Source organism: Lepus europaeus, chromosome 18 (genome assembly GCF_033115175.1).
Source record: "Lepus europaeus isolate LE1 chromosome 18, mLepTim1.pri, whole genome shotgun sequence".
Lineage (NCBI taxonomy): Eukaryota > Metazoa > Chordata > Mammalia > Lagomorpha > Leporidae > Lepus > Lepus europaeus.
The window spans coordinates 70,711,341-70,855,519 of NC_084844.1; the positions used below are offsets into that span (position 1 = coordinate 70,711,341).

The 144,179-nt window shown below is 41.6% G+C and overlaps 1 protein-coding gene and 1 pseudogene across 1 annotated transcript; both read left to right on the forward strand.

The window, feature by feature from the left end:
• The first annotated feature begins 6,953 nt into the window (after nucleotides 1–6,953).
• On the forward strand, nucleotides 6,954–55,203 carry LOC133776922 (zinc finger protein 665-like). The gene is given in 9 exon segments (XM_062216237.1): nucleotides 6,954–7,033; nucleotides 8,272–8,351; nucleotides 16,433–16,562; nucleotides 23,581–23,713; nucleotides 46,506–46,568; nucleotides 49,072–49,198; nucleotides 49,444–49,536; nucleotides 51,611–53,672; nucleotides 53,674–55,203. Coding segments are annotated over 5 exon segments (2,667 nt in total). The 5' UTR covers nucleotides 6,954–7,033; nucleotides 8,272–8,351; nucleotides 16,433–16,562; nucleotides 23,581–23,713; nucleotides 46,506–46,523; the 3' UTR covers nucleotides 54,014–55,203.
• Nucleotides 55,204–71,027: 15,824 nt separating this feature from the next.
• LOC133746984 (protein-L-isoaspartate O-methyltransferase domain-containing protein 1-like) lies at nucleotides 71,028–72,639 on the forward strand (annotated as a pseudogene).
• The last annotated feature ends 71,540 nt before the right edge of the window (nucleotides 72,640–144,179 follow it).

A 144,179-nucleotide genomic window follows, 5' to 3' on the forward strand; every position in this document is an offset into this window, starting at 1 on the left:
AACATCCATGCATAAAAGGAGACTTAACTTTCACCCACAGTTTAAAAAAAAGATGTACAATGGTGACAATAATGTTAAAGCTTCTCTTGCTTTATTCCTCTTATTAGAGGAATTGATGTGCTAGGTTTCAAGTAATTAGGGCCCATGAAATTTTTTGAGAAACTGGCAGGCATGGAGTCTCAGCTCTCATCTCCAGGGGGCCCTGCCTTCCTCAAATGTTTTCAGCAGCAGGGACTGAGCACTGGGCAGAGATTCCCCACTGAGTTCTGGTGCTGTTACCGGAGAAATTGCAGGGTTCTTCACGCAAGAAAGAATTCAGGCGTGAGACAGAGAGTAGTGGGAGGTAAAACAGCAAGGTTTATTAGGAAGGAACATCTGTAAGGACGGATGGGCACCTCTCCAGACAGAGCCTGAGAGAGAGAGTGCCCAGTCGCTCAGACTGGGGGAGAGCAGGGCTGCAAGGGTGAGTGGAGAGTACACCTGGCCAGGCCAGGCCAGGCCAGGTGGGCGGCTCAGCAAAGATGCAGAGAGCTGAGTGAGCAGTCCAGTTGAGGCTGGGGGTTTTAAGGAGATGGGTCTTGCTTCCCCACCTCTGCTCCTCTTGGAACAAAGGGCTTTTTGGATGTAAATAGAAAAACTTCTCTTGAAGGTCTGAAACAAAGGACTTTATGGGTGCAAATGTTATCAGACCTGAGGAAGGGAGCAGGGTGTTTGAGATGCAGATACTGGGCTGCACCTGGGAGATTGTGGAAGATTTATCAGGCAGGAAGCAGGAGGGGTGAGGGCCGCCACCTGGCAGGTTATCAGGTAGAAGGGGGCAGGGCAGGCAGGATGCGAAATCTGGGCTTCCCCTGAAACATTGTTAGGATGACTTTGAGATGCAGATGCATATAGATGTCTTCTCTTTAGGCCTGTCACACACACACAAGCTCATAACTGACTTCCTACCTAACAGTGCCAGGTCTCAGCCTCCCCCCCCCCAGAGCTCCCTGTCATGGTGAGGGGCATGGAGCCCAAGAACACCTTACAGGGAGACCAGACTGGGGCCTCTGTGCTGGAATGACAGTGAGACAGCCTTCGCTTACAGCAAAGGAAAGGGAAGGAAAGCTCATCCAGTCTTCAGTGGATGTGGATTGCGTGATTTTATCGATGATTTTGAGTCAGTAAAGTAAGCTTTGTGTGTGAGAGCACACAGACCACCACACCCATGGAGTGTGAGATCCCCTAACTCAATTCCAGTCACAGGGTGTCCATGTGTTAAAGGCACAATGAGCACAGGTAACCTGTGGACACCTAAATCCCAAGCAGAAAGTGTCTTGCATGCTGTACCAGGGAGTATTTGGTTCTCGTCTGTCTTTGATCTGTAAATGCACTGGTGTCCTGAGACCTGCTCCACACTGCCTATGCTGTCCCCAGCTGCCTTGCCCACAGGAGTCATCCCCGTATTCAGTGATGTCCGCTGTCTGCTGCGGTCATCACTCAGCCTCCCCCCCACCACATACACACACACACACACACACAACACAGGGAAGGACACAGTCTCCTCTAATGACATGATCTTGTTCAAGTGTGGCTGCTGGCCTAGACCACACCCAAAGCAGGACAGTGAGCCATGCTGTCCTCTGACTGAGACACCTGCAGAGAACAGGGAGTCTGTGGAGTGGTGAGGCTGCCACAATTGGGCATGGTGCAGAGGGAAATGGACGCTCCGAATGGAGGAAATTTGAGCTCCATGGGGTGAGCTGGCCACATGGAGAGCCCTGGAACAGCAGCCCCGCTGGCTGCTTCCATAGGAACTGCTGGAGGCTATGTTTCACTCCTGAAGGAGCTCATGTAGAATGGCAGCATCACCAGCAATGTGCACCTGACACCCTGGGCTCAACAGACTCAACAGGCTTCATTATGTTGTTCTTTGAAATTAACAAACTTCCCCAGCAACTTCCAGAGGCTTAAAAATTGAGTAAAAAGGGGTGTTTGCACCTGCCCAGTTTCCCAGTTGTCTTGATTAAGAGTGTACGCTTGCTGCTGCTGCTGCTGCTAAGCCAGCACCCAGACCTGATAATGGCCATCTCCATGGTCCATCTGCACATCCTGCTTGGTGCTGCATGCCCTATCAGCTTTGAAAAGCAAACAGCAACAGGTGTACTCATACAGGACCACAGAGGAGGATGGCATCACTGATCTGGGCACCCCCTGGGCTCTGCCAGTGCAACCCTGGAAACTCCTGGTCTTTTTCAGTCTCCATGACTTCACCTGTTCCACATGTGCTATGGTGGACATTATGTAGAGGGTACCCTTACACACCAGCTTCTCTCACCTTTTAAAAATTAGACTCTAGGGTTTGGCACTAGGCCTGAGGTGCCAGCATCCTGTATGGGTACAAGTTCGAGTCCCAGCTGCTCCAATTCCAATCCAGCTCCCTGCTGATGGCCTGGTAAAGCAGTAGAAGATGGCCCAAGTGCTTGGGCTCCTGCACCCACATAGGAGTCCTGGAAGAAGCTCCTGGTTCCTGGCTTTGAATCAGCTCAACCCAGCCATTGCGGTCATTTGGGGAGTAAACCTGTGGATGGAAGACCTTTATCTCTGTCACTCCCTCTCATGGTCTGCAACTCTACCTCTCAAATAAATAAATAAAATCTTTCAAAAAAAGAAAATTTACAGAATTTTCATCCAGTTGATAAAGACACAATGAAAAAGTTAACCATATTGGGCTTTTGTTCTCTGTACTAAGATTGGCTTACACTACAACATCATTGATGTATATATGACATAGAAATAAAAGATAAACAATGGAGGGCTGGCACTGTGGCATAGCAGGTAAAGCTGCATTCTGCAATGGCTGTGGCTGGGCCAGGCAAGCTTCTTGAAGGTCTGCTACTTGGGTGGCAGTGGCCCAAGGACTTGGGCTGCCTTCTCAGGCACATTATCAAGGAGTGGATCAGAAGTGAAGCAGCCAGGTCATGAATCGGCACTCATTAGGGATGTTCACACTTCAAGTGGCAGTGAAACCTTTTATGCCACAGCACTGGTCCTGGTTTTCTTTATTTAGAATTGTTTAATTTTATAATTATTTTATCAATCGTTTCTTTTTTCAATTTTTGATATATATTGTTCTCATTTTCAATTCATTTTTTATCTAGTATGTATTCCCATTTAGTTTCATAAAATTTAACATGAGAATGATTTAGCAGTGTGCATTGTTTCTGTAACTTTTAAATTTTCATGAAACTTTAAGAAATTATAAGAATAGTATCAAGTGTTCTTGGTTACCCATTACCTAGATTTACAAGTTAATCCCTGAAATTGCTTGTTCTCTCTACAGGCGCATCACACACAAACACACACTATACTTGTTTTATCTCTATTGTTTGGAAGTGAATTGCAAAGTTTTTGCCACTTTCCCCTTCAACTGTTCACTATATAATATTTTCTAAGAATGAGAGTATTCTCAATTCATAATACAGTAATTAAGAAACTATAACAGTTTGATAATAGTGTTACTTATCCCCAAACTTATATTTGAGTTTTCCACTCATTCCAGTAATGTCCTTTACAGCAGTTTACTCTCTTCTATGTACCACTCCTGTTCCCATTTAGCATCACACATTGAATTTAGTTACCAAGAATTGTTGTTTTTCTTTTTCTTTCATTAACTGGATAAGCCAGTTAACTTGGATTTGCCTTATGATTCTCCACACCACATTCAGGTTGTGATTTTGTGTCAGAACTACCCCATAAGTGATAGTGTCCTTCTCAGCACATTGGATCAGGATATACATGATGTTGACTTGCTATTTCTTTGGAGATGTTAATTTCATAATTTCTTAAGGTGATATCTATCATGTTTCTCTACTGTGGAATTGGTAGTTGTCTATTTGTAATAAATAGTGGTGAAATACTTTGAAACTGTAATTAAATTATTAGGAAAATTTCAGCCATCCATTTTAGTATTTATTGATAATTATTGTCTGGCTCTGTTATTACTAGCATGTTTTCTAACTGGCTGTTTTTACAGTTCCCATTATTGTTAGTATTAATTGGTTGTTATTATAATTTATTTTTTTAAAGATTGATTTACCTTATCTAAAAGTAAGTGGAGTCTTCCAACTGCTGCTTCACTCTTCAAATGGCCACAAAAGCCAGGGCTGAGTGAGGCCATAACCAGAAGCCAGGAGCTTCATCTGGGTCTGTCACATGAGTGCAGAGGCCCATGTAGATGGCCATTCCACTGCATTCCCAGGCACACCATTAGGGAGCTTGATTAGAAGTGGAGCAGCCAAGATTTCCATCTGTATTCATATGGGATGCTGCATTGCAGGCAGCAGTTTAACCTGATAACAGTGGTAGTCTTACTTTAATAAAAGTGTTCCTTTCTCCTCCAACTATTTATTCACTTTTATAACAATAGAAGCTAATAGCATTTTATTTTACTCAACAAATTAAAATGTGCTACTATTTAAATACTTGACTCCTGTATTTGACCATTGGTAGCCATTCAAGCTGGTTTCTGTATCCTTTTGAATTCTCTCCATTAATCTAATCATTTCCTTATTTATGGCATGATTAAATGTTCCAATGTCATTTCTAAATACTAGTCTCTTTCTTCAGTCTGGAAGAAATCATTGCACTATAAACCTGTTTCCTTGCAATGAAGAATCCAGAAAATAAGATGTAGGTGAAAGGATCACAGCATTTATTTTAGTCTAAATCATATTTAATCTTAATCCTATAATTCCTTCAATTCTAGAATATATAAGCATGTAGATTTAGGATGCAACATAAAACAGTGACGAGAGGTCACAGTTATATGAAGAGTGACACTGGAGCAAACACATGGGGTTTCCGGCACAGGAAAGAAGATATATGAAGCCTGGTATGGTTGCAGGCTCATGGGGATGGAGACACTGGGGCAGACAGGGTCTAAACTTACAGGGTTTGCAAATATATGAGAAAATTAAGGGGATATGGATACAGTGCTTAGAGAAAATTCAAATCCTTAAGTGAATATGTTAGGACACTGAAATCTCAGCTACCTTCTCAAGAATTAAAGAGGAAAAATGCTGAAAGAATATTTAAATAAAGGCAGGACACAGATGCAACAGACATCAATGAAATGTTTCTAGTCACAAAAGTACTACAGAAACATGTAAGGAAAACCATATTTTAAAAGTTAAGAAAATTATTAAGCCAATAACCAATTTCAGGAAATTAACACAGGGCCATTCTTTATAGAACATACAGAACTTAGCAAGACACTAAGAGGATATTGTTAAATTCTTAGAAGTAAAAATTTTACTCCAGAGTTCAAAATCTGCTACATTTTGAAAATCAGTCTCCCAAATCACAAATATAGCATGAAACAGAAAAACTTCTACATACTTAAATAAGATGATCAAATTTTTGAAAAGCCAACCAACCAAAAGTCCCACAAGTAAAATTTTGGGCCCAAACATACAGAATATTCTAAACCTTTAAGAAAGAAAAAAAATTAAATTTCCCAAATTCTTTCCAAGTAGAAAAAAACAGAGAATAGATTTGAATTACTTTTGGGAAGTCAGTGTTTTATATATATATAATGCCAACAACATCAGGTTATGAAATTAATGAGCTTCTGTTTCATAAACAGGTGATATCTTGAGCAAAAAATTATATGAATTCAACCATATAGAACAATATTGTAGGTCAATAACAAGTGAAACACATTAAAAAGTAAAGGGCATTCAACACTGTCAAACAAACCTTGTAAATCATCCAGGTAGGTTGAAAATGTGAGACAATTACATGATCATTTAGATTAAGTGTTAAAGCATTTAACAAAATTCAGTATCCAGATGGGAAAAAAAAAATCAACTTCTGGCAAAACTTCAAAAAAGAGAGACTTCCTGTATGAGATCAAGATAGTTTAAAATGGACCTACAGCAAACTACTTAACACAAGGTCAGTGAAAGCTTTTCCCCTGGGAACAGACCTAGCCATGCCTGCCTTCTCCCCCATCTCTCTTAACAGGGAAATCCAACAACAAAAAAGAGCAAGCACCAACCCTAAATAAACCAGGAACTCTGTCAATGTACCCAGATGACACCATTACATACAACAATACAATGTCATCCCGAACTACATACAACTGACAAGTGAGGGTATCGAGATGACTGGGTAAAATGTCATGACCGGGGCATCGCATGTGGGCGCCGGTTCAAGTCCCAGCTGCTCCACTCTGACCCAGCTCTCTGCTGTGGCCTGGGAAAGCAGTGGAGGATGGCCCAAGTCCTTGGGCCCCTGCTCCTGCGTGGGAGACCTGGAAGAAGCTCCTGGCTTCTGGCTTCAGATTGGTGCAGCTCTGACCTTTGTGGCCATCTGGAGTGTGAACCAGCGGACGGAAGACCGTTCTCTTTTTCCCTATCTCTCTCTCTCTGTAACTCTGCCTTTCAAATAATAAGCCTTTTTAAAATATTATTAACAGCAAGAAACACATAGGAAATATTAAAAAGACAAAAGACAGACTAGAAAACACGTTATCTACAAGAGAAATGGACCAAGAGGATTAACCACGCAATATCTTTAAACACTGTTCAAAGGAACATCACAGAAACTTCCCAAAGGAGAAATCGTTCGGGATATGAAGAAACACAAGATCAGAAGTCGATGATCCGCGGTTAGCAGTGACTCACCTTGAGCAGCTTCTGCAGCTCAGGAACTCTGCAAGTCCTGAGAGCCCTGAGGCCACAGTGACCCCGCCTGGAAATCAGGCACCCAAACCAGTCCAGCACTCCGGTTGCTTGGCAACAACCTCCCCACGCCCACTGAGCCAGCGAGCGTGCTGATTGGCTATGGTCTTTGTGACGCCCCTCATGCCCGTTGGCTTTGCAGCTGTCCAATCAGGGGCCCCCCGGTGAGGGCGGTGGAGCACTTCATCATCTCGCGAGATCCCTGTGTCCTAGTGGTGTCCAGACTACAGTGGGAAGAGTGTCCCCGCGGTGGCTCGGCCTTCTCTGCTCTGAGAAGAGGAAGCCGGAGGCTTCGGGAGCGGGAAGTGGTGAGTGTGTGGGGCCAGGTTTCCCAGAAGGGGCGGTGGGCGGATGGATCCTGTCAGAACCAGCTACAGAGGGACCTGGACTTCCCCCCAGTGAGCTCTTCCATCCGCGGACCCCACCGCTGAGGGCTGGGCCGGGTCCGGACAGGGGCGACAGGCCCCGTCCCTGCACCAGCGACCTCGGCTCCCTCCAGAGCCTCCTCTCCGTCTGTGTGCGCGCAGTCCGCCTCTCCCCAGGTTGTGTGGAGAGGACGGAGGGAGATCGGGGAGCGTGGACTGCGCTGTGGCCTTTTGTTGAGGCAAGGCCGGCTCTGGCCTTCAGGCCCTGTTTGCCTGTCTTACCAGTTAGCTAAACGTGGGCTGGAACGCGTGCAATGTACTGCACACTGCTTTCCATTAGGTTCTCTAGTTATAGTAAATTCTCATTCTTCTTAGAAATTATGTAACATTTCACTAAAAAATCACCTACATATTCAAGTAAGGCCAAACATTTGAGTAAATAAATTGTCAGAATGCAAATCCAGGAAAAAAAAAAAGAAAAAAATGAAAAGAAACACGATCATTATTCCAGTCAAATCTTTCTGATTTAGAAAATATTTTGGGGCTGGTGCTGTGGTGCAGCAGGTCAAAGCCCTGGCCTGAAGCGCTGGCATCCCATATGGGTGCCGGTTCTAGTCCTGGCTTCTCCTCTTCCAATCCAGCTCTCTGCTATGGCCTGAGATAGCAGTAGAAGATGATCCAAGTCCTTGGGCCCCTGCACCTATGTGGGAGACCTGGAGGAAGCTCTTTGCTCCTGGCTTCGGATCAGTGCAGCTCTGGCTGTTGCAGTCATCTGGGGGAGTGAACCAGTGGATGGAAGACCTCGCTCTCTGTCTGTACCTTCTCTGTAACTCTGTCTTTCAAATAAATAAAATAAACCTTAAAAAAAAGATAGTATGTTGTTGATGCTAATTTGGCAACATTTCCCATGCACCAGAACTGTAAACACAAATTGCATGGAACTGAGCAAAAATAACCCAGGCGCTGAGGGCTCTAGGTATAGACTTATAAAACAAAATCTTGAAATCTGGGGCCTCTTTTTTTGACAAAAGAATAGGAAACAAATGCTGTCAGTTGTGTCTGGGGAAGACAAGTACTTTGAGGGGAAGTAAATGATGGCTTCTGTGCTCATAAGGAAGGCGGGGGTGTCAGAAATATGGCATTGATCACATATTTCCCTTTCTAAAACATCTTCCCTACAGGTCCAGAAACTGCTCAGGTGTGGATGTAGGTGGTTGAGCAACAGGCAGTCCTGCCTTCTTGATTCTACACAAAGATACAGGTACAGTTCATTTTCATGTTTGCATTGGTTAAGAGTTTCAGGGTATACAGTGCAAGATCTTGATTTTGAATGTGTTTTCTGTTTCTGTATGCATGCAAAAAGTTTTCGAAGTTCTCTTTTTTTCTGGTGTTAACATTTCAGCCATTTGAAATAAGTTTGCTGTTATTTCTACACAAAAGCTTCATTGCCAACTGTAATGAATTCAGAACACTTTCCCCAGGCCTTTCGTTTACTGCTAACATCTTGGGTCTTGTAAAACCTTTTGGGTTCTAGACTCTGGATGTATAAATTCTGTTCTCCCTGAGCTGTTCTTTGTGAAATGCCAATCTTATATTGCTAATGCTTGCATGTTACTGTAAGACTCCATTTACCTGGGCCACAATAACAAATGAGAAACAGAATGTTAGAGCTGTGACAATGGAATGAGATATGCTCTTTTGATCAGGGGCCCCTTGCATAGGATTGTGTACTTAGACGTCTGAGTAACTTTACAAGCTTGGATTTACTGGACACTTTTTTGTGAGTACTTTGTTGTTATTCCTACTTAGGTTTTGATTAATGCTTAGATAACTTGCTGGCAATGCATGTTGTAGGGAAAATTGCATCTCCCAAAGGAGAGCACCTACTCACCACATTGCTAATTAGTCTTCACCTGATGAGCCATTAATCATGGAAAGGGGCAAGGAGCAACTTCGATAACTTCAGAGCAAACTCTAGAAGACAATCAGATATGTTCTAATTGCACTCAGCTTCCTCTCCCATGGGTTGAATGGAGGACATGGGAGAGGGAAATGCACCTTCCTCTACAACACCCAGACTGGACTCTCACTCCTTCACTGGAGCTGTGATTCCCAAGCTTCCTACAAATACAGACACTATTTCTTTCTCCTTCCCCTCTCTCCCTTCCATTCTCATTCTAACAAAAGCAGACGTGATTTTATGGAAACATTGATCTATCCTTAAACTTTTCATTATAAAAAATGAATTGACTGAACCCATTCAATCATATCTTATTCATACTTAGATTGGATTACCATATAACTATGCATACAATAACAAACCTAAATTATCTGTCTACCATCTTCTCTATTTCATGTTACATGCATTTGGCCTTTTATGAAAAAGTTATTTTTATGTTTCCAAGCCATATGATCATAAAAGTTAGCTGCCTTACCTCTCCAAGGAAGATGAGCACATTTAGATTAAGCTGTTTTGCATATTTTTTAGGCTGTTTGTTATTTTGTCTGAGCATCCCTCTGGTTTATTGGAGCCTCAACTACTTGCTGAGACATGTTCTTTGTATCAGAACACAAAAGAATAAGGTTGAGAAACATTTTCTCAGGTAGTGACAAGAACATCACAGTGCTGTGACCTACAAGGCTTGTTACAGAAAAGTCAAATTTATAAACAAATGTTGAGTTTAGAAAGGAATGCCTGAAGCAACTAGCTAAAAGCAGCTCTCAAACACATAAGCAGGGCTGCTACATAGAGTGGTTTAAGGACTTGTCAAAGGTCACATGGGTGATAACTGGTACAGGAGGAATTCAAGCTCCATTCCTCCTGATCCTGATAAACTAGTTCATTTTTTTTTTTAAGATTTATTTCATTTGTTTCAAAGGCAGAGGCAGAGAGAGAGGTATTACATTTAATGGTTCATTCCTCACATGGCCACAATGTCCAGAGCTTCATCTAGGTCTCCCACATTGGTGCAGGGACCCAAGGACTTGGGCTGTCTTCTACTGCTTTCTCAGGCCATAGCAGAGAGCTGGATTGGAAGTGGAGCAGACAGGACTCAAACTGGTGCTCTTATGGGATGCTGGCACTGCAGGCGGTGGTTTTACCCACTATGCCACAGTGCTAGCCTGAAACTAGTTCTTTAACTACAAGGATAGTAATTTCAAAGATTCGCTGAGTGCTTCCTGTGAACCAGGTGCAGCTTCATAGGCAGTGACTTGGCAACCATGGCTTCATAGTGAAATTACTCAGATTTTGTGTGTCTATACAGTATGTTAGCTCAGTTACAGCATAAATGGATGCTTGATGAGCCTAAAGGACATGATGACAGAGGACTGGGGACTGAGTGTTGGGCTGAGTGGAGATTTTTAAAGAGAACACCTGCCCTGTATGGATACTACCTCCATTCCACATCACTGGGCTCATCCTCTGCAGGGGCAGCAGAAGCTAGATACTTCCTCCCCATCTCCCATAACAGATTCCTTGATTTTTTTCTGTTGGGCACATCTGCTGCCATGATGTGTGACTCCCAGGAAATGTATTTTAAAAATTTTATTTATTTGAGAGGCAAAGAGAAGGAGACAGGTAGACATGGAGAAAGCTCCCATCTGCTGGTTCACTTTTCAAGTGTCTACAAGGGCTGGGACGGGACTAGTCCTAAATCAGGAGCAAATAACCCAATCCATTTCTCCCATGGGGATGAAAGGGACCCAATGACTTGAGTCATCACTGGTAACTCCCTGGGTGAACCTTACCAGGAAGGTGGAATTGGCAGCTGCAGCCAGGAGTCAAAGCTAGCCACTCTGATATGGGAAAGGGGCATCTTATCTGCGAGGTGAAATGCCTGACCCAAGGAAATATTCTATTGTCCTTCTGGATGGGATGGAGAGCAGGTGACTGGAGCTGCAGGAACCATTTGGTCCCATGAGGGAACCTTATGGATGAGGCAACAAGGCAAAGGAGCCCCTCCTGGAATGAATATCTTTGAATCCTTATATGTGAGAGAAGTGTTAAGCTACAGGTGGTTTTATTTTTTAGACATTATTTATTTAAAAGGCAGAGTTACAGAGAGAGAAAAGTCAGTGAGAGGTATCCTCCATCTGCTGGTTCACTCCTCAAATAGCTGCAGCCACTAGGACTTAGGCTGAAACTGTGAGCTAGCAGCTTCATCCAGGCCTCCCACCTGGGTGCAGGGACCTGAGTACTTGGATTCTGCACTGCTTTCCCAGGTGTATTAGCAGGGAGCTCCAGCAGAAGTGGAGCAGCCAAGACTAGAACTGTCACCCTATGGGATGCCAGTCATAGGCTGTGGTTTAACCCACTATACCACAATGCTGGCCCCTAAGCTACACTTTTAAATATTTACTTTGTGTGCTACTCATAGCTGGAATAAACTCTAAAACACATGAGTCATTTTATTCCTTTGATACCGACAATAACCCTCTAAACAAGCACTGTGATACTCTCCATGGGCAGGTGAGAAAGTGGAGCCCATAGAATCTAAATACCTTTCTCAGGGCCACACAGCTGAGTGGGAAAACTGAGGTTCCTGCACCCCTTTTTAGGCACTGTAGTAAATTCCTCAAATGTAAGACGAATCAAACAGAGGAAATCCTGGTGGCTTTGTCCTCAGTTAGGACACCTTGTACTAAGACAAAATTGTGAGTCCAACTCTTTAGTGGCCTATTAGGTGACCGTGGATAGTTTAGTTCAAAATCCTTCTCACAAACATCTTGTAGAGAGTACATGGTGTTTTCACTGGGATGTTTTTGAGTTCAGGTCACTAAGAGCCCATCTCCAGCCAGCTTGAACAATGAGGAGGGAGAGTCAGACACAATGGTCCTGGGCTCGACAAATTCCATGGCTGGAGATGTCAGTGAGAACATGGGCTCTTTTCACCTCCACTCTGTGACTCACAGCACTATCATTATCTGAAGTTGATTCTCTTTGTGGCAAAAGGAATTAGGCTTGGAGCAAGCAATTGAGATTATCCATACTCTTATTTATGGGTAATAGAAAGAGAATGGAATCCCTTGTCTTTCTTTAAAAACTGAGGTGGGGGGTGAGTGCTTGGCCCAGTGGTTAAGACGGCTCTTGAGAAACTTTCATCCCAAATTAAAGTGCCTGGCACAAGTCTTGGCACACTTGCAATTCCAACTTCCTGCTAATGTGCAACCTGGGAGGCAGCAGATGTGGGGAGACCAGATTGAGTTCTCTGATCGCAGCCTCAGTGTGGCCCAAACCTAAAGATTTCAGGCCTTTGGAGAGTGAAATGGCAGATAGAAGGTCTCTTTCTGTGTCTCAAATAAATTAGCATATAAATATGTAAATAAATAAATAATATCAAAGTAGAGGGTGTTATGGTACAGTGGGTTAAGCTGCCACTTGGGATGCCCATGGCCCATATTGGAGGACCTGAAATCAGGTCCCACCTCTGCTTCCAGTTGAGCTTCTTGCTAACGCACCTGGGAAGCAATGGTGATAACCTAAGTATGTGAGCTCCTGACACCCGTGTCAGGGAACAGGATGGAATTCCTAGCTTCAGCCTAGCCCAGCCCTGGCTTTGCAGACATTTGGGGAATGAGCCAGTGATTGGAAGTCCTCTCTAATACATAAATCTTTTAAAACTGTAGGTTGAATTTTCTTGCCAATCACCTCCTGTCCAATAGCAAAGGTTGGAGGTATCATCTGAAGTGGGACATTAATAGACAAATGACCATCAAGGCCAGGGGAGTGGGTGCAGACAGGACTGTAATGTTTTAAGAGGAATGCTCCCTCTGGACCAACTACTCAGAGATCTTCCCTGCAACCTTCCCTCCCTGCCCCAAGACACTGCTTTCAGAGCTGTCTGTGGCCACAGAGAAGAGGTGGTCTGGAGAGTGGTCACTGAGGAGAGAGGAAGGGCGGGGAACCCCAGGGTCCCCTTTCTCCTGGTCTGGAGCCCCTTCCCTACATCACAGCTCTGCAGCAGAGCATGCCTGTCACCTCCCTCAGCCTGTGACACAATCTATTAGCATTTCCCATGGTTATGTTAGACTTGGGGACCACAGTGTGCTGTCCACTATGTCAACTTGAACTAGGTTGGGGCTGGCACTGTGGGGTCATGGATAAAGCCACTGCCTGCAGTGCCAGCATCACATATGGGTGGCAGTTCTAGTCCTGGCTGTTCCACTTCTGATCCAGCTCTCTGCTGTGGCCTGGGAAAGCAGTAGAAGATGGCCCAAGTCCTTGGGCCCCTGCACCTGTGTGGGAAGACCCAGAGGAAGCTTCTGGCTCCTGGCTTTGGATTGGCACAGCTCCAGCCATTGCAACCAACTGGGGAGTGAAACAGCAGATGGAAGGCCTCTCCCTCTCTCCCTCTCCCTCTTTCTGCCTTTCCTTCTCTCTGTGTGTAACTCTTTAAAAGAAATAAATAAATCTTAAAAAAAATAACTCCTAGGTTTTCCATGAAAGTGACATCTGAGTGTATCTCTCCCAGGCAGCAAGGTTGGGAAGAGCTTGTCAGCTACAAAGACTAGGGAGGTGAGACCAGAGAGCTGCTAGCTGGTGAGAGCCTTATGACCTGACCTGTGTTTGGTGGGGGGGTGTAGCCTGTCCCCATTCCCTCCATCTGAGTGGGAACTGTTCCCCCAGCACAGTTCTAGAGGAAGTTGCTGTGTTTAGCTCCTGGCCCAATCACTGTTGTCTGGAAGGATTCACCAATTAAGCCTCTGCAGTGTATGTGTGTTGGGGGGGATGGTAAGGGTTTTGCTGTCCCCATTAAAATGCAGTAGTGGGGAAACTGTCCCCACGCACTGCCAGGTGAGCTCTGTACCTGCTCTGCCCTCTCTTCCAGAGATTCAGCCTCCCAAGATGCACCACAACCATAGACCCCTCCAACTCTTCCTTTCTGTGGGGAGAGGGTGGGTGGCAGATGGCTGCAGGCTCTGCCTGTTGCTAAGGGAAAGTAATGGCAGAGGACCAAAAGGACCATTCCCAGGAACACCAGGGTTCTGTGCCTGTTCCTATTACTATACTACTCAGGCAGTTTTTCTCTGTTTCCATTTGTGAACCATGTGTCTATCATCTAAAGACTGGGAGTCCTACATCAGCTTCACAATACTTTGCTCAGGGCTCACTGGTTCAGGTGTTCTGCATTCCCCCGCAGCCTCCATGCTGCCCCAGGGAGTCCTACACATGTTATTTTGATAAGTATATCTCTAAAGCCATTTAAAATAATTTCTGTGTTTAGAAATGAAACAAGGTCATCATTACTGGCTGACTAGATGCCTGTCTAAATGACTAACTGTACCTTGACTTAATTACTGATCTCCCAGTTAGAAGTTAATACATAATTAGTTTAAGTTTTTTTTTTTTTTTTTTAAGGATTTATTTTATTTGAAAGGCAGAGTTACAGAGAAGCAGAGAGAAAAAGACAGAGGTCTTCTGTCCACTAGCTCATTTCCTAAATGGTCACAATGGTCAGAGCTGGGCTGATCCAAAGCTAGGAGCCAGGAGATTTTTCCAGGTCTCCCATTTGGGTGCAGGTGCCCAAAGACTTGGACCATCTTCTACTGCCTTCCTAGGCCTCAGTAGAGAGCTGGATTGGAAGCAGAGCAGCCAGGCCTCAAACCAGTGCTTATATGGGATGCTGGCACTGCTGGCCTTACTTACCCTCTAGGCCACAGCACCAGCCCCAATATGTAATTTTTAAACCAAAACTATCTATTAAACTCTAACACACCACTGCCTGCATTCTACATAAAAGCCTCTTAAGTGACCTTTCCAAACCACTACTTCTTTACCAAGGCATCCCTGATACCAGCACTTCTTGCACCTGAATCAGCATTTGCTGAATAAGTAACCATGCACTTGGATTGCAAGAGGTCTTTTAAGTGCACAAGGATGTTTTTTAAAGATTTATTTATTTGAAAGTCACAGTTACAGAGAGATTTCCATTTGCTGATTCAGTCCCCAAATGGCCAGGCTGGAGCCAGGAGCTTCTTCTGAGTTTCCCACATGGTATAGGGGCCCAAGCGCTTGGACTGTCTTCCACTGCTTTCCCAGGCACATTAACAGGGAGCTGGATCAGAAGTGGATCCAGGACTCAAACTGCTACCCATATAGGATGCTGGCACTGCAAAAGGTGGCTTAACCCTCAAGAATTTATTTTGAATGACCATCTTTGTGACACAGCAGGGTAAGCTGCCACATGTGAGGCCAGCATCCCATATTTGAGTGCCAGTTGCAGTCCTGGCTATTTTGCTTCCTACTAATGCTCCTGGCAGAAGAGCTCCTACCACCCCTGTGGGAGACTCAGATGGACTTCGGATTCCCATCTTCAGCCTGGGCCAGTCCTGGCTCTTGTGGTCATTTTGGGAGAGAACCAGAAAATGAAAGATCTGTATCTCCCCTTTTCACCCCCTGTAACTGTCTTTTGTAAAAATAAGCAAATAGTTAATTTTCCACCTGCAGTGTTGGCATCCCATATGGGTGCCAGTTCTAGTCCCAGCTGCCCCTCTTCCAATCCAGCTCTCTTCTATGGCCTGGGAAAGCAGTATAAAATGGTCCAAGTACTTGGGCGCCAGCACCCACATGGAAAACTGGGAAGAAGCACCTGGCTCCTGGCTTCAATTTGGCACAGCTACAGCCGTTGCGGCCATCTGGGGAGTGAAACAGCAGAAGGAAGACCTTTCTCTCTGTCTCTCCCTCTCACTCTGTAACTCTACCTCTCAAATAAATAAAAAATTAAATATATTTTCTTTAAAAATTATTTTGAAATCATGTACCATTTTTTATAATAGGCATTTTCCATGAACTTTTTGAAGACCATTCACATGCATAGATTTCAAAATTTGTTGAATAAGCTAATCTTTTAATTTCATTTTCCACAAACTTTTTGAAACGCTCTCATATTTGCTTTTATTTCTATTTTTCTATACACAGTACATATATTTGATTTGAGGTCTTGCAAAACATGGATTACAATTCCTTCCTCATGCTATCATTCTAGTTTTTGTTTCCTCTTTTCTGTACTTGTAATCTGTCTTGCAGTTTCTTCTAATCTCTGTCTATCCTATGTGAGGTGATCAGATCAGACTCCTTGGAGAACAGTTTTCATCTTGGTACTCTCTTGTACAAAAGTGGTTAAAAAAAAAAAAAAACACATCCTCACACTTAAGAATGATATATGCCTCCTAATAGTGGTTTAACCTGCTGACCACGATGCTCATCCCTGACATTTTATTTGATGTTTCCCTGGCATTTTGAATTTTTTTACCTAATTTTTTTACCTAATTTCATTTGTTGGAGCCAGTGTTCTGATGCATTAGGATAATCCATTGCCCATGATGCTACTTCCCATCCAGCTCTCTGCAGTGCATCTGAGAAGCAGCAGACAACCCAAATTCTTGAGTCCCTGCCACCATGAGGGAGACTTGGATGGAGTTCCAGATCCGAGCTTTGATCTGACCCAGTCCCAGCCATTGTGACCATATGGTGAGTGAATCTGCAGATGGGAGATCTCTCCCTCTCCCTCCCTGTGTTTTTTTATAACTCTGTCTTCCAAATAAATAAGCAAATCTTTTTAACATATTTGTTTTTCAACCTTTTTTCTCCCTACATTCTAGCATACTCCTTGGTGCTGCTGCTCTCTGTGGACTCGCCCTCCTCAGCCTCTGACTAGAGCATAGCCACCTCTCCAGTGCTGACATCCTCTGACACACGTTTCACTCTTCTGTTCTCTCTAAAATGCAGACTCTGCTTGGGCAACCCAACTAACTCTCATGCATAGACATACACACCTGAGGACTCCAGAGCCTTAGATTTCAGGTCCAAACTAACTTTCATTTTCAGATGACTGGTGAAAAAACAAGTCTGGAAGCCAGGGTGTAGCCTTGTGGTTTAGATACCTGTGTCCCATTTTGGAGTTTCTGGGTTTGATTCCCAGTTCCAGCCCCTGACTCCAACTCCCTGGAAATGCAAACCCTGAGAGCTAGCAAGTGATGGCTCAGATGATGGGGTTCCCTGCTCCGGGCCAGCCCGGGCCACTGTGGACATTTGAGCATTGAACTAGAGGGTGAATACCACTTCTCTGACTACTTGTTTGTCTCTTTGCATCTCCAATTAAAAAAACAAAACAAAAAAGTATGTCTATATCTTTCATTAAAATAAATTCCTCAATGGCTAAAAATAGTTTCATTGTTAAAGTTAGCAAAAAATAATGCTTCTTGGTTGTAAATGATATTAGAATAATTTACAACTGTAAATCAGACTTCCATAGTGGATAAGGAAGAGAAAGATGAGAGCAATAATTTTTACTTCTGGCTTTGGTGCTTCTTTGTCATGTAACCTTGGAAAATTCATTTAAACTCAAGGAGCCCAAGTTGAGTGTCTTTAAAATTGCAGGCTCATCTAGTTGAGGCAAGTGGCATAAAGCTGAGACCCTTTCTTGTTTCTGTACCAAAAGAGCTAAGTGACATTAGCAACTTATTTTACCCCTCTGTTTCTTCCTCCGCTGTGAAATAAGATTGTCTTTATATTTAAAGGATTTATTCTACACAGTACTAGGTTGTGGTAAGGTTTGCATGACTGTCAGGTCTTCTACAACTCTACTGTATTATTAGCAGTTGGCACTGAAGATGAAATGCTAAACAACATAGAACTGCTAGGACTGGGGCCCACACTGTGGCACAGTAGTTAACACCCTGGCCTGAAGTGCCAGCATCCCATATGAGTGCCGGTTCAAGACCTGGCTGCTCCACTTCCAATCCAGCTCTCAGCTATGGCCTGGGAAAGCAGTAGAAGATGGTCCAAGTCCTTGGGCCCTGCACCTGCATGGGAGACCAGGAGGAAACACCCAGCTCCTGGCTTTGGATTGGTATAGTGCTGGCCATAGCGGCCATTTGGGGGTGAACCAATGGAAGGAAGATCTTTCTCTTTGTCTCTCTCACTGTCTACCTCTCCCTGTCAAAAAAAAAAAAAAAGAATCAATATAGTTATTAAAATTTTTAATTATAATCACTGAGTATTGGTAATTACTTTTAAAAAAGATTTTATTTATTTATTTGGCAGGTAGAGTTAGAGAAAGGTCTTCCTTCCATTGGTTCACTCCCCAAATGGCCACAATGGCTGGAGCTGCACTGATCCAAAGCCAGAAGCCAGGTGCTTCTTCCCGGTCTCCCATGTGGATGCAGGGGCCCAAGCACTTGGGCCATCCTCCACTGCCCTCCTAGGCCACAGCAGAGAGCTGGACCAGAAGAGGAGCAACCAGGACTAGAACCTGGCACCCATAAGGGATGCCAGCACTGCAGGTAGAGGATTAACCTGTGCACTGCAGCCCCCACCTCAGTAGTGTAATTACTGATAGTATACTCCTAGTATTGTATATTTTAGTTTACACAATACTTAGATTAGATAAAAATATAGGTAGTGATAGTTATTGCTTCTCTTACTTGTACTGGATTGGATCATAGCACATGTCAATAAACTTTATTTTTTTAAAGGCTTATTTTTTAAGGAGTTACAGAGAGACACACATCAAGAGATATTCCATCTGCTGGTTTACTCCCAAGTGCCTGCAAAAAGCTAGAGCTGGGCTGATCCAAAGCCAGGAGCTTCTTTCAGGTCTCCCACATGGATTCAGGAGCCAAGTATTTGGGCCATCTTCTGCTGCTTTCCAAGGCACATTAGCAGGGAGCTAGATTAGAAGCGGAGCAGCTAGGACATGCACCAGTGCCCATATGGGATGCCAGCACTACAGGTGGTGACTTTACCCAATATGCCATGGCACCAGCTTCAGCCTTTTCAATTTAATAACTAGAGATTATGCACTATTCAACATCCTGGCTTTGGCTTGGCCCAGCCTCCACTGTTGTGGACATTTGGGGAGTGAACCAGAGGTTGAAAGATCTCTCTTCTTCTGCCTCTCCCTCTCTAACTCTGCCTTTCAAATAAATGAGTCTTTGAAATATATACATATATGGGTCCCACACTGTAGCACAGTGGGTAAAGCCACTGCCATATAGGCACTGATTCAAGTCCTGGCTGATTCACTTCAATCCAGCTCCCTGCTAATGTGCCTGGGAAATCATCAGAGGACTGCCCAAGTGCTTGAGCCCCTGCATTCCTGTGGGAGACCTGAAAGAAGCTCCTGGCTCCTGGCTTTGGATCGGCTCAGCTCAGGCCATTGTGATCATTTGGGGAGTGAACCAGTAGATGGAAGGTCTGTCTCTACACCCTCTCTGTTACTCTGCCTTTCAAATAAATGTTATAAATATGAGGGAGAAAAGTGCACTTCTGTTGCCTGCCTCATTACCTAAAGTAACATAATCAAAATCTGTTAGGCAAGTGAAGGCAAATGAATAAGGGAAATTCTGAGATCTGTGTTGACCACGAAGAGAACAGTTTCCATGTATGTCTTCTGGAAGCCCATGTGAGTTGGAACCAAAGAAAAGAGGACAAAAAAGGGGGAGGCCCATATTCCCCATTTGTCTTCTTCTTTCATTGGTGCAGTGGAGAGTTGAGTAATGTAACATTGGTGTTTGTCTCCATACAGTTCACTTCTATTTAGTTGTTTTTTAATCCTCAAAAAGGGATTTAGGTCAATGTTCTATTCTCATCAAAGACCCTGCTGTTTAATAAAAGATTCTGTTAGTAATTTTTACCCTGGGTAAAATTTTTACCCTGGGTGGGTCTAAGGATGTGCTGTGACTTAGGTTTAGAAAAGAGCATCTTCCTTGCCACCCTCATCTCAACTCTGGGGCTGTCAGTTCTCCCTGCACAGACACAGTAATGCACACTTCTTCTCTACTACAATGATCTTCCCCTTATGTTGGTCATAATTCTAGTTATCAACATCAAATCAGCTCACACCTGGACTGTAAGTATTCAATGACATTATTTATCGAAATAAATGTATTCAAGTATTCAAAGACCACTTCAAAGCTTAACTGCCTTCAAGAGTTTTTGGCACTTGTAATAGACACTGTGGTTTTCTACACACAAGCACTCACTATTTTATATACCGTTTAACAATTCAAACATCATTTCAGGTTCAGCAATACACAAGAATAGCATGCATGAAATGGAGTCACAAGGACTTTAGTACTCTTCTACATAGTCAACATGTTACATTAGTTGGGACTCAAAACCACTATGTGGTAACATGAACTGATTTAGTGAAAGATATACAGCTAGGTAGTTAAGGCCACAGAATCCCAGACCTGTTGATTTTAAATGAGTTTAGATCAACAGCATTCCATTGCATTATCTTCTATCTCACAGTCCTGCTTTTCCAACAAGACCCACCCCACTCAGATCACATATTTCCTGCCTGTGTCTGTACAGTGGTGGAAGCTGTTCTGATACAAGCATCTCCTGGACAGTCACCAGCTTCCTGACTCACTACCTAGCTTGGAATCAATAGTTCTGAGAGAACTCAATTGAATGGCAGTCTCTTTGGCAGTCACAGACTTCTGCCTTAGGAAACAGAACATGTCCTCTACTCTGGGGCTCCCTTTTTCTCATCAACCATGGTGTCTGTGGTGATCTGTGGTTGTTCACTCAAGCCCCAGTAGAACTCTGATTCCAAAAAACAGGGATAAGTGTTCTACCTGGGGCTGGTGCTGTGGCATAGCAAGTTACACTGATGCCTGCAGCACTAGCATCCCATATGGATGCCAGTTTGAGTCCCAGCTACTGCAGTTCTTACCCACTCCCTGCTGGGAAAAGCAGCATAAGATGGCCCAAGTGCTTGGTCCTCTGCCCCTACATGGGAGACCTGGAGGAAGCTCCTGGCTTCAGCCTGACCGAGCCCTGACCACTGTGGCCATTTAGGGAGTGAACTAGCAGATGGAAGACCTCTCTCTGCAATTCTGCCTTTCAAATAAGTAAAACATCATGTTGTACACCCTTTTCCAGGCAGTTGTACAGCTGGGGGTTGTAGCTTCTTGTATATTTTGGATAATAAGAGTTTTGGTTTGAAAGCATGCTCATCTGAAACAAAGATCACTCATTATCCTTCGTTAGAGAAGGGAGCTCTGCTCTTTGAAAGTGAAAATCAGAAGCTGTAACGTGTGATGAGCTCCACCTGCCAGGTCTGGGGATACTTAGTTGAAAGCCAGGACACCAGGAAAGGAAGCTTTTCAGATTCCCTGGCCCTTGCTTTAGTCTTATATCTTTACTTCCTTTGTTGCTTCTTGGTGCCAAGGGTGTACACTTTATACTGAAATGAGGAATTTGGTCTTACCTCTTTGGGGGTTTTTTCTATGAAGACTGTATATATTTACCTTGGTTTTAAGGATAGCTTCTGGGGTGGGTGGATTTTTCAGAAGTTTTCACAAGCCAGCCAAAAGCCTATATTTTCTTCACAGAATTCAGTTTTTAAAAAAGCCTTCAATACAGCCAGAATATCTGTAGGAAGGGAAAAGTAGAAAAAAAAGCATGTGAAATATGAAGAACCGAATGATCAAATAATCCCTTGTGCTTTTCTAGTACTAGGATTAGCTATTTTCCAGTTTTTACTCAATCCTGGGGTCCTGAGGATTTAGCTCTTTAAAGACAAAGATGCCAGTAGGCAAAATACTTAAGTTGGTGCCATACTACTAAAACATAAATACTTCAGTTTGTTTTTAATGCCAAAATGTATTTGTAGGAGAGGCACAAATCGTCAGGGAACTAAGTCTCTTGCAAACACTGCCTGCAATGAAAAGCATCCTCAGCCTCCACCAAGAGCAGTGCCATTGCAGAGCTGAAGGGTGATTTATCTCCCCCACCTGGGGTGAATATGCTGAGAAATAAAGGGAGATAAACAGGCCTTCTAGGTTAAGTCTCATTCCCCTTGGGGAGCTGCTCATGTGTGTTTGAGGACACAGCCTTTCTGCATTCTTGTGATACTTGCAATGGATTAAATTGAAGACTAATTCACATTTGCAGGCCAGCAGCTCCTGGAATGCTTCTGACCACAGCAGTGCTTCCTTCAGGGAAAGTCTGCAAGAGCAGTTCTGTAGTGAGTTGTGCTCAGAGCAGTTCCCCTCCCAGCTCAGCAGTGAGCTGTTCAGATTGCAAACACAGGAATCTCAACTTACTTGATGAAAGTTTGCTACGTGCTTTTCTTGCCAACTGTGGCCTTCCCAGGAGTGGTGGAGTTTTGAGGTAGCTCAATCGTGTCTTCCAATCTTTTACTCTTAAAAAAAAAGTACATTTCACTAAATGACCATCCTTGAGTACACTACTGACCTGAATGCATTTTTACCAAATAAAGTCGTCCAATAGCTACAAACAAACCAAAAGCCAAGGGCAGGCTTACCAACCTAATATTAAACTCAGCACTGAATTACTGAGCAGTTTCATGTGTCCCTCATAAAGTAAGTGCTGCTGTGAGGACTAAAGATAGGACTGCCCAAATTTTAATTTTCAATATACTGCACAGCTAATAAAGCAGATGCTGTCTCTGGCCCACAAAAGGGGACAGTTTCCCTGCAAGGTTAACCACAATCGGGAGACATTTCACACCTGATGGAACCCGCAGCGGGACTACCTTGAGCCAGCTCCTCTGCTTCCCTTTCCACCTTCGGTCCTGGACGGGCCAGAGACCACGCACAGGAGGTGCCACCGGCTCACCTGTGCCCCCCTGTAACCCACAACGCTCCTGGGAGGCAGATGCCACAGAATAGTGATTTGTTCCATGGTTGTCACTGCGTGAGATCAGCCCATCATGAGAAAACGTCCGAAATTGAGCTCAATGGCCAAGAACGTAACACCACCCACGTCACCCGCACACACTGCAACTACCAGCTGCCCGCCAATGACCTTTATAGCCGGCCAGGCGTGGGGCAAGTCTGGCAGCGCCGGTCCTGTCCCAGGACAGGGAGGATTGGTCCGAGGCCCCTGGCCGGGCCGAGCCTGAGCCGCCCTGCAGCAGATTCTGGAAGCAAGGGAGCTGCTGATAGCTGAGGCCAGGCTCAGAGCGCACTCAGGGAGACGCCACGCCCGGCAGGGGCGCTGGGGCCCTGGACTTTCCCAGGCTGCAGTCCTGGGGCGGAGGCTGGCTTAGCCCTTCTTCCCCAGCCCTGCCCTCAAGTGGAGCAGGGTTCCCATGGGGGCAGCTTCCTTCACGGGAGGGCCTCGATTCAGGGTGCTGGCCTGCAGCCTTCCGGGAGGGAGTAGGAGACAGCGACTTTGTCAGGAGGCGACACCCGAGCTGGGCCTGCTTTTTGGGACAGCTCTGGATGCATGTCCGCGTGTGCCTGGACCTGCGGGGCTGCCTCTCGCCTCCTGGAGGATCTGGGAGCCGGGTGTCCTGGTGGCGGGGGCGGGAGGGCGATGAACTGAGCTCACCCTGGGTGCACCAGGCTCTTTGGAGCCTTTGAGAGTCGAGGTCACCTCCTGAGTCACTCCTGGTCCGTTTGGGATTTGCCAGAACCCTGAATTAGGGGTGTGGTGGAGGTGGTAGTGGTTGACTTCAATGCACTTTATTTGCGAATTCTTCAAACACAGTTTCTCCCTACTCTTGCAGACTTTCAGGTGATTGACGAGGACAGAGTCCCTAAGCTGCGAAGAGACTGAATTTTGGAAACTACGTCCAGAACTCCACAGTGTGTATTTAGGTGCTCTTCCCTCAGGCCTGCAGGCGGACAGCAAGAGCAACAGTAAGATATTAATTACTGTAGATACTCCCCGTTCTTTACAGTAGACCCGCCAAAAGAGAATGGGGGATGTGTGCTTGAACAGTAGAACCAGTCAGCATGCTAGGGTGAGCTGCCCAAGCGCTTGTACCCCTGCACCCACATGGGAGACCCAGAGGAAGCTCCTGATTTCCTGGCTTCAGATCGGCCCAATCTCTGGCCATTGCAGCCATTTAGGGAATGAACCAGCAGATGGAAGACCCCTTTTCTCTCTCTGCCTCTCTCTCTGTAACTCTACCTCTCCAATAAATAAATAAAATCTTTTAAAACATGTAATTGAATGTTAACTAATGTGAGGATAGGGCAATACAGAGATTCCCAAATTTTAGTTTAATACTTTTGACAAATACTCCCCAGTTACTTAAAGGAAGAACAACTCCTTGTGTGCCTGCTGCAACCTTGCCACCATTTGAAGGGGAAGAGCTCATTGCCTGCCCTGAGGGGCAGTGCTGCATCCCCCTCAGGTGTGTTCACATGACTGTCGGACTGTCACTTCCCTAATGAGAGGATTAGAGCTGGCAGAGGGCCCAAGACAATTCTTTATATTTATTTCCTACAGTCAGATTCTTTATACCTATTTAAGTGCTATAGTAGTTACTATGCATAACCAGAGCAGCCATTCTCCCAGCCTCTTATTTGTGACAAGTTCAATAGTTTGTAGTGATTCCCCCCACCATGGAAATCAGTTTGTATTTATTTCTGTGAAGGATATCAAAACCAGGGTGCACTGTCCTCAAGGGACTTATGGATCTACAAATCTTCAAAATGGGTTTATAAATAATAAAATAGCAAAAAATTTGAGGACAGTTTTTACAGCATCAATCTTCAATTGTTAAACAAAGATATTTTTGTGTAAACAGAACAAAATTATATGGACATTCACAGTTACATTTTTTTTTGACAGGCAGAGTTAGTGAGAGAGGGAGAGACAGAGAAAGGTCTTCCCTCCATTGGTTCACCCCCAAATGGCTGCTATGGCTGGCACCTGTGCCGATCCGAAGCCAGGAGCCAGATACTTCCTCCTGGTCTCCCATGCAGGTGCAGGGCCCAAGCACCTGGGCCATCATCCACTGCCTTCCTGGACCACAGCAGAGAGCTGAACTGGAAAAGGAGCAACCGGGATGGAATCGGTGCCCCAACTGGTACTAGAACCCAGTGTGCCAGCACCGCAGGCAGAGGATTAGCCTAGTGAGCCACAGCACTGACCACATTCACAGTTACATTAACAACAAAGATGTATGGGATTTGCTCACCCTGTCACCATCCGCCTACTTGTTGGCCCCCGAGGACTGCTGAGGCTCTCTTCTGTTCTGGGAGATAGCATTCCAGAGTCTGCCACTATGAAAGCAACAAGAGAGGTGTCAGGAACCTTTTGGCAAAAGTGACTTCAAAAAGTTTGTGGAAAAATAAAAAAATGTAGGGGCATCTGTTCATAGTGGGTCAGGCTTGTGCACCTGGGAGGCAGCAGATGATGGCTTAAAGGCTTGGAGTTCCTGGCTGGGCCAGCCCCAGCTGTTATGGACATCTGGAAAATAAAGCAGTGGATGGAGGATCTCAGTTGCTGTCTTTCAAGTTTTTTTTTTAGGTGTTAAGTTCAAAAATAACTAAATAAATTGTGAGAGCTACACATAATTCATACTATGTATATTCCATATGCATGGCTTTCAGTTTCTTTGTACCTTTTTTTTTTAAGATGGCAGAGAGAGGTAGGGAGATAGATCTTCTATCTGATGGCTCACTCGCCAGGTGCATGCAATAGCTGGGGCAGGGCTGGTCCAGGTAGAAGTCATGAGCCAAGAATGCCCTCTGAGTCTCCCACATGGGTGGCAGGGGCCCAAGCACATAAGTCAACATCTGCTGCATTAGCAGGAAGCTGAAGCAGAGCAACCAGGACTGAGCTGGAGCTCCCCTATGGGATGTCCACATCGCAAAAAGTGGCTAAACCTGCTGCTTGACAATGCTGGCCCTTACACCTATCTTTGAATTCCATGTTCCACAAACTCTTTGTATAATAGAAATGTTCTCTGCATGTTTGGAGGTGGCTCTTGGGTGCCAGTGGTGGAGGAAGTGGTCTACAGGAAGGTAGCACAGTGCTGCAGGAGAACAAGGGTGCAGGTACTGCCTGCTGGCATCTCATGCTTTGCCTTCCTTAGAGCAAGGTGTGGATGGCAGGAGGCTGAACCATTTACTTTCCTGATTCAGACTTTGCCCATCTGTCCCGCAATTCCAGCCACATCTTGGCAATCCTGGCAAAATGCCTGACTGGTGGGGAGGTGGAGAAGCTCATCTGACCAAGCTCCAGCAAAGGGAATTAATTTAGAAAGTTATCAGTGTGCTTTCTACTGCTTTAAGGCATATTCACATGGACAAAGTAACATTCTATTGTACAAACCATTCTGAGGCTCTTAGCAGAGTAAAGATATCTTAGATCCTCATCAGTGAAATCTTTAGGAATGTCAGAAAGCCTGTAACCTTCTTCAGTGATCTGAAACAGACAAGATCCGTAAGGGCAGAACTGCTCAGCAGCCACACTGCAGGGACAGGTATCTTTCCGATGATATCTTCATCTGCTCCTTGTGGTTGAAGCCATTGTATGAGCTCTTGATCTGTTTTCTGCCCTGGGAGGGCCTAGGGTGCTCTATATCATCTGTAAAGATTCAAAATTTTTTGTATATTAATGTCTAATCATAAAATTTCCAAAGTGACAAGCTGGATGTAATAAACTATGCCAGACTGCAAAAAAAAATACAAACATGGTATATTGTCTATAAAGTACAGAGGTAAATCTGTATTATAGAGATACACATCTCTACACATATCTCTATTTCTTTCACCTCTGAAAGTCTACATTAAGCTCTCGATGGAATGATTAATTAGGAATAGATTTCATATACTTAATTTTGTAATCAGTGAACTAGAAATAATTATTGTAGTATTGAGGATTGTACTGACTAAAACAGTATGTTTATTCCATGTTAAATACCATCATCGTATCTTTGGATTCCTTTTGTCCTACTACTTAGATATTCACAGGAGAGGGGAGGTGGGAGGAAAACCCAAGAGCCATCAGGGTGGAGGGGGAATATCAGAGGCTGTGGTTCTATTGTACTGCAGCATTTGTTCTGGAAGAACACATTAATGGACCCAGATTTTTCTAAGGTAACTGAGTGCCTATTTTCTCCTGTACACTTGTCTGTAGTATTACATTTTCATTTATGTAAAAGTTTATTTTCTTCAAATAAAATATTAATTTGGATGAAAATGAAGATATTAAGGAATTTTCAGAATGGGTCTGTGGCAGCCCTCCTTGGCTTTGTTTTTAGGCACTTATATCAGAAAAGAAAAGATAGAAAAGTACATTTTGGGTTCTTTTCCTCTCTACCATGACAGTCTTTGGTTAAGATTTGTCATTTTGTCATATTTGATTCTCTAGACTCCCTGAAAAATGCCCTACTTCATTAGATGGAGTCCTTGTCTCACCATGGCATTGAAAAGTTTAAAATGTTCCAGGTTTGCATTTAGCTAGGTCATGGACACATGCCATGGCACTTGCCAGCCAAATGTATCAGGGACATCATCTCAATCGGACTTACTCGCATTAAAAAAAAGGAGCTGCAGATCCTTCCAGTGAAAGTGGAGAGGAGCAGGAGCTGCAGAACATTGCCAGGAGTGGGTGTGCCGTGGGATGTCATGTGGTGGCTGGTGTCTGGGGTACTGGTTCTGCAGAAGACAGGGTTTATGGGGGCCAGTGCTGTGGCATAGTGGGTAAGGCTGCCGCCTGCAGTGCCAGCATCCCATATGGGCACCAGTTCGAGCCCCGGCTGCTCCACTTCCGATTCAGCTGTGCTATGGTCTGAGAAAGCAGTAGAAGATGGCCCAAGTCCTTGGACCCCTGAACCCATGTGGGAGACCTGAAAGAAGCTCCTGGCTCCTGGCTTTGGTTCAGCTCAGCTCCAGCCATTGTGGCCAATTGGGGAGTAAAGCAGCAGATGGAAGATCTTTCTCTCTCTCTCTCTCTCTGCCTCTCCTCTCTCTGTGCCTCTCCTCTCTCTGTGCAACTCTGACTTTCAAATAAATAAATAAATCTTTTAAAAAAAAGAGTTTATGCTTACTGGTAGTGGTCATGGAAAATATATGGGATATTTTGCAGCAAGATTTGGGATGAATTTTCCAAACCCTGAACCTCCTAGAGATTAGAATACATTTCTAATGCATAACTTCCTCTTATGCTTAATTAGGTTTTTGTTTTGAATTGTTTTTGATGAAACAGCAAGGAATTCTGAGTTATAGACTTCCTATTTCAGAGACAGGAAAACATTAATGCCTGCATTATAATTAAATAATGCCTATCACCCTTTCTTAAGCAACAAATGATCATAGATTCTCTCTTTGCTAATAATTAATGAGCATGGAGATTCTTTCCACTGTAACCACTCTCCCACCTACACTCCCTCCCCTCTTCCTCCTTCCTCTCCTATTGACATGGAATGCCTTACATAGCTAGGGTGAACATTTAACCCGCTTGGCCCTAGATGTTTATACACTTCAACTCTGTGTCATTATTAATATGCCCTTTTTATGACCAAGCTTATGTCAGAACAACAAATTATATATTCACCTAATACTGACAGTCATCAAATCAATTTTTATTTTCTTCTCTATTAGGCAGTTCTTGAGGGGCAGAAATATTTATTTTGTATATCATTTATTCATTCAACTAAAAGACTGACTGTCAAGATGCTGAGTTTTAGTGTCAAAGCAAGTGTTTCTAGACCCCATGAAGTTTACAGTCTGGCAAGAAAGAGCAATCTACCCAAAGAATATTGTCTTTCATAGTGAATGGTGGTGTGAAGTCAGTGGATAAAGATTTAAGCATTCTTAATCCAGCACCAACTCTAATCCCATGATCTCTAATTGAGAGAAGTAATCAGAGATATAGAACCCCATGTTACCCAGTTATCTCTTTGAATTTCTGCTTAAAAATAAAACATATCAAACAACACACAAATACCTAGCACTGCAAATTTACATACTATCTTGATATTAAAAATAAGAAAAAATTACCATGAAATAATAGAAACTTTGAATCTCCTTTGTTTTCTTTTTTTATTTTTTGACAGGCAGAGTGGACAGTGAGAGAGAGAGAGACAGAGAGAAAGGTCTTCCTTTTTGCCGTTGGTTCACGCTCCAATGGCCGCCGCGGCCGGCGCACTGCACCAATCAGATGGCAGGAGCCAGGTGCCTATCCTGGTCTCCCATGGGGTGCAGGGCCCAAGGACCTGGGCCATCCTCCACTGCACTCCCTGGCCACAGCAGAGAGCTGGCCTGGAAGAGGGGCAACCAGGACAGAATCCGGCATCCCGACCGGGACTAGAACCTGGTGTGCTAGCGCCGCAATGCGGAGGATTAGCCTGTTGAGCCACGGCGCTGGCCAAATCTCCTTTGTTTTCTAGACAAGTTATAATCCTCTGTGGTTCTTTACAGTTTAAATTATTTTTGTAGGTACTCTTTGTATCTCTCACATTTTTTCCCTATGAGAAATCAGATTTTAAAAACTGAGACCCAAGACAAAAGAAAGATTTTTAAAACTAGTATTATATGTTGATTAGCTCTTTAAAAAAGATTTATTTATTTATTTGAAAGTCGGAGTTACACAGAGTAGAAGGGGAGAGAGAGAGAGAGAGACATCTTCCATCTTTTGGTTCACTCACCAATTGGTCACAATGGCTGGAGCTGTACTGATCTGATGCCAGCAGCCAGGAGCTTCTTCTGGGTCTCCCACACAGGTGCAGCTGCCCAAGGATTTGGGCCATCTTCCACCACTTTCCCTGGCCATAGTAGAGAGCTGGATTGAAAGCAGAGTAGCCGGGACTCAACCTCCACCCATATGGAATGTCAATGCTGGTGGCAGCTTTACCTGCTATGCCACAGCGCTGGCCCCTTGATTGGCCTTTAACTTAGACTTTTTAATGATATTAAAAAACACCATGTTTTTCCAAGCTCTTTCCATTCAGTTTCTCCTTTGTAAACTCCAGATAATACTGTCCCCAGAATTAATTGAAGGTATAAATGATATAAGGCATTTAACCCCTTAACCTGTCTTCTTGAATATTCAGCTATGTTAGCTCTGTGTCCATTCCTCTGTTTGTCTCCGTACTAGATGAATGAAAAGACAGTGTAAAATGATTTGAAAAGAACTATAAGGGGTCAGTGCTGTGGCACTGCTGCCAATTGGGGAGTGAACTAGCCGACGGAAAACCCCTCTCTCTCTCGCTGCCTCTCCTCTGTAACTCTGGCTTCCAAATAAGTAAATAAATCTTAAAAGAACTGTAAACACAAATAAAAATTGTATTCTCAAAACTGGATGTTAAACCATGCCTTCTACACCTCTCTTAAAAGTTACATTCTACCATAGTCATTTTTGATTTCTAGGGCCAAAGCAGTAAATAAGATTTTTCTGGAAGAGACAGAGGTTATGAGGGAGCCAGGATTTGGGGTCAGTAGCAGCAGTGGGTGTCACTCTTTAAGATTTTGATTCAGGAAAGGAAGAACAGCAACTGATCCTTGAGATGTTGGGGTGGGAAGGAAAGGAAGGAGGGACTTAACAAAAGCAAATGCCCTCTGGTTGTGGGCACCCACCCCAGCCTGCACCCCTTGGGGAGGGCCAGCTGGTGTCTGTAGGGATGCTGTGGCCTGGACTCCATTTCCCAGAGTCCCCAGGAGCTCCGATGTAATCTGCCTTCCGAATGCCTGTGGGCATGCGCGTGCTAGTGCCCACCCAAGGGTTGGACCAGAGGGAGTTCATTCCCTGGTCGAGGTCTGCCCTGGGGGCTGTGTTACTCCTCCTGCATTTACTGCATCTCCTGCTCTGCACGTGCGATCCCAGGCAGTTTCCGAGTGCTCACCCAGAGCCTGCCTCCTGCTGCTGCTTCCCTCTTCATCGTCCGCCTGTGGGTCCCACGTGCCAGGGACTCTTTCTGCCCCACTCTCCCCGCTTCGCTCCCTGTGGTTCCGGAAGAAAGGGTACCTACTCCTGGGACTTTCTGAAGCAGGTTTGGGGTACAGGAATGGGCAGGGAGGCGTGTGGGACAAGGGTGGGTGCCAGGGTGGCTGGAGGCCCCCAGTGAGGCTCACTTACTTCTCAGCGATCATGGCAGCTTTCCTGAGGTCAAGGGCTGGGACCCGGGCTGTTCTGTCTCCCACCTCTGCTTCCCAGGCTCCCAGCGCCTGGCCTGTCCCTAATGTGCTTTATTTAGTGGTTACAGGAGAGGGCAGCGTTCTGGGAAACTGCACGCGCAGGGCAGCTGAGAGCACAGGGAAGGAAGGCTGGGAGACTCCTGCTCTCCAGTTAATTAAGCCGGGTTCCCACTGTGGGTGGTCTCAGAATGCAGTCTGGCAGGGCCTCCTGCTGTTTCCTGGGCTGGTTCCTGCAGGGTGGGGCTGGATGGTCTTCAGCAGAGAGCCTGGGGCAGCAGAGGGGTGGGAAGGAGGATCTGACTAGGATCTGCCCCACTGCTCTCATCCTGCACCTCATCTTCCTGGTGGGGTCCCCACGGACACACCTGCTGGGTGTGGCCCTGAGTGTTCAGCTTTTTCCCAGAGGGAGCAGTGTGCAGCCTGTGTAGCAGCTTTGTGCATTGATCCCTTTCCCATATTTGATTATCAGATTTTTCCAATCTGGAATTTGAAGCTGTTACAGAAACCTGGGGTGGGAAAACTCCCTTCTTTCAAACAGGCAGAGAGACAGGGGAGGATCCAAGGAGTTTATATTAATGGCCCTAGGCTCAGCTGGAATGATTTCCTGAGAATTGAGCATTAAATTCAAGTTTCTTAGAATATGTATAGGATCACCAGCATCATACCTCAGCTGTTATAGTACTGGTGGGTTTAAAGGCAGCCTACATGACTTAGGACCACATTTCCAACTATTGGTGGGTCCAGTATGTTTGTAAAAGAGATGGCAGGGACAGATTTACGAGGACAGATTTATGACTGGAGTTTTCAGAAGCAGAACTTAGGGCATCTTCACTCCCTAGACAAGATATCAGTGGGCAGCTGCTTCACTCATTAATTGTGAGCATCCACTTTTCAAGGTTTGTGTTGGATGGGGTCCATTTCTCTTTCTTTGTCTCAGGTTGTAGCTGTATTTCTTCTACAAGGCCATGGAATCGTAGGTGATGATTTATTTGGCTGCTTTTCATTTTCTGTCTTCAGCTATTCTCCGGTTAGCAAGGTTGTCAACTGTTTTTACCTGCCGTTGATCCCTTTGCAAAGTGAAAAGTGAACTAAAATTAATGCAAGTCTACTGTGTTGTCAATAACTGGAGTTTTTTTTTTTTTTTTTTAAGATTTATTTATTGGCCGGCGCCACATCTCAATAGGCTAATCCTCCACCTGTGGTGCCAACACACCTGGTTCTAGCCCCGGTCGGGGTGCCAAATTCTGTCCCAGTTGCCCCTCTCCAGGCCAGCTCTTTGCTATGGCCTGGGCATGCAGTGGAGGATGTCCCAAGTGCTTGGGCCTTGCACCCACATTGGAAAGCAGGAGAAGCACCTGGCTCCTGGTTTCAGATCAGTGCAGTGTGCTGGCTGCAGCATGCTGGCCACGGCAGCCATTGGAAGGTGAACCAATGGCAAAGGGAGACCTTTCTCTCTGTCTCTCTCTCACTATCCACTCTGCCTGTCAAAAAAAAAAAAAAAAGATTTATTTATTCATTTGAAACTCAGAGATACAAAGAGAGAGGCAGGCAGAGAGAGAGAGAGAGAGATATATATATCTTCCATCCAATGGTTCACTCCCCAATTGCCAGCAGCAGCTGGAACTGTGCTGATCTGAAGCCAGTAGCCAGGAGCTTCTTCTGCATTGAAGCTGTTTTTTAAAATAATTATTTGTTTATTTGAAAGGCAGAGTTACAGAGTGGCATAAGCAGAGATAGATGGCCTAAGCTGTTTTGATACAAAACCAGGAGCCAGGAGATTTGTCCAGGTCTCCTAGGTGGGTGCAGGAGATGAGGGATTTGGGCCATCTTCTACTGTTTTCCCAGGCCACAGCAGAGAGCTGGATGGGAAGTGGAGCAGCCAGGATCCCAACTGGCACCCATATGGGATGCTGACACTGCAGGAAGTAGCTTAACCCACTATGCAACAGTGCTGCCCACTAACTGGAGCTCTTTTAATCTGAGTTTGCATAAAGTGGAGAATTACAGCATCATAAATACAGATAAGTAAGAGTTTTTCTCTGCCTAGTACTTTACAGTTACCCAGTGATCCACTGAGAATCTTATATTCCACACTGTGTAATTAAGAAGGCCAGTTATTTGTCTTATTTTGGGTTCTGTGTTTAAACCCGTGACATTTTTGACATGGGAGGAAATTAGTTCTACATTTTCATAGAGACTGGTCTGTGGAAGCATCTATAGAAGTTATAACTGTGAGAGTGGTAAGAAAGAAGAGGGGAAGAAATAAGTGCCCCTTGCCCCCCACAGAGATGTGCACATAGTGGAGTAGAAGATGTGCCCTGGAAAACTATGGCTGACTTTCTGTGACAAACTGTGTTTGAGTGCTTCACATGTTCTGATAGAAAGGTGTTGCCACCAGGTTACTACTATATTTATTTATTTAGTTAGTTTTTAAAGATTATTTATTTGGAAATCAGAGTTACACAGACAGAGAAGGAGAGGCAGAGAGAGGAAGAAAGAGAGGTCTTCCATTGGGTTCATTCCCTCAATGGCTTCATCATTGTGAACCTTGCTCAGTTCCTGGCCTATACCTTTCCTTTAACTTAGTACTTTGCCATGTAGTAGCCCATGCAAACTGCAGACTGCATAAATGAATGAATACTTTGAGGGTTGTGATTTCTTAGAGGAATATCATAAGGGACAGAAGGAATAAAAACAAAAAAAAGTATCCTCAGTTTATAGAAGGTATACTATTTTTGCAAGCGACAGAGAGAGGAAGAAGAAGGAAAGTGGTGAGACTGGAAAGTTGTGGCAAATATAGTAGGCACTGGTCAAATTTAACAGGCCCATTAGAAAACATTAAGGTTTCCTTACTTCCATGTAGACTCTGCCCTCTAGAGGTGAACAGGGTCCTCTAAAGCCACTTGTTGCACAAATGAAAACCCAAGCATTGTGTTCTCCCACATATGGAGTCTGCTATTGGTTTTGATTTACGTTTCCCTAATGGTGAGTGATATTGGGCATGTTCATATATGTCTTGACCATTTAGATTTCTTCTTCTGAGAAACATCTATTCTGATCAATGCCCATTTCTTTCTTTCTTTTTTTTTTTTTTTTCTGACAGGCAGCGTGGACAGTGAGAGAGAGAGACAAAGGTCTTCCTTGTGCCGTTGGTTCACCCTCCAATGGCCGCCGCGGCCGGTGCACTGTGGCTGGTGCACCACGCTGTTCCAAAGGCAGGAGCCAGGTGCTTCTCCTGGTCTCCCATGGGGTGCAGGGCCCAAGCACTTGGGCAATCCTCCACTGCACTCCCGGGCCATAGCAGAGAGCTGGCCTGGAAGAGGGGCAGCCGGGGCAGAATCTGGTGCCCCAACTGGGACTAGAACCCAGTGTGCCGGCACCGCAAGGCAGAGGATTAGCTTGTTGAGCCACGGCACTGGCTTTGCCCATTTCTTAACTGTACATTTTGCTTCTTGTTTAGAGTTTTTCCAGTTCTATATATGTATGTTCTGGCTATCAATCTTTTGTCATATGTAGAGTTTTCAATGTTTTCTGCCATTCTGTTTGTTAATCTTCACTCTGATGATTACTTTGTTGTGAAGATGTATCTTAATTTGATACACTCAAATTCATATGTTTTATTTTTGTTACTTGTGCTTTTGGAATCTTACCCAAAACTATTCTCTAGCTAATGTTTCATAGTTTCCTCTATCTTTACTTAGTTTTTGGTTTTGTATTTAGATTTTTAATTCATCTTGAGTTACTTTTACATAGTGTATGAGGTGTTGGGGTATATTTTCAGGCTTCTACATGTGGATAATCACTTTCCTCTAGACCATTTGCTAAAAGGAATCTTCTTTCTCCTGTTTGTTTTAGTTTCTTTGTTAAATATGAGATGAGTTGCCTGTAGAAAAGTCAGTTTATTTCAGCTGCCTATTCTTTTCCATTGAACTATGTGTCTGTTTTTCCAACAGTGCTAACACTGCCTCTGTTTTTTTAGGTTTTTTTTTGAAAGGCCAGACACTTCTTCCAAGTCTTTCATGTGGGTGCTAGCACCCAGGAACATGGGCCATCTTCCACCGATTTCCCAGGTGCATTAGTAGGCAGCTGGATTGGAAGTAGAGTAGCTGGTCTCATAGAAGCAACATATGGGATGCAAGGTCAAGGCTCTAACCCATTGCACCACAGCACCAGCCCTTTATTTATTTGTTTCTGCAGTGATCTTTCATTATTCACTTTTTCTACTGCCCTGCAACTTGATTCATTCTTGTTTTTCTCTGGGTACTGGAGGATGGTAGTAAGTTGCTTCTGGGATATCTTTTTTGTGTTTGTAGATAGTTGGTCATCTATAGTCATAGTTTTAATTTTTATATTTCTCTGCCAATCATGAGAACCTTCTAGATGACTGCATATAATGTTGGCAGAAATGAGGATGTATTAATTTGCTAAGAAAATACCACAGAGAATATGATTTAAATCATGGGATTTTACTTCTCAGAGTTGTGGAGGTTGAAAATATAAGATCAAAGTCCTAAAAGGCTCAATTTTTCCAGAAGCCTTTCTCCCAATGAGACAGACACATATATCATTTGACCTGCTTAAAAGCACTTTCTTCAGGTAGAGTCATGTTGGTGGTTAGCACTTCAGTGTTTGAGCTTTAGGGAGGCACATTTCAGTCCATAACATCAAAAGGGGCCCTGTGGTCTGCTTCAATGACAGCCATTTCTAGGGAGGACAGAAAGTTTGAAATCAGTGTTAGGATTTCTCACAGTATTACTGTCAGTGCTATCTCCATACAATGTGCATTCATGTACACACAAACAAAAATACCTGTACATATAAACGCATTCTACAGTGGAAATGTCTGTTGGTTGTGTACAGGTAACATCAATATAATAATCCATAAGATGGCCTGTAAGCAGACATTAAAAAGAGGATTAGAAAGAATGACAACAAAATCTGCAGTTACCTATATTTATGTATATATGTATGATATTCAATACTTATAGTTGCTAAAAGATGAATGCTGATGTGTGAGAAATAAAAGCTAAACTTTACCTTACAATATTGCAGCCTATTCTACATGAAAGGTGTCTTCCTAAAACCAATCACTGGGCCCACTCTGTGGCATAGTAGGTTAAGCTTCCACCTGCAGTACCAGCATCCCATATGGGCACTAGTTTGAGTCCCTGCTTCTGCACTTCCAATCCAGCTCTTTGCTAATGGCCTAGGAAAGCAGTGGAATATGATATCAATGCTTGGGCCCCTGCACTCATGTGGGAGACATGGAGGAAGCTGCTGATTCCTGGCTTCTGGCACCTGGCTTCAGATTGGCCCAGCTCCAGCCCTTCTGGCCATTTGGGGGTGAACCAGTGGATAGAAGATCTCTCTTTCACTTCCTCTCTATATCTGTAACTCTGCCTCACAATAAATAAATACATTTTTTAAAAACCTTTCACATTTTACATTTCTTAATTTTTAAAGATTTATTTATTTGAAAGTCAGAGTTACAAAGAGGGAGGAGAGCCAGAGAGAGAGGTCTTCCATCTTATGTTTACTCCCTAATTGGTTGCAACTGCTGGAGCTGTGCTGTTCTGAAGCCAGGAGCCAGGAGCCAGTTCTGGATCTCCCAGATGGGTGCAGGGGCACAAGGACTTGGGCCATCTTCTACTACTTTCCTAGGCCATAGCAGAGAGCAGGATCAGAAGTGGAGTAGCTGGGTATTGAATTGGCCCCCATATGGGATACTGGCACTTCAGGCCATGGTGTTAACCTGCTCCACCACAGCACCAGTCCATCATTTAAAATTTCTGACACTCTAAAGTAGCACAGGACTACATTACATATAAGAAAGATGCATTCAAATATTATAAATCTAGTGCATTTTAGCAGACATTTTAACAAATACTTCTGCTTTTCTCAGCATTATGTATTAAATTAATGACATAATGAGTCATTGTCAGGTTTTTAGCTCTTTGACAGCCACTTATAATACTTAACAGCTTTTTCAAATTTATTGCTAGTGTATTTTTTTCAACACATGCACTGGATTTTGCCAGTTTAGTGAACATGGCGTTGCCTATTCTAGGATTTGCATTTTATGCATTTTCATGGCTCACATAATCAACATCTGCAAAGCCTCTAAAAGACATAAATAATAACATGAATCAGGTTTTTTTTTAAAAAAAGATTTATTTATTTGAAAGTCAGAGTTGCACAAATAGAGGAGAGGTACAGAGAGACAGAGACAGAGAGGTCTTCCATCTGCTGATTGTGGCCCAGTTGGCCACAATGGCTGGTCTGCATCAATCCAAAGCCAGGACCCAGGAGCTTCTTCTGGGTCTCCCATGTGTGTGCTGGGCCCCAAGGACTTGAGACATCTTCTACTGCTTTTGCAGGCAATTGCAGAGAGCTGGTTCAGAAATGGAGCAGCCGGGACTTGAACAGGCACCCATATGGGTTGCCAGCACTGTAGGCAGCAGCTTTACCTGCTATGCCACAGCACCAGCCCCACATTGCATCTTTTTAAGATGATATGGATTTAAGTTCATGAGAAATTATTAGCATAGTGGGAACTGATAGATATGGATGATTCAGGATGGGCTTGTTAGGGATGGTAATGTTAATTTTCTTATAAAATAAAAATAAAATATGATCAGACATAAATGAAGACTAAATTTTATTAGTGGTGATCCAGAAAACACTGATCTCAGGTCTTTTTCTTCTAGTGTTAAGTTTATGTTTTAAAACTCATATTAAGTGAACAAGTTTCATGTAATTTATATATACAGATTTAAGAGCAAACTGATACATCCTACCCTATCTTCCCTTTGTCTCATACTTCCAACTCCCTCCTTCTTGTTTTATTTTCTTTCAACTTTTACAACTCCATGCTTTGATTTTATTTTAGAATCACAAGCTTTAACCCTCTACAAAAGAAAAAATTCAAGTAGTAGCAGAAATATCGATGAGTATATTTTCTATACTCTATCAAAGAGTACAGAAAAGCGCTGTGAACAATAATCAAATCTCAAAATGTCAATTTAACTCATGCTACATTTTGTTGTCTATATATTAATTACCATCAATCAGAGAAAACATATGGTATTTGTCTTGTGGGGACTGGCTTTTTTCACAAAGCATAATTGTTTCCAGTTGCATCCATTTGGTTACAAAAGATAGGATTTCATTCTCAATTATGGCTGAATAGTATTTTAGACTGTATATATAGCTCATATTCTTTTTCCAGTCACCAGTTGATGGACATCTGGGTTGATTCCATGTTAACTATTGTGAATTGAGCTGTTATAAACATGAGGGTACAGATAACTCGTGCATATGCATATTCTATTTCATTTCATTTGGATAAATTCCCAGGAGTGGGATGGCAGGATCATATGGTATATCTGTTTTCAGATTTCTGAGGAACTTTTATACTGCCTTCCATAATGGCTGTACTAGCTTCATTCCCACCAACAGTGGGTTAGGGTACCTTTTTCTCTACCTCTCCACCAGCCTTTACTTTTTGTTGACTTTTTCAAAAGAATTCTTTATTTGAAAGGTGGAGTTACAGAGAGGGAGAGGCAGAGGCATAGAGACATAGATATTTTATCTGCTAGTTTATTCTCCATATGACCCAACAGGTGGTGCTGGTCCAATCTGAAGCCAGAGTTAGAAGCATCTCCCTGGTCACCCAAGTGGGTGCAGGGGCCCAGGTACTTGGGCCATCTTCTGCTGCCTTCCCAAGCACATTAGCAGGGAGCTGGATCAGAAGTGGAGCAGCCTGAACTCAAAATTGCAATCATGTGGGGTTCTAGCACTGCAGGCAGCAGCTTAACCTGCTACACAAAACCTCCATCTCCTGACTTTTGGTTTCTGTATGAGAGCCATTCTAACTGGGTGAGGCAAAAGGTCATTGTGGCTTTTATTTGCAGTTCTCTGATGGCTATTGTTCCTGAGCATGTTTTCATGTGTCTGCTTGCTAATTGAAATCCATCCTTGGAAAAATGCCAATTTATATCCTGTGCCCATTTCTTGACTGGATTGTTTGTTTTTTGTTGTTGAGTTTTTTGAGCTCTTTCTAGATTCTGGATATTTTACTTTTTCAGTTGCCTAGTTTGCAAATATTTTCTTCCATTCTGTCAGGTGCTTCATCTTGTTGAATGTTTACTTTGCAGTTCAGAAGGTTCTTAGCTTGATGTAATCCCATTTGAGTATTTATACCTTCATTGATTGTGCTTCTTGGAGCCTTTTCTAAGAAGGCTTTGCCGATGCCAGTATCTTGCAGAGTTTCTCTGATGTTTCCCTCTAGGAATTTGATGGTATCACATCATAGATTTAGATCATCGATCCATTTGTACTGTATTTTTGTATAAGTTGTAAGGTAGAGATCTTGTTTCATTTTTCTGCATGAGAAGGTCAAATTTTTCCAGCACCATTTTTGAAGACTGTTCTTTGTCCAGGGATTTATTTTAGATCATTTGTCACAAATTAGTTGGTTGTAGATTTGTGGATTAATTTTTGGGGATTCTACTCCACTTCATTCATCCACATGACTTTTTGGTGCCAGTACCAGGCTGTTTTGATTATAACTGTCTTGTAATAGGTCTTGAATTTTGGTATTGTGAGGCTTCCAACTTTGTTTTTGTTGTTTAAGATTCCTTTAACTATTTGGGGTCTCTTGCATTTCCATGCAAATTTTAACATTATTTTCTCTAGATCTCAGAAGGATGTTGTTGGTATTTTGATTGGGATCATATTGAATCTGTGATTGCTTTTGGGGGGCTAGTGCTGTGGTATACTAGATTGAGCCTCTGCCACCCACACTGGCATATCACATGGGCATCAGTTTGTATCCTGGGTGCTGCTCTAATGATCCAGCTCTCTGCGAATGGGCAGGGAAGTCAGTGGAAAATGGTTCAAGTACTTTGGCCCCTGCACTCATGTGGGAAACCCTGGAGAAACTCCTGGCTCCTTGCTTCAGATCAGCCCAGCTCCAGGCATTGTGGTCATTTGGACTCAATTACGTATTTCTTTTATGAGGATTTTTGCATCTATATTCATCACAGATATGTTTCTTTCTTTTTAAAAATTTTTTAACTCTACTTACAGGTAGAGTTACAGAAAGTGAAAAAGAAACAGGGAGAAAGATCCTCTCTTCACTGCCTCACTCACCAAATGGCCGCAATGGCCGGATCTGTTCTGACCTGAAGTCAGGAGCCAGATGCCTCTTCCTGGTCTCTCATGCAGGTGTAGGGGCCCAGGCACTTGGGCCATCCTCCACTGCCCTCTCAGGCCAGAGCAGAGAGCTGGACTGGAAGAGGAGCAACTGGGACCAGAACCAGCACCCACATGGGATGCCAGATCTGCAGGTGGAGGATCAACCCAGTGTGCCATGGCACCGGCCCTCATCAGGGATATTTTTCTATAGTTTTCTTTTTCCACTGTGTCTTTTTCTAGTTTAAGAATCAAGGTGATGTAGGCTTAATAGAAGGAGTTTGAGAGGATTGTCTCTCTTTCAATTGTTTTGAATAGTTTGAGAAGAAATGGAATTAGTTCTTCTTTAAAAGTCCAGAAGAATTCAATAATGAGGCTGTCTGATCCTGGACTTTTCTTTGTTGGGAGGGTCTTTATTACTCATCCAATCTCTGTCTTGGTTTTTGATTTATTTAGCTTTTCTATGTGTCTTTATGACTCAATTTTGGTATATTGTGTATGTCCAGGAATCTGTTCATTTTTTTCCTCTAGGTTTTCCAATTTGTTAGCCATCACAACAGATGCCCACATCCTATATTGCAGTGCTAATCTGAGTTTTGGATATCCCACTTCCAAATCTGTTTCATGTTAATATCCCCAGGAAGCAATGGATGATGGCTCAAATCCTTTGATTCCTGTCATCTAATTTGGAGAACTGTAACCTAAATGGGGACTTGAGAACCTGGTCTTGCATAGTTGTTGTAGCCATGTAGAAAGTGAACCAGCAGATGGGAGATCTCTATGTTTCTCTTTCCCTCTTTCTTTGTCTCTGTGTCTCTGCCTTTTTTATCATATTAAAATATTTAATTATTTATTTGAAAGAGTTACAGAGAGAGGGAGAGACAGAAATATTCTATCACCTGATTCATTTTTGAGATGAATTCAATAGCCAGAGTGTGGCCAGGTTGAAGCCAGGAGCTTCTCCTCCAATGTGTGTGGCAGCAGCCCGGCACTTAGCCCATCTTCCACTGTTTTTTCAGTCCATTGGCAGGGAGCTGGATCAGAATTGGAATAGCTGATACTTGAACTGGTGCACATACAGGATTGCCAGTGTAACAGATAGCAGCTTTGTCCACTGCACTACACCACCAGCTCCTCTTTCTGCCTTTTGAATAAATAAATCTTTTGAAAAAGAACTTCGGGTAGTAAAAGTCATCATGACTGAGCAATGGCAAATTGATTGAAGTGATCTACTTTTTTAAAGATTTATTTATATATTTGAAAGGCAGCACTACAAAGAGAGTGGGAGAGATTGATCTTCCTCCTCAAATGACTGCAATGACTGTGGCTAGGCCAGACTGATGTCAGGAGCCAGGGGCTTCTTTCAGTCTCTTACACGGGTACAGGAGCCCCAATATTTGAGTCATCCTGTGCTGCTTTTCCAGACACATTAGCAGGGAACTGGATCAATTTGGAGCATTAATGTCTATGATACTCTCCTTGCAGTTAAAGAATTTGGAATCCATTTTGATTATGGGTGGGCCAAGTACAACAGCTTCCAGTCGTCCAAGGTTTGGACTAGATGGGTTCTGAGAAATTTTGTTAAAAGAGTTATTAATCATAACTCTCAGTTTAAGCTTTTCTTACCAAATTTTCATGTTTGCTGATGTTAACATCTATGGGAAAATTGGGTCTCTGGATTTCAAGCAATGAAAGCATCCAGACTAACAGTAAATAAGGTCAATAGTCAGCAGAATGGTGTCCAGCTGAACTTAAATAGCTTTTCTTGTTTGGTAGAGGGGTAACCTCCTGCATTATACTGACATACTGACATAGAGAGTAGATATTGGAGCCTGTCCCTTTTGCCAAATGGAGAATGCCATGTTTTGGTTCATTTTATATATATATATATATACATACATAGACATATATACATATACATATATATATATATACACACACACACACACATACATACACACAGATTTTATTTATTTATTTGACAGGTGTAGTTACAGATAGTGAGAGAAAGAGACAGAGAGAAAGGTCTTCCATATGCTCGTTTACTCCCCTAATGACTGCAATGGCTAGAGTTGGGCCAATCCAAGCTAGGAGCTTCCAGGTCTCCCACATTTTTGCAGGGACCGAAGCACTTGGACCATCTTCTACTGCTTTCCCAGGCTATTGCAGAGAGCTGCATGGGAAGAGGAGAAATGGGGACTAGAACTGGTGCACATATTGGGTGCTGGCACTGCAGGTAAAGGATTACACCACTGCACCACAGTGCTGGCCCCAGTCTATCCTTAATTAAGGACACCTCAGTAACCATACTCAGGTTTTACTGTCCTATATTCATGGCCAAAGTCCTAGCAGACAACATAGTTTGGAGAATCATAAGCACAAGTTGTGTAGGAGACTTCATTTCTCATACAGCACAGTTAATAACAAGGTTCCAAGAGGCGAAATTACTTGCATCATAGTCTTTGACAACTAATGGACATCACAGGTGATCTAGAGAATTTAGGTTTGTGAACCGCTAGAGTGAAAAAGTCACTGAGAACACAAGGACAGTGCCTAGAGTTTATTTTGATGGATTTTAGCCCCTTTCATTGGAGGGAGGCCCAAAGAAGCTGGACTGATTTGTATACCTCAGAAGTGTCTTTTCAAGGTGAAGGCAAACTGAGACTGAGGGGCTTTTGGAAAAACTTTGAACAAAACACATTTGCCATACTTGGTTAAGACACAGCATTTATCTATTGAGATGCATCAGATGTGTTAACATTAGCTATAAGGTACAGTGGACATGGTGGATGGCATATAGCAATATGATTTTAGTAATCTATCATGAGGTGCTATTTTTTACTGGATTTAGCAGGTATAATTGGGCTACCTAATGGGGTATAGCTTGAATAATCACCTTTCTGTTAAATAAATCTGAGGTAGTAAATGTTAGTATAGGAAGACATTGAGTTTTCTTTTATTGGGCCTTCTTGGTTATTTTAATCTGGGATCTGCAAATTCTCATTTTCTCTAGCCAAGTTGTAACTTAAAAACTTTATTTTATTACACATCATGTTGGACTAACTTTGCCACTTCTGGGATTTTTTTTAGTACATCTGACAACTGGAAATTTAGACAATAGTATAGTACCAAGTAAAGTACTTATTTTTCTTCTGATACATATTTTGAAATTCTTCTAAAATTCCTATTGAGTACTCTTGTTAAATTTAGTTGCACCCCTGGTTAAGACTTATTGGAGCCACTCTACTGATTACATCTATGAAACTTTGTTAATAAATGCATATAGAACCTGGGAAAGTTGATTTATATCTTATGCTGTAGAGACATAAGACAGAACATCTTTTTTATCTTTTTCAATTATATAATTTAAAAATGAATTTTAGATTTTCAATAGGATCAAATTGTGTACTTTTCAGAAATGTATACATGCAGACAACTATAATTTATGCATTTTACATTTTCCTTCTTTAGATTTTTAAAAAGCTTTACTGAGATTGCTGCTGTGATATAGCAGGTCAAGCCCAGCTCTGGCCATTGTGGCCAGTTGGGAATGAACCAGTGGGTGGAAGGCATCTCTGTCAATGCTTCTCCCTATCTATAACTCTTACTCTCAGATAAATAAAGAAATCCTGTAAATATTTAAAAATAAAAAATAAGGAAGACTGACCTCCCTCGAGTTGCAGAATAAAGTCACTGAAAGGCAATTACCAGCTCAGAGATGATACAGGAATTTGAACAGCACAGTTCAGACATTATATCTAGTAAAAATTGACCAATAGCTGTGGGCCAAAAGTCAGTGCCCAATGACACTACCACTCAAATCATAATTCCATGTCCATTCTCACTTATACAGGAAAAGGAGTAAAAGCAGGAAGTCCATGGCATCCCTTTATCTGTCTCTGGGCCTAATTTGTGGGAGAAACCACAAATTAAGTTCAGATCTCAAAAAAATAAAGTTTTGTTAAATACTTAACTAAATGGAGTGATTCATAGATGAATTTCAGGAACTTTTGGGTAAAGAATTACCAGGTAGTGCAATTTCAATTATTCATGAACATTTTAGAAGGCACTCACCCCAATTTCCAGCCATTTTAATACACTGAATAGATTCAAATAATTTTCCTCACTGCAAAATATGATGCATTGATGGGTGAAAAAATGTTTTAGTAGGTAAGATCAAGCATCATTTTAAAAGATTAAAAATGGGTTGTTGAGGAACATTAGTTTCTTCGAATATTTTAAGTTAAAAAAATTCTTGGAGTCTTTTCCTGAGTATCTGTAAGAAGTATATATTTAGGGGGCTGGTGCTTTGGTGCAGCAGGTAAAAGCCCTGGCCTGCAGTGCTGGCATCCCATATCGGCCCTGATTCCAATCCCAGCTGCTCCACTTCTGAACCAGCTCTCTGGTATGGCCTGGGAAAGCAGTGGAAGATGGCTCATGTCCATGGGCCCCTGCAGCTGCACAGGAGACCAAGTAGAAGTTTCCATTCCTGGCTTTGGATAACTCAGCTCTGGTTGTTGCAGCCATTTGGGGGGTGAATTAGCAGGTGGAAGACCTCTCTCTCTTGCTCTACCTCTCTCTGTATCTCTGTCTTTCAAATAGATAAAATAAGTCATAAAAAATATGTGAGGTTTTTAGAACCATATTATGAGATTTAAAAATAACAATAAATTTAATGACAATTGCCAAGAATTCTTTCCATATTTGAATTTCTCCACTTATACTATGTTTCTTTCAGATGTAAATATGTCAAACCAAGAATTACTGAGGAATTGGATAATTATGTGGGTATCTCATGTGGTCAGGAAAGTTCTGATATATCCCCTCTGTGTCCCAGGAGGCTGATTTTCCAGCTGATATATGGATCATCTTCATTTCTTCCTAATGCAGGCATGCATTGGTATCTGGGAATCTAGTGTCATCTGCCCATGATGTCAGCAGGTCAGGACCATAGAAAATCTCCTCTGGCCTCCTTCTCAGCATGTGCCATTCCAACCACTCCCACCATCTTCACAGAATTCCTGACCCCTGGGGCTTTCCTCATATGCTCAAGAGCTGTGTGGTTGGTTTCTGTGTCTGTGGGTGTTAGTGTGAGGGTGAAAGGAACCTTGGAGAGCAGGACAGGTGTCTGTCTCTTGGTGGCATAGGTGACAGCCATAGATCTGAGGTGTTAAGTCAGGTATTCAGGTGCACCCTGTGGATCTTGGCTGGTCGAGGAAGAGACACCAGTGGCATAGCCTCAGTTCTGGAGCTGGAGAAAGGGTAAATTTTTATTAACATATTTTAGAAAGTTGAAATTTTAAGGAATTTTTGTCAGAAAATGCTGCACTGAAAGAAGACTGGAGAAAAGGTGAATAAGGTTGAGATTTTAAGGATTTTTTTAGTCAGAAATTGGTGCACTGAAAGAAGACCAATGTGTCTCCAGGTGTACAGAAGACAGTTCTAAAAATTCTGTAGGAAGTCTGTCTCATCCAAGACGGCAATGGGATGGAGCTGGGGGTTCAGGCCATTTGGGATGAAATGTGTGTGGGTGAATGTCTATTGCACCTCTGTCACTATTTACCTATCTGTAAGATTAGTGCTACTAGTGAAATGTCCCTGCATTCCCTGAGAAATCCTCGTGAGGTGTGTGCAGGCTGACTTACACTATGTGGCAATTGCAATTTTGGGGTTTCATGGTATATCATCTTCTAGTAAAATTTCTGTTTTCCTGCATTGTGTAGCCTGCCTTGCACTACTCTTTCAAGGTTACAGAACTTTATACAAGACCTAGTTTGCAAAAATGTGGAAGTTCGGATACTCTGTGACAATCCCGTTTGCAGAGAGAGAGATGTCTTCCATTTGCTGATTTACTCTCCAACTGGCCACAATGGCCAGAGCTGCACCAATCCAAAGCCAGGATCCAAGAGCTTCTTCCAGGTCTCCCAAGCAGGTGCAGAGGCCAAAGGACTTGGGCCAACTTTTACTGTTTACACAGGCCATAGCAGAGAACTGGAACTGAAGTAGAACAGCTGGGATTTGAACTTGCACCCATATGGGATACAGGCAGCTGCTTTACCTTTTAAGCCACAGTGCCAGTCCCCAAAATAACTTTCATTAGTGTAAATTTTACTGAACATAGTTTATTTGAACAATAACTAAGTTTTATTGTTTTTTGTTGTTACATTGTCATTTAATAAAATTTTGGCAATGCTTTCATTAAAGCAATGATAACTTCTGGTTAATCTCTGCCACTTAATAGAGGTGGGGGCACTTGCCTATATATTTCCATGTTTAAACGTTTATTCCTCCATGGTGAAGTTGACATTTTCTCTATTTATATATTCAAGATTCTTTATTCATTTTACCATTCCTTTTTCTACAGTGCTATGTAGAAGGAAAGATGAGAAATTTTCTTTTAAATCCTTGCATTCACGTTTTCTTCCAGGTATGATTCAGGGCACCTCCTGATATTTCAAAAAGCAAAGAAAATTAATACATCACCTGCAAATTGTGTACTTTTTAAAACATATTTATTTTATACATTTGAAAGACAGAGTCACAGAGAGTGATAGAGAAAGAGAGCAAGAGAGAGACAGAGAGAATCTTTTATCTGCTGGTTCATTCCCCAAAAGGCCACAATGGTCAGAGCTGAGACAATCTAAACCCAAGAGGCAGGAGATTCTTCTGTGTTTCCCACATAGTTGCAGGGGTCCATGCACTTGAGTCATCCTCCAGTACTTTCCCAGTCATATTAGCAGGAGCTGTATCTGAGGTAGAGAAGCTGGGACTCAAACTGGCACTCACATGGGATGCTGGCTCTGCGGGCTGGGGCTTTAACCCACTGGGCGATCACACTGGCCCCTGTAAGTGGTTTTTTTATTCCCCAACTTGCTGTCAGTTTTCTTTTTAGATTAATAATAATTTATTAATGGAAATGGATAAAGGAAGATGAATTTTATTCTCAGGGAATATATAAAAACAAGATGAATGGTGAATATGTCATGGCTATGAAGCATTGCAGTTATCCAAGATAAGGCAGTTTTGTCGCTCACCTTTCTGTTGCCATAGCAAAATATATATTTGTTATATGATTTCAGCTGAAGCTTCAAGGACAATATTCTAAATTTTGGGGTCATGATGTCCAATAGAGTCTTTAGTGTTATACAGATGATGTAGTGGGCAGTGTTTTAGTGCCACCCTGGAAGTAAACACTTAACATTCTGCAAGGGAAAGAGTTACCTAGGGCTAAAACACAAATCAGTTGCATTTATTTTTAATTGTTAGAGCAATGCAGTCCTTAATAGTTTGAGGACATGAACTTGATCCTGAGCTAGGACGATGTCAGGAAAATAATCTACTGCAGGTTCTTTTATGTTTTAAGATTTTTTAAAAAGATTTATTTATTTATTTGAAAATCAGAGTTACACAGAGAGAGGAGAGGCAGAGAGAAAGAGGGAGAAGAGAGATCTTTCATTCAACAGTTCACTCTCCAATTGGTTGCAATGGCTGGGCTGCACTGATCTAAAGCCAGGAGCCAGGAGCTTCTTCTGGGTCTCCCACATGGGTTCAAGGGCCCAAGGATTTGGGCCTTCTTCTACTGCTTTCCCAGGTCATAGCAGAGAGCTGGATCAGAAGTAGAGCAGCTGGGTCTCAAAACGGTGCTCATATGGGATGCCGGTTTTTTAAGCCAGGGCATTAACCTACTGTGCCACAGTGCCAGCCCCAAGATTTATTTATTAACTTATTTGAAAGGCAGAGTAATAGAGATAGGGAGATATGGGTAGTGAGAAAGAGATATCTTCCATCTACTGGTTCATTCAACAAATGGACACAATGGTTGGCCAGGCCATGCCAAAGCCAGGAGTCTGGAACTCTATCTGGGTCTCCCATAACCATGGAAGTGGCCCAAATACTCAGGCCATCTTTCACTGCTCTTTCAGGCACTTTAGCAGGGAACTCAATTGGAAGTGGAGCACCAAGGACTCAAATTGTTTGTTCACATGGGATGCCTGAATTGCAGGTGGAGACTTACCTGCTGCACCACAATGCTGGTGCCTACTGCAGGTTCTCAAACAAATCTCTCTGTATTCCCCTCAGTCACAAATGCAGATTATACTGCAGAATTTCTCAGGTTCTGTTCTTGGGTAAATAACTCCACTGCTTTTACTTTAATTTGTTATAATGTTATTTCAGTTCTTTAAATGTTTATGAATAGAATAATTATAGAAAAAGCCAAAGCTGCTTTCTATTCTTTCTTGAATCTCCTCCCTTATTTTCAAATATTTATGAGCTTGGTAGAGAAAGAAGTTGATGGTGTGAGAGAAAGCTAGAGAGCTCCCATGTACTTCTTCACTGCCTAAATAATCATATCAAGCAGGGGTGGGTCACAACTGAAGCCAAGAGTCAGGAATGGAATCTAGGCCTCCTTCTTGGTTGGCATCACCATTGCTTCCCCTGTTCTGCATTAGCCGGGAGCTGGAAACCAGAGCTGGCACTGAAATCCAACTTTGGAAATTTGATGTAGAGAGAATATCTGAGCTGGCATCATAAACACTAAGTTAAAGTCCTACTGTCTCTTTTAAAATATTTTTTTCTCTGCCATAATTGCATTGACTGTGTATAGTGTTTTCCTGGAAATTCATCACTGTTCAATCCCTTCATAACTTCCCTGATGGTTTCTTGTCTTTTTCCCTGAATACTTCTACATTCTTCTGAACATTGCTCATTCCAGAGTGACTTTTGTCCCCCTTTCAGCCTACTGTGCAAATACCCTTGACATAGTCTGGCCTTTGTGAACAGAAATTCCTGTTTCCCTCCAGCTTGGGCATTTTTCACAGCCTTTATACCATAGGTTTTATCCCCTGCTGAATGCTTCTGTGAGACTGTCCAACTGCCATTGATTGTTATGTGACAGAGTTGACATGTTGACCAGGAGTGTTTTATCACAGGTGATGATAGCATTTGAAGACCTGGCTGTGTTCTTTACTTGGGAGGAATGGCAGAACATGAACCAAGCTCAGAAAATCCTGTACAGGGATGTGATGCTGGAGACCTACAGCAACCTGTTCTCCCTGGGTAAGTGTCACACTTCACATGCCCAATGGTAACATTTTCTCGCTATTTGACAAAGAAGTGAGCACTATTCATAAAGTTTAATGAGGGACAGGTATAGAATTTGAGTCCATGAAGAATCTGAATATCTACCACCTGGGGAGGATTTCAAATTGGAACATTTGTTGCATAGCTTCTGGACCAAGCTGTACTTCTTTAATTAACCCAAGATAATGATTTCACAAAGTCTACATTGTTTCCATTAATAGGGTACTGCATGACCAAACCTGACTTGATCTTCAAGTTGGAGCAAGGAGCAGAGCCCTGGATGGGGGAAGAATGCCTACATCAGAGCCTTCCAGGTCAGTCTGCACATAACAGGCAGGGAGGCCAAAGTAGAAGCAGTGCAGCAGATGTTGAGTGGTGTTCTTTCCATGATTTTTTCCCAAGTTTTACTCCTGAAGACAGCTGGTCTTGTGATTCAGACACAGACATTCTACAGTATCTATGGAGATCAGTATCTCTGGTAAAGACAAAGGAAATGAAGTTTTATGTGAAAATCAACAACTGATGAAAAACCTCCAGAAACTCAAATTATCACAGAGGAGTGTTTATAGAAAGAAACAAGAGGAGGTAACCAGGGCTGACGTCTACACAATGAGTTAGAAATCAATTTTCAATAATTGAGCAGACTCTGGATTGCAGAAACAAATTATTTAAACTGGTGGGAATGTATAGCCAAGGTGGTATATTGGGACTTTCTGTAACTGTTGCAGTTCAAAGAAGCTGAGGATGTCAGGTTTCCTTAGAAATATGGGGAAACTGTAAGAGTGCAGATAAAACAGAGAATTTCATTAGAAAAATTTCACAAATGCTGTTTCCCTGGGAAGACAGAACATGAGACAACCACATATTCAAATCTTGTCCCATGAATGTGATCCTTCTTAGAGTATAGACACATTTCACTCTTTACCTTCAAGGAAATGATCTAGTAAAACGTCCCCATATTTATGGTTGAAATATCACAGAAGTACAAAACCCACAATTTTTCTAAAATTTAAAAAGGGGCTTGCGCTGTGGCTCACTTGGATAATCCTCCCCCTGCAGTGCCGGCATCCCATATGGGCCTTGGGTTCTAGTCCCAGTTGCACCTCTTCCAGTCCAGCTCCTTGCTGTGGCCCAGGAGGGCAGTGGAGGATGGCCCAAATGCTTGGGCCCCTGCACCTACAAAGGAGATAAGGAGGAAGCAACTGGCTCCTGACTTTGGATTGGCATAGTTCCAACCGTATTTGCCATTTGAGGGGTGAGCCAATGGAAGGAAGATCTTTGTCTCTGTCTCTGTCTAACTCTAACAAATAAATAAATAAATAAAAATACATTAAAAAATGGACAGGGAAAAATTGGTTTCTAGATTACAGATGAATATATTTATTAAATATTAGTCCATTCTGTGAAGTCTTATTCATTTTTGTGAAAGTAGAAAGTGAGAGAGAAACAGTGAGAAATATATTTTCTATTAACTCTCTCCCCAAATACTAGCAACAGTTATGACTAATCTGAAGCCAGAAGCCTGGAATTTCACCTACTCATCTCTATCACAGGGTCCCAAGCACATAAACCATTATCTGCTGCTTTCCAGTATCTATTATCCCAGAACTGTATTGGAAGCAGAGTAGCCTCGGCTTAAACTGGCACTGTTTTGAGATACAGGCATCTCAAGCAGTGACTTCAGACATCTTACCACAAAAACCATTCAATCATGCTTGAAAAAATTCTGGTAGTAAACAGGATCATGGATGAACATTGGAAAATCTATGGATACAATTTAATATATTAATGTATTATGGAGAAAACCTGTATATTCATAAATATGTATCTTCTAATCATTTTGTTAAAATTTTATGATGGAACGAGCATACGAGCCTGAGCCATTCTCCTTCATTGCGCAAAGGATATAAACTTTGGAATGTATTCCTTGCCCTTGAAACTCAGTTGGGTCTCACAGCCTATTGTCTTCATACCCCACCCTGCATTATTTTCCAGGTTCCCAAGGCCCCCCACCCAGTTCCTGGAATTCCCCTCCACTGCTGCCCCCTACCCCCATGCCCAGCCTTAGCCCTCCTTAAAAAGGTCTAGCCCCTGGGAGTTGGGGCCTTCTGCCACCTGCTCCATCTTGTACACACAGCCAGTTAGTCACCCACCTCTGTGGATTAATTTTCTCTGAATAAATTCTGTCTGGCTGTAAATTGATACACTGTCTCCTCTATTCTACAACTCTTTTCCTAACATTTTGGTGCCCTGTGTGAGGAGGCACCAATGCAGAACTTTTCCTAACATCTTATCCCTCTTAAATACAAGTAACTTCATTCCTTTTACATGAGTATGCTAGGAGAAACAATTATATTTGATTCAGTGACATTTTTTTTCTCACTTCAGTTGCCATGAAACTGGATGAACTGATTAAGACCAACCAGAAAAGTCTGGAGAAAAATCTGAATCAGGATGTTATGAAAAATAATAAGACATTAACTCCCAAGGGAGTTGAATTCAGAAAAACACTTAATTTAAGTATAAGCCATATTACAAAACTGAGTATCAAAAAGAGAAACTATTCAGGAATAAAACCTGAAGAATGCAGTGTATGTCACAATGTGTATCCCCATTGTGGGCCTGATCAACTACAAGCTGGAGAGAAATTTGATGCTACTACGGTACCTGGGAACACTCTCCAGTTCTGTGAGCCTCTTAATCAACAGTACAAAATTCAGACCATGGAGCAGGCACTTGAACAAATTGGACAAGGGAAAGTCTTCAAAAGGAAGAATATATTCTATGAATCTGAGAAGCTTTTTATGGTAGAAACCTGTAATAAGCCAACTGCCACTATTGGCAAGACAACTGAAATACTACAAGATTTCCATAAAAAGTCTAACCTCAGTATACATCAACAAAGTCCCAAAAGAGAGAACGTTTATAAGTATATTGGGCCTGTGGAACCTGTCATTTACCAATCACATTTTAGAATGAATCATAGACCAAATATAGAGAAGGAATCCTATGCATGTAAAACTTGTGGGAAGTCATTCACTAATAAATTCTGCCATCCCCTCCATCACAGCACTCATATAGTGGAAAACCCTCATGTGTGTAATGATTGTGGAGAAACCACTCACCAGAAGTCAGGTGTCATTAGACATCAGAGAATTCACACAGGGTTGAAATCTTATAAATGTAATGACTGTGGGAAGTTCTTTGACCAGAAGAAACACCTCATAAATCATCAGAGAATTCACACAGGGGAGAAGCCTTATGAATGCAATGACTGTGGAAAAGCCTTTGGCCGGAAGTCACACCTCAGAAATCATCAGAGAATTCACACAGGGGATAAGCCTTATGAATGCAGTGACTGTGGAAAAGCCTTTGGCCAGAAGCCACACCTTATAAATCATCAGAGAATTCACACAGGGGATAAGCCTTATGAATGCAATGACTGTGGAAAAGCCTTTGGCCAGGAGTCACACCTCATAAATCATCAGAGAATTCACACAGGGGATAAGCCTTATGAATGCAATGACTGTGGAAAAGCCTTTGGCCAGAAGTCAAACCTCAGAAAGCATCAGAGAATTCATACAGGTGATAAGCCTTATGAATGCAGTGACTGCCAAAAAGCTTTTGGCCAGAAGTCAAATCTCAGAAATCATCAGAGAATTCACACAGGGGAGAAACCTTATGAATGCAATGACTGTGGAAAAACCTTTGGCCAGAAGTCAAACCTCAGAAAGCATCAGAGAATTCACACAGGGGATAAGCCTTATGAATGTGGTGACTGCGGAAAAACCTTTGGCCACAAGTCACACCTCGTAAATCATCAGAGAATTCACACAGGGGAGAAACCTTATGAATGCAATGACTGTGGAAATGCCTTTAGCCACAAATCAACACTCACAAATCATCAGAGAAGTCACACAGGGGAGAAACCTTATGAATGCAGTGACTGTGGAAAAACCTTTGGCCAGAATTCAAACTTCAGAAAGCATCAGAGAATTCACACAGGGGATAAGTGTTATGAATGCAATGGCTGTGGGAAAACCTTTGCCCAGAAGCCACACCTCATAAATCATCAGAGAATTCACACAGGGGATAAGCCTTCTGAATGCAATGACTGTGGAAAAGCCTTTGCCCAGAAATCAACACTCACAAATCAGCAGAGATGTCACACAGGGGAGAAACCTTATGAATGCAGTGACTGTGGAAAAACCTTTGGCCAGAAGTCAAACCTCATAAATCATCAGAGAATTCACACAGGGGATAAGCCTTATGAATGCAGTGACTGTGGAAAAGCCTTTGGCCACAAGTCACACCTCAGAAATCATCAGAGAAGTCACACAGGGGAGAAACCTTATGAATGCAATGACTGTGGAAATGCCTTTAGCCAGAAATCAACACTCACAAATCATCAGAGAATTCACACAGGGGAGAAGCCTTATGAATGCAATGACTGGAAAAACCTTTGGCCAGAAGTCAAACCTCATAAATCATCAGAGAAGTCACCGAGGGGATAAGCCTTATGAATGCAATGACTGTGGAAAAGCCTTTGGCCACAAGTCACACCTCAGAAAGCATCAGAGAATTCACACAGGGGATAAGCGTTGTGAATGCAATGACTGTGGAAAAGCCTTTGGCCAGAAGTCACAACTCAAAATGCATCAGAGAATTCACACCATGGAAAAGCTTATAAATGAAATGACTGTGGAAAAGCCTTTGGTCCCATCCTTGCATACCGAGGATAAATGCCACTTGGTCTGGGTGGATGATCTTTCTGATGCATTGTTAGATTAAATTGGCCAGAATTTTGTTGCGGATCTTTGCATGTATGTTCATCAGGGAAATTGGTCTATAATTACTTTCTCTGTTGTAGTTTTTTCAGGTTTAGGAATGAAGGTGATGCTGGCTTCATAGAAAGAATTTGGGAGAATCACCTCTCTCTCAATTGTTTTGAATAACTTGAGAAGAATTGTAGTTCTCCTTTAAATGTCTGTCAGAATTCAACAGTGAAGCCATCCAATCCTGAGATTTTCTTTGTGGCAAGGGTCTTTATTACTGATATCATTTCCATCTGGTTGTGGGTGTGTTTAGTTTTCCTATATCTGTGTTGCTCAATTTACGTAGGTTTTATGGATGTCAGGATGGTGGAAAGCCTTTTTGCTGTAATTCATAACTCATAAGATATCAGAGAATTCACACAGGGAATTTTCTATATGACCTTTTTGTACAAGTTATATCTCATGAAATATTAGAGAATTCACCAAGGGGAGAAATGCATGAATGTAATAAATGTGAATAAGCCTTTGTGGTGCAAATCAGACCTCATCAAACATAAAAGAATTCTCATGGGGAGAAATTTTATGAATGTAATGACTCAGAGCCTTTTACCATAATTCAGCCCTCATTGTACATCATCAAATTCATATAGGGAAAAACCCCTTTGAAAGTAAAATCCCTTTAATTAGAAGCCATACCTCATAAGACAACAGGGAATTCACATGGGAGAGAAACATTATGGGTGTAATGAGTGTTGGAAAGCTCTGCCCAAATCTCTCCTTATATCAGAATGCACAACATATATATCTAATGAATGAAATACATGTGAGAAAGCCATTTCACATAAGTAATGCCTCATAATCCATCATGGAGCTTGAACAAGGGAGAGACCTTAACAATATAATGAAGGTGGAAGAGCTTTTCCCCAAAATTCATGTAAGTATTGTGATAAAACCTTTTGCTGGAAATCACATCCTATCTAACAGACTCATGTAATGGAGAAAGCTTATAAATATTATTAGTGTGAAAAGATTGTCAGAAGTCAATGGTACATCAGAGAATTGACACAGGTGGTTTCTTAGGAGTATAATGATTGTGTAAAAACATTTTCTTTATTTCAGGCTTGTATAGATATAGAATTCACAAAAGGTAATATTCTTTGCATGCTGTGAATTTGATAAAACTGTTAGCCAGAAATTAAACATCAACAGACTTCAGAGGATTCATAAGGAACAAAATTCCATGCAATGACTTTGGAAAAAGTATTTCTGCTGTAAATCAGTCTTTAATTCCCATGAACAGACTCACAAATGAGAAAACATGCATGCATAGAAAAGTTTTGTACCATAAATTATCTCTAGATGGTAAACTAATAATTCACACAAAAGAAAAATCATGAGTGTAATGGAATTGGGAAACCCTTTGCCGTAAGGCAGATTTCCAGGAAGCTTAGCAAGATTACACAAAAGTCTCTGAAAATGTAACATGTCTGAAAGAATTGTTAGCATCACAAAGTGGAGGATAGCTCAAGTGCATGTGTTTTTGTGACCTGGCATCCAAATTGGTATATCTTTTTCTTTGATGAATTCCTTGTTTATTTATTTAACAGATTTAGAAACAAAGTGTTCCTGTCCATTGATTTACTATCATATGCCCACAATTGCCATGGTAAGGTCTATGGCAAAATCTGAGTGCTGAGGGCTGTGAATCTGATTCATCACGGATAATGCTGAAGACATTGGTTCCTGGTTTTTACACCGCTATGCATGGAAATGTTTTTCTAATTTCTTTTTCAAAGAGTTCATTGTTAATATAAAGAAATGCTCCTGATTTTTAAAATTTTATTTAAATAATTTGTGATCAGTGTGTACTAGTCAGACATTATTACAGGGTGTAGTGCAGTATTTGTACACATTTACACAGTAGAAACTGATCAAGCTAAGCAACTACAGTTTTATCAATTTGTTTAAAGATTTATTTATTTGAAAGACAGAGTTACAGAGAGAAGTAGCAGCAGAGAGAGGGAGAGGTCTTCCTCTGCTGGTTCACTCCCCAGATGGCTGCAATGGCCGGAGCTGTGCCAATCTGATGCCAGGAACCAGGAGCTTCTTCCAGATCTCCCACTTGGGTTCAGGGACCCAAGGACTTGGGCCATCTTCTACTGCTTTCCCAGGCCATAGCAGAGAGTTGGATTGGAAGAGGAGCAGCCTGGACTAGAACTGGTGCCCACGTGGGATGCTGGTGCTTCAGGCCAGGGTGTTAGCCCACTGTGCCACAATGCTGGCCCCCAAGCAACTACAGTTTAATTCTTCTCCATGATTTGAGACTACCAGCTCCTCTCTTCCAGTTCTTTACACAGAACCTAATATGGTTGAATGTAGTCATCTCATTATATTATGGAACACCAGAAGTTCCTGCTGCCTCTTTGTATTTTGTTACCTATTATCCAATCCCCTTCTATCCCTAGCTGCTTCCCTTCTCAGCCTCTAATAATCACAGTTCTGTGTTCAGATCCATTATTTTCTTTCACTTCCACATGTGACAAGGACTATGTGACATTTATGTTCCTGTTTCTGGCTTATTTCAATTAATTTAATAATATTTTGTTCTTTTTTGTATCTAAATGATGTTCCCCTGTCCATTTTTTTCATTGATGGACAGCTAGATTGGTTTCAAATCATGGCTGCAGTGAACTGTGTTATGGGAAAATTGCTGTATCTTTGATATGCTCTTCTCATTTCCTTCTAATAAAATTTCCTTCTTATACATAGCCAAGAGCAAGATAACTGTCAAACAGTACGTCAATTTTTATCTTTATTTTAAATTTTTGTTATTTATTTGAAAGAGTTACAGACAAAGGTAGAGACACAGAGAGGTCCTCCATTAGCTGGTTCACTCTACAGATAACTACAAAGGCTGGAGCTGTGCCATTCTGAAGCCTAGAAAAAGGAGCTTCCTCTGGGTCTCCCACGTGGGTGGATGGGCCCAAGGACTTGGGCCATCTTCTTCTGCTATCCCAGGACATAGCAGAGAGCTGGATTGGAAGAAGAGCAGCTGGAACTAGAACTGGCACCCAAATGGGATGCTGGCCCTTCAGGCCAGGGTTTTAACCCACTGCATCACAGTGCTGGCCCAAATTTTTATCTTTTTTAAGGAGTGACCATACTGTTCTCCATAACAACTGTACTAATTTGTATTTTCACCCACCATATATGAAGGTTTTCTTTTCCCATATGCTCTCTAGCATTTGTTATTTTTTATCATTTTGGCATAAAGATGATATAATATTGTTCATGTTTTTGTGTATTTTGAAATCAGTTATTTTGTTTATTAAATATTTGTTTATTTGAAAGGTGGATTTAGAGAGAGAGAGGGATAGACAGAGATAGCTTTCATCTGCTGGCTCACACCCCAGAGAGTTTCAGTAGTTGAGCCTGGGGCATGCTGAAGTCAAGAGCTTCATCCAAGTCTCCCACGTGAGTGGCAGGGACCCAAGTCCTTCATCCATCTTCTGCTGGTTTCCCAGGTGCTTTAGCAGTGAGCTAAATTGGAAGTGGAGAATCCTAAACTCAAAGTGAAACTCACATGATATGCTGGCCTCACAGATTGCAGCTTACCCCACTTAGCCACAATGTCAGCCTCTCTATCAATTTAATTCCTCAAAAATAGGTCAGTAATGTTGGCATCTATCTCATTTTGTTTTCTCTCTGTTATTATTCAACTTATTGATGTCTTATTTTTGTTCCCATTATTCCTCTCAATTGCTCTACCCATGGTCAGTAGCAGCTGCTGTGTTGCTTAAATGCAGTGTATGCTTTAGATTCCTCATTTACTGAGTGCATGTCATTCTCATAGCACTTCCCTGAAGTTCTACTATGTCCCAAATCCTCTTCTAGGCACAGAATTCAGACCACTTTTCTGTTAGGCCTAGATCTTGCCTTTAACATACTACTTGGAATTTAGTAGCTCATGAAATCTGCAGACTGCATAAATGAATGAATATTTTGAGGGCTGTGATTTTGTGGGAGAACTTCATAAGAGACCGAAGGAATAAAATAAATCAAAAGTATCCATAGTATATAAAATGTATACTAATTTACAAGTCACAGAGAAGAGGAAGAAGAAGGAAAGTAGTGAGACTAGAAAGTTTGTGGCAAGACTAACAGGCACTGGTTGAGAACTTAATAAGCCCATTAGGCAAGCAGTAAGGTTTCTCTATCTCCCTGTAGACTCTGCTCTCCAGAGGTGAACAGGGTCCTCTAAACCCGCTTGCTGCACACACAAAAACCTGAGCGTTGTATTCTCCCACAGATGTTGGAGACTGATATTGTGTTCTGATTTATATTTACATAATGGCCAGTGACATTGGGCATAGTCACATGTTTTGACCATTTACATTTCTTCTGAGAAATGTCTATTCAGATCCTTGCCTGTTTCTTCACTGTAGTTTTTGGAGTTTTTCCAATATATATATATATAAGTTCTGGAAATCTGTAAACATTCAGAGTTTAAATTTTTCCTGCCATTCTGCTCACTGTATCTACACTCTGATGTTTACTTTGTTTTGAAGAAGTATCTTAGTTTGATATACTCAAATGTCTGTTTTTATTTTTGTTACTATTGCTATTGGAATCTTACCCAAAACTATTGTCTGTTGACAATATTTAGAGTTTCCCTATGTTTACCTAGGTTTTGGTCTTATGATTAGATTTTTAGTTCACTGTGCATTCACTTTCACATAGTGTGGAGTCACATAGTTGGAGTCTATTTTCAGGCTTCTACATATGGATAATCAGGTTCCTCTGCACCACTTGTGAAAGAGATTCTTCTTTCTCCAGTTCATTTTAGTTCCTTTGTTAAATATGAGTTGCCAGTAGAAATTTGGGTTATTTCTGTGCTACCTATTCTTTTCCATTGAACTATGTGTCTGTTATTATGTCAGTGCTAACACTTCTTCTTTTTGTTTTTTACAGTTTATTTATTTATTTGAAAGGCAGAGTTACAGAGAGGTAGAGGCAGAGAGAGAGAGGTCTTCCACCCACTGGTTTACTCCCCAAATGGCCACAATGGCCGGAGCTGTGTTGATCTGAATCCAAGTGTTAGGAGCTTCTTCCAGGTCTCTATGCAGGTTCAGGGGCCCAAAGACTTTGTCCATTTTCTACTTTTTTCTCAGGCTATAACAGAGAGGGGTATAAGAAGTGGAGCAGCTGGAAAACATACTGGCATCTGTATGAGATGGTGGCACTGCAGACGGTGACTTTACCTGCTTTGTCATAGTGCTGACCCCTGTAATATGTCTTAAAATATGGTATGATGTCTCTAGCTTTTTTTGTTTTATAATATTGCTTTAGATGTTAAGCATCTCTCATGTTTCTATATGAATTTTAGCATCATTTTTTTTAGCTCTGAGAGGAATATCGTTGGTATGTTGATTGGGATTGCATTGAATCTGTAAATTGCTTTTGGTAGTATGGACATTTTGATATTATTCTTCCCATTCACAAACATAAGTTTTCTGTGAGACTGTCAAAAAGCCTTGACAAAAATTGGACTTTATTACACAAAAATTGATCACTTTTTGTGATCATTTAAATCCATATTTTTGCACTAATATTTGATAAATAATGAGACTGAGCATTTTAGTAGGAGAAATTAAAAATATTTATTTTACCAATTTCTTCAAATATTGTTTAGATTTGATATTCAAATATTGTTTAGAGCCATTGTCTGTAGTCCCTCTAAATTAGGATCTTTTTGCTTTTTGCCTATTAAGCTTGTCCCTTGATTCAAGAACCCTTTTTAATGTAATGTAAACTTAAAATTGTCGGAGGCCACCCAACAAACCACACAGAGACACGCACACTCAGTCAATTCATCACCACGTTTATTGCCTCATCGTGTTCCAGGCCAAAGTAGGGAGCCCGGCGATGAGGGACTGGAGGCAGTCTCCCTGGGGAAACCCTTCAGTCTCCAGCCACGAGCACCAAGAAACACAAGGATATATACCCCAGGCCCCATACAGATAACATTCTTTGTGTGCAATCATGCATAGCACAGGAATAGAGCAAGTTTACAAGGTAGCAAAGATCAGGGTACAAGCTCTGCTGATAGAGCAAAGAACATCATACACCTTCATTAGAAGTCACATCCTGCCTGCAGGAATGTGTCTTGTGCCTTCAGAACAATAAGCACAGGAAACAGGATTAGATAAGGGACAGCCTCAGCCTGCTGCATCTCATGTCGGGCCAGGGCACTAGCCCCGACATCTCCCCCTTCTTGTTTGTACAAGAATGGCCTGGTGTTTATGTTAACCGGTGTCTACACTGTCCAGAGGGCCGCAGGGGAGGATCCATCCCCTACAAGTCCCTCACATTAAACGCTGAATGGTGTGGACTCATGCCTGTCTTAGGTGCCCTGCAGCGCTTACTCTGCTTACCCATCATCAAGGATACAGGAAGCATGTCCTGTCCTCTGTCTTAGGTCGCTAGAGAAGCCTGCGAGTGCTTACCCGTCATTGACTACCGGTCCACCCTAAGAACAGTGTAGGAGCAAGCGGTCAATGAGGCAGTTAGGAAGAGAGAGACTGAGGCTTCCACGGCATATCACATACCACAGCCCCCTGTTTTAGAGAGTGTCCTTGAAGGTATGTACTGTCCTTTTGATAGTCTCTCTGTTTGCGCACATTGGAACGGTGAGAACGTTTGGTTGTTTTACTTCACATCAGTCTACAGGCAGGTCTAGGCAGGCAGGCAGGCAGAAGACAGAGGCTGTGGGGGCCGGCTCCCCACAGCTCCCCCTTTTATTACTTTAGGACCAGCACCTGTCTTAGGCACCCCTGAGCGGAGTGGCAGCTTACCCGTCTTTGCCAGAGGGTCGACTTGTATGAGTAGTTTCAGCCCTCCGCTGTCTTAGGTTGCATGCCATCTCTCAAGGCACTTACCCATCTCTGGCTACTGGTCCAAGAAACCAAGCAACACCTGCTGTATTGCAGGGGATGGGGGTTTTATAACGATGACTTCAAATGGGGACCAAATATCTGTGTCCAGTTGTGTTAAGAACCCAAATCTCTTGCCGTAGTTCACGCAGCAAACGAGTGAAATTACTATCCCAGGTATGGTTCAAGGTGGCACCTAAAGAGCGAGACAAATTAGCAAGACGAGTATAGTTATGCCAGGGAAACGGAGTAACGCAAAGCGACAGATTGAACCAAGCAGGGGGTTCCCCATATCCCCGTCTAAGATTCAGTTCTTCCTGGAGAACGTCGACCCGTTGGTTTAGTAATAAGATTCCTGAATGGATATGCTGATCCACTGCCACTCAGAGTGTTCTTGTTTGATCATTCTTCTGGAGCATGGGAATAGGTGACCTTTTTTTTTTTTTTTTCAGGAGTTTCACAAACCAAGACTGACCTTGACTTGTCTATGACTTGTTTATGGGCTGCCTACATCTCTCCCTTTTTTATTTAATTGAGAATGGCCTCTGTCTTAGGTTGCCCTCAGTCATCTCTGTCCTTACCCGTCATCGGTAACTCTGGCAGCTTGGCCTAGAGCCCTGTCTTAGGTTGGTACAGGATGCTGAGTGTCTTACCCGTCTCTGAGTACCATTCCAGCCCAACATTAGGTGAGAGATGAAACATACAGCCAAATATTAATTATTTGTGATTACAAATAATGATGAATGTCAGTTCATACAGACTGTAGCAAAGTCAGCATAAAATGCAGAACACGTGGAAAACATCCCATACCAAGTAGGAAAAGCAGTAGTGGTCCAGTCAACATTAGTAACCAATGAATCCATTGAAACCCTCCAAATGTTAGGGGGTTAGTAATAAACATATGTTGCATTTCATTTTTAAGTTTATCAACAACAGACTCTATATATGGCACATTGTTAGTAATGTTAAAACAATATTTTCCTGTTACAGATTTACAACTTATATGATCTTTTAACATCAAGTAATTGTTAGCTGCATGGTTTAAAAGTACTCCTGAGTGAACTTGATCCAATTCTTCGGCTATATTGGACAGTCCAGTAGCAGTAAGATTAATTGTTTTGGTCACTAAACATGTAAGCCTTCGCAGTCCACGGTGATTTCCAAAGGCCAGTCCAGGAACACTTACTTCTGGTACAGCCATGGCCAGGGCAGTGTCCTCTCCTATTAGGATGACATTGCCATTACAGTCTTTAGGTGAAGCATGCTGCCGATGCGTTCTATCCGCCGCTGTAAATACAGATGTCAGCATCGGGGCCACACAGTCCAGGGAGCAATTGCGGAAGTTATCAGAGGCTAACGATGTGAAGGCATATTCGCTACATAAAAAAAACCATCCCTTAGGAGTCCATGTCCCATACCAGTATTGGATTAGGTGTATTTTATTGATTGGTGATAGGATTTCTTTATTTTACCGATTGTAAAACCTTAATAACTTGTGGAGGCTGTGCACTCCGTAACTTGTCATTCCAATTTTCACTCAATCCTGAGCAGAGAGCCCATTCCTTTGCCAAAGAGGTGAACTGAGGGTCTTTCCAGCCAGGAACATCACAGGTTACACATGCAACTTTAGTTTTTCTTTTAAAGAAAGGCATTGCTTTGTATACTTGCAGAACCTGTCGACTACACCAATTTGTGACAGTAAATTATTTTTTAGCTGTCTGCTGTGTACAGACTTAGTTACTTTTAGTTTAATCTGCAAGAAATACGCTGCAAGCCTTATAGTGCACACTAAAATTATTTAGAGGAAAGATGGTAAAGGAGTATAGATTAACAGAATGTTGCAATAAACATGGCTCCATTGCTTTAATAATACTATAGCAAGATGGTCCACTGATTCCTGTTGGGAGGGCCTGAGACTGGCCCCACTTCCAGTTTTTTGAACTCTGTATTTTAATGAATTACCTTCTTTATCAGTTTTGGAGTGACATTCATTGGCCCAATGCCTTCCCCTTTAGCACTGGGGGAAAATGCCAGGAGGAGCCCTATTTTGATTTTTGACTTTTGGACAATTTTTGTACATGTCCCTGCTGCCCACATTTATAGCACCCTTATTTATTGGGCATAGCCCTCCTTGATAATTTTTGTAATGACAAACCATGTAGAGTGGACGGTCCTGAATGTCCTGTTTTTAAGTGAATTTATTTTGTTAATTTTTCATCAAAGGAACTGTCACAGAACACCTCAGTCATAGTAGCCAATTGATTCATGTTTACATTGTACTTACGTTTAGTAGAATTTATAGTGTTGTGGGCATCACTAGGCAATCTTTACAAAGCACCGGAAAAGAATCCATACTGAGAATCAGACATTATTAGTAATCATTACAGGCATGTTTAACATTTAGCTTGACTGTGTGTTCCCCTGGGATGAAGCATGTTCTGGCTTGTTCTGGCTCCCTCTTAAAGCCTCCAAGGACAAGGGTGGCTTATTGCCAAGATTTTAGGCAAGCAGTGCGTCCCGTCCCGGATCTTGGCCAGAGAGCCAAGACACGAAGCATACCCACCTGTTTATCAGAAACATTCCTTTATCCTCCTCCCCGGGAACTGGCCAGGCTCCCAAGGAGCAGGAGAAGGTCATTCGGCAACAAAGTTACTTGTCCACCAGAGCTGAACCTAGATACAAGCCTCTTTATTCCAAAAATTTGTCCTTACATTTGGCCCTAGGGCTGCATTGAGAGGTAGACATAATTAACACATTATAAGAATATAATACAAATTTCTCATACAAGTATATATCCAGCAATCAAACACAATAATACTCAATGTGTTTTAAGGGTAAATTGAAACATAACTGAGGGAGAATAGCTTCTTGGGCACCCATGTCAGGGACATAAAAAACAGTACCATTCCAATACAACAACTCAAGCTGCTGCAGACAGCCTGAGAACTGGCTAGACAATTTCATGGCATGGAGATCTGAGGCATTGTTACTTGTTAAACAGACATGTTGAGGCACACACAGTCCAATTAACAAATCTGCTAACATTTTGCAGTACTCTGAAATTAGTGATTTGGGTTTTATGAAATATTTGTAACATCTACTTTTGATAAAACAACAAAATTTTCAGCGGATGGAACACGGTGGGTAACCATTTAGCCATAATGATAGTAGCCTCTTACTAACTGTAATTGTTACATTTTTGTAGGTTTGTGCAATCTTAACTATTTGGGGCATATTTTCATTTACTTTTTTTTTTTTAAAGCCAACCACGCATAATGTGCCCAAGCATTCCTATCAATAACAAGGGTAGAGTTAGTACATAATACAAAAATAGAATGGGTAATCCGGACACTTTGACACGCTTAAATGCGCATATTCCATAGTTATGGCTTAGAGGGGCTCCTGAGAAATTTTTTGTCTTTTAAGTCCTACACGTGCCAATTGCTCCCTCCTTTCTCCTGCAACCGGCATCCCGGCGCTTTTTAACAAGGCCTTTATATCCTTGTCACATTTAGATGTGACTGTATATTCCCCATGGGCAATAGGAGAGGCTCCCCGGGCAAGCCCTAGTCTGCCACGCCCTACTCATGCTTATGTGCCTCCCTTGTAATCCCTACAGCCTGCTACCACCGCAGCCTTCCCTCTTACAGAGGCTTACCTGTGGATGAGATGAATCCGAGTCACGGCACCAGCTGTCGGAGGCCACCCGACAAACCACACGGAGACACGCACACTCAGTCAATTCATCACCACGTTTATTGCCTTGTCACGTTCCAAGCCAAAGTAGGGGGCCCAGCGATGAGGGACTGGAGGCAGTCTCCCTAGGGAAACCCTTCAGTCTCCAGCCCCGAGCACCAAGAAACACAAGGATATATACCCCAGGCCCCATACAGATAACATTCATTGTGTACAATCATGCATAGTACAGGAATGAAACAAGTATACAATGTAGCAAAGATCAGGGTACAAGCTCTGCTGATAGAGCAAAGAACATCATACACCTTCATCAGAAGTCACATCCTGCCTGCAGGAGTGTGGGATGAAAAATCTTGTGCCTTCAGCCTTTAGGACAATAAGCACAGGAAACAGGATTAGATAAGGGACAGCCTCAGCCTGCTGCATCTCATGTCGGGCCAGGGCCACTAGCCCCGACAGGGGAAGTTAGGGCTGAAAAATAACCAACATTGCCATTAGGTAAGTGGCATTTGAAGGAGTGATAGTTTTAACATTTAAAAAAAAACTCAGCACTTTGGGTTTTTGAGATAATTTTTAAATTTATAAAAGTTGAGTAAATTTCATGTATTTCACATATGCAGATTTAGGTGCATTGTGATACTTCCTACTCTACCCTCCCTTACCATTCCTTTCTTACACTTTTTAAAATTTTTTTTAATTCTTTTTTTTTTTGACAGGCAGAGTGGATAGTGAGAGAGAGAGAGAGGTCTTCCTTTTTGCCGTTGGTTCACCCTCCAATGGCTGCTGCAGCCGGCGCATCTCGTTGATCTAAAGCCAGGAGCCAGGTGCTTCTCCTGGTCTCCCGTGCGGGTGCAGGGCCCAAGAACTTGGGCCATCCTCCACTGCCTTCCTGGGCCATAGCAGAGAGCTGGCCTGGAAGAGGGGCAACCGGGATAGAATCCGGCGCCCCAACCAGGACTAGAGCCCGGTGTGCCAGCACCGCAAGGCAGAGGATTAGCCTGTTAAGCCACAGCCCTGGCCTTCTTTTAATTTTTACAATGACTTAATTTCAGTTTATTTTATAATCATAAGCTTAACTCCCCACTAACACAAGTAGTAACAAGTCACATGTAACAAGCAGTAAGAAGGAGAAACAAACAAAACACTGTTCTTCAAAGGTAGAGACAAGAGCTGTAAACAATAATCAAACCACAAAATGTCCATTTCACTCATATACAATAAATTTTTATACTCTATTATTTACCACATATCATGGAAAACATTTTTCTCATTGGGACTGGTTTATTTCACTAGGTATAATTGATTCCAGTTGCATCCATTTTGTTGCAAACAACAAAATTTCATTGTTTTTTATTGCTAAGTAGCATTCCATAGTGTATATGTACCACATTTTCTTTATCTAAACATTGGTTGATGGGCATCTGGGTTGATTCTGTATCTTAGCTACTGCAAATTGGGCTGCAGTAAACATAGGGGTACAGGTAAATTCTCTCATATGCTGATTTCATTTTTTGGGTAAATTCCCAGAAAGGTGATGGCTGGGTCATATGGTATATTTGTTTTCAGATTTCTTGGGTATCTTAATACTGTCTTCCACAATGGCTGTACCAGTTTACATTCCCAGCTTTCCCTGACATCATCACTGACATTTGTGGTTTATTGATTTTAGCATATTAGCTATTCTAATTGTGATGAGGGAAAACCTCATTGTGGTTTTTGTTCTCATTTCCTTGATGGCTAGTTATCCTGGGTATCTTTCAGGTGTCTGTTGGCCATTTGAATTTCATCCTTTAAAAAATGCCTGATTGAGTTATTTACCCATTTCTTAACAGGATTGTTCATTTTCTTTTGATGAGTTTCTTGAGCTCCTTGTAGGTTCTGGATATTAATCTCTTATCAGTTGCATAGTTTGCAATATTTTCTCCTGTTCTATCAGTTGCTTCTTCACTTTGCTGTGTTTCCTTTGCAGTACAAAAGATTCTTAGCTTGATGTAATCCTATTTGTTTATTTTTGCTTTTATTGCCTGTGCTTCTGGGTCTTCTCGAAGAAGTCTTTGCCTATGCCAAAATGTCCCCAATGTTCCCTAGTAATTTGCTGGTATCAGATCATAGATTTAGATCCCTGATCCATTTGAGTTGATTTTTGTATAACCTATAAGATAGAGGTCTTGTTTCATACTTCTTCATGTGGAGATTCAGTCATCTTGCAACACTTTGTTGAAGAGACCGGCCTGGGGGCTGGCACTGTGGTGTAGCGGGTAAAGCCAATGCCTGTGTAGCAGGTAAAGCTAACACCTGCAGTGCCAACATCCCATATGGGCTCCAGTTCATATCCCAGCTGTTCCACTTCTGATCCAGCTCTCTGCTATGGCCTGGGAGAGCAGTGGAGGATGGCCCAAGCCTTTGGGTCCCTGCACCCTTGTGGGAGACCTGGAGGAAACTCCTGGCTCCTACCTTCAGATCGGCGCAGCTCTGGCCACTGCAGCCAATTGGGGAGTAAACCAGCAGTTGGAAGACCTCTCTCTCTCTCTCTCTCTCTCTCTCTCTCTCTCTCTCTGCCTCTCCTTCTCTTGTTTGTAATGCTGAATTTCAAATAAATAAATCTATTTTAGAAGAGAGAGAGACTGGCCTTTCTTCAAGGATCAATTTTAGTTCCTTTGTCAAAGATTAGTTGGCTATAGAGGTGTGGATTAATTTCTGGGGCTTCTATTCTGTTCCCTTGGTTATATGTCTATTTTTGTGCCTGTACCAGGCTTGTTTTGAACATAAGTGCCTTGTAAGATAACTTAAAGTCTGGTATTGTGATACCTCTGGCTTTTTTCTTGTTTACAATTGCTTTAGCTATCTGGGGTCTCTTGTACTTTCATACAAATTTTAGCATTGTTTCCTGTAGATCTGAGAAGAATGTCATTGGTACTTTGATTTTGACCACTTTGTTTTTTGTTTTTTTTTTTTTGCTTGTTTGTTTTTAAGATGTCTTTGAATATGTAAATTGTGATGGATAGTATGGGCATTTTGATTATGTTAATTCTTCCAATCTACAAGTGTGGAAGGTTCTTCCAATTTTTTGTGTCTTCTTTGACTTCTTGTTTTAATATATTGTAATTTTCATTGTAGAGAACTTTGACATCCTTGGTTAAATTTACTCTAAGGTATTGAAATATTTTGTAGCTATTGTGAATGATACTGGCATTTTTCTGTGTATACAAAGGGTATTGATATTTGTTTGTTGATTTCATATCCTGCAACTTTACCAAACTCTCTTAAGAGTTTCAGCAGTCTTTTTTTTAAAGATTTATTTATTTACTTTAAAGTCAGAATACACACAGAGAGAAGGAGAGGCAGAGAGAGAAAGAGAGGGGTAGTGAGAGAGAGAGAGAGAGAGAGAGAGAGAGAGAGAGAGAGAGAGGTCTTCCATCTGATAGTTCACTCCCCAGATGGCTGCAATAGCTGGAGCTGTACCAATCTGAAGCCAGGGGCCAGGAGTTTCTTCCAGGTCTCCCACATGTGTGTAGGGGCCCAAGAGCTTGGGTCATCTGCTGCTGCTTTCCCAGGCCATAGCAGAGACCTGGATCAGAAGTGGAGCAGCTGGGACTAGAACCAGCACCATATGGGATGCCAGCACTGCAGGCGGTGGCTTTACTTGCTGTGCCACAGCACCAGCCCTGAGTTTCAGCAGTCTCTTAGTGGCATCTTGTGTTTTCCCTACATATATGATCATGTCATCTGCAAACAGGGATAATTTGACTTTCTCCGTTCCAATTTGTATCACATTGATTTCTTTTTCTCGCTTAATGGCTCTGACTAAAACATCTAGAATGCTATTGAATAGCAATGGTGAGAGTGGGCATCCTTGTCTGGTTCTGTACCTTAGTAGAAATGCTTCTAGCTTTTCCTCACTTAATATGATACTTGTTGTGAGTTAGTCATGTATTTCCTTGACTGTGTTAAGGAACATTCAAGAACAAATAATAGGTGAAAACCATGCTGATTATATCATTGACCAGATTTCTTGGATACCAAATAAATACCCACATCACAGCAGGAAATGGTAGTACCTTAAACTTCTAATATTTCACTCCTCAGAAAACACTACATCCTGTCATGTATTTGATAACACAGCTTCAATGAATGACAGCCCACCACATAGCATCCCAGTCATCCTGTAAGATTATATTGACTAGTAATGGCATAGATCTTGGCTTGTGTAGATATATTTTGTGATGTGCAGCAGTGACTAAATTTCCTAATGATGCCTTTCCTGAAATGTATTCTCATTGTGATGTGATACATGACCATTATATGGAAGCCATTTACTTGGGGAATAATTCAGGAAAATTTGAATAATGTATTTACATTTATTTGGTTTGAAAGAGAGAGAGACACATGGAGAGAAAGATATAGAAAGAGAAATAGGGAGATACAGTGACAGAGGGAGCTGTCCCTATGCTGCTTCATTCCCCAAATGATGGCAACAGACTCAGTAATCAAAAATCACAGCCCTGGACTCAATCCAGGCTCCCATGTAGGTAGTAGTCCCAAAGTGCAGCCAAGACTTGCAAGCAGGCATTTAGATATGAACATGAGTGTCCCAAGCAGCATCTTACCTACTACACCAAATATCCACTGCCAAGCCAAACTTTTTTAAAAGGCCATATGAGGAACTCTAATAATTCAATAATCCTAAAACAATAAGTCCTTTGATAAATAAAACATTTATCCTTTAATGAAATAGTCCCACATACATAAAATGTGTCCCATAATTATGTAAACTGACAAAAATAAGGATGCTTTCTCTCTCTCTGTCATTCTCTCTGTGGCACACTGTCTTTCAAGTAAATAAATAAACTAATACACTTTTAAAAAGACCATGGAAAGGGAATGTAGCAAAATTGCATATCCTGTGTTAATGTGAGATATATTAATAAAATTATAAGAAATTATCCAAAAGAAATTAACATAATTGCATGAAGGAGAGAATCTGTATAGGGACAAAATCAAATAAAAGCATTATTTTGTGTTTTCCATGTCAAAATCCTATGGCCATTTTTCAATGACTTTTATATCCTTTACATTTCCAAATATTTCAAATTAGAGAGAGAGAGAATGAATCTTCCATGTGCTGGTCCACTTCTGAAATGGCTACAACACTTGGGGTGAGGTGGACTGAAGCCAGGAATCTAGAATTGAATTTAGGTTTCCCGTGTGGGTGCAGGGACCACATACCTGCTGCCTCCCAGGGTATGTGTAATCGAAAGCAGAATTGGAAATGGAACCTGGGCTCAAACCCAGGTACTCTGGGATGTGGTCAACCCAAGCATTGGTGGGATGTAACATGGGGTCAGGGGTGGCGGGTTCTGCAGTGGGATGTCAGATGTGGCAAGGGCAGGGTAGGGAAGGCTGTAACAGTATTTCAGATGGTGCAGGGACCTCTTAGATTCCAAAGAGAGAGAGATGCACAGAATATAACTCTCATACTAACTCCACACTCTGTATTCAGGGAAGGTCCATGGTCTGGCTTTCTGGTTTGATGTTTTTCTTACTGGCTCCATAATGACCATGTGGCTACGCCTGGCCATGACAGGTCCCCTATCACACTGTCACCAGGTCTTGTGCCTGCTCCAGTCACCACCACTTGCCAAGGCTGGAGGAATGCTTTCAGGAACATATCTACTTTGTGAACCTGCAAGTTCTATACCATGTAGGCAGCTGCTGCTGCCCACGTCCTGGGCCTCAGCACAAGTCATTGTCATATTTTACGTAAGATCATATCAGGGAAGCCTTCATCACCAACTCCCACCCTGCCCTCCACAACCTGACCTTGCTTGGACATCTGCTGCCACAGGCCTGTTGGGCCTGACAGCTGCACATGGGTGGGGTGGGAGGAAGGGAGTGACTTCTAATGAGCCCAGCTGGCTGGACACTCCATTTCAACTACCAAGCCTGCATCACCATGGGTTTGGCAAGCTGCTTTTTAGTAAATTATTTATTTTTGGAAATGAACCAGTTCAGTTGACTGATCCTCTGAGAAACTCAGCCAGGTGGGCTCAGCCAGCAACGCCTTCTTGCCTTAGACTCAGGGGCTTGGTGGTGAGGGGTGGCCCTGATGAGTATTCAGGGAAGGTCAGGGGCAAGCCCTGGGGTACCCCTCTCAACCAACCTTCCCTCACACTTGAGGGTACACCCTCCCCAACTGTCTGAAGGCCTCCACCCACAGGCCCTGCTTTTGCTGTTATGTTGTCTCTGAGTCCCTGTAGGTCCCTCTCCCACTCCACACCAAGATGTGGCCTGGAGAGTACACCATGGGTCACTTGGGGGTAGACACAAACATCCACGTCTGTCAGAAGATGCCCCATCCTCTTTCCTCACACTAATATTAGGCCCCTGTTTCCCCCCATCAGCATGGCTGCTACAGTCCCTATGGCCATGATGACATTTTGCTCCCTCTCCATCCTTGGAAGGGACCAGGCAGCGACTTCTCCCTCCAAGTATAGGAATAATAGAAAGATAAAATAAACATAGAGGAAATGCATATTTCAAACAGTAAGTACAGTATTTAAATGTAGCACCATGTGACATTTGAAAAGGTTACAAAAGCACTTTTATAGAATTATAATCAATATATATCAGTTGGATACAATAACAAAATGGAGACCAGTAATTTTATTATTGTATTGTTGGTTCTGAAACAGACGTGAGGTGTAGATTCATTTATTTGATGGGTGAAATGTCTCTGAAAAAGTGGAGATTGAAGTGACATCATGAGCTACATTTAAGCATCAATGCATGCATAACTGAACAGCAAGGAAGATTGTTTTCCACTACATTGATGTCTTACAAAAATAAATAAAAGTGTTTGTAAATCATCAGATTAAAATTAGAACATCTTATCAACCCCATTACACCACACTCTTTGTCAACCTCCCATATTCACCATATCTGTATATAGGAAAATGATTATTACCTAAATGTATGCACACTCTAAGATAATATTTTTTATTTTCAATGTCTATTTTGATCTGATTTATTTCAGTTTGTTTCCCCTCCTCCTCCCCTCCCCCTCCTCCTCCCCTCCCCCTCCTCCTCCCCTCCCCCTCCTCCTCCCCTCCCCCTTCCTCCTCTCCTCTGCTCTCCTCTCCTCTCCTCTCCTCTTCTCTTCATTCTCTCTCTCTCTCTCTCTCTCTCTCTCCCCCCTCTCCCCTCTCTCCTCTCCCCTCTCCCCTCTCCCCTCTCCCCTCTCCCCTCCCCCATCTCCCCTCTCCCCTCTTCCCTCTCCCCTTCTGCCTTTCCAAGAAATCATGGGATTGAGCTTCATTCAGATGTGGTGGAGTATGCCAGGGGAAAATGGGAGAGCTTCATCAAACATAGTGATAGCTTTGATAAATATGAGTTGTGTGATCCTGCATTTGTGGTTGGTAATTGCCTCCAGAGAGCATCTGACAGTTATCAGTATGATCAAATTATTGTGTTGCTGGAGTCCAGAAAGACAATGAAAGCTATGTGAAAATTTTCCTGAACATGGGAGGCCTACTAGTCATCCCTGTAGAAGATCAGTTAACACAGATTATGCAAACTGAACAAAACACTTGGAAAAGTAAAAATATCCTTGCTGTTTTATTTGCTCTACTTGTGCAGGCAAGAAAGAATGACTACAGCAAACCTGATTCTGTGGGACTCCTCCCCACCCTGTGCTCTGAGGAACCTGCAGGACTTGTCCTGTATTTACATTCACTGCACTTAGAAATTTCATAAATAATGAGACGCAGGCCAAAGGGATTCCCCAAAAGGCTCCACCCAAAATGAAAAGAGAATGAAACAGAATTAACACGTAGGTCTTTGTGAGTAATCAGCTTATTCCTTAGCCTCTAGACAGTGAGGATCACAAATAAGAGGAGGGGAAAGACCACAGCAAAGCCATGAAGCCAGAAGGGTCTCAGAATTTACTGAGAAAATCATGAAGCTGCCCCTCCCTGAGTCTTTAAAAGTTTGCTTGACATATTTTAGAGACAAATAACAGATTAAGAAGAAAGAATGCCAACTTATAATTCCTGTAGTCTTGAATACATAGCATTTTTTAGTTGAAAGAATTATTCCTTTAATCAGAATGGTAGGGGAAAAGTATAACCTGTTTCTGTCAGTAATGGAAATGATGTATTCAGTCATTTAAAAGGATCCTTTTATTAAAATCTATTTTTCTTTAATCTTGGGAAAATGCTGTTTTGTCTCAGAGTGATTTGAAAGTGGAATGCAACCACAGTCAAGACATTGTGTCCTATAAATTGTTTTCTGACTCCTTACAGATTTGTAGTGGTAAATGTTAGACATAATTTTAGATAAGATTAAGACCATTGTTAAGCATATAAATTTGATTTGAATTGCAGTTATTTTATTTCCTCTATGAAAGTCCCTCATAAAGAAATAAAATGCTTTGTAGACCTATTTACCTTTTTTAAAAGATGTATTTATTTATTTATTTGAAAGTCAGAGTTACACAGAGAGAGGAGAGGCAGAGAGGGAGAGAGAGAGAGGTTCACTCCCCAATTGGTCACATTGGCCAGAGCTGCACCGATCCAAAGCCAGGAGCCAGAAGCTTCTTCTGAGTTTCCCACATGGCTGCAGGGGCCCAAGGCCTTGAGCCATCTTCTATTGCTTTCCCAGGCCATAGTAGAGAGCTGGATCAGAAGTGGAGCAGCCATGTTTTGAACTGGTGCCTATGTGGGATGCCGGCACTTCAGCCCATGGCATTAACCCACTGCACTACATCACTGGCCCCAAACTATTTACCTTCCTGTGTTGCAATCACTATTTCTGAGTTGCTGGAGACATATTCCAGGCAATATATGAGTGCAATAATAATGCAAAATAATAAGTAATTTAGCTTTTAAATAAAACACAAATTTCATGAAATTTTACAGTCCTGCAACTTTTGCTTTTGAATCAGTTGACCAAAGACCTGGGCAGGAGTGGGAGGGGATATCTGCTTCTCTGAGAGATTTTTAATAGCACAGCAAGTGAATATTAGAAAGTATACATTTACCACAACTCTTAGTTTGTATGGACCCTTTACATTTTTAGTATTTAAAGTTAATGAGATCATCTTGACTTTCTCAAGATTTCAAGGTCTATTAAAGATTGTTTTTTCTATGGTTCACTGTATAAAGTATTTGGTTTAAGAGCTCCAATGTTGTACGTGACTCTTAGCATAGACAGTGAGTGAGTGAGTGAAATAAACACGTGTGACTGCCACTTTCCTGGAAAGCTCTGAGTTTCAGGGCTACAGCAGGCGTGGGTAGCAGATGCACTTCAGTAAAAGGGACTTCCAGTTTATCTGAATATTTATCTTTGACAAAAGGGGAGTGCTGAGCTTACAGCTTTTGCTTTGTATCTTTCTAGTATAAGAAATAATCACAGAACTTGTATGTAGACAACTTCTGTTTTGAAAAGCCAGTTCAGAATCACAGTATAAACTTTGGGACCTACAACATGCTCATCTAACCACTCACTTTTTAATGTGTTTTTTAGCAAAATTATAATGGTTTTACTTTTTTGCTTAATATCATGTACTTAATGTACTCATTATGTGAATTTTGTTATAGCTTATCAGTGATAAAACTGGCAGGAAATGTCATTATGACTTTGTTTCCCTAGGAAGGCATGTAAACAGTCATGCCTTGATAAAAAAGTATGCACTGTAACCTGCCACTTAATGTTAATATGGATTACATATTTTCAAAGGGAAAATTATTATAATCATTATTCAGATATGCTTAAGGAAATCCAAGCATTGTATAGTAAACAGATTTTTATTTCTCTACTAAGTTACAAGTATTGATTCAAAAATCTCAGCTCTAACAATTCTACACATCTGAGAACAAGCAGTTTAAATAATGCAAGTATGACATCGCTCCAGATAATTGAGGATGCTTTAGCAACATGAAGGACAGTTTCAGGGAGAGTACTGCTTCCAGTGGCTGGGAATAGGCTGGGGGGTACCACTACATTTTACTGATATGATTGTTAAGCTGCTACTAAGACATGCTTCATCAGGTTTCTGTCTAGAAAACAGCTTCATATCGTTGTCATCTGTTGGAAATGGTCATTTGATTTGGAATCAAGTGCTTGTTTTAAAACTGATGAAATCTTTACTTAGTATATACTGAATCGATCTTCTGTATATAAAGATAATTGAAAATGAAAAAAAATTGGTGTTAAATTGGAAATTGCATAGAAAATCAATTTTTAAAAAATATCATGTAGGATCTCTGTCTTTAATGTGCTGTACACTGTTATTTAATGCTATAACTAGTACTCCAACAGTATTTTTCACTTTGTGTTGCTATGTGGGGGCAAACTGTTGAAATATTTACTTAATATATACTAAATTGATCTTCTGTATATAAAGAGAATTGAAAATGAATCTTGATGTGAATGGAAGGGGAGAGGGAGTGGGAAAGGGGAGGGTTGCGGCTGGGAGGGAAGTTATAGGGGGAAGCCATTGTAATGCATAAGCTGTACTTTGGAAATTTATATTCATTAAATAAAAGTTAAAAATAAATAAATACAATAAAATAAAAGTGTAGCTGTGAACATGTTTTTATCTGGAAATCCTGGGAAGAGTGGAAAGAAGGGACCCTCAAAAAAGAAGGTACCTTTCTTTGAAAGGAGGAGAGAACTTCCACTTTGCTTATGGCCCTGTCTAAATAATGTCAGCCTTGGCAGCCCATGACAAGAGCCTCAGGTGATCACTGACATCATAAATAAGAATGTCAGTTGTTAAACCAAACAGGAGTCACTGTGCATTTGCTCCCCATGTAGGACCTCTGTCTTTAATGAGTTGTACTATGAAAATTAATAGTAAAACTTGTCTTCAGATGGTGCTTTATATGTTGTGTGTGGGTGGCTAGGTGGGTGCAAGCTGTTGAAATATTTACTTAGTATAGAGTTGATCTTCTGCATAAAATAATTAAAAATGTGTCTTACTGAAGAATGGGATGGGAGAGGGAGTAGAAGGTGGGATGAGAGTGGAGGTGGAAGGGCCAATTTGAGGGAAAGAACTGCTATATTCCAAAAGCTGTACCTATGAAATTAAATTTATTAAATAAAAGCTTTATAAAAAAAAGTCCAGTTTGAAAGGGAACTTTTGGAATGACAGAGGGAGGGCCTCTGTAAATAAACTTTTCCTAAAATAAAAAGAAATCCTGGGGAGACTTAGCCATCTTTTCTCACCCTTCTCTCCCTAATTTTATTGGAGCTGGTGTCCAGATATGTAAAAGTACATGTTCTTAAATAATGGCTTTACTATTTAGGAGAGCGTTTTTGCTAGGCATAGATTTGAAGAATAACTTTTTTATAATGTCTTTCATTCTCTCATCCTTGTTAGAGTGTACAGATTTTTCATGATCATTGAATACTTTTTGTCATGGAAATGTATCTTTCATGTTTTTAAGTGCATTCATTTTACAGTTGTGATGTTATCATTGACTTTAAGATAGTGGTAGAAATAAAAAAATGAACAAATTTTTTAAATAAAATTTATTTGCCAGGTAGAGTTATAGACAGTGAGAGAGAGAGAGAGAGAGAGAGAGAGAGAGAGAGAGAGAGAGAAAGGTGTTCCTTCCATTGGTTCACTCCCCAAATGGCCGCTATGCCTGGCACTGCACCGATCCGAAGCCAGGAGCCAGGTGCTTTTCTCCTGGTCTCCCATGCGTGTGCAGGGGCCCAAGCACCTGGGCCATCCTCCACTGCCCTCCCAGGCCACAGCAGAGAGCTGGACTGGAGGAGGTGCAACCGGGACCAGAACCAGCCCCTAAATGGGATGCCGGCGCCGCAGGCTGAGGAATAACCAAGTAAGCCATGGTGCCAGCCCCAAATGAACAAATAATTTTAAAAAGAACATCCAATATTCCAGAAGGAAAAACTATTGTTTTATAATTTTGTGCAGGAATTAAGGCTGAAAGCAGTTTGAAAAATGATTTGTTTACTTTTGTCTGGAATAAAATTGCTGTAACTTTCCCAGTGCATTTCTGAATTATTTTATAAGCCTGAGTGCTCTATCAATATAATTAAAACAACACAGGAAGTCAGGCATATCCCAGGTGATCCTTACCATCATGGAGTAGAGGAAATGTTGATGGTGCCTTAGCTGCTGAGAGTTGGTTGGGGTTTATGAACGGAATAGACAGTATATGATCAAAAATTTTGCATGTTGATGCTGTTATGCTCAAAGAAAAGAGTTTACCCAAAATTTTGTTATTTGAGAAATTATTCTCTTTTACGTTATGCCCATAACACAGATACAGGTGAGAAAAAAAGGGGGGGGGCGCTAAATGTAGAGAACATTGTTGCATCAGTAACTCAAAGAATCAGCTAAGGTCAGTGAATGAACGTAGGCTTTACATTAACCCCAGGAATTCAACTTCCGGTCATAGCTAGCAATGCTCTGGAGTAGGTGCAGAGAAGCCATCCAAAAGGGTGTGGTGCCGGGGTGGTGAGGGCACCGGGGTCATAACCTCTGACCTTGCTCTGACCAATCAACAAGCTTCCCTCCCTGTGACCCCGGCAGCACTCCCAGCCCGCCCTCCTGTCCACGTCAGGATCCTCCCTCAGCCGCCTACTGCGGGAGCCCGGCCTGGCCGCTCGCCGCCGGCCGCAGTCATGGGCGCTGTCTGAAGGCCACGTTGGCGCGGAATCCTGAGGTAAATCTGGAAGCGGGTGATGCGGGCTGAGGCAGAGGCTGGACCCCACCCTTTTATTTTTGTTACGGGGTCGGCAGCTGTGGGGAAATTAGTTACATGAAGGTGCCCAAAGGAAGTAAGGTGGGCGGAATCCAAAGTTGTTTACCACTAAAACTAATTGGCTGCGCAACATCGGGGAGGTAACAAAACTAGTAACAAGTGTATAGACATATGGCTAGTCCTATAGAAATCCCCCCGTAAAATGACCGTTTAAGTGATTGGCTGGTCCTTAGCCCTGCCCCAATGACTCTGCAGTTTTGTGCTATAAAAGGTTCTGTTTCGCACGAAGTAAATGAGTCCTTGCTAGACTTGGCTCCCCGCTGCGTCTGATTGTCTCCGGGATCGGGAGGCTGGGGAACGGGCGAGCGGCGCACTTACCTTTCCTCGGACCCAGTCCATCCTTGTACGGGTGGACTAAGACCCAGCAGGCAGCAGCACCTGGCACTCTGCTTAGAGGGCCAGGCCACTCGCGTCACCACCGGGAGCCCGGTGAAGCGAGGGGGCGCCCTGACCGGCAGTGGCCCGCACTCCCTCACACCTGCCGCCATTCCCCCACCCAGCCTGGTCAGTGCCGCCATTTTTCTCTCCACCGAGGCTGTTGGCTTCTCCACTTTGTCCTCCCAGGCCTCGCCAAAGCCTCTCTGTCACTCCCCGGCAGAACCACAGTCTGTCTGAATGGGAGCTTGGAGATAAGTATTTGTAACTTCTAGTTAGAAGTCATTAAAAAAATAAATCTAAGTCAAACCAATGACTAGTTCTTTTCCTTGTCAATGGGAGTCACTTTTAGGTTGTTAGCAAATCAATAAAATTACATAATTGATTGCTTTCTACTAGTGTGCATTTTGAATGAAGAGTAGTTGTTTAAAAGCATTTGTTTGACCTCTGTTAGAGGGGATGGTTAAGTATAAATAATTTCTGGCACCTTGAATGATAAGAAGCAGTAGAAATATGAAAGAAACTTTAAAGCTAAAACCAGGAACATTTTTATGGGGATAATGGTGCCAGAAGTGAGTCCACTTCTAAGAAAAAAAATGTATAAAAGCTTTATTATTTGATGAGATCCTTCGAGGTAGGCTGGGCAAAGCTTTCTTTAAGGCAGTGCTGCTGTGATAGGATAGTGGACTGCATAAAAAAAGTAGTCCAACTATACGCATTGGATTTCATCATTTAAGTGCAGTTTGCTGGAGTAAACACTGCCCAAGAAGGATAAGGTAGAATATAGCTCTTCCTGAGTTTGAGCTAATAATTGCCCAACACTCTAGGTGTTGCAGAATAAAGTAGTCATTCTATGCTGTCATCATTTCTTTGTATTGTGGCCTGGATCATTTGAGTACAGCAGGTGTACCCAACCCCAAAAATACAGAGTTCACTCCACACATGGCTTATCATAAACACACAATGTCTTCCATTCCACTTTCAGTGTCTGGGTCATATAGAAAGATTAGGTTATCACAGGTAATAAGATTCAAGATAACAAAATACCAAGGATAATTCATACTTAAAGGAGGATGTTGGTATACTGTTTTGCTTGGTAATGTGTTAAGTATAAATAGATTTTTGTTGGCTTTTATCTATTTAGAAATAAGAATTAGAATAATATGATGTATTAGCCCAGTGTGCCACAATGCTGCCCCGACTTGGGTGTTTTCTAAATAAATGACCAAGATGATTACAACAAGCCACTGTACTGATATAAATCTCAAAATGTAATTCAATAGAACTGATACAAAAGGCACAAAGAGTGATACCTTATTCATAAAGTTAGAGTCCACCAATAAGATAAAATTGTTGTTTTTATATACTTCTCAGCATTCTCATGATTCACAAGAACTAATTTGATGAATACAAATTGATATTATATAAAAACAGTACTATGACAGATAAATTTAGCATGTGCTGACCACAAATGAACAGATCCAAACTGGTAAAAAGGTTTATAAAATAAGATTCAACTAGTTCATCTTCAAGTACTAAGAAAACAATATATAGTTCCCTGAAACAAATTTTGTGTATCACTGATCAGCATGCAATATTGAAATTATAGAAAAAATGTAAAGCACATATATGATTGTACTTCAGATAGTTCATGGACGAATGGAATTAAAGATGTGTTTTGAGATACATAAATAAAATTTTTCACAGCATGAATATATCATGAAAATTTTCAAACATCTGTTGTATACATGGATTTCAAAATTCCATTTGCTGTTAAATTATTTGAAATATGCTTATACAATATACCTTTATAGTTAACTTTTAAAATATATTTTATATTTTATACATTTGCCAAAGTGCTCCTCGGGGAAATTTATAATATCAAATGCATTATTGTGGCCGGCGCCATGGCTCACTAGGCTAATCCTCCACCTTGCGGTGCCGGCACACCAGGTTCTAGTCCCAGTCGGGGCACCGATCCTGTCCCGGTTGCCCCTCTTCCAGTCCAGCTCTCTGCTGTGGCCAGGGAGTGCAGTGGAGGATGGCCCAAGTGCTTGGGCCCTGCACCCCATGGGAGACCAGGAGAAGCACCTGGCTCCTGCCATCGGATCAGCGCGGTGCGCCGGCCGCAGCGCGCCTACCACGGTGGCCATTGGAGGGTGAACCAATGGCAAAAAGGAAGACCTTTCTGTCTCTCTCTCACTGTCCACTCTGCCTGTCAAAAAAAATGCATTATTGCAAGAAATTACAAATAATGTAAATTGTCATAAAAGATATCAAAACAGTAAATTTTTTAAATGTGAGAAATTATGAATAAGTTCACAAACATAAAAGAAACAAAAATACATAATTAAACATATCTAAAATCAATAAACCACAATTAAAATTTAAAACATGTATCTTTGGTCCTGTGTCCCTCCTTATCCTTATTTATTTATATACTATTTCTCATTCCAATTATATTCACTTTCACAAACTTAGCTTTCACAATACAAATTTGTATTTCTAAAATTACTGTCATTAGAGTTGTTTTCCACCTGTAACTTTCACTGAAGGATTATCCCTGCCTTTTACAGATTCGAGAAGGTGGATACTAATCTTGGCTCATGATCATCATTGAGCTTCAAAGCCAGGAGAGGCATCATTCTGACTTCTGCTTCCTTCATCTTAGCTCCTTCTCTGGCTCGTCTCCCCTCTTCTCCATTATAAAGCTCTATGATTACATTGGAACCACCAAACAACCCAGAATAGACTCCCCTAATTAACATGTTTACCTTACATCCTCAAAGAGCCTTCAAAGCTTGAGGAATTAGAATCCAGTATATCAGGAATAGGGTTGAAGATAATAAAGGCCATATATAGCAAACCTGTGACTAACATATTGAATGGGGAAAAGGTGAAAGCTTCCTAAAATCTAGAGCTAGACAAGGATGTGCACTGTCAGTCTGCATGGTACTGGAAGTGCTGGGTAGAGCTGTCAGACAAGAGATGGGACTGAGGGACATCCAAGCTGGAAAGAAGAAAGTTGGGACTTACACTGTGGAGCAATAGGTTGAGCTGCCATCTGTAGACCTGGAATCCAATATAGGCATTGGCTTGAATCCTGACAGTTCCACCTCTGATGCAGCTGCCTACTAATGGGACTAAGAATGCAGTGGAACATGGACCAAGTGCTTGGGCCCCTGCACCCATGTGGGAAATAAAGATTAAACCCCTGGCTTCAGCCTGGCTCAGCCCTGGCCCATTGCAGCAACTGGGAGAGGGAACCAGAGGATGAAGATCTCTCTGTGTTTCTCCTTCTAACTCTTTGAAATAAATAAATAAATAGGTAAGTAAATACATCTATTAAAAAAGAGAGTGTTCAAATTGCTACCCTTTGTAGACAATATGATATTACATCAGAAGAATCCACAATAGAGCTATTAGAATTACCAAATTCAGTGAATTTTTAGGACAAAGTCAGGAACTCTTATATTCCAATAGTGAATTGTTAGAAAAACAAACAAAATTGCATTGCATTTATAGAAGTTACACAAATGTAAAATACCTAGGAATCAACAAAGGATATGACATGTATTTACAATGAAAACTATAAATAATTGAAATAGAAGAGGGCACCAAAAGACTTTGTATTCATGGATTAGAATTAACACAGTTAAGCTGGTGCCATGGCTCAACAGGCTAATCTTCTGCCTAGCAGCGCCAGCACACTGGGTTCTAGTCCTGGTCGGGGTGCTGGATTCTGTCCCAGTTGCCCCTCTTCCAGGCCAGCTCTCTGCTATAGCCCAGGAAGGCAGTGGAGGATGGCCCAAGTGCTTGGGCCCTGCACTTCATGGGAGACCAGAAGAAGCACCTGGCTCCTGCCCTCGATCAGCACGGTGCACCGGCTGTGGCAGCCATGGGAGGGTGAACTGACAGCAAAGGAAGACCTTTCTCTCTGTTTCTCTCTCACACTGTCCGCTCTGCCTGTGAAAAATTAAAAAAAAGAATTAACATAGTTAAAATGACCATGCTGTGCAAAACAATCTATGGATCCAATGTAATCTCCATTAAAATGCCAATGACATCCTTCTTAGAGATTTTTTTTTAACTTTTATTTAATGAATATAAATTTCCAGTATACAGCTTATGGATTACAATGGCTTCCCCTTCCCATAATTTCCCTCCCACCCGCAACCCTCCCCTCTCCCGCTCCCTCTCCCCTTCCATTCACATCAAGGTTCATTTTCAATTCTATTTATATACAGAAGATCAATTTAGTATAAATACTTCAACAGTTTGCTCCCACATAGAAACACAAAGTGAAACATACTGTTTGAGTACTAGTTATAGCATTAAATCAAAATGTACAGTACATTAAGGACAGAGATCCCACATCAGGAGCAAGCGCACAGTGGCTCCTGTTGTTGACCCAACAAATTGACACTCTAGTTTATGGCGCCAGTAACCACCCTAGGCTGTCGTCATGAGTTGCCAAGACTATGGAAGCCTTCCAAGTTCCCCGACTCTGATCATATTTAGACAAGGTCATAAAAGACAGAGTGAGGATAGTAACCAATGATCCTAAGAGTGGCCTTAACCAGGTCTGAACAATTATACAGCATTAATTGGGGAAGAGGACCATCAGTACACACAGGTTGGGAGTAGAGCCATTGGTGGTAGAGTAGAGTTTATGTTTACAAAGGAATGAGGCCCAAGTGGAATAGACAGGGTCTAGAACAAAGGACAGAGTCATTATTAGAGGAGCTAAGAAAGGTGCTGTCTAAGCTACAAGTAATTTTTCTGATTGAGAGGCAAATAGAACCTGATAGAAGGGGCTTGATAATAATCTGGTGGGCTTTAGGCCTTGTAAGTTAAGAGGCCCAGACCTATCCATCTCTTCACATGGGGTATATCCCAAGGGAGGTGTGAACCTCCTAGTGGAAGGCACTCTGTTGACTTTCATTACTTGGCTGGCCTGGGAGGAGAGCTGGCCAGGTAAAGGCAGGTGGCATCTCTAACAAGAAATTTACAGTTCTGCCTGCAATGTTGCTGACCCTACTTGGCTGTCCCCTCAGCTGCAGTGGTCACTTTGGAAGTTGGGCTGAGTGAAGGGCTTTTCAGCTTAGAGCCAATAAGATCTGTGGCTCTGACCTGGGCATCCTTCGATTCCAGGGCAGGTCCATTTCCAGTGATCCAACTCTTGGCAGAGCTGCCAGGGCTCTTCACAAGCTGACTTCTGCTGAAGCCCAGGCTTACCACATTGAAAGCCACTGCAGTGGACTGGCCTGTTGGGTCTCCTTGAGGGCAGATCACTGTACAGATCAGCCATTAATAGGCCTGCCACCCATTGCTTCTGATGCCTAGCTTTCTTTTCCTCCTGGTTTGTGTTAAAGCAGACCAGACGATGCAAGTCAAGGGAGTGCCCGTGTCCCATCTCTAATCTTTGGTGGCCTGAACTACAAGTCTATAGTCACAGGCATGTTCTGTAGTAGTTTTTCTAAGGTAGACAATGCCCATGAGGAAAATTATATTCTCACTTTAAAACTTTCTTTCCCTTTGGTCTGAAAGGGAGGTTTTTTTTTTTTTTTTTTAACTTACTGTATACTTCGCTGATGGCGATGTGAATCTAGCTATGAGATTATTAGTTAAGTTCTTATTTTGGCTATGCTATTACAGAAAAATGTTAGCCATCTCTTATAAGGTCTAAAGATTAAATTGTGCATCCTACAGATTCCTTCATAATAGAATTAGTTCCCTACCTTGAAGAGAATAGAGAAGTGAAAGAACAAGTTGGGCTTAGAATAGAGAAATGAGGGAGCAAGTCCTAGATCACTTGCTGACAATAGCAATATTACATGAATACTTAGCAAACCGTTTCAACCCTTAGATAAGAACTTAATAAAACATTTACCGGAAGGTCCAATGCCTTCTATAAATTTTAAGAATCATGTATTTGAAAACACGTCTTAAATATCTAACATGGTGTAGTTTGTTTAACCAGTAAACTTAAGCACGACCATATAAAATGTTTTTAGTTTCTTTCTACCAACAAGTTTAAAACATATGATACACAGATTCAGGTTATACAAATTAAAATGTATCTTTGATTGATTTTAGCAGCTTAAATTTATGGACAATCTTATCTAAAAGCCATTTAAAATAAAACTCTTAATAAAATTTCCCCATGTGGACATACAATATGTACGCACATTTAACATAGCATAATAGACCAATATCAAAATCCAAAATATCTGGTTGAAATAAGATTCCTTAAAATCATGACATAACATAGACCAAATCTGATCATTGTTACAAGGTGATTATTCAAGTCTTTGAAAATAAGCACATAGTTAAATAACCCATAGCTCTTCATCTCCTCCCTCTCTTTTTCCACTCTTAGACTTAACAGGGATCACTTTTCAGTTAAAATTTAAACACCTAAGAATAATTGTGTGTTAATTACTGAGTTCAACCAATAGTACTAGAACCACAACAACAACAACAAATACTAAAAAGGATAAAGTATTACATTGTACATCTAAAGTCAGGACAGGAGCTGATCAGTTCATTGTTGCTTATAGTGTCCATTTCACTTAACAGGTTTCCCCTTTGGCGCTCAGTTGTCACCGATCAGGGAAAACAAATGATATTTTTCTCTTTGGGACTGGCTTAATTCACTCAGCATGATGTTTTCCAGATTGCTCCATCTTGTTGCAAATGACTGGGTTTCGTTGTTCCTTACTGCTGTATAGTATTCTATGGAGTACATGTCCCATAATTTCTTTATCCAGTCTACTGTTGATGGGCATTTGGGTTGGTTCCAGGTCTTAGCTATTGTGAATTGAGCTGCAATAAACATTAATGTGCAGATGGCTTTTTTATTTGCCAAATTAATTTCCTTTGGGTAAATTCCAAGGAGTGGGATGGCTGGGTTGTATGGTAGGGTTATGTTCAGGTTTCTGAGGAATCTCCAGACAGACTTCCATAGTGGCTTAACCAGTTTGCATTCCCACCAACAGTGGATTATTGTCCCTTTTTCCCCACATCCTCTCCAGCATCTGTTGTTGGTAGATTTCTGAATGTGAGCCATTCTAACCGGGGTGAGATGGAACCTCATTGTGGTTTTGATTTACTTTTCTCTGATTGCTAGTGATCTTGAACATTTTTTCATGTGTCTGTTGGCCATTTGGATTTCCTCTTTCGAAAAATGTCTATTGAGGTCCTTGGCCCATCTCTTAAGTGGGTTGTTTGCTTTGTTGTTGTGGATTTTCTTGATTTCTTTGTAGATTCTGGTTGTCAATCCTTTATCTGTAGTATAGTTTGCGAATATTTTTTCCCATTCTGTTGGTTGGCTCTTCACTTTCCTGACTGTTTCTTTTGAAGTACAGAAACTTCTCAATTTGATGCAGTCCCAAATGTTAATTTTGGTTTTGACTGCCTGTGCTGTTGGAGTATTTTCCAGGAAGTCTTTGCCTGTGCCTATATCTTGCAGGGTTTCTCCAATGCTCTCTAATAATTTGATGGTTTCGGGTCGTAGATTTAAGTCTTTAATCCATGTTGAGTGAATTTTTGTGTAAGGTGATAGGTATGGGTCTTGCTTCAAGCTTCTGCACGTGGAAATCCAATTTTCCCAGCACCATTTATTGAATAGACTGTCCTTATTCCAGGGATTAGATTTTGATCTTTGGTCAAATATAAGTTGGCTGTAGATGTTTGGATTGATTTCTGGTGTTTCTATTCTGTTCCATTGGTCTATCCATCTGTTTCTGTACCAGTACCATGCTGTTTTGATAACAACTGCCCTGTAGTATGTCCTAAAATCAGGTATTGTGATGCCTCCGGCTTTGTTATTGTTGTACAGGATTGCTTTGGCTATTCGAGGTCTTCTGTGTCTCCATATGAATTTCAGCATCATTTTTTCCAGATCTGAGAAGAAGGTCTTCGGGATCTTGATGGGTATTGCATTGAATGTATAAATTGCTTTTGGGAGGATAGACATTTTGATGATATTGATTCTTCCAATCCATGAGCATGGAAGATTTCTCCATTTTTTGGTATCCTCTTCTATTTCTTTCTGTAAGGTTTTGTAGTTTTCATCGTAGAGATCTTTAACGTCTTTGGTTAAGTTTATTCCAAGGTATTTGATTGTTTTTGTAGCTATTGTGAATGGGATTGATTTTAGAAGTTCTTCCTCAGCTGTGGCATTGCCTGTGTATACAAAGGCTGTTGATTTTTGTGGATTGATTTTATATCCTGCTACTTTGCCAAACTCTTCGATGAGTTCCAGCAGTCTCTTAGTAGAGTTCTTTGGGTCCCCTAAATAAAGAATCATATCATCTGCAAAGAGGGATAGTTTGAGTTCGTCCTTCCCGATTTGTATCCCTTTAATTTCTTTTTCTTGCCTAATAGCTCTGGCCAAAACTTCCAGAACTATATTGAATAGCAGTGGTGAGAGAGGGCATCCCTGTCTGGTACCAGATTTCAGTGGAAATGCTTCCAACTTTTCCCCATTCAATAGGATGTTGGCCGTGGGTTTTTCATATATTGCTTTGATTGTATTGAGGAATGTTCCTTCCATACCCAGTTTGCTTAGAGTTTTCATCATGAAAGGGTGTTGTATTTTATCAAATGCTTTTTCTGCATCTATTGAGAGAATCATATGGTTTTTGTTCTGCAGTCTGTTAATGTAGTGTATTACGTTGATTGTTTTGCGAATGTTGAACCATCCCTGCATACCAGGGATGAATCCCACTTGGTCTGGGTGGATGATCTTTCTGATGTGTTGTTGCATTCTATTGGCCAGAATTTTATTGAGTATTTTTGCATCTATGTTCATCAGGGATATTGGTCTGTAATTCTCTTTCAATGTTGCATCTCTTTCTGGCTTAGGAATTAAGGTGATGGTGGCTTCATAGAAAGAATTTGGGAGGATTCCCTCTTTTTCGATTGCTCTGAATAGTTTGAGAAGAATTGGAGTTAGTTCTTCTCTAAATGTCTGGTAGAACTCAGCAGTGAATCCATCTGGCCCTGGGCTTTTCTTTGTTGGGAGGGCCTTTATTACTGCTTCAATTTCTGTGTCAGTTATTGGTCTGTTTAGGTTTTCTATGTCTTCCTGGCTCAATTTAGGGAGGTTGTATGTGTCCAAGAATCTGTCCATTTCTGATAGATTTCCCTGTTTGCTGGCATACAAGTCCTTGTAGTAATTTCTGATGATTCTTTTTATTTCTGTGGCGTCTGTTGTTATGTTTCCTTTTTCATCTCTGATCCTATTGATTTGGGTCTTTTCTCTTCTTTTTTTAGTTAGTTGGGCCAATGGGGTGTCAATTTTGTTTATTTTTTCAAAAAACCAGCTCCTCGTTTGGCTGATTTTTTGTAATGTTTTTTTGGATTCAATCCTGTTGATTTCTTCTCTGATTTTAATTATTTCTCTTCTCCTACTGGGTTTGGGTTTGGTTTGCTGCAGATTTTCTAGATCCTTGAGATGACTTGAAAGCTTATCTATTTGGTGCCTTTCCAATTTCTTGATGTAGGCACCTATTGATATAAACTTTCCTCTTAACACTGCTTTTGTTGTATCCCATAGGTTTTGGTATGTTGTGCTTTTATCCTCATTTACTTCCAGAAAATTTTTGATTTCTCTTTTAATTTCTTCTATGACCCATTGTTCATTCAGGAGCATGTTGTTCAATCTCCATGTGTTTGCACGTGCTCTAGGGATTCCTGAGTTGCCAATTTCCAATTTCATTCCTTTGTGGTCTGAGAAGCTGCATGGTATGATTCTAATTCTTTTGAATTTGCTGAGACTTGCTTTATGGCCTAGTATGTGGTCAATCCTAGAGAGGGTTCCATGTACTGCTGAGAAGAATGTAAAGTCCTTAGATGTAGGATGAAATGTTCTGTAGATATCTGTTAGATCCATTTGGGCTATAGTGTCATTTAAATCTACTGTCTCCTTGTTGATCTTCTGTCCTGATGATCTGTCTATCTCTGAGAGTGGAGTATTGAAGTCCCCGAGTACTATTGTATTGGGGTCTAAGTCTCCCTTTAAGTCCCTTAACAAGTCTTTTAAATAAGCTGGTGCCCTGTAATTAGGTGCATATACATTGATAATCGTTATATCTTCCTGTTGAATGGATCCCTTAATCATTAAATAGTGCCCCTCTTTGTCTCTCCTAACAGTTTTTGTGGTAAAGTTTATGTTGTCCGATATTAAGATGGCTACGCCCGCTCTCTTTTCATTTCTGTTGGCGTGGTATATCTTTTTCCAGCCTTTCACTCTCAGCCTGTATGGATCATTGTTGGATAGATGGGTTTCTTGTAAGCAGCAAAAGGATGGGTTTTGTTCCTTAACCCAATCAGCCAATCGGTGTCTTTTAACTGGACAGTTCAAGCCATTAACATTTAATGTGACTATTGAGAAGGAGTAACTTTGCCCTGCCATTAGCCAAAGATACTTTCTAATATATGGTTTGAGATTCCTGTGATCTTTTGGTGTGAGGTTTCCTACCTTTACTTTCTTTCATATTGGTGACCGTGTTTCTGTGTTTCTGTATGTAACACATCTTTTGCATCTTTTGCAGGGCTGGGCGAGTGGCGACAAATTCTTTCAATGTCTGTTTGCTGTGAAAGGTCTTTATTTCACCTTCATTTATAAATGAGAGCTTTGCAGGATATAATATTCTGGGCTGGCAATTTTTCTCTCTTAGCACCTGGGCTATGTCTCGCCATTCTCTCCTAGCTTGTAGGGTTTCTGAAGAGAAGTCAGCTGTGAGTCTAATTGGAGATCCTCTGAGAGTAATCTGGCGTTTCTCTCTTGCACATTTTAGGATCTTTTCTTTGTGTTTCACTGTGGTGAGTTTGATTACGACGTGTCGTGGTGAGGATCTCTTTTGGTCATGTTTATTAGGGGTTCTATGAGCTTCCTGTATTAGGATGTCTCTGTCTTTCTCCAAACCTGGGAAATTTTCTGCTAGTATCTCACTGAAAATGCCTTCTAATCCTTTCTCTCTCTCCATGCCTTCAGGTACTCCTAGAACCCGAATGTTGGGTTTTTTAAGAGTATCCTGTAGATTCCTGACAGTATTTTTTAGATTTCTGATTTCTTCTTCTTTTCTTTGGTTTGCCTGTTTCCTTTCCTGTTCTCTGTCTTCTAAGTCTGATATTCTCTCTTCTGCTTCGCCCATTCTGTTTTTAAGACTCTCTAATGTGTTTGTCATTTGATCTATTGAATTCTTCATTTCATTATGATTTCTCGTCATTATCACCATTTCTTGTTCCACTAGTTGTTTCATTTCATTTTGATTCCTCCTTAATATTCCATTTTCATGAGAGAGATTTTCTACCTTGTCCATTAAGGATTTCTGTAGTTCAAGAATTTGTTTTTGAGAACTTCTTAATGTTCTTATCAATTTTTTGAGATCTGCTTCTTGTATTTCTTCAATCTCCTCATCTTCATAATCTTGAATTGGGGTGTCTTTTTCATTTGGGGGTGTCATAGTGTCTTCCTTGTTCTTGTTAGCTTGGTTTTTGCGTTTGTTGTTTGGCATGTTGGAGATATTTGGTTTCTTCACTGTGGTGTTTTTATTGTTACACTATGGCTCTATATTAAGTGGACTGTCTGCTTTCAGTGGTGCCTTAGAGGCTTGAGATGAGCGTGGACTGAGAGCTGTGTTTGGTTCCTCAGGGCTGAGGGTGTGTCAAAGGTGACACTCCCAGGTTAGGTGTGGTAAATCTCTCTCTTTTTTGATTCAAAAGGGAAGTAATTCCGCACAGCTGAACGTAATTGGAGGTAGTTAGCAGGCAAATGATATACCCACAGGAGCCAGAGATCGGAAGCTCTTTCCCAAGGACCACACAGGGAATCTCTGCTGCCCTCAGTGTGGGCTCCAATTCTCCTGAAATCTCCCACTGGGTTGCCAAGTTAGATGCTAATCTCCTGTTATTCACCCCTCCCCCCAGAGTCAGGTGTTTCTGCTAGGCTCAGGGCCGGTGCAGACCTGAGGTCGCCCTGCTTATGATGTATGTCCAAAATGGCGCCTGCTCTGTCTTGCTCGCCTTTGAGAGGTGAGCGGAGAGAGAGACACTTGTGTCCGTATCGGTCGCTTTTTTAATTGTTTTCCTCTCTCTCTTCTAGTTAGCCTGGTGAACTTTTCCCCACGAAGTTTCAAGCCTCGTTCCCTCTAGCCTCCTCTTTCCGCTTCCCTGCTGGTGTCTCGGGCTATTGTGGTTCGGCTCACCTCGCGTTCCAGCGCTGGTGCGTTGAGTCTGCCGCTGGTGTCCCGAACTTGGGCTCCCACGCTCTCCACGCAGGTCCACTGTGAATCACTAGTTCCGGAAGAGTTTCCTCTGCTGTTTCATCCCCTACTCTTCCTTGACCTTGCAGTATCTCCACTTATATTAACCTGTCTCTCTCTCCGGACTAATCGTGTGCTCCGTTCCTATTCCGCCATCTTGCCGCTTCCTCTTAGAGATTTTTTTAAAAAATTCTAAAATATGGGGGCTGGCACTGTGGTGCAGTGCATTAAAGCCTTGACTGGCAGCACCAGCATCCCATGTGGGTGCCGGTTCTAGTCCTGGCTGCTCTATTTCCAACCCAGCTCCTTGCTAATGCATCTGGGAAAGCAGTGGAGCATGGCCCAAGTCCTTGGGCCCCTGCACTAATGTGGGAGAACTGGAAGAAGCTCCTGGCTCCTGGCTCTGGATCAGTGCAGCTCTGTCAATTGTGGCCATCTGGGGAATGAACCAGCAGATGGATGACCTCTCTCTCTCTCTCTCTCCCTCCCTCCCTCCCTCCCTCCCACTCTCTGTAACTCTTTAAAATAAATAAAATAAATCTTTAAAAAATTCTTAGATATTATGAAAGCACAAAAGACTTCAGGCAGACACATCAATTTGAAAAAAGAATAGCTCTGAAAGCATCACACTACCTAACAAAAATATACTGCAAAGTTTAGTAACACAAACTACATGGAATTAGATAAAAGCAGATGCATGAAAAAGTGGAACAGAATAGAGAAAACAATAGAAAGTAAGTCTATGCATCTACCACAAGTTAACTTTTACATTATGTGCAAAGTACACATAATGTGGAAAATGCAAACTCTTAATAAATGGTGCTGAGAAAATGATATTGACATGCAGGAGAATGAAATCAGCCTCTTCTCAACATATACAAAAATTAAAGTGTTCCAGATAAGTATAAGATGTGAAATTACAAACATACTAGAAGAAAACAAAATGAAGGGCAATGGATTAAGCAACTATTTGAGTTGTCCACAGCCTACGTAAGAGTATCAGTTCAAATCTTAGCTAGGCTTGTGATCCAACTTCCTTCTAATATTGCTGGTAAGTACTGGATGATCACACAAGTACTTGAGTCTGCCACCCATGTTGGAGGTCTGGATGGAGTTCCAGGCTCCTGATTTCAGCCTGCCCCCTGCTTTCAGTTCTCCTTTCAAATACATAAATGTTATAAAGGTAAACCTTAGACTTTAGTCTAAGTACGCATTTTTATAGCACCCCAAAAGGACAGACAACAAAAGCCAATACAGATAAATAAGCCTACATGAAACTAAAAAAGCCTTTACACAGCAAATAAAACAGAGCCAAGAGACCACCTTCAGAATGGGAAGATGTATTTGCAAACCATGCATCTGATAAGGGGTTGTTATCCAAAGCATATAAGTAATTGAAACAAGTGAATTACAACATACAAAGTACAAGATGTAAAAATGATTTAAAAATATATATACAGTTCTTAAGACACAGATGACCAAGAGATACATGAAAAAAATACCTGACATCACTATCATGGAAATACAAATGAAATCTACCATGAGAAATTAAAAGATGTTGATTAGGATGTGGAGAAAAGGGAACCATTGCACCCTGTTGGTTGGAATATTAATTAGTATATCCATCATGGAAAACAGAACAGAGGCTACTGAAAAAATACAAATAAAAATACTGTTTTTAGGGATTTAGGAATACTGTGTATATATCCAAAAGAAGAGAAGTCATTATGTCAAACAGATTTCTGCACTTCAGGATTCACTGCACCCTTATTCAAAATAGCCAAGACATAATTAACCTAAGTATCCATCATTGGATGAATGGATAAAGAAAAATCCATATAAAATAAAACATATGGACTACTTTGAAGCCATGAAACTAATGAAATTCTGTCACTCACAGCAATGTTATTAGAGAATATTATGTTAATCCAGGCACAGAAAGACAGATACTATGGTATCTCACTCTTACATAGAATCTAAAAAAGTTGCTCTCATAGAGAAGTAGAGAGTAGAAGAGCAGTTACCACAAACTGGTAAGGGTAGTGGAAAAGGAGAAGAGTTTGAGACATTGATTAACATTAAAAGTTACAGAGAGGGGGGCCAGTGCAGTGGCATAGCAGGTAAATCTGCCACCTGCAGTGCTGGCATCCCATATGTGCACTGGTTCAAGTCCTGTTGCTCCACTTCCAATCCAGCTTTCTGCTTATGGCCTGGGAAAGCAGTAGAAGATGGCCCAAGTCCTTGCGCCCTTGCACCCATGTGGGAGACCCAGAGGATGCTCTTATATCCTGGCTTCTGTCTGGTCCAGCCCAAGCCATTGTGGCTATTAGGGGAGTGACCTAGATGGAAGACTCTCTCTGCCTCCCTTTCTCTCTCTGTGTAACTCTGACTTTCAAATAAATAAATAAATAAATCTTTTTTTAAAAAAGTTAAAGGGAGATAGAAAAATAAGTTTTGGTTTTACATTATATCAAAAAACAACTAGAGTTAACTAATAGTTTATTTTGAAATAGCTAATGAGGTTTTTGAATATTATCTAAGGTGATGTATATGCTAATTAACCTGAGTTGATTGCATATATTCCTACATTAAAATAGCATACTGTGCCCCAGAAATATGCATAATTACTGTACAATTTTAAGTGTCAGACAAAAATTAAGTTTTAAAATCAAGTGTAATAATCTTATAATAACTGAAGGAATTCCTTCAGAGAAATTACTAAGACTCAATTGAGAGAACAAAATCTTACTAAGGATATGCTTAATAAATTTTATTCATCATTTAATACTTCTGGTGTGAACCTCATATTGGATTGGAGTTTGAGATATAATTATAACCTCATACCCAAACACATATACAAGCAAATAAATATGAGATATGTATAAGATATATACATATATAAGATAAATATGAGATATGTATATATCTCATATATATAAATATGAGATAAATATGAGAATGTATATATCCATGGTTTGGTCTATATAGTTGCATTTCATAGCACCATCTGATAGGATGGAGTAATACACTTTTCAGAGAGACACTGATTTCTTTTTAAGGTGTATTTACTTATTTTTATTTGAAGTGTATAATCACAGATAGAAATATCTTCAATCATTTAGTTCACTCCCCAAATGCTTGTAATAATGAGGGTTGGGGTAGGTTAAAGCCAGAAGGTAGGTACTCTGTCCAGGTTTCTTAATGGGTGGCAGGGGAGCCAGGCACTTGAGCCATCATTTGATGTCTCCTAGGGTACACATTAGCAGGAGGCTAGATCAGAAGCAGAGGGAAGACTCATTCTCAAATATTTCTCTTTTTTTAAAGATTTATTTATTTATTTGAAAGACTGAATCACAGAGACACAGAGGCAGAGAGAGAGAGAGAGAGAGAGAGAGAGAGAGGTCTTTCATCTGCTGGTTCACTCCCCAGGTGGCCTCAATGGCCGAAGCTGAGCTGATCCACAGCCAGGAGCCAGGAGCTTCTTCGGGTTCTCCCACATGGGTGCAGGGACCCAAGGACTTAGGCCATCCTCTACTGCTTTCCCAGGCCATAAGAAGAGAATTGGATTGGAAGTGGAGCAGGCGGGACTCAAACCAGTACCCCTATGGGATGCCGGCACTGCAGGCAGTGGCTTTACTTGTTACACCACAGCACTGGCCTCCATGTCACTAATTTTTTTAAATATTTATTTTAACTTATTTGAAGGACAGATTTACAGAGTGAGGGGAGACAGAGAGACCACCCATCTACTGGTTCAATCCCCAAATGGCTGCAACAGCCAGAGCAGTGCCAGACTGAAACCAAGAGCTTCTTCCAGTTCTCCCATGTGAGTTCAGGGGCCCAAGCAGTTCTTTCCTAGGCACATTAGCAGGGAACTGGATTGAAATTGGAGCAGCCATGGGGCTGGCACTGTGGCACAGTGGGTTAACACCTTGACCTGAAGTGCTGGCATCCCATATGGGCACCGGTTCTAGTCCTGGCTGCTCCTCTTCCAATACAGCTTTCTGCTATTGCCTGGGAAAGCAGTAGAAGATGGCCCGAGTCCTTGGGCCCCTGCACCTGTGTGGGAGACCTGGAAGAAGCTCCTGGCTCCTGGCTTCGGATTGGTGCAGCTCTGTCCGTTGCGACCATCTGGGGAGTGAACCATTGGATGGAAGACCTCTCTCTCTCTCTGCCTCCCCTCTCTCAGAAAAGAAAGTGGAGCAGCCAGGACTCAAACAGTTTTCCTTAAGGGATGTTAGTGTCACAGGTGGAGGCCCCACAACACTAATTCTATGCAAAACAAATAAAAGAATGGAAGAGAGTGTCAGTAGTTTCAGTCAATGTATTGAATAAGTATATTTAACTCAATACTTATATAAATATGAGGAAAGAAATGTGGATATTTGTCTAGATTGCCTACTAATTAAAATAGTAATTATAAATACCTACTAAAAAGAAATTGGAAGAAAAACTAATAATTCTCAACTCATTTTGTGTGCATTTGCATTGCCTGAAGTCAAAATCAAATAAGGCTGTAAATAGACAAAACTACTCATACTTAACAATGTAAAAATATCTACCAAAATAGTTCCACATAAAAATAATACATCAAGGAAAAAGATAATATGAATAATTTGGTTTAATAATAGATATTTAATATTTGTTTACTTGATTCTAAGAACATAGTGACAAGCCATATAATCTAAAAATATGTGAATCAAAAGTATGAAAATTAAATTACACATACAGTCACAGTAAGAGAAACCAAATGTAGTTATATAAGGAAATATATATCTAAGGAAATAGTCTTAACCTGAGAATGAGTACCAACAGATAGCCTACAATGAATTGCTACTTATATTTGAACTAAGGACTCTTTTTCTCACTAATAACAGTATTTTTTTTTGTTCTCTCCCACTGATCCTTCCTGCTTGATGTTCATATTATCAATCAAGATTTACTGACAAAAATATATTTTTACATATATATACAATGCAATAAGATGCATGGTATGGATAGCTAAGCTGCTGCCTGTGATCCTAGCATCCAATATGGTTGCCAGTTCGAGTCCTGGCTGCTCCACTTCTTTTCCAGCCCCATGCTAATAACATAGGTAAAGCAGCAAAAGATTATCCAAGTTGTTTGGTCCCGTACCACTGTTATAGGAGACCGAGATGAAGCTCCTGGCCATTGGAGAAATCTGGGGAGTGAACCAGCAGATAGAAGATCTGTCTCCCACTTTCTCTCTGGACTCTTTTAAATAATTAAATGTTTTTTAAGACTCAGTTTAAAAAATAAAGTTGCTAATGATTTAAGAAAAAGAGATGCATATTTATTCAATCATGGGTGAAAAATTGGGGTAAGTTGTCAGGGAAGCTGATTTTAGTTTTTTATTTTGTACTCATATATTGTTTGAAATTATATATCAGCACAAAATGCATGGGTACCCCAAACACAGCAGAAATCAACAGTACCACTTCTAATCAGTTAATTTTATTTATTTCCTCTTACTGAGTTTGATTGTCCTTTATCAAATTAAAATACTATGATTTTTTCTCAAACAGCATTTGCATGTTTTCTGTGTGTATGTGTTTGCGTGTCCTATGCATCCAAACTCTCAGACTTGTCAACAAGTTAAAACAAAGGTTGTCAGCCTATGAATTCAAACAGAACTTAAAGCCCTTGAAAAGCATTATATTTTTTTTAACTTTTATTTAATGAATATAAATTTCCAGTATACACCTTATGGATTACAATGGCTTCCCCCTCCCATAACTTCCCTCCCACCCGCAACCCTCCCCTCTCCTGCTCCCTCTCCCCTTCCATTTGCATCAAGATTCATTTTCAATTCTCTTTATATACAGAAGATCAATTTAGTATAAAGATTTCAACAGTTTGCACCCACATAGAAACACAAAGTGAAACATACTGTTTGAGTACTAGTTATAGCATTAAATCAAAATGTACAGCACATTAAGGACAGAGATCCCACATGAGGAGCAAGTGCACAGTGGCTCCTGTTATTGACCCAACAAATTGACACTCTAGTTTATGGTGCCAGTAACCACCCTAGGCTGTCATCATGAGTTGCCAAGGCTATGGAAGCCTTCCAAGTTCCCCGACTCTGATCATATTTAGACAAGGTCATAAAAGACAGAGTGAGGATAGTAACCAATGATCCTAAGAGTGGTATTTACCAGGTTTGAACAATTATACAGTATTAAGTGGGGAAGAGGACCATCAGTACACACAGGTTGGGAGTAGAGCCATTGGAGGTAGAGTAGAGGTTATGATTACGAAGGAATGAGGCCCAAGTGCGCTAGACAGGGTCTAGAACAAAGGACAGAATCATTATTAGAGGAGCTAAGAAAGGTGCTGTCTAAGCTACAATTAAGTTTTCTGATTGAGAGGCAAATAGAACCTGATAGAAGGGGCTTGATAATAATCTGGTGGGCTTTAGGCCTTGTAAGTTAAGAGGCCCAGACCTATCTATCTCTTCACATGGGGTACATCCTAAGGGAGGTGTGAACATCCTAGGGGAAGGCACTCTGTTGACTTTCATTACTTGGCTGGCCTGGGAGGAGAGCTGGCCAGGTAAAGGCAGGGGGCATCTCTAACAAGAAATTTACAGTCCTGCCTGCAATGTTCCTGACCCTACTTGGCCATACCCTCAGCTGCAGTGGTCACTTTGGAAGTTGGGCTGAGTGAAGGGCTTTTCAGCTTAGAGCCAATAAGATCTGTGGCTCTGACCTGGGCATCCTTCGACTCCAGTGCAGGTCCATATCCAGTGATCCAACTCTTGGCAGAGCTGCCAGGGCTCTTCACAAGCTGACTTCTGCTGAAGCCCAGGCTTACCACATTGAAAGCCACTGCAGTGGACTGGCCTGTTGGGTCTCCTTGAGGGCAGATCACTGTACAGATCAGCCATTAATAGGCCTGCCACCCATTGCTTCTGATGCCTAGCTTTCTTTTCTTTTCTTGGTTTTTGTTAAAGGAGACCAGAGGATGCTTTCCTACCTGGAAGACAATAGAGAAATGAAAGAACAAGTTGGGCTTAGAATAGAGAAATGAGGGAGCAAGTCCTAGATCGCTTGCTGACAATAGCAATATCACATGAATAGTTAGCAAACAGTTTCAACCATTAGATAACAACTTAAGAAAACATTTACCAGAAGATCCGATGCCTTCTATAAATTTTAAGAATCATGTATTTGAGGCCGGCGCCGCGGCTCACTAGGCTAATCCTCCCCCTTGCGGCGCCGGCACACCGGGTTCTAGTCTCAGTCGGGGCACCAATCCTGTCCCGGTTGCCCCTCTTCCAGGCCAGCTCTCTGCTGTGGCCAGGGAGTGCAGTGGAGGATGGCCCAAGTGCTTGGGCCCTGCACCCCATGGGAGACCAGGAGAAGCACCTGGCTCCTACCGCGGTGGCCATTGGAGGGTGAACCAACGGCAAAAGGAAGACCTTTCTCTCTGTCTCTCTCTCTCTCTCACTGTCCACTCTGCCTGTCAAAAATAAAAAAAATAAATAAAAAAAAGAATCATGTATTTGAAAACACCTCTTAAATATCTAACATGGTGTAGTTTGTTTAACCAGTAAACTTAAGCACAACCATCTAAAATGTTTTTAGTTTCTTTCTACCAACACGTTTAAAACATATGATACACAGATTCAGGTCACACAAATTAAAATGTACCTTGTTTCATTTTAGCAGCTTAAATTTATGGACAATCTTATCTATAAGCCATTTAAAATAAAACTCTTAATAAAATTTCCCCATGTGGACATACAATATGTACACACATATAACATAGCATAATAGACAAATATAGCAATTTTAATAATAGCTTTTAAAATCTTTAACTCTTTTTGTAGATTGCCAACTGATTTGAATTGCTTTTTGTTTTTAGTAACCTCAGTTAACCATACTTTCTCTCAGTTGGTACTGTTAATACATTATTGGCTTCATCTGTTTACAGAGCCATTCCAAAGTACTGAATACAACAGAAGTGGCTGGAAAAAGTCCATAGGAACCTATAGGAGGATAGCTAAACACAGAACCAACAATGCTTTGGTTTTATGAGCAGCAAATCATATATAACTGTGGATGACAAAAGACTTTAAGTTGCCATGTTTAAAATTATAAACTCATCAACAAACAAGAGGCACTTGCTTACTTCACAGTATTTTTGAAAGCACCTGTAGGATTTTACAAGTATTTAACCCTTTGGGCCTCTGGGGCTTTCTCATTAAGATAACTATCATGTCTAGTAACACAAGATCATTAGACTTTTTATTTCTCAAACATTTGTATTAATAGCATTTTCATTATAGAAATTTAAAGTTTGGTACCACATCACATCTTGACAGTACTTCTAATATAATCCAAATAGCCTGATTAGTCGGTGTCTCTATAAGATGAGAGACATAGGTCCTTTGATTTTTTCAGTTGGGCCCAAACTGGAAAAAACAAAGTCCAGGATTTACTGGAAATTTTAGAGACCAGATTGTTTGAAACTTTGATTTTTTGAATGCCTGTCAAGAATGCCAAGAAGGCTCAAAATCCAAAATATCTGGTTGAAATAAGATTCCTTAAAATCATGACATAACATAGACCAAATTTGATCATTGTTACAAGGTGATTATTCAAATCTTTGAAAATAAGCACATATTTAAATAACCCATAGCTCTTACTAAAAATTCAGCTGTTTTTGAACAATTAGAATTTAACAGACATCAAGAGAACATAATAGATTACTTTAACACATTGCTTTAACAGAGCATCAGAGTTTAATTCTATGTCAAAGAGAAATTGAGCTTCCTGTGATCTTTTGCTGTGAGGTGTCCTTCCTTTACCTTCTTTCATATTGGTGACCATGTTTCTGTGTTTCTGTGTGTAACACATCTTTAAGCATCTTTTGCAGGGCAGGATGAGTGGCGACAAATTCTTTCAGTTTCTGTTTGCTATGAAAAGTCTTAATTTCACCTTCATTTATAAATGAGAGCTTTGCAGGATATAATATTCTGGGCTGGCAATTTTTCTCTCTTAGTACCTGGGCTATGTCTCGCCATTCCCTTCTAGCTTGTAGGGTTTCTGATGAGAAGTCTGCTGTGAGTCTAATTGGAGATCCTCTAAGAGTAATCTGACGTTTCTCTCTTGTACATTTTAGGATCTTTTCTTTATGTTTCACTGTGGTGAGTTTGATTACGATGTGTCCTGGTGAGGATCTCTTTTGATCATGTTTATTAGGGGTTCTATAAACTTCCTGTACTAAGATGCCTCTGTCCTTCTCCAAACCTGGGAAATTTTCTGCTAGTATCTCACTGAAAATGCCTTCTAATCCTATCTCCCTCTCCATGCCTTCAGGAACTCCTAGAACTCGAATGTTGGGTTTTTTAATAGTATCCTGTAGATTCCCGACAATATTTTTTAGATTTCTAATTTCTTCTTCTTTTCTTTGGTTTGCCTGTTTCCTTTCCTGTTCTCTGTCTTCTAAGTCTGATATTGTCTCTTCTGCTTCGCCCATTCTGTTTTTAAGGCTCTCTAATGTGTTTGTCATTTGATCTATTGAATTCTTCATTTCATTATGATTTCTCGTCACTATCACAGTTTCTTGTTCCACTAGTTGTTTCATTTCATTTTGATTCCTCCTTAATATTTCATTTTCATGAGAGAGATTTTCTATCTTGTCCATTAAGGATTTCTGTAGTTCAAGAATTTGTTTTTGAGAACTTCTTAATGTTCTTATCAATTTTTTGAGATCTGCTTCTTTCATTTCTTCTATCTCATCATCTTTATAATCTTGAACTGGGGTGTCTTTTTCATTTGGGGGCGTCATAGTATCTTCCTTGTTCTTGTTACTTCGGTTTTTGTGTTTGTTGTTTGGCATGTTGGAGATATTTGGTTTCTTCACTGTGGTGTTTTTATTGTTACACTATGGCTCTATATTAAGTGGACTGTCTGCTTTTGGTGGATCCTTAGAGGCTTGAGATGAGTGTGGACTGAGAGCTGTGTTTGGTCCCTCAGGGTTGAGGGTGTGCCAAAGATGACACTCCCAGGTTAGGCATGGTAAATCTCTCTTTCTTTCTTTCTTTTTTTGATTCAAAAGGGAAGTAATTCCACACAGCTGAATGTAATTGGAGGTAGTTAGCAGGCAAATGATATACCCACAGGAGCCAGAGATCGGAAGCTCTTTCCCAAGGACCACACAGGGAATCTCTGCTGCCCTCAGTGTGGGCTCCAATTCTCCTGCAGTCTCCCACTGGGTTGCCAAGTTAGATGCTAATCTCCTGTTATTCACCCCTCCCCCCAGAGTCAGGTTTTTCTGCTAGGCTCAGGGCCGGTGCAGACCTGAGGTCGCCCTGCTTATGACATATGTCCAAAATGGTGCCTGCTCTTTGTTTTGCTCACCTTTGAGAGGTGAGCGGAGAGAGAGAAACTTGTGTCCGTATCGGTCACAATTTTTTTTCCTCTCTCTCTCTTCTAGTTAGCCTGTTGAACTTTTCCCCACGGAGTTTCAAGCCTCGTTCCCTCTAGTCTCCTCTTTCCACTTTCCTGCTGGTGTCTCGGGCTATTGATGTTCAGCTCACCTCGCATTCCAGCGCTGGTGTGTTGATTCTGCCACTGGTGTCCCGAACTTGGGCTCCCACGCTCTCCACGCAGGTCCACTGTGAATCACTAGTTCCAGAAGAGTTTCCTCTGCTGTTTCTTCCCCTACTCTTCCTTGACCCTGCAGTATCTCCACTTTTATTAAAGTGTCTCTCCCCCGGACTAATAGTGTGCTACCGTCCTATTCCGCCATCTTGCCACGAAGAGCATTATATTTTAATGTTAGAGGTTATTTTTAATAATAGATCAGATTTAATAATAAATGAGATTAGTTTGATTAAAACCGAGAGTTTCAACTTCTCATCAAATAATCATTTTATACCATATTTTGTGATGTTACCCTTGGAATGATTTTAGGGAAGTATTGGAGTATGTTTAAATCCATAAAGCTTGTCACAAACACCTTTGTGATAAAGAATTCAGCATTTACTTGGCAGCTTTGGACAAATATGGACAGTGAAATCTTCGTGTTGTATGTAAAATCTATTTCCAGGAAGCTTTTACTCAATAGTTTCCATCTAAGCCCTATCAAATCAATGCATTCACATTGGTACCCACACCTGTCTCCATACCATCAAGTGCATCTATTTGATCTATATGGAAAGAGTATGCCTGGTGCTGGTAGCTGTTCTGGTGTGTTTTTTTTTTTTCAGACTCTGATCACAGAAATGTATGTATCCCTAGACTATCAAAAATTCCTTTTCCTGTTGATCTATTTGTAAGGTATCTTTCAGTTTTTCTTTTTCCTTGATTCTAATAAGATATACCCACCTTTGTGGTGATGGTTAAGATTTGAGTGATATATAACCCCAGTTGTATTGTAAACTCATATTGCTCAAGAGGAAATCTTTTTCTTTAAAGATTTTTATTTATTTATTTGACAGGTAGAGCTCCAGACAGTGAGAGGGAGAGACAGAGAGAGAGGTCTTCCATCCACTGGTTCACTCCTTAAATGGCCACAACAGCCAGAGCTGGGCCTATCCAAAATGATGCTGTGACAGTGCAAACAGCATTCATTTTATTGCTCAATTTCGGCATGGGCACATACAATAGTTAATTTTTAAAAACCATTTATACAGATGTTATTGATAAAGCTCATGTAACAACTGAGTGAAAATACAAAGAATATCAAAGCTAAAACAGTCTGTAATAAATACAAATACAATGAAAATGATAAAACTTTGTGTTTAAAGTCAGTTTGAGAAAAGGAAGAATATTACATAAAGTCAACTAACTACATCTAGCAATAAAACAACTCAGCATTTGGTACAATCATCACCCTAACATCAGAATGTTAAATACCACAAGTGGCACCCACCCGCTAACTTTAAGCTGAAGCTTAAAACAGAAGCAGAAGGAGCTGCTTTAACCAAACTGCGAAGATGGCTGGAGCAGTCTCCACTCCCACCAATGCACTGGAAGTTTAAAGCGGATTTAGTGTTGTAAAATAAAGTGAATTACACTGTATTTAAAAGAGAAACTTGTGCTCTGGACCACAAATACAAGAAAGATGACTTGGTAAAAAAAAAAAAACCATTCAGGGCAACAAACTATGTACAAAACAAAATTACACTATACACAGCTGTATTTAAATGACACTAAGACATACGGCCCTCTGACAGACTCACCTCCACACTCATGCTGCCTGTGAGCTCTACAAAGTAACCACTGTTCATAATTAAGCATTCATTCATGATGGAAAGGCAATAATATGGAAAGGTGACATCACATATCTGAAATAATAGAACTAGAGGAAGGATAAGAAAAAAGAGGGACATGTGGAAATAAATATTCATATTAAACATGAGGTGCAAGTCCAAAGTCCAATGATAGATTGGGGATTGGTTTGCTTAGCACCTATTTGGAAGCAATCAGGTAATTCTGAAACTGAAATCTGAATCATTTTTCATATATCATGTAGGTGATACTACAGACTGTAATGGAGGGTAATTTCTTTTAAAGCTGTATTAACTCATTGTTACAAAGTTAAAAAAGCACTCAAAAAGCAATGGTATTTGCCTGCTTTCTACTTTAAATTAAAACAACAGTGGTAGTAGCATTTCGTCACTACTGCATCCCTGTCAGTTACAACTTTATAAAGTGTTCATCACGTACTTACATTTTACTGAAAGATTTTAAGAGTAGGCACAATCACCAGCTGTGCTAGTGCTTTAATATAAAAGAGATGGATCTGTGAATAAAAGATGGAGGAGATGTACAATTTGGAACATGCTCAATCGGACTTACCCCAAATGGTGGAGTTAGAAACATGCCAGGGGATTCCAATACAATCCCATCAAGGTGGCATGTACCAATGCCATCTCACTAGTCCAAGTGATCAATTTCAGTTCACAATTGATCACACTGATAGATCTAAGAGTCAAAGGGATCACACAAACAAGACTAATGTCTGATAATACTAACTGATAAAACCAAAAAGGGAGAGAAGTATCCAACATGGGAAGGGGGAGACATAGCAGACTCATAGAATGGCAGATGTCCTAAATAGCACTCTGGCCTCAGAATCAGCCCTTAAGGCATTCTGATCTGGCTGAAGAGCCTATGAGAGTATTTTAGACATGGAAAGCCAAGACACTCTGGAAAAAAAAAGAAGAAGAAGAAGACCTAAATGAAGGATCTCAGCGAGTGTGATCCCAGTGGAAAGAACGGGGCCATCAAGGTAGGAGGTACCTTTCTCTGAAGGGAGGAGCGAACTTCCACTTTGACTATGACCCTGTCAGAATAAGATCGAAATCAGGGAACCCTAAAGGCTTCCATAGCCTCGGCAACTCATGACTAGAGCCTAGGGAGATTACTGATGCCATAAACAAGAGTGTTAAATTGTTAAATCAACATCAAGAGTCACTGTGTACTTACATCCCATGTGGGATCTGTCCTTAATGGGTTGTCCAATGTGAAGTAATGATATATCTAGTACTGAAACAGTATTTTTACACTTTGTATTTATGTGTGGGTGCAAACTGATGAAATCTTTACTTAGTATATACTGAATCGATCTCCTGTATATAAAGATAATAGAACATGAAAAAAAAAACTTGGTGTTAAATTGGAAATTACATAGAAAATTAATCAAATTTTTTTTAAAAATATCATGCAGGATCACTGTCATTAATGTGCTGTACACTGTTATTTAATGCTATAACTAGTACTCCAACAGTATTTTTTTCACTTTGTGTTGCTATGTGGGGCAAACTGTTGAAATCTTTATTTATACTAAACTGATTTTCTGTATGTGGAGAGAATTGAAAATGAATCTTGATGTGAATGGAAGGGGAGAGCAAGTGGGAAAGGGGAGGGTTGTGGGTGGGAGGGAAGTTATGGGGGGGAAGCCATTGCAATCCATCAGCTGTACTTCGGAAATTTATATTCATTAAATACAAGATAAAAAAAGAAACAGTATTTTTACACTTTGTGTTTCTGTGTGGGTGCAAACTGATGAAATCTTTACTTAATATATACTGAATTGATCTTCTGTATATAAAGATAATTGAAAATGAATCTTGATGTGAATAGAATGGGAGAGGGAGCAGGAGATGGAAGGGGTGCTAGTGGGAGGGAAATTATGGGGGGGGAGCCAATGTAATCCATAAACTGTACCTTGGAAATGTATATTTACTAAATAAAAAAAAAGAAAACTGTGGTGGACTATGAGATTTTTTCCTTTTTTTCTTTTTCTTTTTTTTTTTTTACTTATTTGACAGGTAGAATTAGACAGTGAGAGAGAGAGATGGAGAGAAATGTCTTCCTTCTGTTTGTTCACCCCCCAAATGGTTGCTACGGCTGGCACACTGTGCCGATCCAAAGCCAAGAACCAGGTGCTTCCTCCTGGTCTCCCACACGGGTGCAGGTGCCCAGTCACCAGGGCTATCCTCCCCTGCCTTCCCGGGGCACAGCAGAGAGCTGGACTGGAAGAGGAGCAACTTGGGACTAGAACCCAGTGCCCATATGGGATGCTGGAGCTGCAGGCAGAGGATTAGCCAAGTGAGCCATGGTGCTGGCCCCAACTTTTTCCTTTTTAAGATTTATTTATTTATTTATTTGAAAGGCAGAGGTACACAGAGGCAGAGAGAGAGAGAGAGAGAGAGAGAGAGAGAGAGAGAGAGAGAGATCTTCCATCTACTGGTTCATTCCCCAAATAGCCACAATGGCCAGAACTGGACCAATCTGAAGCCAGAAGCCTGGGGATTTGTCCAGGCCTCCCACATGGGTCCAGGGTTCCAAGGACTTGAGCCATCCTTCAAAGCTTTCCCAAGCTATAGCAGAAAGCTGAATCAGAAATGGAGTGGCTGGAACTTGAACTGACACCCATATGGGATCTCAGCACTGCAGCACTATGCCATGGCACCAGCCCCCCAATTTTTTTCTTAGTATTAAATAAATCTAAGGTAAAAAAAATTAATTAAAACCCACATGCTATGAAGAGCTTAAACTTCTCATTGAACAGGCTAAGATTATTTACAGGGACCGGCGCTGTGGCGTAGTGGGTAAAGCCTCTGCCTGCAGTGCCAGCATCCCGTATGGACGCCAGTACAAGACCCAGCTGCTCTACTTCTGATCCAGCTTTCTGCTATGGCCTGGGAAGGCAGTGGAAGATGTCCCAAGTCCTTGGGCCCCTGCACCCACGTGGGAGACCTGAAATAGGCTCCCAACTCCTGGCTTTGGATCAGCCCAGCTCTGGTAGTTGCGGCCATCTGGGGAGTGAACCAACAGATGGAAGACCTCTCTCTCTCTCTCTCCCTCTTTCTCCTTCTCTCCCTCTCCCTCTCCCTCTCTCTCTCTCTCTCTGCCTCCTTTTCTCTCTATGTAACTCTTTCAATTAAAATAAATAAATCTTTAAAAAAGATTATTTACAAGTTAATCCTGGATATTTAATATTCTAATATTTGATATTTTAGATTATATATATATATATATATATACTTGTGATATTCTACAGTAATAACTTCTGGAACTGAAAATATCTATATATATACAAATAAATATATGTATACTCAAATATATACATTTATTCATATATTTACTCAAATATACATACTCAAATGTAAGTTGTATTAATGGTTCAAAGCATATACTATTTTTAAATTTTTATTTGGAAGGCAGAGAGAGCTTCATCTGGTTCTCTTTCCCACAATGCCCAGTGTGGATAAAGACAAAGCTGGGAATTGGTAGCTCAGTTCTCCTACATGTGTCGCATGAATCCAGTTCCTGAAAGCATCACTTCATGCTCCCAAGGTGCATATTAGCAGGAAACTGCAATTCAAACTGGAGCTGAGACCTCAATCCAGCCACTGTGTATGGGATGCAGGAATCCAAACCCATGTCTTAATTGCTATGCCAAATGCCTACCCTGAAAGCTAATACCATTTGTAAGTTTCATCTTACATATTGCCAAACTTCTTCTTAGAAAGGTGGAGGCAATTAATATTCACAATGGTGATATTTGAGTCATTTGTCACTGGGCGTGTTCTTCTTGATTTGATTTTACCTTTTAATTCTATGATTTCTACATATAATTTTTAATTTTATCGAGAAAGAAATTAGTTACTAACTTAATTATTTTCATGTTAAACATGTTTTATATATCACAAAGGAGATCAAAATATTGACACTCAGGGCTCATGTGGTGCAATGGATTAAGCTGCCATTTACAACATCAGCATCCCGTATCAGAGTTCCAGTTAAGTCCTTGCTGCTCTGCTTCTGTTTCAGGGTTCTGCTAATGTGCCTGGGAAAACAAAAGGAAATAGCTCAAATATTTGAATCTCTGCCCATCATATAAGCAACCAGAATGTCTCTATTTTCCTCCCTCTCTGTTACTGAATTTCAAGTAAGTAAACAAATACATAAAAAATTTAAAATAAGAAGACTGACATTGTTTTGTTTAATTTGGTTTCCTATTAAATAGTATTTAATCAATTCTGTTTTATCTGAGATGAGGACAGACAGAAATAGAAGAAGTGGAAACAGAATTTCCAGCACTGGTTCACTCCTTAAATGTTGCAAACTGCCCAGGTGAGGCTACAGCAGTAGGTGGAAACTCAATCCAAACTTCACTTGACATATTGTTGCTGATGTTTAGTGAAACAGATTGAGACAATACACACTTCTTACCTTTTAAATGTAAATACAATGTGAGGTATTATCTAGTACAGAATGACAAATATCTTAAACTTTCAGGATGCCACTGAGAAACAGACAGTGCCATTTCTAATTTCTTAGCTTCATGATTGCAGCAGTGTCAAAGAGACTGAAGCCTCTGCTTCTTGCAATATGTTATCCAGATGTTTGGCTTCCTAACTTTCTTTATAAAAGATTTATTGATTTGAAAGGCAGAGAGAGAGAGAGAGAGAGAGACAGAAAGAGAGACCGACCTTCCATCCAGTGGTTCACTCCCCAGGTGACTGCAATGGCTAGAGCTAGGCCGATCTGAAGACAGGAGCCAAGAGCCTCTTCCAGGTCTCCCACACAGGTGCAGGGACCCAAGGACTTGGGCCATCCTCTACTGCTTTCCCAGGCCATAGCAGAGAGCTGAATCAGAAGTGAAGTGGCTGGGACTTGAACCAACATCCATATGGGAAGCCGGCACTGCAGGCGGCTTTACTTGCTACACCACAGCACCGGCCCCTTGTTTCTTGACTTCTAAATTTTCCCTTATGGCCCTTCTTATAACCACTCAATCCGTCTCCAAAATTCAATCATTTCTCATTCCAAGGGTGTTCTCTGAACTCTGGTTACTCAGATGCCCAGTTATCCATGCAAATATCCTTTATCCTAGAGAGGGGCACCTCTCTGTCTTACTTGAAGTCATTGATGCATTTTCCAAGTTTCTTTTTTTTTTCACCTTTGATTACAGGAGCAATAAAATCAATCTAGAAATTCTAGTTCCTTCATTACATCCTTGTCCAAAAAACTGTTAAACTGACCCTAGGAACAGACTCAAAAAGGCTCTGTTCCTTATGATTTGATGGCCTATTAGAGAATTCCCAAGATTATTATGCATTTTAAATAATAAAAATTGGGGCCAGCATGGTGGCATCATAGGCCAAGCTTCCACCTGTGGCACCATAATCCCATTTGGGCACCGGTTTTTGTCCCAGTTGCTCCTCTTCCAATCCGTCTCTCTGCTGTGGCCTGGGAAAGCAGTAACAGATGACCCATGTTTTTGGGCCCCTGATCCCATGTGGGAGACCAGGAAGAAACTCCTGGCTCCTGCCTTTGGATCAGCTTAGCTCTGGCTGTTGGGGCCATTTGAGGAGTGAAGCAGCAGATGGAAGACATTCCTCTGTCTCACCCTCCCTCTAACTCTGCCTCTCAAATAAATAATATAATAAAATCTTTTAAAAATTGAAATAATAATTAAAATGTAAAAGAAATATAAAAATAAAAATATAACTACAGTGGAATATAAATTGGATGAAATGCTAATGCCTTTTGCTGAGGTTTAAAAATAGAAAAGGCAAAGGGCCTATCAACTTATTTGAAGTTAACTGGCTAAAAGAAGTCTGTACTTTTCTGTAACCTAGGGTTCTTCCAAGGGGAAATGTACTGGTATTTGCAACAATTGTTCAAGGCAAAGTATTGAATAGACCTCAGCCACTGCCTCAGCATATAACTGGGAGTGGCATGTAAACATTTTTAAGATTTATTTATTTATTCAAGAGGTAGAGTTACAGACACAGAGTGGGAGAGACAAAGAGAAAGGTCTTCAATCCACTGGTTCACTCCCCAAATGGCCATAACAGGCAGAGCTGGGCTGATCCAAAGCCAGGAACCAGCAGCTTCTCCCAGGACTCCCGCACGGGTGGAGGAGCCCAAGCATTTAGGCCATATTCCACTGCTTTTCCAAGCAAAATCAGAGAGCTGGGTCAGAAGAGGAACACCCAGGACATGAACTGGCACCCATATTGGATGCCAGCATTGCAGGCAGAGGCACTATGCCACAGCACCAGCCCCAGTGGCACATTATTTAGCAGGGGAAATAAGATGTTAGGGAACCACAAGCCTGGGGTTGGTGTTGGGGCATTAGCAGGTAAAGTTTCCACCTGTGATGCTGGCATTCCATATGGGTGCCAATTCATGTCCTGGCTGTTCAACTTCTGTCCCAGCACTCTGCTGATGGCCTGTGAAAAGCAGTGGATGTTGGTCCAAGTGTTTGGGCCCCAGCCACCAATGTGTGAGACCCAGATGAAGCTCCTGGCTTCTGCCTTTACCCGAACTAGCACTGGGCACTGTGGCCATCTGAGAAGTGAACCATCAGATGGATGATTTCTCCTCTCCCTCTGTCTTTGTAAGTATCTCAAATACATGCTTTTTTTAAGAAAAATAAAACACAAGCTGTTTCTCCACTGATGTTGAGTCACATTATCAAAGGCAGAATTCATATCATTTCCATCCCTCTCCTAACCAGTTATGTTGTTCTACTCATTGACAGACTATAAAAATGTTTATATATATATATATATATATATATATATGTATACACATATTAAAGGCAGAATTATGGAGAGAGCAGTAGAGAGGAGAGAGAGGGAGAGAGAGAGGGACACTGGTTCATTGCTCAAATTCCTGCAATGGCTGGGCTTGGGTGAGGCTGAAGCCAGGAGCCTGGAGCTTCTTACAGATCTCCCGGGTGGGTGCAAGAGATCAACCCAAGCCCTTGAGCCACCTTCTGCTGCTTTCCCAGGAGCATTAGGAAATTCTAGTCCTGGTTGGGGCGCCAGATTCTGTCCCGGTTGCCCCTCTTCCAGGCTAGCTCTCTGCCGTGGCCCGGGAGAGCAGTGGAGGATGGCCCAAGTGCTTCAGCCCTGCACCCAATGGGAGACCAGGAGAAGCACCTGGCTCCTGCCTTTGGATCAGTGTGGTGCGCTGGCCACAATGTGCCGGCCACAGTGCGCTGGCCGCGGCAGCCATTGGAGGGTGAACCAACGGCAAAGGAAGACCTTTCTCTCTGTCTCTCTCTCTCACTGTCCACTCTGCCTGTCAAAAAAAAAAAAAAAAGTGGTGCAATCTTGTCATCAGCAACAACGATTGAACTGGAGGTCATTGTGTTAAGTGAAACAACCCAGGCACATAAAAATACTGCATGATCCCACTAATATGTGGAAGCTTGCTGCATGATCTTTAGAATGAGCTTGACCAGTTGAAATGAATGAATATACTTATAGTATACTTATTTATATACCCACGTTTCTGCTATGTTCTTCTTACTAGATTTTTTAGGCATTTTATTTTTATAAACCCACCAAATGTATTTCACATTACATACACACACACACACACACACACACACACACACACACACATATATATATATATATATATATATATATATAGCTGTGTGCTATGTTTTTTATGAAAATGCTATCTCTGTGTGTGGCTGTATGTGTACACTAACATTTAACCCAGTAATTTATCAAAGTCGTCTATTGTTTATATTCATTTTTAGGTGACTGGTTATTGTAGATAAAAAATTATACAATTTCTGTGATTCATTCTTTTTCACATCAAATTGTTATAAGTGGTAACATAAATGCTAAATAAATGAGAATACCTGGATTCTTTCTTATTGCAATGAGAACACTGCAGTTGATCTTTTGCAGGCACATTGCATGACCTCTTGTCTGTTGGGTCCAATGTATAGAAATAGAAAGTGATAGGGGCTGGCACTGTGGCACAGTGGGTTAAAGCCCTGGACTGAAGCGCCAGCATCCCATATGGGTGCCAGTTCTAGTGCTGGATGCTCCTCTTCTGATCCAGCTCTCTTCTGTGGCCTGGGAAAGCAGTAGAAGATGGCCCAAGTCCTTGGGCCCCTGCACCCATAGGAGACCTGGAAGAAGTTCCTGGCTCCTGATCGGCACAGCTCCAGCCATTGCAGCCAATTGGGGAGTGGATGGAAGACTCTCTCTGTCTTTACTTCTCTCTGTAACTGTCTTTCAAATAAATTTAAAAAAAGAAAACCATAAAGAAATCATAGTACTGAGTATAATTTCAACAAACAATCCAAGATTCTTTCTATATCTAGTGCATATTATAAATATCACTCCATGATTGTAGCAGTAATAAGAAATATTGCACTTATGCTACTTGTTTCTTGATTAATTGAAAAATGTTTTTTTAAGAATTTCAGTTAATTTAAATGAGATTAGGAGAGGAGGAAGGGGACAATTAACTATTGAGGAAAAGTGTCTCTTGATTCTGGGTATGATTCTTGTATTCTCATTGTTACCATCATTGTCATTTATTTATTTATTTATTTATTGGCAGGCAGAGTTAGACAATGAGAGAGAGAGACACAGAGAGAAAGGTCTTCCTTCCGTTGGTTCACCCCCCAAATGGCCACTATGGCCGGTGCGCTGCACCAATCCAAAGCCAGGAGCCAGGTGCTTCTCCTGGTCTCCCATGCAGGTGCAGGGCCTAAGCACTTGGGCCATCCTTCACTGCCTTCCCAGGCCACAGCATAGAGCTGGACTGGAAGAGGAGCAACCAGGACAGACCCGCACTGGAACCAGGACTAGAACTCGGAGTACTGGTGCCGCAGGTGAAGGATTAGCCTAGTGAGCCATGGCGCCAGCCTTCCATTGTTGTCTTTTTTTTTTTTTTTACAAATTTTATATTGTTGAATTTTATGTACAAAATCATTTGATTTCAAATAAACATTTAATGTAAAAACAAACGTTCTTTTAAACTGAATTTTTTTTTACATCTACTGTATCATTCAAATGCTTTTATCATCTTACATGATTTCTTCAAAATTTGTTATCAAGGGTACATATAGAAAAGCATTTTTTATAAATAGGAACAAAGGGATTTTTTTCAGCTTTTATTATAAGATGACATAAAAAGTTTACTCAACAGAAGTAATTTCATTACTATTTGGGGGAGGGAAAGACAAACTTTTTGTGCAAACAATGCTAGCCTTCTTTTAAACATTAAGAGCATAATTCTACACCTACATCTCCCCTAAAATAACCTTTTTTTTCTTTTTTTAAAAATTTTTTGACAGGCAGAGTGGACAGTCAGAGAGAGAGAGACAGAGAGAAAGGTCTTCCTTTGCCATTGGTTCACCCTCCAATGGCCACCATGGCTGGTGCGCTGCGGCCGGCGCACCACGCTGATCCAAAGGCAGGAGCCAGGTGCCTATTCTGGTCTCCCATTGGGTGCAGGGCCCAAGCACTTGGGCCATCCTACACTGCACTCCCTGGCCACAGCACAGAGCTGGCCTGGAAGAGGGGCAACCGGGACAGAATCCAGTGCCCCGACTGGGACTAGAACCCGGTGTGCCGGCGCCGCAAGGTGGAGGATTAGCCTAGTGAGCCAAAATAACCTTTTTTTTTTTACATATGTGCACAGCTTTAGCAAATTAAAGCCTGAGAGAAATGCTCCAGATCCGCTATCCAAAGGCAAAAGTCAGTTTGCTGGAACTTGTCACTTGGAGAGCTTACCAATCAAGGAGTCTGTAATGAAAGCTGTAGTTTCCCTCTTTCCTATTTTTTTAAACACAAAAATCAATGACAAAGAACTTAATACTGGATGACAAATAACATTCACACTATTTGTTAAATAGTTTCACAGTTAAACACATCTTAAAGACCAATCAAACCAGTATTTACATTTTGTAAATTTCTGAAGACACCATTAGAAAGCTTATATATCCCTTCATTAAACCAAATAGGGAACTGCATCTGATGGTGGTGGAATGAAATTAAAAAATTAAAAAACCTGTATTTACAGCAGCATTAATCCTTTATAAAAAGAATATGAAAATGCAATATCTTTAAGGATAATAAAAAATTGAGGTGATGTTACTCAACCACAGTGCTTGGAGTTGGAATAAAAACCTATTGCTGCTTATTAATGTGCCAGTAGTGAAACCACTTTCTGTTGGAAAAAATCCAACTGCAAATATGTACGTAAAACACACAACACAGGGCAAAATTTCTCAAAACAATTCAAGTCAGTTTATCTGTATTGGATATTCTAATTATGAAATACATTACAAACATATCCTTGCAAAAAAAAAAAAAAAGCACAACATGTCCCCCACCCCTAAAAGAGGCATCTTAAAAACCTCTAACTTGTTCTACCCATGGTTTAACAATGCTAATGAAAAGATATGAACAGTTGAATTTTCCAAGTAATTACCTAATCAGAAGGGAAAAAAACAGTAAAATGTTCAAGTTTAAGAAATGTACTGGGTGAGCAATGCACTAAAATTACCCACATGAAAACAAACGGTCAGTAACCTTATAAATCAACATGACATTTCACTATCAACAATGTGAACAATGAGCATTGTCTCAAACAGGCATTAGATAAAGTGCTATTTTAAAATTGTAAAATGAATGTGTGTAAAATATCTTACACTGTAATTTTTTGAATCAAATATAAGTGATTTCAAAACCAAGGATCAAGGTCTGATTGTAAATGGTAATGCAAAATAATTTCACAAAAATCTTCAATTTCTAAAAAGGGAATCACATTCCAATTTTCCCTCCCCAAGAAAATTTCTCACAATTACAAAATAGAACACCAGTCACAAATGCAAAAAGCATTATGATTTAAATATGAAATAATTTCTATATTTAACATTTTTATAAGACAACTGTTGCAGTTAAAAATACTTTCTCTGAAGTATTGCTTTTCATGCTCAAACTAGAAAATGTTTTAATGACATCAATTAAACTGACATACATGTAATTCTGCATGACCCTTATAAAAATATCCTTGTTGAAATCATTTACTTCACCTAACACTGCCTGTTTGGAACCTATGATTTTTTTTAAACTTTTATTTAATGAATATAAATTTCCAATGTACAGCTTATAGATTACAATGGCTTCCCCCTCCCATAACTTCCCTCCCACCCGCAACCCTCCCCTCTCCTGCTCCCTCTCCCCTTCCATTCACATCAAGATTCATTTTCAATTCTCTTTATATACAGAAGATCAATTTAGTATACATTAAGTAAAGATTTCAAAGGTTTGCACCCACATAGAAACACAAAGTGAAACATACTGTTTGAGTACTAGTTCTGGCATTAAATCAAAATGTACAACACATTAAGGACAGAGATCCCACATGAGGAGCAAGTGCACAGTGGCTCCTGTTATTGACCCAACAAATTGACACTCTAGTTTATGGCGCCAGTAACCACCTTAGGCTGTCATCATGAGTTGCCAAGGCTATGGAAGCCTTCCAAGTTCGCCGACTCTGATCATATTTAGACAAGGTCATAAAAGACAGAGTGAGGATAGTAACCAATGATCCTAAGGGTGGCATTAACCAGGTCTGAACAATTATACAGTATTAAGTGGGGAAGAGGACCATCAGTACACACAGGTTGGGAGTAGAGCCATTGGAGGTAGAGTAGAGGTTATGATTACGAAGGAATGAGGCCCAAGTACGCTAGACAGGGTCTAGAACAAAGGACAGAATCATTATTAGAGGAGCTAACAAAGGTGCTGTCTAAGCTACAATTAAGTTTTCTGATTGAGAGGCAAATAGAACCTGACAGAAGGGGCTTGATAATAATCTGGTGGGCTTTAGGCCTTGTAAGTTAAGAGGCCCAGACCTATCTCTTCACATGGGGGTACATCCTAAAGGAGGTGTGAACCTCCTAGGGGAAGGCACTCTGTTGACTTTCATTACTTGGCTGGCCTGGGAGTAGAGCTGGCCAGATAAAGGCAGGGGGCATCTCTAACAAGAAATTTACAGTCCTGCCTGCAATGGTCCTGACCCTACTTGGCCATACCCTCAGCTGCAGTGGTCACTTTGGAAGTTGGGCTGAGTGAAGGGCTTTTCAGCTTAGAGCCAATAAGATCTGTGGCTCTGACCTGGGCATCCTTCGACTCCAGTGCAGGTCCATATCCAGTGATCCAACTCCTGGCAGAGCTGCCCAGGGCTCTTCACAAGCTGACTTCTGCTGAAGCCCAGGCTTACCACATTGAAAGCCACTGCAGTGGACTGGTCTGTTGGGTCTCCTTGAGGGCAGATCACTGTACAGATCAGCCATTAATATGCCTGCCACCCATTGCTTTTGATGCCTAGCTTTCTTTTCTTTTCTTGGTTTTTGTTAAAGCAGACCAGAGGATGTAAGTCAAGGAAGTGCCCAAGTCCCATCTCTAATCTTCTGTGGCCTCAACTACAAGTCTATAGTCACAGGCATGTTCTGTAGTAGTTTTTCTAAGGTAGACAATGCCCATGAGGAAAATTATGTTCTCACTTTAAAACTTTCTTTCCCTTTGGTCTGAAAGGGAGGTTTTTTCTACTTAGTGTATACTTTGCTGATGGCGAAGTAAATCTAGCTATGAGATTATTATTTAAGCTCTTATTTTGGCTATGCTATTACAGAAAAATGTTAGCCATCTCTTTTATAAGGTCTAAAGATTAAATTGTGCGTCCTACAGATTCCTTCATAATAGAATTCGTTTCCTACCTTGAGGAGAATAGAGAAATGAAAGAACAAGTTGGGCTTAGAATAGAGAAATGAGGGATCAAGTCCTAGATCGCTTGCTGACAATAGCAATATTACATGAATATTTAGGAAACAGTTTCAACCATTAGATAACCACTTAAGAAAACATTTACCAGAAGGTCCAATGCCTTCTAGAAATTTCAAGACTCATGTATTTGGAAACACCTCTTAAATATCTAACATGGTGTAGTTTGTTTAACCAGTAAACTTAAGCACAACCATATAAAATGTTTTTAGTTTCTTTCTACCAACAAGTATAAAACATATGATGCAGAGATTCAGGTCACACGAATTAAAATGTACCTTTGATTAATTTTAGCAGCTTAAATTTATGGACAGTCTTATCTATAAGCCAATTAAAATAAAACTCTTAATAAAATTTCCCCATGTGGACATACAATATGTACACACATATAACATAACATAATAGACCAATATAGCAATTTTAATAATAGCTTTTAAAATCTTTAACTCTTTTTGTAGATTGCCAACTGATTTGAATTGCTTTTTGTTTTTAGTAACCTCAGTTAACCATACTTTCTCTCAGTTGGTACTGTTAATACATTATTGGCTTCATCTGTTTACAGAGCCATCCCAAAGTACTGAATACAATAGAAGTGGCTGGAAAAAGTCCATAGGAACCTATAGGAGGACAGCTAAACACAGAACCAACAATGCTTTAGTTTTATGAGCAGCAAATCATATATAACTGTGGATGACAAAAGACTTTAAGTTGCCATGTTTAAAATTATAAACTCATCAACAAACAAGAGGCACTTGCTTACTTCACAGTATTTTTGAAAGCACCTGCAGGATTTTACAAGTATTTAACCCTTTAGGCCTCTGTGGCTTTCTCATTAAGATAACTATCATGTCTAGTAACACAAGATCATTAGACTTTTTAATTCTCAAACATTCGTATTAATAGCATTTTCATTATAGAAACTTAAAATTTAGTACCACGTCACATCTTGACAGTACTTCTAATATAATCCAAATAGCCTGATTGGTTGGTGTCTCTATAAGATGAGAGACATAGGTCCTTTGATTTTTTCAGTTGGGCCCAAACTGGAAAAACCAAAGTCCAGGATTTACTGGAAATTTTAAAGTCCAGATCGTTTGAAACTTTGATTTTTTGAATGCTTCAAGAATGCCAAGAAGTCTCAAAATCCAATTTGCTACTACCACCAAGATCTGCACCTGTGGGGCTCCACCTAGGCCCGCGCCCTAGTCTTCAAGGCTCACCGCAGCGGCCCTCCTACATCCACAGTAGGGGGGTGGCCAGGGACCCGCGGGGGTGCCCCGTGGCTCCCTCCACTCTCTTTCTCGCTCTGCCAACTGCCAGCGATGGCCGGGTATGGGTCCGACGCTCCAGCGCCATCCATTTTCAGGGCTAGTTGATTTGGCAGGTGAGTTGTTACACACTCCTTAGCGGATTCCGACTTCCATGGCCACCCTCCTGCTTAAAATTTGCCTTTTTAAAATTCACAAATAAATTGGAACTGACAATTTCATTAAGCAAAGTCCACGTTAAGTGCATCTATACATACCTATGGAACTTTACTTCAAATTGTCATCAGTACCTAAAACCAGCTGAACAAGGTTTCCCAATTTAACTACAGAAGTATTCCACCTATCCTAAAGATACTCCATTAGCATTCCACAATTATCTGTATAAACAGAAACAACTTTGATCTATGATCAACATGAATATCTAATAAATAGTAAAACTATTAACTGTAGAGTAAAATGCAGGATTTCTCATAGACTTAAGTGATGTCATTTTGGTACATTCACCATTATTGTACTTTATTTAATAAAGAAATACATTTGCCCTTGCAAAAACAATTCATTGCAAGTTTACAAATAAAACCACAGACCTCAAAAGTCGTGATGTTAAATCTTCAACTAATAACCAACAAAACTAAATTGACTTGTTTGCAAATGGTCCATGGCAGAATAAAAAAAATATCAAAAGGTCACAGGATCTTAAAGACTAGGTTTATTGACAATAATTTCATAAATATTCTAAAGAAAATTTCAAGAATTTCTAAACTTAGAATGTTTAAAATTTGTTCCTATTGGCAAAATATCCCTTGATAAAATTAATAGGTCACTACAAAATGGATGTCACATTTAAAATTAGCCTCATCTTAACATTTTGCAAAAAAATTTTTGAAAAATTTAGTTTGTTTTTTCTTCCCTCTTGAGTACAGCAACTCATTATTCAGTTTTTATTTAAACTATAAGATATATAAGACATATTAATAAATATATTATCTAGCTGCTGTGAATTTGACAGTCAAGTTAGTCAGCAGTATATTATCCTACAAACTTTTATGGATCCAAATCATTCTGGTATTTTTAGTCATAGCAATTTTACTTGATAACATGCAAAATTTTGTGGTTTCCCTCCAAACAGCCCAAAAGCATATGGTATAGTGTCAGGAATTATTTGCATCAGTTCTATAAGTTTATCTGTGTGCTTCAGGTATCTGAAACTAAAAAAAGGTGTTCTCATGTTTTGATAAAAAATGTACTCCAATACTTTATAGCATTAATATTTATTACTTTATATGAAAACTTTATTGAAAGCCTAAGCCAAGTTTACACACAGAAATTATACAATTATATACCGCTTCACAAAGGCAGTGAACACATTACATTCTACAAAATCTACTTTACAGAAATTTAAAAATTCTAATATCAAAAATTACAGCTGAGGAAACAGGTATAAATTTGGCAAGCAGTAATTTTGACAGGGAAGTTGCAGCTCACATGACTTTAAATATGTGAATTTGAAAATACTAAGTTTAGAGTAATCATTGTGCTTTGTGTTGATTTGAAAACTATAACACTGGTTTTTGAAGAAGCATTTTCAAAAATATTAAATTCACTTCAAAATGTCACAGGAATTACGGTGGTTTCTATGCACCCAATGCCTCAATTAGCTCAGGTACATTTCTAAAGCAGTATATTAATTCTTCCAGTACAGTGGAGTTTCACATCATTGACATTTGCATATTCTAGAACAATTTAGAAGGAATGTGTAATATTCACAATGTTCAGAAAAGCAAGCAAAAAGTCAAGGAACCTTCCTGGTTCTTCTGAGATGGTCCCCTGTCAGCTTCACTGTTGGACCTCTCAGTAGTAGAGATGCCCACTTGCTCGAGAGGACGCCCAAAAATCCAGACTCCAAACCAGTTGATGTAAAAGCATGAGGTATTTATTGTACGTTTGCGCAAACGGGCCCCCCACCTTAAGCAGTGAGGAGCCCTGAGCGGCAGTTACACACAGGTTATATAGGCAACGAATTAGCATATGGGAGAATGCTGGGAAAGAATGCTGGTGGAGAGTGCTGGTATAAAATGCAGAGGTGGCACGGGATTGGCTGGTTCAGAGGGACAATTAGCATACCGGAGAATGCTGAGGGAGAGTGCTGAGGGAGAGTGCTGAGGTGTTACAGGATTGGCCGGTCGCAGTGACATCATAAGTGTGCACCTAGAGACTCTCCAAAGGGAGGGGCAGCTCTGCTCTGGGCGCGCCCAGAGGTTTCCCGGAGGGGAGGGGCAGTTCTGCTCTGGGCGCCTAGAGATTCTCTGAAGGGGATTGACTTTTCCTTCCCAGAGAACATCCTGCCCGCTAGACTCTGGGGAACATCTAACCTCTTAAGAAGCCCCTGATATTTGCCCAGGCCTAGTTTCTTGTCCCTCTCCCCCATAAGGGTCCTTCATTCCCTCCTTTTCTTTTTGCAAAGATTTTAATCCTAAAATCTATTGGACTGGCCTGGGGAGAGCCTGCCTCACTGGAGGGAGGGAACTCTGTTCTTGCTGGACTGGGTTGGGTTCCACGTTAACAATTATGGAGCATGGGGATTGGAAAAACAATGGGGAAAAACCAGGAACATCATAAATATTAAACAGTTTTTGAAAGTCTTAGCTTGAGTGGGTTCTGAGTGCGCTGGAGCTTCCATTTGGCTGGTCTATCCGGATCCTCGGGGCCCTGGGGAGGTGGTGCTCGCTTCACGTGTGAGGCGTGGACCCAAGCAGCGATTCCGTCGACCTTGAGAGCGGTGGGAGTTGTCAACAGCACAGTGAAGGGGCCTTTCCACCGGGGCTCTAGAGTCTTAGATTGGTGCCTTCGGACATACACAGCATCACCGATTTGGAAAGGATGTGGGATGGTTGTCGTCTCTGGTTGGTAGGCTGCTGCAAGAGGTTTCCAGGCCTGGTTCTGGATGATCTGGAGCGCTCTCAACCGGGCCTGTAATTTAGGGGCATCTGCAACAGAGTCACTGGCAAGGTCAAGCAAGCCTGCTACTGGTGGGGGCCCTCCATAAAGGATTTCGTATGGTGTCAGCCCGCAATGAGAGGGCGTGTTTCGGACCCGGAACAACACCATAGGGAGGAGTTGGACCCAGTCTTTAACACCAGTCTCCAACGCTAATTTGGTCAAGGTCTCTTTAATTGTTCTGTTCATTCTTTCTACCTGTCCTGAACTTTGGGGTCTATAGGCACAGTGCAATTTCCAATTTATGCCTAATGCTTTGGCCACCAACTGACTTACCTGGGAGACAAACGCTGGGCCATTGTCGGACCCGATTACCTTAGGCAAGCCGAACCGGGGGAAGATCTCCTCTATGATCTTCTTGACAACCACCCGGGCGGTTTCCCGTTTTGTGGGGAATGCCTCAGTCCATCCGGAGAAGGTGTCTACAAAAACTTTTAGGCAGTCCTGCTCAGTTTCAGCGGCAAGGAGGAGGTCGTCCACATATTGCAGGAGGACCAGGTCTGGATGGTTGACTTGGAAGTCGGCCAAATCTAGGTGCAGAGCTTCATCAAACAAGGTAGGCGAGTTTTTAAATCCTTGGGGCAACCTTGTCCAGGTGAGTTGTCCCGAAAACCCGGTCTCTGGGTCTTTCCACTCAAAAGCAAAGATGGATTGGCTCTGAGGGCTCAGTCTTAAACAAAAGAATGCATCTTTTAGATCTAACACAGTGTACCATACGTGGGTCGGAGGCAAGGTACTTAGCAGATTGTAGGGGTTGGGCACTGTGGGATGCATATCCTCCGTTCTCCTGTTAACCTCCCGCAAGTCCTGTACCGGGCGGTAGTCACCCGTACCAGGCTTCTTTACTGGTAGTAGGGGGGTGTTCCAAGGTGAACGACAAGGTTTTAAAATGCCTAGGTGTAACAGTCTCTGGATATGTGGCCGGATACCTTCCTTAGCTTCCTTGCCCATCGGATATTGACGAACTGACACGGGAATGGCCGTGGGCTTCAGATCTATGATCAAGGGAGGCCGGTTGACGGCCAGCCCTATTCCCGCAGTCTCTGCCCAGGCCTGAGGAAAATCTGCGAGCCACTTGGGATCCAGGGGAGCCATGGTGGACGAGGGCCTCTCGAATAATCGATGTTCGTCCTCCAAGCGTAGTGTTAACACCTGGAGGGGCCGCCCTCCTGAGTCTGTGATGGTAGCTCCTTTCTCATGGAAGTGAATTTGGGCTCCTACCTTCGAGAGTAGGTCCCTGCCCAGGAGGGGGTAGGGGCAGTCTGGCACTAGTAAGAACGAGTGTGTCACAAGTCCTGTACTCAACTGGACCTCTCGATTGGTTGTCCAGCGATATAACTTCCCTCCAGTTGCCCCCTGAACCCAGGAAGTCTTGGAGCTTAAAGGCCCTTTTTCTGAAGTCAGTACCGAGTGCTGGGCTCCCGTGTCAATCAGGAAGGTTACCGGTCTGCCCCCCACTTCAAGGGTTATCCTGGGCTCAGGGGGGGCTCCTGGCCCTGACTCACCTAGTCGTCTTCTTCCAGGGACAGGATTGGAACTGGTCTCTTTTTTTGGTCCCTGTGTTTTCTTTGGGCAGTCTTTGACCCAGTGTCCTCTTTCTTTACAATAGGCACATTGATCTCTTTCCACCCGAGGCTTTCGTTTGTCTCCCAAGTCCCTATTCTGTCCTGGTCTACTCCTTTCTGTATCCTGCACTACGGTGGCCAAAACTCTACTAAGCTCTCGATTACGTCTTTTATCTCTTTTGTCTTTCCTTTCCTCCTGCTCCTTGTGGATCCTTTTTGTTGTAAATCCTTTCTGCCTCCTTTATTAAATCTTGTATGGTATACCCCTGAAGCCCCTCTAGCCGCTGCAATTTATTGCGGATGTCCGGCGCTGACTGTCCTATAAAGGACATGATTACATCTCCCTGCCGGTCCTCTGCCAGGGGGTCAAACGGGGTGTACATACGGTAGGCTTCCATTAATCTTTCTAGGAAGCCTGCCGGCGCTTCCTCAGCCCCCTGCACTACTGCACGTACCTTGGCCAAATTGGTGGGGCGCTTTCCAGCCCCTCTGAGACCCGCAAGGAGAATCTGGCGGTAAAGACGAAGTCGCTCCCTACCAGCAACGGTGGTGTAGTCCCAATCAGGACGGGTTAAAGGAAACGCCTCCTCGATTTCGTTTGGCAGTAGGGTCGGTCGGCCATCTGCTCCAGGGACGTTTTTCCGTGCCTCCAGGTAGACACGCTGCTTTTCCTCAGTAGTGAGGAGGGTCTGCAGAAGCTGCTGACAATCATCCCAGGTGGGCTGATGAGTCAATAAAATTGACTCGATCAGCCCAGTCAGAGCCTGGGGGTCTTGAGAGAAAGAGGGGTTATGGGTTTTCCAATTGTAAAGATCGGAAGCAGAAAATGGCCAGTACTGCATCTGGCCAGCCACCGAGCGAAGAGGAAAAGCCTGCGAAGTCCAGACGCTTCCCGAGCCCCCTGCCTGCCCCCGACGGAGGCGCAGGCGGCTGGAGGGCGGGGAAGGCGCTGAGACTTCTTCCCCTGCCCAGGAGGAATCAGGGGATGGTGCAGAAGGTTGCACATTCCGCTCTGGTTGTTGTGGGGGTTCCTGCGGGGGAGCAGGCTGGCCGGGAAGATAGGGTGGGGGAGAGTCAAAGAGCAGAAAGTCCTGATCAGCCAGAAGAACCGGTGGCTTGTCAGGTTTTGGATCTCGAATCTCCTTCAGAGGGTATAGGGAGGAGGTTGGCACAACCGAGATAGGAGGAGGGGGTATCGGGGTCCGTATGGGCTCCGTCGGGAAGGAGAAGGGTTCTATCCAGGGAGGGGGGTTACGTGAAAGATCCTCCCACGTGGTAATGTAGGGCATCTGATCAGGGTATCCATTGGATCCTGGCTGAAAGACTCGCGCCTTAATCTGTAAAATAATATCGAGGTTAAAAGTGCCGTTCCTTGGCCAGCCGACCTCGAAGGCCGGCCACTCTGAGGAACAGAATATTGTTTCCTTTTAACCTCCACTGAGAGGTGGCGCGCGCGTTCTCGAACATCCTTCCAGTGATCTAGAGTGAGACTTAAAGGGGTGGTTATTTGTTGACCCATGTGTGCAAGGATTTCAGCCCAAACAAAAAGAACAGCCAATACACAGACACATACAGTAAACAAGACAAACCACATGGCTAGGACAAATCGAACGCTATTGCGCTATTTTTGGGAGCGGCTGCCTGACCAGCCCTCCCCGGGAAGGAGGGAGACTTGGTCTCCGACCCACCTCCAGACCACCCCGGGTGCGTGTTCCGGGGGAACGGACCGAGGGTTTCCCCTCTCATCCCGGAGCGTCCTCCGGGGAACGGGCCAGGGGTTGCTGGGCACGCCTGCCTCCCCCACTGGTCCCACAGAGTCAGGTCAGATACTGGCCAGTCAGAATACTCCAGTCAGAATCAAAATACTCAAGACGAAGACAACAGACAGAAAACACTTAATTATACCTCCAACTGGTCCGCAGAGAATGGGTCTGAGGGCGACCTCAAGCCCCACGTTGGGCGCCAAATGTTGGACCTCTCAGTAGTAGAGATGCCCACTTGCTCGAGAGGACGCCCAAAAATCCAGACTCCAAACCAGTTGATGTAAAAGCATGAGGTATTTATTGTACGTTTGTGCAAACGGGCCCCCCACCTTAAGCAGTGAGGAGCCCTGAGCGGCAGTTACACACAGGTTATATAGGCAACGAATTAGCATATGGGAGAATGCTGGGAAAGAATGCTGGTGGAGAGTGCTGGTATAAAATGCAGAGGTGGCACGGGATTGGCTGGTTCAGAGGGACAATTAGCATACCGGAGAATGCTGAGGGAGAGTGCTGAGGGAGAGTGCTGAGGTGTTACAGGATTGGCCGGTCGCAGTGACATCATAAGTGTGCGCCTAGAGACTCTCCGAAGGGAGGGGCAGCTCTGCTCTGGGCGCGCCCAGAGGTTTCCCGGAGGGGAGGGGCAGTTCTGCTCTGGGCGCCTAGAGATTCTCTGAAGGGGATTGACTTTTCCTTCCCAGAGAACATCCTGCCCGCTAGACTCTGGGGAACATCTAACCTCTTAAGAAGCCCCTGATATTTGCCCAGGCCTAGTTTCTTGTCCCTCTCCCCCATAAGGGTCCTTCATGCCACAAAATATTAAGCTACTGTTGGAACACAATTTCCAAGATAAGTACATCTTCTCATCAGTAACCATGTCCTTTTTTCAGGCACCTTGGAAGCAAACAGAAGAACTTCAAATCTCTTCGAATGTCTTTAACCTGGTATCTCCACAGACAAGATTTCCAGGGTTTCACAAGGGCCAGATTTTATTCGAATTACTCAGAAGAGAAAAAAAATGTCTTCTGAAAGAGGTGAGCTCAATCATTACCAAGAGAAAAAGTATCCACTGTGTCCATCTCTTATAGAGACAGAAAAATATGACATTTCCCCCCTGAGAATAATATATATGTATGCTGCAGGCCGCATTCACATCCGCTGACCACCGGGAACGGCCCCGCACACTCACCATTCCCCGGCTTCCACGGAGTCCCGGGCGCTCCGCAGGGCTTCAGGGGCGCGGACGTTCAGACTGCGGAAGCCTAAGCCACCCGCGGGCTCCCTCAGCGCACAGCAGCGAAGCCCAGTGTGGCGGCCAGAGAAGACCCCGCCTGGTACGCACTGTTGCCTGGTGCGCCTGAATAGACAGTTCGCACAGCCAGTGAGCACGCAAGACGTCATAGAATATGCAGCCAATCAGAATCGCCTCTAGCACGGGGGCGGTCACTTGGGGTTGGGACCCCTGCGGGTTGAGAAGGGAGAGGCCTGGGCTCCTCTGACGCTGCCTCTGCGTCCTCGGGCCCGACTGTCCGGACACCAGGGGGCGCCGTCTCCTCCCTGATGCCCCTGCCTCCTGGGAGCAGGGACCTGCAGCAATCACTGATTTGAAGAATATTTCAGAATACTACATAGATTAATCCTTTGTCTCATTTCTCTTAGAAAGTCATGCTGATTAAAAAATCCTTTCCTAGTCTGGTCATTTAAAATTGTTTTCTATGTGTTTTTTTTTTTAAGATTTATTTTCTGAAAGGCAGAGTTACACACACACACAGAGAGAGAGAGAGAGAGAGAGAGAGAGAGGTCTTCCATCCGATGGTTCACTACCCAGAGGGCCGCAATGGCCAGAGTTGCGCCCCTCTGAAGCAGGAACCTGGAGCGTCTTCCACTCGCTTATCAGTAGGATTTGTTTTTGGAATATGTTGATTATCTCTGTGTACAGTAGTGTCTTCCACATATATGGACAATTTAGTTTCTTAAAAAACGTTCCTCATATCTAATGTTTCCTTTGTGTTTTGATTTCCTCACTGCATCTCCAGTATAATTGTTGAGAATGAGCGATGGCCTCCTCCCATGAAAAAGGTTTGAAGGCTCTGTGTTAATTATACTGTTACAGGATAACTGTACGCAGCCTTAACTGGAATAAGCAATGTATTATTTTTACTATTATGCTGTCACTTGCTTGATGATTTCTACATGCTGAATTTTATTGAATACTGTTTAACATTTAATTAAGTAATCATTTAGAGTTTCTTGTATTTTTCACCCACATGGATGATTTATATAATTTATTTTAGTGTTACTGACTTTTTATCTTTACTTTTTAATAGTATCATATAGTATATTCACTTTGTAATTATGTATTATAATTTCATATGTGGTTTAATTGATGTAATATTTTACTTAAATATTTATATTTTTTTAAAATTTTATTTATTTGTTACAGAGAGAGGGAGAGACAGAAAGAGAGTTCTTCCATCCACTGGTTCACTCCCCAAATGGCTACAAAGGCTAGAGCTGAACAGATCCAAATCCAGGAGCCAGGAGTTCTCTCCAGGTCTTCCAGGTGGGTGCAGCGTCCCAAGCACTTGGGCTATCTTCGACTGCTTTTCCAGGCCATAGCAGAGAGCTGGGTTGGAAGAGGAGCAGCCTGGACATGGACCAGTGCTACCGATGGAGGGGTTAGCCTACTACACCACAGTGCCAGCCCCTGTACATCTGTTTATGGAACAGATGCTCCTTAAATACCTATTATTTTATGTCATGGTCTGGATCATTAATTTTGTTTTCAAAAAGGAATTCAGACTACTGTGTTTAATTTCACTTTGTGTGAATCTCCAGAATTTTGAAATTTTTTCCATCTTTAAAAGTTTAGAATGTTCATTAAATCTAGGCCTAAATTTTTGCTTATAAACTTTTTGGGGGCTGGTGCTGTGGCATAGTGGCTAAAGCCACTGCCTGCAGTGCCGGCATCCCATATGGGCACTGGTTCAAGACCCGGCTGCTCCACTTCTATCCAGCTCTCTGCTATGGCCTGGGAAAGCAGAAGTCCTTGCCCCCACCCTCCATGTGGCAGACTGGAAGAAGTTCCTGGCTCCTGGCTTTGGATTGGCACAGCTCCAGACATTGCAGCCAATTGGCAAATGAACCAGCAGTTGGAAGACTTCTCTCTCTCTCTGCCTCTGCCTCTCCTTCTCTCTCTGTGTAACTCTTTGAAATAAGTAAATTCTAAAAAAAGTAAAATCTTTATAATAAAATACTTTTTGTTGGTTGCTATGCTCTTTCAAATATTAACTAAATATATTTCATTTATATAAGAGTTTTCTATTTTTATATTACATTTGTGTTTTGATAAAATGACTTCCAAAATTCAGTGGATTTTTTGTGTCTGTTTTAAAAAGTTACTCTTAAATATTTCAGAAAATTCATATCTTGCTAAGATCTACAAACCATGTAAATAATGATTTCCTTTTGATTACTGAGGTTGATTTTGTTACTTTTCTCTTTCTTTGTTCACTTTTGGTAGTTTTTAAGAACTATTTTTGTTGTTTTTGTTGTATCTATTTCACCTATGCCTACTGTTATCTTTTTTCTATATTTTTAATGTTGCATATATTCTTAAGAATGAACCAAAATGATTGGTTTTCTGTGTTCAATTCTAACATATTCATTAAAGTGTGTAAGTTTTCTCCAAGCTCTGGTTTATGTGAAATCTCATATTTTCCTGCTTGTGCTTCCACACCCTGTGTTAGGAAAAGAGGCACAGAACAGAGAGGAGGCAGAATATGAATTTACAGCCAGACTGAATTTATTCAGAGAAAATAAATCCACAGAGGTGGGTGACCAACTGTAGCCGTGCACATTGGTGGAACACAAGGCAGGAGGCCCCAGACACAAGCTGCCCAGCCTTTTTTAATCTTAGGAGGGCTAGGGGTGGGGGTGGGAGTAGGGGCAGTTGACGAGACTGCCCTTGCTCCAAGGGTTGGTTTTAGCTCCTCTGTCAAAGATAAGTTGGCTATAGATGCGTGCATGGATTGATTTCTGGAGTTTCTATTCTGTTCCATTGGTCTACACATTTTTTTTTGGCCAGTACTAGGATGCTTTGATTTTTAACTGCCCTGTAATATGTCTTGAAAGTGGTATTGTGTTGCCTCCAGCTTTGTTCAACTCTGATGCCCATTAACTGAAGACTGGATAAAAAATATGATGATATATATACACTATGGAATACTATTCAATGGTTAAAAAAATAAACTCCTGTCTTTTTTAACAAAATGGATGCAACTAGAAACCATTATGCTTAGTGAAATAAGCATAATGTCCCTAAAAGACAGATACCATACGTTTCCCCTGACCTGTGGTTACCAATAGAGTACCTAAAGTGTAATGCATAAGGAGTGAAATTGACACTTTAAGATTTGAGGAACATTTACAGCCCTTGTCTCTACTATTGAGGAATAGTGTTTTTTTTCTTCATACTATTTGTTGAACTCTTTATCTAGTGTAGAATGAATCTTATGAATATAAAATAAACTGAAAATAGATCTTTGTAAAAAAATGAGTGGGAATGGCAGAGGGAAGAGGAAGAAGGATGGGAATGTGTGGGCAGGATGGAGGCTAGAGTGGGAAACATCACTATGTTCCTAAATCGCTCTGTATGAAATACATGAAACTTGTATACCTTAAATAGCTTTTTTTTTGACAGGCAGAGTAGATAGTGAGAGAGAGAGAGACAGAGAGAAAGTTCTTACTTTTTGCTGTTGGTTCACCCTCCAATGGCCGCTGCGGCCGGCGCATCTCGCTGATCCGAAGCCAGGAGCCAGGTGCTTCTCCTGGTCTCCCATGCGGGTGCAGGGCCCAAGCACTTGGGCCATCCTCCACTGCCTTCCCGGGCCATAGCAGAGAGCTGGCCTGGAAGAGCTTTTGATACCACTTTTAAGTAAATTTTAGACTTCCAATTTTATCAGATTATGGAGTTTTCAAAAATTAATACATGTATAGTCATTCACTTTTTATTTTTCTTCTATGTCTAGATTTTTATAATTTTTTTATTTATTCTTGGCTTCTTTTCTTTTTTCTCTCTTTTCCTGGTCTAGGCACAATGACATCTGAAGTCACAATTTTAATATCTGTATTTCTGTTACATCATAGCATGGACCTTCTAGCTATCTGCAGGAAAAGTAGGCAGAGATGAGAGTGTACTTATTTGTCATGGTTCCTATAATAAAATACCACTTATAGGGTGGTTTCAATGATAGTAACTTATGACCCATAGCTCTGGAGGTTGAAAGTTCCACATGGAATGATATCAGGATTTCTTTCTCCTGGGAATTCTTCCCCAGGCTTCCAGGTGGCCACCATCTTGCTGTGTCCTCACATGGCATTTCTTCTATCCACACTGGTGCCTCTCCTTGGAAGGATACCTGCCAGCTTGGATTATGGCCTCTCCCTTTTGATAACGTTTGACTTTAGTAACCTCGTTAAAGTCCCTGTCTCAAAATAGAGTCACACAGGGGCTCAGGGATTTAAGGTATAAACCTTGGGGAGAAAAAGTTTAGTCCACCACATTAGTAAGGGACCCAGGGCTCTGCTGCACAGGCAACCAGCTCCATAGGGACTTAGTGTTTAAAATGAGAGCAAGGATAACTAGTACTCAAACAGTATGTTTCACTTTGTGTTTCTATGTGGGTGCAAACTGTTGAAATCTTTACTTAGTATATACTAAATTGATCTTCTGTATATAAAGAGAATTGAAAATGAATCTTGATGTGAATGGAAGGGGAGAAGGAGTGGGAGAGGGGAGGGTTGCGGGTGAGAGGGAAGTTATGGGAGGGGGAAGCCATTGTAATCCATAAGCTGTACATTGGAAATTTATATTCATAAAATAAAAGTTAAAAATAAAATAAAATGAGAGCAAGGGTTCCTCATAGTAATGATTTCATTATGACTGCATAATCTGGGAACACACACAGTCACACAAACATTTGTTTACATTTACACAAACTAGAATGGAAATATCTGGTGATTGTGTGCAGATAAAATTAATACAATCCATATTATGGAATATACATTAAAACTGATGAGGGGGCTGGCGCTGTGGTTTAGTGGGCTAAGTCTCTGCCTGTGGCATCAGTATCCCATATAGATGCTGGTTCATGTCCCAGCTGCTCCTCTTCTTATTCAGCTCTCAATTTATGGCCTGGGAAAGCAATGGAAGATGGCCCAAGTGCTTGGAGCCCTGCACACACATGGGAGACCCAGAAGAAATCCCGGCTTTGGATCAGCCTGGCTCCTGTCTTTGTGGCTATCTGGGGAGTGAACCAGCAGATGGCAGACCTTTCTCTCTATTATCCGTCTCTCTGTCTGAAACTCTACCTTTCAAATAAATAAATAAAACCTTTAAAATAAATCTACATGCTTTCTCTAAAAAAAAAAAACCACACTGATGAAAAGTAGAAAAAATGATTAATCACCTAAGAGTATTATGATATTTGGTGTTCACATTTACTAAAGATAAGAAATGAAGAATGAGAACTAAAAGTTAAATAAAAATTTATACCTCTAGTAATACAGACCAGTCAGCATGAGACATGTTTTCCTAAAGGTCTTGTACTTTTTAAACTAATGTTCACTGGGACCAGTAGGTTAATCCTCCACCTGTGGCACTGGCATCCCATATGGGCGCCAGGTTCTAATCCTACCTGCCCTCTTCCAATCCAGCTCTCTGCTATGGCCTGGGAAAGCAGTAGAAGACGGCCCAAGTCCTTGGGCCCCTGCACCCACATGGGAGACCAGGAAGAAGTGCTGGATCCTGGCTTCGGATCAGTGCAGCTCCAGATGTTGCGGCCATCTGGGGAGTGAACCAACAGAAGGAACACCTTTCTCTCTGTCTCTCCCTCACACCGTCTGTAATTGTAACTCTCAAATAAATAAAAGAAATCTTTAAAGAACAAAAAAATAAACTGTTAGTCAAAATTAATTCTTAAGATGTGACACACAGGAAAATACTATCCCATAAACCACAAATGTATTCCTGCAGGAAAAAAAAATGATGAAGGCTTTTTTGATCTTTTTACCATTATCTGCTAAATTAATTTCACAGTGATCATTGTGGATTTTTCAGTTCCTTGGCAGCCTTTCATGACACCTTATATTTTTTCAACACTTGCACTAGTTTTAGCTATTAAATTAACAGGTGATGACCACTATTTAAATTTAGTTAATTTAAAATAAAATTTTATTTAATTTTTAGTAATTTATTAAACATTCTAATCCAATAATTTAATTAATTAAAGTTTAAAAGTATGATTATAGACACATAAACTTGCATCTGCAAAGTCTCCAAAGCACATTAGTGAGAAAGTGGATGATTCATGGATTGCTTCTTGGCCTTTTGGCTAAGATCAAATGTGACTGATAATTACAACTGATTAATTTAATTGGATGTAGTCACTAATGCATCCTTACTATGTTGCTATTTGTGTTTTTTTTTTTTGGTTTTGGGTTTTTGTTTTTTAAACTTTCCATCTTCTACTGCTTTCCCAGGCCAGCCATAGCAGAGAGCTGGATCGGGAAAGGAGCAGCTGGGAGTAGAACCGGCACCCATATGGGATGCAGGCACTTCAGGCCATGGCTTTAAGCTGCTGCACACTATGTTGATATTTCAAATATAATTTGGGGAACTAATTTGCTGGGTGTGGCAAGGTATCCCTATTTTTTTTAAGATTATGTATTTGAACAGAGTTACAAAGAGGCAGAGGTAGAGAGAGAGAGGTAGAGAGAGAGAGAGGTCTTCCATATGCTGGTTCACTCCCCATGTGGCTGCAATGGCCTGAGCTGCCATAAGCCAGGAGCTTCCTCTGTCTCCCTCATGGGTACAGGTTCAAGTTCAGCCTACTCCACTTGCTTCCAGCTCCCTGCTCATGCATCTGGGAGAGCAGTAGAAGATGGCCCAAATGCCTGGGCCCCTGCCCCTCAGAAGGAAGACCCAGATGAAGGTTCTGGCTCCTGATTTTGGTCTGGACCAAAGTAAACCAGTGGATATAAGGTCTCTTCTCTTTGCATATCCCTCTCTTTAACTGTGACTTTCAATAACTAATACTTAAAAAGGAATTAATAAGCAAATGTATATTCCCTTTTATCTACCCAAACACATATTTACCACTTTCATGATATCGATTCTTGCCTGTATATCCAAATATCTTGTAGTATTTATTTCAAATAGGAGAACTTCATGTTATAGTGCAAGTATTCTAATAATTGCTTTAGAAATCTTTTTAGAAAAATGTTTTGTGTTTGCCTCATATTTGAGGATAGTTCCATTGAATATGGAGTCATATACTGCAGGGTAGCTTCTTTCTACCCTTTGAAGATGCCCTAACATTGTATCTGAGAAGTCAGCAATCATTCACATATGGTTGTACCTGAGTAAGCCATGTAGGGTTGTTTTTCTTGCTGTTTTCAATATCTCTGCCTCATGGTGGGCATTTGGCATGGCCCTTGGGATACCACTTGGGAGACCCACATCCCATGCTGGAGTCTTTGAGTTTGGGTCCTGGCCCTGATTTTGACTCCAGCTTTCTGCTGTTGTGCACAGCCTTGGAGGCAGCATGCCATAGCTTTGGTAGTTGGGTTCTTGCCACAGAGTGGTAAATCAAGAGGCTCCTTGCTTCCACCTGCTCAGCTCTGGCTGTTGTAGGCATTTGGAGGTTAAGCCAGTAGATGAAAGATAATCTCTCTCTCTCTCTCTCTCTCTCTCTCTCTCTCTCTTTCTCTCTCTAATCATTGAGTAAAAAATAAAAATGTGAAAGAGCCACTTCATATAAATCTATTTTTAATTTACAAAAGGATGCATTTGTTTTTGATATTTTTGAATTTTTGATGCCTCATCTAGTTTTCTTTGTATCAATCCTGATTAGGGGGACTTTGAACATTTAAAATCTATATACTGGGGTCTTTCACAAAATTTGGGAAGCTTTTATGATTTATTGAAACATACATTTTTTTTGTTTCTCTTCCTTCTGAAACTCTAATTTCATGTATTGAGAGTACTTCAAAAATTTGTGAATTAGAAGTAAAACAAGCTTATTTTCATGCATTTTTTTCAAATCTATGAATATAGAAGGCTTTAAAATATTAATGAAAATGGATGGATATTATACTCACAGCTGTCAGCATTTTTCACCCTGAAATGTAATTAGGTATTAATTCCACTCTCCACAAACTTTCAAAGTGTCTTTGAATATGAGATTGATTTGTAAATCACTCCATGTGTTTGGACCTCAGCCCATTTTTCTTTTATAAAGACTGGATAACAACTATTGATTTGTTTTCTTAGTATGTTTTGGGTTGCTTAAAAATACCACAGATTAGTAGTTTAAAAAGAAAAGAAATTTGTTTCTTATAATCTGGGGTCCAGGAAATATGAATTCAAGAAGCTGCATCTAGAATAGGTCATCTCACCACATCATAGCATTGCAGACAAAATTGCAAGGTGAGGGGCTGGCATTGTGGCACAGTTGCCTAATCCTCTACCTGCACTGTTGGCATCCCTTATGGGCGCTAGGGCAAGCCCCAGCTGCTCTTCTTCTGATCCAGCTCTGTTCTATGGCTTGGTAAAGCAGTGGAAGATGGCAAAAGTGCTTCTGTCCCTGCACCCACATGGGAGACCTGGAAGAAGCTCTGGCTTCTGATCATCCCGGCTCCAGCCACTGAGGTCATTTGGGGAGTGAACCAACAGATGGGAGACTTCTTTCTCTCTCTCTCTCTCTCTCTCTCTCTCTCTCTCTGCCTCTCACTGTCTATAACTCTACCTCTCTAATAAATAAAATCTTTTAAAAAGTTGTATGATGAGAGAGAGGGCAAGAAATTAAACTCATTGACTCAGGACCTTTCAACACTGGTATTAATCCATTCCTAAGGACAGAAACTGTTCCACTAAGGACTATTTTTAAAACACATGATTACAAGAGGTATGTTAAAACCATAGCATTTTGGGGACCAGCACTGTGGTGCAGTGGGTTAAAGCTGCAGCCTGCAGCACCAGCATCCCATACAGGTGCCGGTTTGAGTCCCGGCTGCTCCACTTCCAATCCAGCTCTCTGCTATGGCCTGGGAAGGCAATAGAAGATGGCCCAAGTCCTTGGCCCCTCCACCCACATGGGAGACTTGGAAGAAGCTCCTGGCTCCTGGCTTCAGATCAGCTCAGCTCTGGCCATTGCGGTCATTTGGGGAGTGAACCAGCAGATGGAAGACCTCTCTCTCTGGCTCTACCTCGCTCTGTAACTGTCTTTCAAATAAATAAAATAAATCTTTAAAAAAACCCATGGCATTTTTAAAGCTAAAATATGGGTTATTATTTTGTCTTTTGTAACCTGTAGTTGAGCCCACGTGCATTTTTTTTTATTTTATTACTGTATCATACAGCTCTAGAATTTCCATTGTTTTTCAAGTTGTTTTTTCTACTGATAATTTTGATATATCATTCTTTGTATTATAAACATATAGCATAATATAGCATAAACATCTTATATTTTACTTTCAAAATCTGGGTTAACTTAAGTTTCTTTCTAGTAATTCTTTTTCTTTTGATTATGAATCACATTTTTCTTTCTTTACATGGGTGTTGATTCTGAATTTCTTCCTGGATATTATAAATTATGTTATAGAAATTGAGTACTGTTATATTTCTCAAGTGATTTTTGTTTTACAATGTAGTCAATAGACTAAATTCAAATTCCAAACTCTGCATTCCTTGCAGTGATAAGTAATTAACTTTTTTAAAAAAGATTTATTCATTTATTTGACAGTCAGAGTTACACAGAGAGAGGAGAGGCAGAAAGAGAGAGAAGCCTTCCATTCGAGGGTTCACTCCCCAATTGGCCACAACGACTGGAGCTGCACATGAGTGCAGGGGCCCAAGGACTTGGGCCATCTTCTACTGCTTTCCCAGGCAATAGCAGAGAGCTGGATCAGAAGTAGAGCAACCAGGGCATGAACCGACGCCCATATGGGATGCCAGTGCTTCAAGCAAGGGAATTAACTGGCTGCGCCACAATGCCCGCCACTATTAATTTTATTTCATCCATTTATTTCACTAGCAGAGAGACAGCAAGACAGATAACCTAACTGACAGACATAGGTTTCACATCCACAAGTCCATTACCCAAATGCCTAAAGATCTGTGGGTGCACCAGTCCAGAGCTAGAAGCTGGGAACCTAATCCAGGTCTCCCATGGGAGTGGCAGGGACCAGATTACTTGAGTCACTACCTGCTGCTTCCCACGGTGCCCATTAGCAGGAAGATGGAATTGGAAGCAAAGTTAAACCATGAAACCACACACCTGAATATGAGCTACAGGCATCCCAAATGTACCATCACCACTGCACCAAACACCTACATCTCACAACTTCAATCCTTTCATGGATGTCTACATGATGATGATTTGTTATCTTATTTATGTAAAAAGGTCACCATTGCTTTTAGGGAAATCAAAAGAACTATGTGTAAAATATAACTATATACATACAGGTAGCAGAGCATCTAGTTTGGCATCTGGGCCCAAATCTGAGTCTACAGTGTGTGTTACAGAATAGGGGCAAACCATGCCCATGCTTGCTTCTCTGTGTCTTGTCTACTCCACGATAGGTGTTCCACTTTTAGGTGAGTAGAAGAATCTGATCATTTCTTCTCTACTACAGCCCTTCAGGGACTTGAATTTTATTCTTCTGTACCTTCCTTGCTTTTTCCAGTCAGGTATAAGTATAGATGTCCACACAGAAATATTTAAATTGCCAGACCTCTTTAAGTATGGGGCATCAAGCAAAAGAGAAAAGCAGTGAAACAAAAACTGGTTTGTTGCAGAGGTCAACAAGATGGGATGATTTTTCTTAGACCAAGACCAAAACAGAAGAGACACGGTTCATGAACTAAGACATGAAGAAGGGTATATTGCCAATAATTTTACAGAAATTTAAAAGAATATAAAGGAATACTGTGAATTAATATGTCAAAAGATCCAACAATTTATATGAAACACATACATTGTTAGAAAAATATAAATTGTCACACTCTCAAGAAGAAACTAAAAATATTAGTAGGCTAAAGCAGTCAAAAATCAAACAATAATGATAATAATAAATTTTTTTCATTTATTATTCATTATTTAATGAATATAAATTTCCAAAGTACAGCTTATGGGTTACAATGGCTTCCCCCCTCCCATAACTTCCCTCCCACCTGCAACCCTCCCCTTTCCTGCTCCCTCTCCCCTTCTATTCACATCAAGATTCATTTTCAATTCTCTTTATATACAGAAGATCAGTTTAGTATATATTAGGTAACGATTTCAACAGTTTGCCCCCATATAGCAACACAAAGTGAAAAAAATACTGTTGGAGTTCTAGTTATAGCATTAAATAAGAGTGTACAGCACATTAAAGACAGAGATCCTACATAATATTTTTTTAAAAAAATTAATTTTCTATGCCATTTCCAATTTAACACCAGGTTTTTTTTTCATTTCCAATTATCTTTATATACAGAAGATCGATTCAGTATATAATTAGTAAAGATCTCATCAGTTTGTACCCACACAGAGACACAAAGTGTAAAAATACTGTTTCAGTACTAGTTATAGCATCACTGCACATTAGACAACACATTAAGGACAGATCCCACATGGGATGTAAGTACACAGTGACTCCTGTTGCTGACTTAACAATTTGACACTCCTGTTCATGGTGTCAGTAATCTCCCTAGGCTCTAGTCATGAGTTGCCAGGGCTATGGAAGCCTTTAGAGTTCGCTGACTTTGATCTTAATAATAATAAATTTAACCAGCAATTTAAAACATTACCACAAAGTCCTGACCCAGATGGTTTCCTTTGTGAATTCTATCAAGCATTTAGATACAATAACAATATTTTTCAAACTCTACCAAAACACTTGTCAATTCATTGTCTTTTTTTTTTTTTTTTGGACAGGCAGAGGAGCAACCAGGACTAGTACCCGGCGCCCCAACCGGGACTAGAACCTGGGGAGCCAGTGCCGCAGGTGGAGGATTAGCCTAGTGAGCCACGGCATGGGCCAACTCACTGTCTTAAGACTTAAAAAACAGTGAGTTCAAATGAATTGTATTGATATCTTAAAAGTCAACAATAGCAGGTAACTGGGTCACAAGCAGAGGAGCCGGCCTCAAACTGGTTGTCCAGTACGGGATGCAGGCTCCCTAGCTGTGGCTTACCCTACTGCACCACAACACTGGCCCCAACAGATTCATTTTAACACACCATGCTGATTGAGAAGAAAAATTGCATTCTTAGCATAGAGAACGTCAGCAAGAGACCTGGAAACATCACCTCAGCATTGTCCCCCTGCAGGCTGTGCTGCTGGCCTCCCTGGCCTGGAGGTAAAGGGGAAGATGATCAAGCTTACCACTCACTGTGCTTTGCCCAAGGCCATGGCCACAGATTCCAGAGCCAACCGCGGGGAATGCAGGGCCCCCTGCAGCCAGTTCCAGCAGGTCCACCAACTCCACCTCCTCTTCTCGGGACACCAAGCTTCTGAGCCGTCCGGCTTCCTTTTCACAGGCGGGCAGAGGCTGGACCACCCTGGGCCTCTGGGCAGCAGAGCCTGACTACCACTGTGACGCGAAGAGCCCGCGTGTTCACGTAATACTGCGCAGGCGCACCTGATTGGATTGTTTGCAAAGCTGGAGGGGAGCGTTCGACGTCACAAAGGTGTAGCCAGTCAGAGGAGGGCGGTGACTTGGGGTGGCAGTGTGGGGGTTGTGAGGGGGAGAAGCCTGGGCTCTGGTCTGAAGCCGCCTCCTCCCCCTTTCTGTCTTCCGCTGCAGCCAAGCCCGCTGTACCTCTGTTCCCACAGGGATCCGTGAGCTGGAGCCTGCAATGACCTGCTGCAGGTGAGTCACGGTTTGCCGCCTGTTGACTCCTGGGCCCTTGTCTTTCTTCACATTCCTGGGTCATTGTTCTATATGGTCATTTACGTTTGATAAATTGATTTGAAGAGTGCGTAAAGGTATTAGATAATTGAATCCTTTTTTGATTCATTTCTCTTGTAACTATGTGTTTCCTCGTCTGTCTTTTGTCCACTTTGTTTCTTGCTGGTACTTAGTAATCCAATTGGCTTTATCTGTGGATCTACTGCCCAGAAGTGTTGCTGTAGCTAATTATCAGTTGCATTTGTTTGGGGGTTAGATTGAATTATCTTTGTATGTAATGTCATCCACATATATTGACAATTGCATTGAAAAAATGTGATTCTTTTATCTTACATGTCTTTGTTTCCCTGACTATAGGTCCAGTACAATGTTATGAGAGGAGGCAGCCTTGTCTGGGTGGGTGTCCAAGGAAAAATCTCTCAGTGCTCCTTGAGTAATTTATTGTATGCTAATTTTAGATAATCTTGATCAGATTAAGCAAATCATTATTTTTAAATATTTTGCTAACATTTGATTTTTATGGCTGGATGCAGAATTTTATTAAATGCTTTTTAAACATTCAATCTAAATGATCATGTAATCCCTTGTATTCTTCACCTACTTGGATGATTTACATGGTTTTTTGAGAATGTTAAATACTCTTGCATTTTTAGTGTATCTTGCTTGTCATTGATCTATTAGTTTTTCATATGTGGTTTATCTAATATTTAAAATATTTATTTATTTATTTATTTGATAGGCAGAGTTTCAGAGAGGCAGAGGCAGAGAGAGAGAGAGAGACAGGTCTTCATCTGCTGGTTTACTCCCCAAATGGCTGCAATGACTGGAGCTGAGCCGATCCAAAGCCAGGAGCCTGGATCATCTTCCAGGTCTCCCACACAGATGCAGGGGCCCAAGGATTAGGGTCATCTTCCACTGCTTTTCCAGACCATAGCAGAGAGCTGGATTGGAAGTGAAGCAGCCGGGATGTGAACCTGTGCCCATATGAGATGCCGGCACTGCAGGCAATGACTTTACCCACTATGCCACAGCAAGAGGCTCAAATTTATATAATATTTGGTTAGAATATTTGCATTTTAGGGCCGGCACTGTGGCGCATCAGGTTAAAGCCTTGGCCTGAAGTGCTGGCATCTCATATGGCACCAGTTCTAGTCCCAGTGGTTCTAGTCCCAGCTGCTCTGCTTCCAGTCCAGCTCTCTGCTATGGTCTGGGAAAGCAGTAGAAGATGGCCCAAGTCCTTGGGCCCCTGCACCCACATGAGAGACCTGGAAGAAGTTCCTGGCTCCTGGCTTCAGATCAGCGTAGCTCCAGGCATTGAGGTCATCTGGGGAGTGAACCAGTGGATGGAAGACCTCTCTCTCTGTCTCTACCTCTCTCTGTAACTCTGTATTTCAAATAAATAAAAGAAATCTTAAAAAAGAATATTTGCATATCTTTTTGAACAAGAAGCTCTTTAATTTCACTTTAATTTATATCATATTCTGAGTTTCATCATCTGTGTAATAGCGGTTTCCCAAAAGACATTTAAAGATATTCTACTTATTTTCACTTGGGGCAAGTGTGGGAAACAAATGTTTTTTCCTTCCTTAAAAGTTTGGAATATTCCCTAAGTCATTTTCAAGTTCTTCAAAAATTGGCTCAGTTTGTTTAGGTTGTATAGTTTTTTTAATTCTATGCTATATTTGTGTTTTGGGAAACTTTTTCAGAATATAGTGGATTTTAGTGTCTGTAGTCATATTTTCACCCCTAAGAATTTCATAAAGCTCTCTTAGCATCTTTGTATGTTCTATGAACTCTGTAAAGATGATTCTGTTTTAATTTCTTGAAAGTGCCTTTTGGCTAATTAATTTTCTTAATATTTTTAAGATGTTTTTTGTGATGGCCTTTCCTTTCACTGAATGTGAAAAACTACAATTATATCACTATATCATTAATATGTTGTGGCACAGCATGTTAAGCCACCGCCCACAAGGCCAGCATTCCATGAGTCCCAGTTCCAGTCCTGGCTGCTCCATTTCTGATTCAGCGCCCTTTGCAGAAAAATATCAGAGGATGACCCAAGTAATTGGGCCCCTACCACCCACATGGTAGACCTGGATGGAGTCCCAAGCTCCTGGCTTTGGCCTTGCCAAGCCCAGGGTGGAGGCTATTTAAGGACTGAACCAGTGGATGGCATTCTCTCTCTCTCTCTCTCTCTCTCTCTATATATATATATATATATATATATATATATATGCATATATATTTATTTATCTTCCTCCATCCCTCCCTCTCTACTGTAAACTCTGCTTTGCAAATAAATAAAATAAACCTTTTTAAAAATAATATTTGGACATAGAAGAAGAACTGAAATAGGAACAAGAACAAAAACAGAAACGGGACTGATAGAGGAAGGAGAAGGAGAGAACAATCAATGGAGTCACACCACTGTGTCAGTTTCCGTGATGGTTCCCAATGACTCATGTCCTGGTACTCCTGCCCCAGTGCAATCTTTTTCCATACTCACTAGGACTCACCTACGTAATCCAGCAGATATTCCAGAAATGATGGAGTGGGACTTATGAGGCCAGATCCTAAAAGAAATTTAAATTTCTCCCTTTCTCTCTTTTAAATAAGCTCTGGAGAATAAGCCAGGATCGCAACTTTGAGAGCGCTTGGACAGCCCTCATAGAGAAATCCACATGGTGCACAACTGAGGCCTACTGCTAACAATCAGCACTGCATTTCTAGGCATGCGAGTGAGTGTACTGGACGTGAACCTGCCAGCTTCAGCCATACCTTCAGATGACTGCAGCCCAGCCAACAGCTCGATGCAGCTGCTGTGGAAACCAGGTACAGAACTATGTATGTAACATTTCTGAATTTCTCGCCCAGAGAAGATGGTGTGTTTCTTGCTTTTAAGCTATTAAATGTGGGGAAAATGGTGTACAGTAATAAATAACTATGAATGATAGGTGAAATAAGGTCTGAAGAATTACCATTTAATTTCATTCATTTAGTTTAACTTCTTGAAGGTTATTAGTGACCTTGAAAAGAGCAGTTCAGCAGAGTATGTGATCAAAAGCCTTATTAGAGTGTGTTCAGAGGGACTGAGAGAAGAGAAAGTGGAGACAGAAACTGCAGGTAATTCTTTGGTAATTTTTTTCTGTACAAAGAAACAGAGAATTGGGGCAGTAGCTGAAGGGAAAAGGGTGCTCAGGTTTTGCTTTTGATTTACCAAATAATATAGCCTGATGTATATGCTGCTGATGATTTAAGAGACAGGCATAAAATTCAGTTAAATGTGTAAATGGCTGGTAGGTCCATTGTCCTTGAGTAGTTGAGGGAAAAAAAGACCTAGATCCATGTCAAGGAATGGGCCATGAGAGGACAGACAGTTCATATTTAATAGGAGAAAGGCAGGCAGAGTACCCACTTCTCCTATTAATGGGTAGGTGTGGTGGTGGGTGCCCTTATTTATTCTGCTTATTGAGAAGCAATGTCATCAAAAGCGAGTGAGAAGGAGAGAATGTATAGGAGATTAGAGACGGTGTTGGAGAGTCATCCATGACAGCACACTGGGATGTAAGTACACTTTTCCAGGGAGTCCCAGCAAGGATAATTGAATCAAAATCAATACCCAGATATTCGATCTCCATGAATTCTGTTCATACAGTTTTCTCTTTCCCTAAAATAGAATACCACCTAATAGGTACAGAGTTTGGGCTTGGGAAGATGAAAACATACTGGAGATGGTAGTGAAGATGGAATTGCAACAATGTGAATGTACTCACTACCATAGAATTATAGAAACACACACGTGATTAAAATGGTAAATTTTATGTACTTATTTTTTACTTAAGACACCCAAAGGAATGGAGTGCTGATACATACATCCTACAAGGGAAAAGACAGTCACAAAAATCCATATTATAGTATTCAATTCATAGGAGAGTCCAGAATAGGAAAATCTATAGATGGAGGAGGAGGAGGTGGACGAATAACTATATTTCTGAAGTTGTACTTCTGAAATTTGTATTACTTAAAAAATAAATTTAAAAAAATTAAAAAGCTCAAAGCATGCAAAGAAGAAAATCTATAGAGACATATCATAGATTAGAACTGGGGTTGAAACATGCTTTGTTATGCATTGCTGCTAAATGTAAGAAGCAGTTGTAATTTGTTTTTCAGGTTATATGTGGTTATATTTAGAAATTTTTTATGCTATATCCTCAGAAAAATAACGAATTCTGAACTTTTGTGTATGTTGTTAATAGTGGTGTTAAAACAATAATGTTGAGAAGAATTGGTGTCATTGATGTACATCAGTTTCTATACAATCCACAGTCCTTCTGTACAGGTTTTGTATGTAACTATGGGTTGGAATTAAATTTATATAATGGATTTGTTTTCCTTTAAATTGTAAAATATTAAACATATTGAAGGTTAAAAAAAAGAACTGGGGTTGAATGGGGGCACTTTGCAAGAATAAGGGATTGATAAAGGGCACAGGGTTTCTTTGTGAGATGATGAAATGTTCTAAAATTCATTGTGAACATATCTGAGAATATGCCAAAATCATTGAATTATATGCTGTAAGTGGGTGAATGTTTTGTTATGTGAATTGCATCTCAACAAAATTCTCTTTTTTAAACATATTGACTAAGTACTGATATAGGTTACATGAATGAACTTCAAAAACATGTCAAATGAAGGAAGCTAAATGAAAGAGACTCCTTATTATTTAATTCCACTTGTATTACATGTGATTTTTGGAAAGAGATCAGATGTCAAGTGGCATAAATGGGCATATCTCTTGTTCCCTTCCCACCCAGACTCGTACCACTCCAAGTAACCTTTCTTTTTTTTAAGATTTATTTATTTATATGAAGGTCAGAGATACACAGAGAGAGAAGGAAAGGCAGATAGAGAGGTCTTCCATCCACTGGTTCACTTCCTAATTGACTGCAATGGCTGGAGCTGTGCCAATCCAAAGCTTCTTTCAGGTCTCACATGCTGGTGCAGGGGCCTAAGTGCTTGGGCATCTTGTACTGCTTTCCCAGGCCACAGCAGAGAGCTGGATCAGAAGTGTAGCAGTCAGGACTCAAACCGGCATCCATATGGGATGCTGGCACTGCAGGTGGTGGCTTTCCCCGCTATGCCACAGCGCTGCCCCTCCAAGTAGCCTTTCAACTGATAAAAGTGCAGGAAAAAGAGAGGGGCAGGATGGACACTTTTGTGTGGCAGTGACCTCGTCCAAACCCAGTTCTAGGTGTGCTTGCCCACTTGCTCTTCAGCAGATCACCTTGCTGATAACCATGGGGCAAAGTGTGCACAGAAAGATCAGCCAAAGAGGAACTGAACGTCAGGACCTGGAAAGCTATTTTGCTGAGATAATTCTTTGTTAACCCTCAGAAATTACCACATTTGCTTCCTTTCCTTCAAACTTGCTGCTAGGCACTTAACTGAACCTGCCCACCTCATTCACTATGGTTTGGATATTAGTTAGGGTATGGGCCCAAAGGCACATCTTTAAAGGTTTGGTTCCCCAAGTTTTATGTTAATGGTAGTAAATGGGTGGAAACATAAACCGATTGTGATGTTTAGAGGTGGGGCCTTGTGGAAGCAATTAGCTTGGATTAGATTACCAGTGTGGAGTCCCCATGATTGAATCCTGGTGGTCTCTTAAGGAGAGACACAGAGACAGTACTCCTCTTGCCATGGGATGCTCTGCACCACCTCAGGACTCTGCCAGGAAGAATGCCACCACCAAATGCCAAGTCACTGGGGCTGACTGATCTTTTTCTTTTTTTAAGATTTATTTACTTACTTGAAAGAGTTACACAGAAAGAGGAGAGGCAGAGAGAAAGAGAGAGAGAGAGAGAGAGAGAGAGAGAGAGAGAGAGAGAGAGAAGAGAGAGAGGTCTTCCATCTGCTGGTTCACTCCCCAATTGGCCGCAATGGCTGGAGTTGTGTAGATCCTAAGCCAGGAACAAGGAGATTCTTCCAGGTCTCCCACATGAGTGCAGGGGCCCAAGGACTTGGGCCATCTTCCACTGCTTTCCCAGGCCACAGCAGAGAGCTGGTTTGGAAGTGGAGCAGCCGGGTCTCAAACTGGTGCCCATACGGGATGCTGGTGCTTTAGGCCAGGGCATTAACCCACTGCACCACAGCCCCGGCCCCAACTCATCTTCTATACCTACAAAACCATAAGGGAAAATAAACATCATTCCACCACAAGTAATTTATCTTAGTTATCTATCTCATTGTGGTAATAAAAAACAATGAGTAATACTGCATTCATGCTTAATTCATATCACACCTGGGTACAACGAGTGTGAAACCAGTTTTCAGAGTTCTACAGTCTTCCTTTGGTCACACATATTTTGGAATAGTTGTCCATCCCTCCAGTTGAGAACTATGAAGTGTGCAGTGATCAATGAGTTCTCCTCTCCATATTCATCTCTTCTTCCTACCTGATCCTCCACTTAAGAACGAGTCCTCAAAGTGGAAAGAAGGAATCACACTTGTGCCTTTGGGCTCATCAAGGTGTGAACATTCACCTAGGAAACTGGGTGAAACTAAGAGATCAAATAACATTGGATAGAGGAATTATTTCAAATGATCTTTTCTTCTCCATATTCTAAGAAAATATATACTAGTTGGTTAGCTGTGACCATCAGAAAATTTGCTATTGATAGTGTGACTCCCTTTGCAAACATATCACAAATAAGAACACAGGGGCCAGTGCTTTGGCATTGCGGATGAAGCCAACACCTGCAGTGCTGGCATACCATATGGGTTCCAGTTTGAGTCCCAGCTGCTCCACTTCTGATCCAGCTCTCTGCTAGGGCTTGGAAAAGCAGTGGAGGATGGCCCAAGTCCTTAGGCCCTTGCACCCACATGTGAGACCTGGAAGAAGCTCCTGGCTCCTGGCTTCAGATCAACATAGTTCCAGCTGTTGTGGCTATTTGGGAGTGAACTAGTGGATGGAAGACCTCTCTCTCTCTCTGGCTTCAAATAAACAAATAAATCCTTAAAAAATAAGAACACAGGGGAGTGGGCATTTAACCTAGTGGTTAAGATGCCAGCTGAGACCCCCATGTCCCATATCACGGTACCTGCATTCAGTTACCAGCTCTGATTTCTGACTCTTGCATCTTGCTAGTGAAGAACCTAAGAAGCAACGGTGATGGTGTTAATAGTTCAGTTCCTGACACCTACTTGGGATACCTGGATTGAGTTCCAGGCTTACAGCCTCAGCAGGGGTTAGTTCTGACCATTTGGAAAGTAAACCAGCAGTTGGGAACTCTATTTACTTTTCTATCTCTGCCTCTGCTTCTTGAAAAGACAACAATTAGAGAAAATGACTCATGGGTGTTATGAAAATGAGGCTATCATATTCTCTTGCTCATACATCAGATGATCAGTGGAAAGTAGTCTTCCTGGTGTGCCTGAGCACTGAGTTGGGCCATG